The following is a 136,265-nucleotide window of genomic DNA, read 5'->3' as shown; positions in this document are numbered from 1 at the left end:
GCCCGCTGAGGGGTGACCACGGTGGCAACCTCTAAAGCCTCTTGAAACGCGAGGAGATAAATCTGCGTGTTAAAAAACCGGCTGCTCAACCGAGCAGGAGCTCCTTGGTGTCACTGAGCTCTCTGAGGACATAAGGACTTCATTTCCTTCTGCCCGAAAGCCTGCTCAGGCACCATCTGGAAGTCTCGGGCAGAGAACAGGGGATAGCCTTTCCCAATGAATTTTTCAGCCCGTATTGAGCTAAGACAGATGTTTTTCACCCGTGTGTCACGTCAATCCATTGTCCAGAGGTCAGAGATTGCCAGGCTGTGATAACACCAGGAGATAAGAGGCTACTTTGTACAAAATCAGACTGGCTGCCAAGTGGCACCCCACATCCCAACCATGCGGTTACCCAAAGCCAAAGCGCTTCTTAAAATGTGTTATACGGAAAGCACTGAGATGTTTTCATAAGAATTGGGTAATGAGTCACAACTGGAAACCTTTATCAGATGAGACTGTGGCCTGAGATTTCAGTAGCTGCTCGTATTTATTAATATATTTCATAAGATAAAATAGTATATGTTTTTTAAAATGTCAGTGGAAGCAGCTTTCCACAAAAGAATTAGACTCTAGGAAATCAAGCGTATAAATAGACCAATGAATTTGGAAGTCTAGGAGAAATAATCAAAAAATTAAATAGAGGCTGAAGTATTTCTAAGATTTAAATGCTTCATTTATAATAACTAGAATATGGAATACATAAGGTAAAGTCATAATGAGATGAAAGAACAATGTTTTCAGAGATTATTTGAATCCTAAAAAAAAATGTTTTGTAGTAAATTTTGAAATACTCTTCATTCTTTCCAATTTGGGACAAAATAGCACTTTTAGATGTTATTTCATGCAGGAATATACTCTGAGCCTGAGCTAGATCTGCTGTTACCCCTTAAGGAATAATATACTGTAAAGCAACTGGTTATTTGGCCAGCTGTCTTCATCATGTAAGAAATGCAGTTGTGCCATGTCAACTGCCCTTCCTTACAAATACGACAAATACCTTTAAGATGCTTTTGTGGCATAAATTAGATACAGCTTTCAGTTTCAGTCAGCTTAAAAAGAACTATTTCAAGATCAAGTCAATACTTAAAGACTTTTTTTTTTAGTGATGACTTTTAGGGATTTTTAGGATTTTGTGCTCCCAAACCCTTTGTCTCGCAGAGGTACTGTTAGGCTATTTGCAGGCCAAAAATAGTAATATTACTCATCAGGGTGTATCTTCAGTGCATCTTCAGACCATGGTCTTGAAAAAGCTCCCTTTTCAACAAATACAGAGGAATAGGCTTTATTTTAGAGTCGTAACACATAAGCTGGCATTTACAACCAGTTTTTTTTATCATTTTTATTGTTTTGGGAAGCTGTCAGCTAGGCAGCACTGAGTTCCACCAATACTCAGTCCCTCCTGCTGCAATTACAGAAAATTGACCTCTGCCCTAAACAGATGTTTTGTGCCTCAGAAGATGACTGAAAACCCTAAGATCACTCCCAGTTGCCCAAAGTGAGAGCTATGTCACAACTTGGTGTGACAGTTCAAGCCTGCACATAAAGGTGAGAATTGCTGCTATTAAATATCCCAGCATGCTGACCTATTCTTTGAAATATGATTGTCATCTAAATAAGTACCCACTCTCGATTAAAAAAAAAAAAAAAAAAAAAAAAAGCATTCTTCCGGCTCCTTGGATTTGACTTGTCAAAGACCTTTACACTTTTTAGTCACCTCAGCTGCTAATCAGTCTAAGTCTCAGCAATTAGGTAACTGCTCAGTCATTTGCCTCAGTTTTTCAGTATTTTGAGTCTATGCATCTCAGGACATGCCAATATTGCAGCCTGACGTGTAGATGTGCTCATGCTGTGAAATCTCCAAGTGAAGTTAGGTGGACCCAGCTAGTAACAGCAGGAGGTGCCAAATGCTGCCCAGTCAAACAATATGATGTGTTTGGCTAGTAACAAACATTCCTTGGATGTTACTCAGGCTGTAAATGGAAGAATTCAATCATTGGGTAAATGCTTAATTACATGTTTAATTATACCATTGTGCAGTTCTCCGTCTATGAAAATCCTGCCTTGTTTGGTAGGTAGGATGCTCACCCCAGAGCAGCCCTGCTCATGGCTTAGCTACCCAGAGGATAAGTCATTACTCAAATTTGGTGCCAGAGCATTACTAGTACATGGTGCAAAGAACAATGCGTGTTTTTCTACCTCGTTGCCCCAAGGCTGCCCTGAAATCCAGGTCACCGTGCACCCAACGTGTTCCTCGGGGTTGTGCTGCAGTACCTGTTCGCGTTGCCACTGAATCTTGAAGGTCTTCAGCAGTAAAGGCCAAATGATAGATAGTGGCTCCAACAGGTTTTGCAGATATTTATGGGCTGAAACTACCATTTTGGGTATATAGAATAATTTTTGGAAGACCTGCCTAGCTGGTAGCTGTTAACAAAGGAAATTTATGCTATGCACCAGGCAGCTATGCCTATATTCAGCATTAATCTCAGAGTTAAGGAAAGTATTTTAGATGTACAACTTGTGAGGAAAATGCCTCCATACGTTCAGGTAAGCTGAAAAACATGCTACTAGAGCTTTGAAAATTTTACAGGCAAATTAACCAACGGTACCTCTGAGAACAACCTTTCAAAAAGTTTCTCAAGGTGTTTTCATCTGTGTCACTGAATTAAATCGTACCTCTTCATCCTACCCCCATATTGGGTTGTTTTGTGTAGGCTTCTGTACCAAATGAGCAAGGGCAGAGCAAGACAGATCAGTTACTAACAAGGGTTATATGGAGGCATAAAACAGGTTAAATAGAGGTATAAAATTAAAAGGACATAACATAAAAGAGGTAAAATAGAGACATAAAATTAAAGGGCCTTATCATATTCACTTTTACTATTTCTAATAAGTTCCCTGACTTGGTGTGACCTTCTGAGAAGCTTGGTAGTGCTCAAGTGTTGTTTTTTTTTTTTTATTTTGAAAATATTATCATTCTCAGTGGTTATTTTTTCCTATTATTATTTTCCCTAAGTAAAAGAAAGAATCAAATTAGTTTAGTATAAGAAAAATCACTCCAAATGTTGAAGCTCAATATCAAATGCAAAAGTATCAAAAAAGTCTCAATGCTTTTGACAACCACAATTCTTTGTTAATCTTGATTTATTAATAAGTAGCAAGTGCAAAAAATATCATATGTAGTCCATTCATTTCCTACTGACTTTTTATAGGTAACTTTGTAAATTTATGTGTCATATTTAAGAATAAATAATTAAAAACATATATTTACTAAATTTAAGAAATATATTTAAGAACAAGTAGTGATCTTTTACCTGTCTGTTGTTATTTTCATAATAATGCTTAGAGACTACAAACCCAAATGTATTATGGTAGGAGTCCTTCAAAGACACTGAGGAACCAGTGCTCCCTGACCATTTGAAAGAAAGAAATAAAAGTTTAGGCATGATAAGAGTACGCACGTTCACATAATATCTCACTGGTAGTGTAAGAAAAGGAATATAGTTTTCCCAAGTCCAGGCCAGTTTCCTAATTCTAATTTCCTAACCTTTTTCCTGATGGCTGAAGGAAGAGGAAAGAAAAACCTAGGATTATTTGTTTCATCCATGACCCATCTCTGTGCCCCAGCCATCATGGCCTGATCAGTTTTCAGATACTGTCCAAACAGCATAATAATGTAAGTAGACAAATTAAATCATATTAAACATCTTAGCCTTTGGATGATAAAATCACACTTAACAATGTCTGACAACAAAGAAAAGCCTATCCAGTGCTGGGTTTGATAAAGAGTAAGACCATAAAAGAGAAAATAAAAATCTGCCCTAACATGCTTGCAGAATTTCTGTCAGTTCAAATCTTTTTTGAAGGATCTACGGCTAACTGTTAAAATATCTCAATTTCTAGAGATGTCAGAAATTGACATTCGGGAAGCCGAAGATAAACTGTGAGACTAAAGCTTTCCAAGATTGTTTTCTATGCCTTTGTATTGCTGTCTCTTTTCCTGTGTTACTGAAATAAATTAATTTCTCCTCTGCTACTTGACAAGTCTATTGAATACAGATAAAAGGAACAATGCTTATTCTTACATTTTCCCAGGTCTGCTACATTAGGAAGAAAGACAGTAAAATATAACAAGACCTGGCCTGTTTTTAAAAGCTGTAATTCAGAGAGGTGCATAGGAGGAACATGTACAGCATACACAAAAGGTACAGAGGTTTTCCTGCGCTGCAAGATTGTCTGTAAGATAAAGTTTTACACTGTATATGGTGTGAGAGCTGTAATAGTATTATTGTGTATAGTATGAAATACAGGATGTAATGATTAGCACCAGTTATAAGAACAACTAACTATAGGTTTGTATATATGGCTGCAGGTAAAGTAATACAGTTCAATAACTATGACACAGTATCTGTGATAAGATTTGAGAGCATATTTTGGCAGATTTTTTGGGAAGACACTCCTTACTTCCTGTCCCTTGTGCTGTGCAACAGCCTTGTGCAGGCTTCTGACTCAAAACATGTTTGTAACTTTGCATTGCTATGAGCAACCATGTGATAACCTCTGGAACTGTTAGTAGGTTGGGATGTTTTCTTTTTTTTTTTTTTTTTTTTTTTCCCTCTTTTTTCTTTTAATTCATGTGTCTCTGTCATTTATTCACACATAAAAGTATACAAGCTCCACAAAAATGGGAACATAGTGCAATTATATATTTATCTATACTTGGACAAGGTTGATTCCTCTCCATACAGCAGAAATTAGTCAGTTTACACAGCACAGGAGTTAAATGTGAATCTCCAATATGCATGTATGTGCTTCTATTACATGAATTGTATTTCTAGTCCCATCAGCGTGGTTGTGGGGTAAGTCACCCTCCCACTGGCAAAACAGAGACACAGAACATTATCTGATGCAACGATGACTTAAGAGGTTGGCAGCAGCTAATGGTGCAGAAAGTGGTTGTTCTTTTCAGCCCACTCCTTCCCACCTGCAGAGCTATAAAGGTATGCATAGGGACAAACGAGAGCAGCAGGAAGAGTCATGCTCCCTGCAGTCTGAGCTACCCTCTGCTACCAAAAATGACAGGTAGCTTTTAGCCAGTGACTCTACAAGTCTATTTTTGGTAACTTCTTATCCTATGTATTCTATTTCTGTCATTACAGAGCGTTCATGCAAATGTCTGTATGGAGGTTGCTGTTACAAAGCTACAATTTACTGGCCCGCATTAATTTTACTACAGTAGATTATGACAGACAGAAATTACCATGGTAAAGATGTCTTCATTTACACAAAGGGAGACCTTTTCTATTATTCCTAACTGGAATTGCTGTTCTTGTGAAGCCTATTCTTGTTATTATCTTTTCCTGATTACACATCTGTCATTTCTTTTACAGTCTTGGTGCTGTTCTAGCTAACCATATTTTTAGAATAATGGAGGAATTTTCAGTCTCTGTTCAGAAGTAGTTGGAAAACATAATCTTGATTGGCAGAAAAATTGTTTATGTGATTAAATTTCTTTGCAGCCCAGCTCCATATCAGTCTATTACCATAACTGCTAAGCCTTTTCCTGGTCATCTTGAAGACACAAGCTGCTTTCAAAAATCTTAATTTAATATATTCATTTCCTGCTAATCACATTGCATATACTCAAGATTCCTTCATTTAATATGCATTGTAACTCAGTAAGTACTTATATCTTGATCCCTTCCTTCTGTAAGAAAACATTCCATTCATTCAGTCATCTGTCAAATGTTACCCTGCTGTTGCATTTGAATAACCTTTTAATTCCTTTTTTTTTCTACTTTCTTTTGGCTTCTTGAATGAATGGATATTATAGAGTGAGCTTTTTTAGATACATACTTCTAGATTTGTAGACACTTCTTTGCTTTGGTAATATATATGATTTCCATTTGATCTTTAATTTTTGGTTCTCAGTGTGGGGTTTGAGGGGGTAGATGTGTCCTTATGCTTTTATTTGAGACTTTAATTTTTTCAGTTTCAATTGGAGTTACTTTTCTAATCAGAAACACCTCTGAGGTTTTGGTCAAAAAAATAAGCAATATCAGGCTTAGTCAATGGCTAGATAGGAGACATCCAAGAAAAATAGTTGAAGACCTCAAGTTACTTGTGGTATTTCAGTAGGTGGCACTCTGCTCTAAGCAGGAACAGAGCTGCTGCGCACTTGTGATACTAGGTGGAGACAAAGTAATAAAGAAAAAAGCTTAAAAGTCAAGATTATGAAGGCTTTTGATCATGAGGTATCCCATGACACATATCACAAGAATAGCAGCATTTTGGTGAAAATCCAGTTTGGGTAATTATTCTTCTGAGTTGAATTCCCTTTGCCATTTCAGTCTCAAAGAGCAGCATTCTTCACTTTCAACCAGAACATGTTTCATGCAGCTTTCTAATTGAAGACTTGATGCGTTACAGGAGTGGGTGAATTAACATAAATAAGTCTATGATTTGTCCAGGAGAATAAAAGAGAGTAACAAGGCCAATTGTTCTAGATATTTTTATGTGAGCATCAATCTATCTATTCCAGATAAGTAGCAGTCTCACTGATGATCTAATGCGTAGTAGGTTCATGACAATATTTCAAATTGTATTGCAGAGATGCACATACATATGGATTGAAGTGGCACAGTGCTGCCTTTTAAACTTAACTGCATTTGTTAACATAATTCTCAAATGTGATCAAGACTAGTCATGTTTAACTGGCAGTCTTTGAATCACCAGCACTTTGAAAGTAAACATTTGGAATCAGACTGGGGGAGTGAAACACTGGCTATGGCCAGTCTCCAAGATAAGCTTTCCTACGGGGAGCTGCCAAAAGAGACATTGCTGCTAAAGGAATGTGCAGATGTTGGAAATCTGACTGAATGAAAATCTTGAAAAGCAGTGGGTGCCTTGAGGGTGGCTCTGTTATGGCTCGGGGTTCTGCAAGACTTCAGGGGTTAGGAAACCTCCACATGACTTGATGGGAAAGCAAAGGAGTGCATCTGTGTGGGGTGGGGAGTGAGTTTGCTGTAAATACCCAGATATTAAACTGTTTGCATGCTTGCTTTTAAATACTGGCTACACCTACAGAACCTCTTTTGTTGATCCTTTTCATAAAGAAATAATGTAGTTATACAAACACGGAGTCCTATTGTGTATTTCTCAGCATGAGATGCAGGGGTGGAAATAACAATAATCACACCCACCAATAAAAGGAAATTGTAATTAACTGCAAAACATAGTAGCAATGAGAAAACAGATAAATTAGAAGCCTGGAGGGACTCCAGCTACTAGAAAGCTGAACTTCCAGCTCTAAGAATAAAAATAACAACATATTTTTAATCTATATCTAGATCTTATCAGTACATATTGAAAACGGAAAAGTGAAAACAGAGATTATTGAGGGAAAAGATGTGAGAAGTGAGGGGCTTGCAAAGACTAATGCCTGAACACTGAAAAAGCTGATAAAGGCTTAATGAGTTCGGTGCCATCAATTCATACATGGGAAGAGCATTTCTTAAGCCAAGAAGTTAAGGAAGGAATAGATAATTACATTAAAGAACTGGCAACTCTGACATCCATATGTGAATTTGGGCATTCGTTAATTACAGATGGGGCTGCTTGCAGGAAACATGATTTCAGTTTACCAGAAAGACAGCTGGGAAAAAATCTCTAGAGCTGGAGATGTGTCTTGAAGAAGGAGCTGAGCTTTCCAGGGGAGGAAACAAAATGGAATTACATTGAATCAGAATCATAATTGCTCAGCACTAAAGCTGAGCAACCACACAACACAAGCTGAAGGAATGTGTTAGACAGAAACACATACCACAAATACATACATCATAGTCCAGTATATATGCAGCTGAACACAGGAAGAAGGATTGGAAGAAAATTACTTAGTATTTGAGCACGAGAGGGGGGAAAAACAAAACAAAACAAAATAAAACACTTTCTTCATGTTGCAGTTGATGCACTGCCAACAGATAATACTACTGACCAATACAGGAGATGATATCTTTGTACATATTTTGAATATGCGATTAGATCAAAGCTGAGGAAGTTGTTGCTTCTCAATTATATGCTCAATTATAGAGGCTGCTAATAAGAGAATCACAGACTACGGTGGAGATGTATTTGTTAACGAAGATTATCACTGCTGGAAAGTACAAAGAGCAAGATAAATTCAAGATAGATTTGCCAGCATCCTATTACCTTCACTCTTACAATGGAAAGTTTCAAACAAGCCAACAAAGCATGAACAAAGTGGAGTGTGACAGGCTTTGAAAAAATAAATAGTACCCTGATTGAACAGCTTTCAAGAAGCAGATGCTAAAGGAGTCTGTAGTGAATGATGACTGATGTGGGCAAGGAGTGATTGCGGTCAATGAATATGTATGGCAAATTTAAGAGCTGACATCAACTGGCATGGAAAAAGTTGGGGATAAGAGCATGTTTGATTCGAGGCAGAGACCTCTGCTGATTAAGTATAATCTTACTGTGATCTTTTCATCTGGGAAAACAGAACAAAACAGAACACAGGACTTAGTTGCTCTAGTATATCTCTGCAAAAGTTCTTTTGGTGCACATAAGCTTTGGGGCCCAATAACCCAATTTCCTGGTGGTCTTGCCATTAGGTTACTTACTTAAATTACAATATTCTGCTCCCTCCCAGTGGAACTGGAAGATGTTGCACTGTGATCCCATTTAATATGCGCATAGTAGTATGGAAATCTTCCACATCACTTATTTCCTATAGCTATTACAGTTCTGGGTAGTTCCCTGTGACTTCCTTTCACAATCCCTCCCCAATGACCTAATATACCATTTGAGATCTCTATTATGCTATCTGTTATATATTACACACACACACACACACACACCAAACAAACAAACAAACAAACAAACAACAACAATGGCAACAAAAAACACCTTTTAAAATGAATTTTATAATATCTGTGTTTTCTGATATGTCCTTAGCACCTTAGCATCTGGAAGTGATCAGCCACAGCATCATCTCTGGGCAGATGACAGACCAAGAATGAAAGCAATTTTCAGCATATTTTGAGAGCATGCTGAGAGCTGAAGAGCTCTGGAGTTCAATGAGAGACACCAATTCAGGATTTCCAAGGAAGAGGAAAATAATTCAGTTCTGCCACACATTCAAGTCCTAAAAGCAACTTTCCTCAGGAAAAAAAAAAAAGGCGCACACACACACACACACACACACACACACAAATCATCAAACAAAAAACAACCTGAAGGAATAATAGCAGTGGTTTCTGCAAGTATCACTTTCTTTTAAGTACAGAAAAAGATTTTCTGAAATGTGTAATAAGATGAACAGACATAGGCATCAGCTTTATTTATTGCTTTGACTTTGAGGAAACTGCTAAATTTTCTTTCTTTCTCCTGTATGATTATGCTGACAATAGACAGCAAAAGTACAAAGAGCTCTGGCAGGTGCTTATTAATAGGTTTGATAAATCTAGAGGTAAAACTTCATAAAGCAATTTGAGAGAAAGATTGGAAGATGGCTGACGTTAAGTACCGACACTGGTTTGAAATGTTGGAAGTAGTGTTTCAGAGTTGGAACCCCACAGACACAATGTAGAGTTTTATGATTCTTCTGACCTATTCTCTTTATTTACCAAATGCTGTATTCTCCATATGTTCTCTGCCTTTTCAAATAATTAAGTTGTGCTCAATGTTTAATTATTTATTGCTTTATTTCATCTCACCAGTCTCCACAATTCAGTCATAAGTCACTCCCTGTAGAGGGTGTTCACTCTAACAGGATGGAAGTGCAAACAATAGTCTGTTGCCAAACTCATCAACAACTTAATCAGCTCTTTGTTTGTAAATGTTGAACATAGTGTGATAGTTTTCTTTGGAATGAGTGCAACAATGTCTTTGCATGTCAGTCAGAGTATGAGTGTATTTATGCGGCCTACTCTTTTTGGGATCGCATTGCAGAGTTTTGGAGTTCGTCCATCTGCTTTGTTAATCTTTTTTAACCGTTTCCTTGCTCCAGTACTCCTGTTTTCCCACTCCGTGTCCTTATCCCGGTTTGCCCCTTGCTTTTGTCTTCAACATGCATGATTCATTATTTCTCTTTGTCTTCTCATTCAGGTTATCCTACCTTGCTCTTGCAGTCTTGCTTCTTGCCAGAGCTATCTCCCTACTCCGCCTACTGAGGATAGGGATCAGTGATTCCCCGTCTACTTATCTGACTAGTCTTAGTCACATTTTAAAATTCTCTTCCCTCTGTCAAACGTGCCTTCGCTGGTTCTCTCTTCCATTTTCTGTGCTAGCTTCCTGGCCTTCCTTCCTCTTGTCACAACTATGCTCCTTCCCTGTCCAACCATCTCCTCACTAGGCCAACGCACTTTTCACAATTTCCCTGTCCTTCCTCTTGTCTAGGTCTCCAGACTCCTTTTCTGACTCTTCTTTTCCTTGTCCTTATGGCACTTAAGCTGGGCCTTTCTTCCCTCCTCAGGCACCCAGCATATGTGAGTGTGAGAGATGGGCTCCAGTAATTAGCCCTGTGGAGGGTAACTGCAGTCAGGTCTTGCCTGTACTTCAGCCTTGGCCTGGAGGTGCTCCTCCAGCCTGCGAGACCATTCATGCCCTGCTGCAGCAGCATGAAGGGTTCTGGCATAATTTGAGAATAAATATTTTCAGCAAGTTTACTATCAGCCATGTTCACAATAAAAGTGTTTCTGATATCATAGCAAACTAAGAATGTTTTGGTGGCCTCTTCATTCTTGTGCTCAAACATTAAACTAGTAGGCCAAACATTCCTGGTATGTTTGCTTTGTACTGTGTTGTAGGTGGAGGATGTACTAACACAGTAAAAATCTTTAGTGAAGATTAAAGATGTATCTCTGAAGAGCTATACTTCGCCATTCCACAATCTAGATAATAAATATAGATCACGGTGAAAATTGCCACAGCTTCAGGGGGTTTAGCAGAGAGTCGATTATTGGCCAAGGTTCTTGCCAAGACTACACCAGAAAAATTTGATGACGTTTAGTGCTAGCCCTGTGAAACCTGATTGACAGCCTCAGCTGAATGCATTTAAGTGACTAGAAGTACTGGAAATCCCAAGTGTCCAATTAAAAAAAAAAAAAAAATCTACTGAAAAGCAGCGTGAAGAGCTGGAGCTGGGCCTTTTCTTTTTGCTTTTTATTTCTGAGCATTTGGGTTGAATTCAGGTCACCTTTTGTCAAACATAGGTTACATCTCTTGGTTATATAGCCAAGAAAACTGTTTACAAGTCCAGACTTGCAGGTTTTAATAAAGTCTCTCCATTCCAAGTGCTGAGATTTAAGAAGGCAAAACACTGTGAAACAATACACTTGTAGAGGTTGGCAAAATTGTTCTACCACTAATATTCATCTTTCTCAATAGCAGTCTTCATAGAAATCAAGGACATCTCCTGGTAACACCCACATTTTCTCTGGATCCCAGTGTTTGTAAGATAACTGGATGATGAGTGACCCTGAATCTGTTTGCATTTGCAAAGAGACCTGAGATTATTTTTACACTTTCTAGTCCAACAAATAGAAAAGGTAAATATATCTGGCTTTGTGAGCTCTGAAATGTCAATTCCAGAAATAAATCCCTCTATTTTGTTTAACTGATAAACGTGATTCATTACAGATTTAAGTGATTAGATTTGCATTAGGTCCAGACACTTAGATTTATAGAATAATAGAATCATTTAAGCTGGAAAAGCCCCTCAAGATCATCAAATCCAAACATCAACCTAACACTTTTAAGTCCACCACTAAACCATGTCCCTAAGCACCACATCCACAAGTCTCTTAAATACCTCCAGGGATGGGGACTCCACCACTTCCCTGGGCAGCCCATTCCAATGCCTAAGCACCCTTTCTGTGAAGAAATTTTTCCTGATATCCAGTCTGCCTGGCACAACTGCTTCCTTGCATGCTGTCACTTGTCATCTGAGAAAAGAGACCAACACCCTCTTTGCTGCAACCTCCTCTCAGGTAGTTGTAGAGAGTGATGAGGTCTCCCCTCAGCCTTCTTTTCTCCAGACTAAACAACCCAGTTCCCTCAGCGGCTCCTCATAACTCATTTTTTAGTCCCTTTACCAGCTTTGTTGCACTTCTCTGAACGCATTACAGCCACTCAATACCTTTCTTGTAGTGAGGGGACCAAAACTGAACACAGTGCTCAAGGTGTGGCCTCACCAGAGCTGAGTACAGAGGGACAATCCCTTCCCTGGCCTTGCTGGCCACACTATTTCTGATACAAGCCAAGATGCCAGTTGCCTTCTTGGCTACCTGGACATGCTGCAGGCTCATGTTCAGCCAGCTGTTAGCCAGCACTCCCAGGTCCTTTTCTGCCAGGCAGTTTTCCAGCCACTCTTCCCCAAGCCTATACCTGTCAGATGCAAGCCTACACTTGTCAGATAGATGTTGAAGAAATATTAGGAAACAGTTTCATGGATGAGGGATCTTAGCTGCAGATGTCCTGTTACTAAAATATACTGACACTGTTTCCAGAAAACATAACTAACAACAGGAAAAGCTCATGTAGCTCATTTACAGCTGTTAGTGAAATTTCAGGCTGGCATCTTTAAGATAGAGGCATGGCATAAACAATCTAAACATCTTAACGTGCACATATACTATGTCAGGTTTTAGGAGCAAATTAAAATGTGCTATATTAATCCTTATATTATGTGGAGGCTTCAGTGCAATTTAATGTATACTTCTTAATTTATGCAGAATAATTGCAAATCTTACTACAAGCTGATTTATGACACCGAGAAAAGGAAAATTTAGCTACTTCTTATTCAGTGCCCTGCATCAAATGATCCAGAGTGACTGGTTACATAGTGTGTAAGTCAGAAAATGGTCAACAAAACCTCAGTGAAACAATAAAGCTACTTTAAGAATTTTGTGTATGGCTACAGCCAAGTCTGTAATTCACTACAGTGCACAACCAGCAAGAAACATCTGGGAGATAATGGAGGGAAATGAGATACACATTTACCTAAAAGTAGTAAGACAGCTTCTTTGCTTGACTAATGTTTTATACCATTCAGTTGGAGTAAGATGTGGATGCTCATTACTGCTGTCATGAAAACTGCCTGCTACACAGCACTAGCTTCCTGATTTTGGCACTGAAGATACAACATCTAGATTTTCACAGTGCCAGAAGTACTACAGGTTCCACCCTGACTTATAAAATACCTATGAACAAAAGGTCCTCCTGAACTTCAGCATGCTTACTAAACACTGGGAAACTACTGGGAGAAAGATACCAGAAATTATGTCAAAGCATAATACTACAAATAGCAATGCATTCTTTCATTTTCAGAAAATCAATATGAAAAAAGAGAACAAAACAGCTTGTAAATTCACTGTTCCAGTCAGCTGTTATCAAAGGTAACCCTCAGTCAACGACTTCAGTGACTAATTTGCCAATATTAAGGCACATTTCAAAAGCACCCCTTAATTCTGAAAATTCCTATTTTGACACTATGTAAACCAGACGATGCTTAGTACAGACCATTTTATAGCTATCATTGGTTTGGATGGGAAGTTAGAGTTTCTCTTTCCAAAACAGATTAATAAAATCCTAAATGTTAATACCAGAAAGGGTGATTATAATAATCCAGTCTCCAGACTCCTTTGAATTCTGAGAGAATTTTAATAAACTTTTCTTGCATGGAACCTGTAATTTACAGATGAGCTACTGCATATCTATAGGAAGGCACCCAGACTTGATTTAAAGACTTGAAAGACTTGTGTGAGTGAACCTATCACATCCTAGATAAAGTGTTTCACAGTTAGTTACCTCAGATTTCAGTTCTCTCCTTTTTTTTTTTTTTTCTTTCTTTTTTTTTTTTTTTTCCCAGCTTCTAACCGTTAGATTTTATTATGACCTTATTGTTAAATCATCCTTTCTGCCCAGGAACCATAATCAGCTGAACTGAGCTTAGACACAATTAGGCTTTATTTAAACATTTTATTTAAGTGTTGAACAGGGAAAAGGCACAGGATATTTTTGGGAAAAAATGCATGGACCTGATCCTAATGTGCATGTTCCTAATGAGCTGGCAGGCCAAGACATCCTTGAGGAGCCAGGGATCATGGGACAAGCAGGCAAGGGGCATCGGGACCCTTAGCACAGGCAGGGAGAGCAGGTAGCACACTTGCAGCCCTGTCAATCCCCCTGACATCATGACTGCAGATCCCCATAGTGATGATTTGCATGAGACAGCTGGCAGGCAGCCTTTGGACTACACCCCTAAGCTGTATCCACACCTTGTGGTACTTGGGAGCCCTTCTTTCTCAGGTCTCAGCAAATCCCTCCTGTTGCTCAGTTGTTCTTCTCTTAGCTGCTGCTGCTCTTCTTTGGTATGCTCAGAGGAGTCCTTCTCATAGTTTGCAATCCTGTAAGAACTGGTTGTTTATACTGTTGGACTCGGTTTTCAACTTGTTCCAGTATTTTCAAGGCCTTTGCTGTTATCCCACATTAAACTCAGTTCATAATAGATGTCTGGCACCAAGCTCCCTTTCACAGGTCAGGTTCTCACAACAGGTTGATAACAAACCCCGTAGAACAGGACTGAGGCCTTGAGAAGTTGGCATTAAGCCTGTGGCCTATTGCTAGCAATGGCAGTGCTCTTCTTAGTAATTTTCATTCATTCTACGCTTTGCAGCAGCAGAGGAAACTCAGGTTTAGCTGGCTGTGTAGCACGACCTCCCCAGCATTTATTGTACCACTAGTCTCTAAAATGTACTCCCTCATACATACTGTGTACTAAAATCTCCAATCTCATGTAACCTTGATAATTGAGTTAAGATGTGTGGTGTTCAAATGTGGGTAGTGTATCATCAGATCACTTGTATCCGCCCACTTCTATCATCACAGCACTTTGCATTTGGTCAGCTTAGGAACTCACTGGCATTTGTTTTATATATATATCAGACTACTGCTGAAGATGTGACAAAAGTCTGACAAAAAAGGTAGGAGACAAAACCAGTATTTATTATTTTTAAATATAAAGCATTTTTAATGTATTACATCAGTATATTCATATATGCACACGTGTGACAAACAGGTCATTAACAATCTGATATAGAGTACATATATATGTTAATCAAGACAAATCTATCCCAAATCTGTATTTGTCCGTATTCTGTATTTGTTAATAGTATACAAAAATACTTACAGGGCCAATTCTATCAAGTTCCAACACTAACCTCTCTTTCCAGTTGAAAGACAACCCTTCCTCATTGTTTTTCAATGAGACTTTTTTTTTTTTTTTTTTGCTGTTGTTTGTTTGGCAATTGAGATAAGGTTTGTTATTTAGTTTTATTCCAACAGGCAGGAAAAAAGCAGATGGAGGGAAGGGCAAAATATAACATATATTCAGGATACAGGTAATTGTGTGGTTTGGTGCAGCACAGGAGTCTGACCCATCACCTTACAATTCTGCTTTAGATCAAAGTTTCCTTTCTTTGTGCTTGGCACTGTACTTGCAGAGGATCTGCTAATTCAAATGGAAAACAATAACAGCAATGCCATAAGAGATTAATGCAAATATTTCCAGTAGCAAGATTTTTGCTTGATTTACGTCATTTCAAAAACAATTATTAAAGTTTTCAATTATAATTTTACCCAAATGAACACAAAATAAATGTGCCAGCAGTGAACTGAGCTTCTCACTCCACGCTAACACTCAGCAGCAACCTGTAGCTCCGACATCCTCAGGAAGGTTTGCACACTCTTCAGCACACTTTGTGGTGGGGATTTAACCCCAACCAAGACATTTGGGTTTTACTATAATAAAAAGAGATATTATTTTATATTACCATAATAAAAAAAGACTAGAGAGAATGAGAAATAACTTCACGGTGGTGAGGAGACACAAACCACGAACATCACAACTTGGAAAAGCCCGAGTCTATAAGGTACTTCGTAGCTTTAATTAATTGCAGGTAATAAATAAATGAACAAACATGTACATAACACTCTATTTTGCACCAAAGTTAACAGGATAAATAAGCTCCTCATCGAGCATTGGTCGGCGCAAGGAGCTGGGTGGTTATTTTCGTCAGGGGGCAGAAAGGAGACGGGGGCTGCTTTCCCCCTAAACACCCCCTGCCCTCTTCACCCCCTCGCGGCCCTACAAAGCAGAGACCCGTCCGGGCTGGCTCCGGCGGCCATGCCGAGCGGCGAGAAGCCCTTGGCCACCATCGCCCCCCGGCGACAGCAGCGGAGAGAGCGGCCGGTGCCGGCGGTGAAGGAAGGGGAGGGGAGGGAAGGGCGGGACGCGTCATGGCGGCCGCTTCCCCTCAGCGCTGAGGCGCCGTGTGCGCGGGGCGGGAGGGAGGTGCCGCCGGGCGCCCATGGAGGGCTGCGGGGCCGAGGAGGAGGAGGAGATGGCGGCGGAGGAGGATGAAGAGGAGGAGGACGGCGGGCCCTTGCAGCGCCTCGTCAAGCGGCAGCGCAAGGAGAAGCGGGAGCTCCAAGGTGAGGCGCCTCGCCGGGAGGAGGGAGCGGCCTTCCCTGCCTAGCGCCTCGCTATGCGGGGGGGGGGGAGGAAGGTTTTGGGGTGCCCGGTGGGGTTACAGCGGCCCCAGCTCTGGGAGAGCAAGGGACATCGCTCACGACAGGAAGGAAGACGATAGTCGTGATATTACTGCTGCCTGCCGTGTGGGATCTGTGCCTGGCCGCGTAGGAAGGGCACGGAGGGTGAGGTAGCAGCCCCGCCATAACAGCCAGGGTGCCAGCACCGCGCTGCCTTGCCCTGAAGTGGAGGGAGATGTGTGCTTCTGTGAGGTGTTTTAGGGAAGCCGGCCTCCCCGCTGCCCATGCGGCCACATTTCATCATCCCAAACGCGGCTGATCTGCAGTGATCCGCCTCCAACCTCCCACCCGGCCATCCCTGTAGTAGAGGACCCGTGTGGGCTTACAGCACCGCGCTTCAACTCTTATGAGCCCCATTTTACTGGCCCCATTATATATTAATGTTCTGCCAGCTGGATTCTGTTGAGTTTCATTGTTCATTGTTACCTTTTTGTTAATCTACATTGATGTGGCCTTTTCCTTGTTTGGTTTCTTTGGTGTGTGATATGTCAGTTGCAGCCTTCTTATCAAAGGGTTAAAGAGGTGGAGAGAAACTATTTGGCTATTAACTAATAACAGCTAATAATTATTATTATATTTGTAGGAACTTAGTATTTTGAGATGGTTTTTCATCCCCTGAAGTTAACTGATATTGAAAAGACAGGTAGTAATCAAGAATTAGGTAGCTGGAGCACATGGTACGCTAGCTGGGAGATGCTGAGGAATTTCAGTCCTCCCCTGCCTAAAAGGGCATCAGGTTCTTTACAGAAGACTGAGTCCGTCTTCGTGATGGAGAGGCAGGTAACTTAAACCTACTCACTTGAAAAACACATTCCCGAGAAGTACAATGATTAACTGACAGCAAAACAATTTGTTCCAAAGAATTAATGTAAGGTGCATCTCAGCCTCTGAGAACCCAGCATCTCTTCCACTTAATGATCCTTGTAGCTGCCACCCCACAATGTACTCTCCTTGCGTACTGGTGAGTCCGTGCATGGGTTTCCTTCTCCCTCATTACATCAATCTTTATGATCAGAACTGCTTCTTTGTCTAACTCAAGTGCTTCATCTGTGAGGCTGAATACTTGACATAAATCTTTTAGTGTAAGTGTTCTTGCAGTCTCTTTTTGAAAAGTTTCATTATCATTGCAGTCACCCAGTCAAGGGTGAAGGGCAGTAAAAATGTACTGGTGATGAATTGTAAGCAGGGTGTTAAGCAGTTAGTGCTGGAACACTAAAACAGTGAATGCAGAAGTGAGGAGAGCTATCAGGGTATGTTTGTGTAAGTGCAAAGGCTGTGGAAGCTGAGTTTATTCAGCCTGGAGAAGAGATTATGGGGGATCTGGTTGTTTCCACTACCAAATGGAACAGGTGGAGCTGGACTCTTCAAGCAAAGCATAGTGAACAGGCTAGAGACAAGAGTTGGAAGTAGTAAGAAAGATTCTCTTGGGAAGAAAAAAAGAAAAACATTTTCATAACAAGAATGGTTGAATGCTAGAAAAGAATGCCCCCAAAAGTTGCAGAACGTCCATCCCTGGAGATGCTCCACAGTCATGAATAAATTCCTGATCTAACTTTGTCATCAGCCCTGCTTGGAGCAGGAGGTTGAACTAGATCACTTCTGGACATCCTTTCTAACCAAACTATTTTGTCATTGAAGAAATGAAGCCTTGACCGAAGGCCTAAAAATACTTAAGGGACTTAAGCAAATTGATGCTTATCTTATTCAAGACATACTTCTTGAATTCAGCTTTTAGAAGCTTTATTAAGGACAGGTAATCTCTGTTTTTTCTTTGTCTGCTATAAAAAGCATACACCTTTTCTGTGATAGGATTTGAGAACTCAATAACCAAATAATTTTATTTGGAAGAAACAGGCTGAGGTCTGTTGTGTTGATAAAATTCTTAAGTGTTCTTAATAGCAACCGCATACAAGCTTTTTTCTTCTTAGGATGTTATGATTGTGTGTGTTAAGAAAATGTACGTGATTTTAAAATGTGATAATTGTGGTATCTTGACGTGTGTAATTTCTTTTAAGACTAGCAGCCCTCCTTCCTTCAATGATTGTGGAGTAGCTATATTTAGAGGTAACATTTTATCTCGCTGCTTCTTTAACAGCAAAAATTCAAGGCATGAAAAATGCTGTTCCCAAGAATGATAAAAAGAGACGAAAACAGCTGGCTGATGAAGTTGCCAAACTGGAGGCAGAACTTGAACAGAAGCACAAGGAGGAATTAAAGCAGCTGAAGGAAGCTACACCTGAGCAGAATAAGGTATATGCCTTAACTTCAGCTGAAGCTGTACAGATACAATTTGTATTAGGACTTATTTAACTTTTTAAGATGATAATGAAGTAATGTGTAATGATTTTAAAGCATTTATTCTTTTCCTTGTAATACTGGTAACTTTGGGAAGACCTAGCTGTTATGCTGGAAGAGTTATTTAGCTGTATTCTTGTTGGTGAGCAGTATTTGATTTTGCTCTTGCAGTGTGTTAGTAGCTCAGGCTTCTTAATGATTTTTTTAATATTTTTTTTTTTTAGTTCCTGTTGTGTAGTAATTCTAATTATCTTATGTAGGCTACTAGGGTATTGATGGACTTTGACAGGCAGTTGACTAATGCTGTGTGATTGGCTTTGCAATTCTGTCCACAGTATAACAGACCTTGTTTTTAAGAACGCGCTTTCTGCAGACACGGGAGTTGGCTTAAATGCTTCTGTTCTGCCGTGTTGGCAGCATAGCTACTTACTTGGATTCCAGTTTCCAGTGTGCTGCTGGATGCCAAACCATTTAATTTTTAACAGAGGCTTAGTTTTACTAAAATCTGAGGAATACTGAGTGGAGTAAATCAGATACAATTAAATACTTCTATAAGATATTAAAAAATTACCTATGTTTTAGCACTTAATAATTAAATAGAATCCTGTTGTTGCAATCCATAGACTTAATTCTGTATATCCAGTACTGAAGAGATCTCTTTATTTGTGTCTTGTGCTTGAATTTAAGTGCTGTTTGTGCAAGCAGGCCTGTTCATATACTTTCTTCACCTAAACAGCAGTACAGCGTCTGCCTAAATTGGTGCAATATGGTTCTCTGTGACTGATGCTAATGCTCCATGCTTTTCCAAAAACCTGTCTGTGTGACACTTCCTGGACCAGGTGTTTTCAGATTTGTAACTTAATAGAGGCTTAAGCAGATTGCCCTTTTGCTCGAAAACAAGACTGAAAAAGATTTGTGAATGACTTTCAGGGAAATAATCTTGACTCAGAATCATTTGCTGAGAATCCTTGTGAAAAAAGCAAGCAGTATGACTCTATAAAAATCTTACATAGTAGTCTTTGCTCAGACGCTTAAGGAGATGATTAATTTGTAAGCATTGAACAGAATGTGTCTTAGATTAGTTACAAGAAGTTTCATTTTGCTAAGCAAGCTGTCAAAACATTGTGATGGAGGACTTTTCAAGCTAACATCTTTGCTATGGTTATAGACTTCCTTGACAGGATTTTGGTTTGAGGTATATGGGTTCTTTGATTTCTCAACCTCTTTGTTCAGGTTGAAAGTATTACTGTGCATCCCAAAGTGACATCTGGTTGATACCATAATGAGATTAGTTCTGACTTTCTTTTTGAGAAAGGTCAACTCTGTCTTTTTTAAATGGTATTTATGTTTTGTTATGGATGATGGAGCCTTCTCCTGCTTTAATTGTTACAGAACTGGGTAACAGCTCTCTGGGTGCTTAAGCTTAACATTTGTCTGCTGGTAAGGCGAGGAAAATTTTCCCTTGCAGTCCATAAGCAGTGTTCAGACAGCTTGAGTTAAATTTGAGCTATGCACCTCATAATAATTTATTTTCTGGGGAACAGTGGAAAAAGTAACCAAGCCCATCACAGTGGGGTTGGGGTGTGAAATGCTTGACTTGCAACTTTGACAGGCTTTGTGCTATATGGATCTTTGTGGAAAGCATTGTAAATACACACTGAAACTACCTGGAAACAGCTTAAAACTGTTTCAGGAAATGCACATCTCATTTATCATTTATGCTAATAGAAACTTTCAACATTTTCTTTTTTTCTTTTCAGATATATTCTATAACTGATGGGGTTGCAAATGTAGAGCTTGAGCAGCAAGAGCAACAGATTCAGCAACCTCGAATATCAAAAGCACAGAAGAGGAGGGTATGTAGTGTTTAAACATTTTACAGATATGTTTCAGTTTAAATGAATATAACTGAAGTTTAACGATTTTACAGGAGGCCTTACCTGGCTAACTCAGTATTAATTTTGTACCTCCTATGTGTCTTCAAAATCTGTAGGGTTGCTACATAGAAATACATAAGTATTTTTTTTAAAGATCCACTTTTTTATGCTTAGCCATGAATTGGGAATCAAAATAGGAGATAAAAGAAAAAGACATAGGAGACAAGAAAAATATCTAAACCAAATTATTTTATTTCTTTATTAGTATTTTAGTGAAATTCTTATGAAAAATATGTAGGATACTGCGTGGGGAAAAGTTGAAGTGGTAGAACTTTACAGATTTAATAAAAGAAGCTTACTTCTGAAGTTCTTGTAAATATTTGAGTTTTAGGATGTATTGGTCATCTAGCATTTGTTAGTGTTTAGGTTTTTGGAAGGTTTCTGAGACTTAGTATTACTAATTCAGGAGAGCATTTCACAAACATGAATGTACTGAGGAAACATTTGAAGAGTTAGAGACAAGTACTAAGACAAGAACTGTACAGACATCTTAATATTTGATGTGTTTTCAATCTAAGGAAAAGAAAGCTGCCTTGGAGAAAGAAAGAGAAGAAAGGATAGCTGAAGCTGAGATTGAGAATTTAACAGGTGCTAGACATGTTGAAAGTCAGAAACTTGCCTCCCTGTTGGCAGCAAGACACTTGGAGATTAAGCAGATTCCTTCTGATGGCCATTGCATGTACAGAGCTATCGAAGATCAGCTCAAGGATTGCCAGAATTCCTGGACTGTTACAACTCTGAGAAACCAAACGGCAAAGTATATGCAAAGCCATTCTGATGACTTCCTGCCATTTCTTACAAATCCCACTACTGGAGACATGTATAGCAGAGGTAAGAATTGTGTCATAAGAGACTTTAGAAAACTTAATTTTATAATTCTTCTTCTTCATAATGATATGTTTGTTCCTGAACTTTATTAATTTGTTGGTTCTGCTGTGTTCTACAGAGCACAGAAGATTTACTTTGTTACTTGGTACACCCAGGTCATAATTTTATTTTATTAAAGAAATCTAGCAAATATTATTCCTTCTCTTCAGTGAGCAAATATGTTTTCCTGCATTTGGACTTTTCTGGTTCTAGTTTTTCACTTTAGGATCAGTATTTTTCTTCACTTGCTTGCTCTTTGCTTGTTTAGAGAGAACTACTGAAAGCTGACTTTTCCTTTCTCCACAGAGGAATTTGAAAAATACTGTGATGATATAGCAAATACCGCTGCGTGGGGTGGTCAACTGGAAGTAAGTATTCACTTGAAATTGTCTCACAATTTCACAAATTATCAGTATATCTTCAAAAAAGGATTTATGAAGAAATAATATGCCTGTAGGCATAAGGAAGCACATTCATAATTTTATCAAGAATTTTCTCCTATAGCTATAAATAGTTTCCCAATGTCAGTAGATTTCTGATGGTCCCCTGCTGTCCTGATAAATTTGATGATAGCAGCTAAAGAATTTGATTGTCCAAAATATCACTAGAAAGAATGACAAAAGGTGAGGGGGAACAATATTTCTTAAAGGGAAAGCATCTTATGTTTGTTTTCGTTTATGTCTTTGCTTTTTATCTTTTACTGCTTTCTAAAACAGTAGTTATTAAATTATTAAAGCTAGCACAATGTTACCTGTTTTTATCATCAAAACTCTTTACCTTAAGGCAACTTATTTTAAATTACAGCTCAAAAAGTTGAAGCTATTTTGCTTATTTTAACAGAGTTTAATTTCAAAACAAAATTTGAAGTGTTACGCCTAAACTTATATTTGCTAAAGCTAACTATCATGTCTTCTTCCCCCCTAACCATGTTGGATTTAATCCTGTTGTTGAATTCTTTTTATGCCTTACAGCTAAGGGCTTTGTCACACATTTTGCAAACACCTATTGAAGTAGTGCAAATGGATTCCCCTTCCATTATCGTTGGTGAAGAATATTCAGGCAAACCAATAACACTTGTGTAAGTGTGTCATTTTACCCATTTTTAAAATCATTGCATTTATTTCTGTATGAGAGAACTCACCTTTGATTCTCATCTGTTTTGTTTCATTTTCATTTATCCGCCTGACATTGACCTTCAAGACCAATGGTAATTTTTTTCAGAAATGGTAGTTGTGATCTACAATAACTTTGAAGATATTAAGATTAACATTCTTAAAATGCTGACAATGAGTCTGAAGCATGATTCAGTCACTACTTTATAGAATGCTGCAAAGTTATTTACCTGTTAATTCCAAAATCATTGTGAAATTGATTAAAAAAAATGCATCAGGAAACTTTTATTCAAAGCTTATGTCAATTTATGTCTGGAAGTCACCAAAATTAGAAACTCCTTGTTGACCGTATATATTTATATTTTATATATTTATATTCAGTCTTTTTTTTTATGACCACGTATTTTTTCTAAGAACTTTTGCTAAAACTTGAATTTATTTAAGCTGTCTTCGAGTGCTCTTGATGTTTGTCATGCAGTATATTTTAGCTAAACTAAGCAGTTGTTTTCTAACTTTTTTTAGGTATATGAGACATGCCTATGGATTAGGAGAACATTATAATTCTGTAAAACTTCTAACAGACACTGCTACAGAAAATGGCAGCTAACATTAAAAAAAAAAAATCCACGTGGATAACAGTTGCATCTTGATACGCTGGGCTCCAAACAATTCTCAGAGAGACTGTGAAGTAAAACTACCTGGAATGGATTAACAATTTAAAAAAAAAAAAAAGAGGTACCAGGGTTTTACTGTGAATCAGAAAAAGCTCTTGGTTTGAAACAAACAAAAAATGCAAACAATGCAACAGTATTTTGAACTTGTTGGTATTAATCATATTTAGAAAATCTCTAAAATGCTGGCTGTATAGATTAAAACTTTTTGTTTTAATAGAGCTTTATCCCATGCCACAGTGAAAATACTCAGCAGTAAATGTTTTGATTAATCTCCAGTCTACTGAAGAATTAAGGTTACCTGAAGGTTCCTGTCACATTATTTCTGGCAGATTTTCATGATCATGGAAGAGTTGAGGACTTGAAAAAAGTTGACAGACTTTGCAGTGTTTCTTTAGTTTCAACAGGATATAGCTTTAATACTATAATAGGGATCTGCTCCTTTATTTGGGCAGGGAAGAGCTGGAGGGAAATTCAATAGTAGAATCTCTTGCTTGGTTGAAGGAATTGCAAACAGTCATACAATTTTATGGATGCCTATTTAAGTTTTTGCCAAAGTTTGAGGGATTCACCTGTGTTTTGCAGCTGGCAGTAGGAACACTTGATGCTCTTCCAACTACTAAATCTGTTTGGAAGAGGATTACTGTTTATGTACATCGTAGCATTGATGTGAGTTCATCCTTAATCTTCATCTGTGCATTTTGATAACACAGAAATCTTAAAACCAGAAAGCTTCTCAATTTCTTCAGTTCAGGTAGTGAAATTTGTCGTAACTCATCATTTATGGATCTGCTGATTTAAGTGTCACCTAAAAAGCAGTATTTTATAAAGCTTAAAACAGCCGGTTACATACAGGGATAAAAATAACCACTTTGTTTTATGCCAGTAACTTTAAAGGCATAAAAGAATCTACAAAAGAATTAATTTCATTTTCATTGCTGCTTATTATGCACAGAGAAGACTTGAAGGGTGTTTGTTTTTTTTAAAAATATGGCTTGTCTTTTTACATTGGAAATGAAGATTTCTGTATTGAGGTTGCTATAATTATGACTTCAAAATTAGCAGCATTACTATAATGCAATCATTGCTTTTAACAATAGATTTTTTTAAACTCTTTGCCAATAACATCATAAATGTCTGTGTTATTTTAATGCTAATAAGTTAGTGTGGAGAAAAGCAGTTTTTAGCAAACTTAAACAGGTATGCCCTGGATTGAAGCTTGAGCTAACAGTGCATATTTTGTAATTCTTCGGTGAATCTAGCCAGTGGATTGACCTTTTGGGACTTACAAATTCTAAAAAGTAAATCTGCTCTTACTCAAAGAGGTAAGTGTTCACTTTATGGATCAGATTATGTCTAATTTAAAGCACTTTGAGAGAGAAAAATAAAAAATAGCTATTTATAGCAGAAGTGTAGTGGGTGGACAGGAGCTGGTTCAATAATGAGAACCTGTGAATTGTCAGTTCTCTCCTGCAGTCACTTCAGTAGGGTCTTCTAGTCTGAAGGAACCTTCAGAGGCCCTTGTTTGGTCCTCACACACCGTGGCATTCAGAAAGCCGGGGTCTCTATTTCTGCATTTTGTTGGGTCACGGTTACAGCCTCCAGTGCAGCCCACCTTGTGCCTTCTGCAGCCACAGTTTGTTTCCACATCGGCCCTTGCAGGACCACCCCATGATGCTATTTTTCCTCCTTTGACTGCTTTTATTGAAACCCATTCTGCATCCTCCTTCTCTCCAGGCTCCGCAGTCAGAAAAAAATCTCTTCTACATCCATTCCTGGGGTTGGTGCAAAGGGTTTTGTTACTTTTTGCCAGCGGGTCTTGGGTTTGGGTGGAATGTAATCAAAAGAAGAAACTGGAGACTCGGGCGGCCCTTGCTGAATGCGACGGAGCTTCTGTCCACTGGCAATATGAAACCATGAATCTAATTTCAAAGCATGTAAAAGGTGTGTCTATTCATAATACCACTGAATTTCACTAAAAATAATAGTTTGCAATACCCTTCTTGATATTGCTCAAAATTGATACGAAATGCATATGCTGCTTTTCATAGATAACTTGTGAAAGAAGTTTGGTTTATTGGATTTTCATTCTTGTTTCTTTACCTGAAAGAGAAAGATACCAGAATCATGGAATGCCTGTACCAACAGTTTGTTTACAATCTGTATAAAGCAAAAGAGTGTTATAATATAGTGAGCGAAAGATCCTTGCTCATGTTGTATGGAACTTGCCAAAAAGTAATAAATTGGTTTATTTGTGGCGAATCTTGTTGTGGTCACTTTTAACTAACTGCATAATACTGTCATTTCATGGACACAGCTTTTGAAGCATTGTATTCTTAATTGCTTTCAGCAAGAAGTTCTTCACTTTATCACAGTTGTTGGCCATGAAATCTTAGGTCTGTGGAGTGATATTTGAGCATGTTTCCACTGGCAGTCAAGCTGGAGATAGCATCTCAATGTAATGGGATTAATAAATTAGTCAGTGTGATGGTGAGGGTGGGGACTCGATCCAGATGTCTCCTTAACCTGGTTTGGAGACTTGGCTGAGAGCAGGAGGCTACATTACGCAGCCCAGACTGTGGTGGGCTGACCCTAAGACAGTTTGTACCACCTGTCCTCAGGGCAGGGAAAAGAATATAAAGAACAAAAACAAGAAAACGTGTAGGTTGAAATACAGAGGAGGAAAATCCATGCAATGCAAAGGCTATCTCTAGCCACTTCCCCAGCCCTTCTCCAAGTCAAAAACAAACAACAAAAAAAAGAACAAAACCCACTGTTTTCCTTGCCTCTGCCTCCTTGCTCAGGTTTTGTCACTGAGCATGATGTTAAGTGGTAGGAATACCCCTCAGGTCAGTCTGGGTCACCTGTCCTGCCTGTGTCCCAGCCTCTTGTCCACCCCCAGCCCACTCACTGCTGGGGCACAGAGGGAAATGACTCCAGTTATTTCTAATAAAAAATAAATCACCCTATTGTGTCTGAATAGGTTGTTGTTGTCCAGAAGTGTCTGCTACAGATAAGTGGTTCTCAGTCTTCTGTCATATGTGTAATCCATAGCCAGCTTTTTAATGGTTAAAGTGCAATGTTATTCTGGCACTTTAGAAGTCTCACTATGTGCACAGGCTAAATAAGTGTTTTTTAGAAGTCCGTCCTTTGGTCCAAGCCTTCTGTGAAGAAAGGGAAAAACAAGAAATCATGATGACAGTACCTACTGCTCTATTTGTGTTGATCCGAGAGGGGAGTTCATGTTAAAATACGACATGCATTGATCTAAATGGTAGGGGATAGACGCATAAGCATGTGTAAAATTTTCAGTTAATTGAAATGAATAAATAGAATCTTGAATAAAGTTAGGTTAATAACAAAAAGTACAAGCAGCTAGAAATCTGTTGTAAACTGGTATATGTAAAGAAAGCATTCCACTGCTCTTATAGCTAAACAGGGAGACCATGTGTACAGTGTCTGACATTTATTTTCTCTTAGTAAGACAAAGTGGCAGAGACCCATCCTTTCCTGATGAAAAGCAGTCAGACTTTATAAGACCCTGTTGATTTCAACCACAGCAGCCTGCTACTGGTATACATGTACAAGGAAAGGCTTTAGAAGCTCAGCAGGTGAAGGCATGATCAGAACACTAACCAGAATCTGAGTATGTGTATTTGATATAAATATTAGAGTTTTATGGAGACGTCCAGGTCAAGTTCTTTATATAAGTTCCAATAAAACAGATATCTTTCAAAATAAACAGGCAAAAGATTTGCCTTTCGTATGGTGTCATATGAAGGAAGAACCGCATAAAGGTCCTTTCTGAAGAATCCTGTTCGCAGTGGATCTGTTTTCATTTGCAGTGCTATTGACATGGATTAAGTGTATGTTCTTAATTACCTCTTGCTGGAATTCTAGATGTTTTAGCTTTTGCTTATTACCTTTTTTTTTTTTTTTTTTCTCCCTGAAACTGCTTGTATTTGTGCTGGTTGGGGACCTTTTATTCGCATTTTTGTTTGCTTTATAAGGAGCTAGTGCAATTGTGGGTCATGTTTTATTATGTCAATGCTTGGGAGGAAAAACTTTTAGGTTCTATATAGAATTTAGTCTGTGCAGAATCATTTTCTCATATAAGTGTACTAATCTTTCATATCTGGTCACTGGAATTAATGTTGAGAACAACACGTAGATATGAGAGAAAATGGATTAGTCTGGCTCTGTTGCATGAATGTGGCTCCTGGTAGGCTTTGAGCTCTCTCTGAAAGATTCTTTTTACAGCATTACAATTGCCTAATATGGATTTCCATTGGAATGTTAAACCAATTTCACATCTGATGTGATAGCACAGACAGCTAGTACAGAAACCATGGTCTTTGTGAATACTTACCAGCAACAAAAAGTCTAAAATCACGAATCTTGGTTTTTAGTATGAGATTTTCATTTTTAAAGAACAACAGAAGGTCATAATAATTCTATATTACTTTTGAATACTGTATTACTTACATAAACAAGAGCTAAATACAGAGATTAGGTATTTCTGTTGATGCAAATTAACACAGTATTTTCCTACCAAGCAACTCTACCTGAAAGCAAAAGCTGTCCAGCGTGTTGGCTTTACTTTGCCTCTGGGAGCGTGGGAAAGCCCTAGGAAGTGTATCGGGTGGGGGCAGGAGGGAGAGCAGGAATGCTCACCTTTTGCCATAAATTATTTAAATCTTTCATTACTTTCAAGATTTTTTAAAAAAAATTTTAGTAAATATATAATAAGTGCAATAAAGCATTTATGTTCCTTGTGGATACACGTACAATTTTCATAATCTGTTGTGTTTGCATATATTAAAATATTGTCCCAGATTTAAAACACTGGGAAGAGGGGAATTTGTTTCATAACAACTTGCTTTGGGGCAAAAATTTCACTGGAGATAGGTCTCACCTCCTGTCCATGCTTGGTTCTTACCTTCCCTTTTTCACAAGCAGTTTAACAGGAATTGTGACAGGGCACATTAAAAAAACGTAAGGCTGAAATTTCAGGTATATGCACAGCACATCACCTCTGGTTCTACTCTGCCTCATGGACTAAGAAGTGCTAGCAGCAGTGTGATGGGACAGATCTGACAGGGTGGGATGCTGGCCCTCCAGCTGCTATGTTTTGCCTCAGTGTAATGTTTTTATGAATTGCAAAGGTGAGAATCATAGCTACCTGTGCTGGCAGTAGGGACGCTGTCTCATGTGGTTGGTATTGGCCCCACGCATTTTGCCAAGCTCTCCAACCTTCCTCCTTGGCCAGCTCTGGTCACCGTGTGGCTCATGAATTCACTGATGTGAAGGTTGAGTAAGCAGAGATAGGCTCTTTCATAGACAGTGTGGGGGCTACGTTGTGGTGTGTGTTCCAGGACATCCCAATCAGGTTTGTAGGACAAGTGGCATCTTCAGGGGTGCAACAGCCTTTGTGCAAGAAGAATGATGCTGAATGCCCAAGGGATGCCCTGAAGGCTGTGGTGAGAGTGTGTCAGGAAGTCCCATCTGCATCATCTGGTTAGTCTAAAAGGAGCACTTCGGGCCATCATCTTTCATAAGCCATGAAACTGTTGCAAGTACAACTTTTTTGTTTTTAGCTCTCAGACACAAGCTGCCCTTTATCTCCCAGCTGCTCTCCTGTGATGTATTTATTAATGACAAGCAGCCTGTGTTGATTACTTAATCTATGTAAGCAGCTGAGCAGACATAAAAATAAGACCTGCAACATAAAAAGCATTTTTTTCTGCTTTCTTTGGCTCTAGGAAGAACACTAACCCACCAATTCCTTTGTTTTGAGAAACTAATAAAAGCAGCAGATGGGTTATGATTAATCACCAGAGGCATATGGTATGTGTACTTTCAAATAGAATTAAAGTCCTTATCAGTTGCCTCCATATGTTAAAACCAGGTATATCATAAAACGAACTGTTCACACATATACAGACACAAAAATCAGTAAAATTGCAAATAAACTGACATAATCTCTATGTTCCTAATTAAACACATAAAGGTGTTGACTGAAAAGCTTTATCCTCTTTATCCTCTTTAAAAATTAGAAAAAAATGGAGTGCATAGCCTTAAATAGAAACAAAAATTAAAAAATATATATTTCCAGGGAGACAGATTTTCTGCAAAGGCTCCCTGAACTTTATCTGTCCTGTAAATGTTTTGTTCTTGACATCTGAAGAGATTAGATTTATGAAGAGTCTGAAGATGTTGTGTTTGTTCAGAAACAAACTTAGGGGCTTCTCAGATGTGAGTAATGCTGTTTTATGTTTTAAAGGATTTTTTTGTTTCTTTTAGAGAATAATGTTTTTTTCAAAAACATTTTGTATATATATATATTCACACACATGTTCATATGTACATATTTAATGATTGTTAAGTCCTGAAAATTCACTCTAGGAATTGCATTCTGGAAGGTACTTGAAAATCATTCTGATGAAACTAAGGCTGTGATGATTTTAAACTAATAGTATTTCCTCTTACACATACATATCCTATAAAAATCAAAGTCCAAATGAGACCTCAGTGGTACAGAAAGTCAACAGTTTGTTGTTAAATCTTATTAAGGCTCCACTGAATTTGGAAGTAGTGAGGGACAAAGGGTGGCACATCTACCAAAGAAGCATTTTTCTCTTACCTGTATGCAGAAAGTTGGAGCACAAAACACCAAAAGCAGAATAGAGAAGGTTGTTGGTAACTAGGGATGCCTATGTGAAATACACAATAATAACCTGGCAAAGAATACCAACATGAAGGCTAGGTTAGCTATAAAGTTAGCTAAGTACAGAGATGTCAAATTAAGCCAGTAGCATGCATTACAGAAACAAAACATTGTCTGCACAAGTGAGATTGTGTGTTCCTCCACAGGATCTGTTCTTATGCTTAAAAAATTTCTTCAGAAGGGGAAAGAAACAAAAGCAGAGGTTTACAGGATTTACTGCTTTTTATAGCTCATATTTTTCTTAATAAAATGAAAAATAACAATATACTGACAAGAAGTTGGAGAATTTAATAAAAGGATGTTTTAAACCCAACTTGAGAAACCGAGCTATTCGGTAAAAACAATAATGAAAGGGTTCATAAGGAAAAGCCAATAACAAAAGGGTTCTCAAGGAAAACGACCTACCTGTTATTCCAAAACTTTAAATTTTAGTTTTTCTGTTTTAGTTGTGTCAAAGAAAAACTTTGTTTATTTTAATAAAGAAGAAATTGGATGCCATGCCTCTGACAGCGTACCCAGTTTTTGCAGATGCTGTTATTTCTAAAGGAATGATAGCTTTCCCCGACATAACAAATGATCTTTCCCCCTCTAGTGCAAGGACATGTAACAAAAATTGTGATAAGGGTCTCTTTCTATTTAGACAGCTTTTAGATCCTAACATCTTCACTGAAATAGCCTTGATGCTGCGTGTAACAGTAGGGGTGCAATTTTTTATTTTTTATTTAAGAGAAAGCGAATTCTTCACATGATAGGTCCTCTGGAAAAATGTCTTAGCTACTGAGTTTTTCCCCTGAAGCTGGAGGTCTGTGGACCATTGCAGATCTAAGGCATCGTTACAAAGAAACCTACTGGTTGTGCAACTGGAGTTTTGTGTTGGCTCGATGTGGGCTGTCCAGGGAGGGCAGGCTGGGAAGGTGAGGAGATGAGGCTTCTGCTCTATGAGAGAGCAGCTCTGATGTACTCTGCTGTGGGATCGGTGACTCCTCTGTCCATAGCTTGTGGGTCAGAAACACCAGGGTGCCTTCAACACACCAACCGATGTAGAAGAGAAGGTATGCGAAGCCTTTAAAAACAGCTGGAAGAGCCTGTAAAAGCCATTGGAAGAGCTTTTAAGAAGAGGTTTCTTGGTTGCAGGCCCTCAAGTTAAGGTCCATCACGGGTAAGTTGACTTCATGCATGACTTCTCAGGCACTGCATCACACTCATAAACAGAAACCTATTTCTGTTTATCATCATGCCAATGACGGAAATTCAAAGTATCAGGATTTTGATGTCTGACAAGAGATCTGAGCATCTCCTTGCTAATTGCTTTCCAGGACACAGACTTCTCTGTGTTCCTGATGCAATATTTGAGAACATTTATAATTACACTTACCAGAGGCTGGACTCAAAAATACGTTGTGTTGATTGTTCAAGACCAAAGCTTCCTAGACAAAAACACTTGAAAAATGCAGATAAAGTAGGAAATTAAAGTGTGATTAAAAGGGCATGCCAAGAAATGTAAAGGTCAGCAAAACCTGGATGTTATCTTTCAGACATAAAAAGATTTTCCCAGAGAGCATTTTAGTAATTGAAAATGTATTATTTAAATAAGGTCAAACATATTTTTTTCCAATGTCATTTTTCTCCTTTGAGCAATTCACAATTGTTTTGCTGGATTTTCTATATAGCAGTTAAGGTCTTCCATTTGCTTCATTTGCCATGATTCCAAAAAGAATGGCAAATCACAGAATGGTTTGGGTTGGAAGGAACCTGAAGGATCATCTAGTACCAATCCCCTAATCTAAGCACATTCTAAACTATCATTCCCTTACAGAGGTTTCCCAGTTCACTCTATGTCTTCTATACAAAACAGGACGAAATTATGCTGCTTTCATTCTGACTGTGTTTTAACAATCAATATTTGCTACTGTTACTCAGGAACACATGATGACCATCTAATAAAGTAGGAAAATTTAAAATATGGATGTGATTTTGTCAGAGTATTGCACAGTCAACTACACTTTAATGCATTTTTAATCAAGCTAAAAGCTTTTAGTGGTTAATATAAATTAAAATATGAAGATTTTACTCCTTTTTTATTGTTTCCAATTTTATATATATTTTTTTCTGCTCTACAATTTATCTGAGAGTTGTAGTATCTACAGATATTATTGTAGTATTGTAGTATATTATAGTATCTACAGATATTATTTCTCTGCATGTACCTGTCTTTGACTTACTGTGGTTTGTGATATATATTTTTTTGCTTACTGGAAAGATGCTAAGATTTAATTTTCAGATAAGGGTATTTTTGTTGTTGTTGTTGTTTTTCTTTAATTTATTTGTTTCCCAAAGAGGATCCCACTGTATTTTTTAAATCCTGGATGCTGTAAAATTACTAGCACTCAAAAAGAATAATCAAAATCAGATTGCTACAAAGCTGGAATAGACTTCAACAGACCCACATCTACCCCTTCTAAGCAGGATCATGCTCCCAAAGACCATTTCTCACAGATAATATACAAAGTTTTCTTTTTTTTTTTAGTACTTAAGGAAAACGCTGGTAGCAGTTGCCCCCTTTACAACTACTCAGAAACTGATCAGAAAACCTGTTCTGTTCTTTCTGATGAAAAAAAAATAAAATGAAGGCACTCTTCTCTTCCCTGTATGTCATGATTTCTAGTCATTCCTTCTAATTGTTTCCATCTCTGTCCTCTGGACACTCACTGCATTAACTCATGAAGATAGGCATCACTTTTAAATTATTTACCCAGTTTGTGGCTTAACTTCTTTAATGTAATAATAAGACAGAGTAGGCTAAATTTGAAAACTATTGCTTAGTAAATACATTTTATAATAAAATCTCCCTTTAATCCCTTATACGTGTCTTTTCCTGCAAAATTTATTTACATATTTTGAAAAGAATACACAAGGTAGTGTATTTGTACAACAGGTGAAATTACCTCAGTAGAGGTCTTTTATCCTAGCTGATTCCTCACAATGTATAAAAAAAAATTGCAGTGATGCATGTAACATTAAATGTTGTCAGATGGGCAAACTAAGCTGTTGCCTTCAAAGACTGGGCTTCCCCAGACTTATTACAGACATTACCTGATATAAGTCTTGAGCTAGTTTTTACAAATTTCATCTGCAACAGTGTGTAACATTTTTCAGATCAGGTCACTATTAAGATATCTCTTCAATGACTGTCTTCAAACATGCATTTTAGTGATGGGAAAAGAAACAACAACACTATACTGTACACTGTAAAAAGATCTGTTAGCTTATTTTTTTATATATATAGAATTTATTGTGCATATAAAAAATACATTTTGTGGACTAAAAGTTGGTTTAGTGAATGAAAGCTATCATCTTAAATAGGAAGGGCATAACTAGGATGGAATATTAAATACAAAGTATTTCCCAGAGTATTTCCTATGATTCAATTTTAAAAGAAACAGCAAAGATCTATAAAGCCACTTGCCCATCTCTCAGAATTTATTGTTTCTCACAAAGCATTGACTAATGCAAGATCTTTGATTTCATTTAAAACAATAATTTTCAGAAAAATAATCTGTTATTCACACCAGTACATTAAGTGAAGCAAAATGCACCTTTAGAATGGTGAATAAAACAACCTCTATACTGTTGCCTACCCTGTTCTGCTTTGTTTGTGGGTACATTCCTGTTAATCATGACAGTGAACACCACCAGAAGAAATAGCAGAGAACTACATCAATAAAGTTGATAATCTGGAGTTTCTTACAATGTTTTGCATTTCAAAATAATTCAAATAGTTGGGTTTAGTTATATGACTTTAGTCATATAAAGGAATATTTGAATTATCTCATTACTAATCTTAAGAAGACAAACCTGTTCTTTCAGAATGATACTGATGGGCTTTTTCTAAAGCAGTGGATAATCTCACAGTATGATTTCCTTAACCTAAGAACTTCCCTTTACTTCAACTAAAAATGCTTGCAGCATCTAATATCGATAACTAAGCAATTTTGCTGCTTCAGTTTACATGAACTGTTTTACAGATGAAAAAGAGAGTTGAAGAAATGTAAGCTTAAAGAAATAGACAGATTCTTCATGAAGTAAAAGCATAAAGAAATAAATACATGCTCCAAGAAGTATGTGAAGTTGAAGCTCTTCCTTTACAATAATTTAGGAGCACATAGTCCGCTGGTGCTTCTGATAAATAGTTCACATATTTTAATCAGACAGTTAATCCTTATTTGCTGTACTAGATTAATCTTGTCAACTGAATGACAGTTTACTGGAGAGCTAGAAATTGTCAGAAACAACCCATGAAGATCAGAATCCTTGACATTAATACATTAAAATATCTTCAACTTGGCTTATTTTAGATATGCTTAAATTTTTTCTATAACTGTTTCAGTGCAAAAGACAGAGCAGCATACTGTCTCAGTAGTGAAACACTTCTTGATTCCATTTTTTAACATGAAAGTTGACAAATTATTTATTAAAACACTGTACAAATTAATTATTCATTGTCAGGAATAAAACTGACAGTCAATCTTAACGAAAGAGACTGTAAGATTATGGGAACAACTCCACTTCTCATTTTGCATACAGTGCATCTAACAAACACTTACTTTTGAAATATAGAAGTCTGGGAGTAGATAAGCCATAACTATGTTGAGTAACTCCACTTATATTTAAATTATGAAACAATTCTGCATGCCACTCATCTTCCCATGGACATATAAAACAAACAAACAAAAAAACCTAATTGGGTACTTCTGTTTTCTTCAGTTTATGTTCTAAAGTAAAACAGTAGTTACACAAGCTCTTTTCTGGAATCAGTGCTGAATACTTTACAAGAACATAAGATTAGAGCACATAATATTCTTTTAATTCAGTTACTGTCTGTAACGATACTTTAACTAAATATTTGAATGACTGTAACACCAAGATTAGTAGTATGTATTAATTCTCATTTACTTTTTATCTCTAAAGGATAATAACCTGTTTTGAAAATTGCAGGAAACAAAAAGTTAAGGTGAGGTGGGGTTAGAATATGATTATTAAAATTGGGTAAAAAAAAGTTCTAATAAGGTTATCGGTAACCTCAGTAATAACCACGTTTCAATAAATCCGAGCTTACTACACGAGTACCCCGCAACAGCTCATTTGCAAAATGTCAACATTCAATCACAATTCTCTAAAATTCAGTTCAAAACAGATTAATAAACATGAAGCACAAATTTCATAGTTATATTCAGTTACAGTGTATGGTATGGCAGAATCAGAGAATATTTCAATTTTGCATATATCTCTGAAGGTCCTCCAGATGAACATCTAGCTCAAGGCATCACTAATTTCAGATAGACCAGGTTATTCTTTCTTCCTCTTTATGAGCATCTTCCTGTATGTAAAAAAAAAAAAAAAAAAAAAAAGGAGGTAAGGGTATGAACATTCTGTAAATCCAGACAGAAGAGAAACACTGGTCCTATATGTTTCTGACTGTGGTTCCCACATTTCTGTGGCCTAGCTGGTCAGAGGAACCAGAGAAGTTCTTTAACTGAGAACTTCCTCAGTTTCTGCTGAGTTTTACAGCTTCTTTGGACTCTGCCTCCTGTGTCATAGTGCCTACGAGGTTTCACTGGATTTTTCTACTTACATTCTGTCCTAGATTGACAGATCCAACTGACAGACTAGAACAGCTTGAGAGATATTTCTGTCTCTTCAGCCTATTTGTGATGCTGCGTTGTGTTCAGTAGGACAAAATCACCTGATGCTAATTCCTTTAGACAGGTCTTACATCCATTCCATTCTCATCCTTAGCCATCCATTTCTTACGTGATCTATCATACTTAGGTCTTTCCAGATAGGTTATCTTATTGGAGAATCATTCAGGATTACAGTGATGGATTGTCATCTCTTTCTGCTGGGGCTGGTTACAGTTGAAATTGTTACTTAAGAACTTCACCTGTTTGACCTCAGTCATTCCTCCCAAAGCTCTCCCCTGTATGGGTATCGTGAGCACATCCCATGCAAAGAGGTGTTTTGTCCACATTTGTGCAAATGGTGAGCAACTCATACTTTGTTTTCTACTTGAAGTTCATACTTTGTTTTCTACTTGAATTTCAGTTTGTTATTTTTCATTTGTATTCCCAAAGATCTTTTTATTATTGCATCTCCCTCCAATTTAGCACCAGCTGCATATCTCATTAAAGTATTTTCTATTTCTTGCACCTCATTAAATGAATGTTATGTAAGACTGGGCTGAACAGCAGTAATGTACTTTGTCACACAGCATTAGCTATCTCACTTAGCTAATGCAATTTGCCCTGAATATTTATTTCTCAGAGCTCCAGTCCCAACAAACATAGAGCATTTCTGGCAAATTTTGTTATGTGGTATTGAATATCTTCTTGCCTATTCAGACCTAAATTGCATGAACTATCACACGTTTTATATGACTTACACCTCTTTTGAAAGGACTTCTCCACCTCAGAGTACAGAACAATTTCTCTGCATTGCCAGATCTTAACATTTCTGCTGCAACTGCCAGTAAGAATTCCCACTATACAATGATTTTTTAAAAAATCTGGGCTTCATCCATGAGTATCTGGATTCCGGCCATGGAGCTAATACCAACTAGTTTGTAGTAACAACTCTCAATTATTACTCATGGAGTACATAATGAAAAGAGTGACTTAGAGGTAGAAGGTCCTAAATTCCATTGCCATCTCCTGCAGCCTTTCAGTCCCCAAGACACACTTTTATATATATTTACTTTCTGCAGTGCTGATAATTCTAACTTTTCCCTAGATCCTCTTAAAGTTACTGAATTTTTGGAGTGAAAGATTTGTGTGTTGGGTAATGAACTTTCAACCCCATATTAAATGATGTAATGCAGTTAAAAACCACTCTTGAAAGAGATTGAAGTGGATATTCCTCATTACAAATGTGTGTGACTTAAAGGATCACATTATGGAAAAATAAATATAGCTTCATAGCCATAATTACTTTAGCTGACGTTCAGCTGAGCAGCAATAAAACATAGATCATCTTAATATGTATTGTTGTTAATCTTACCAATGATTTATAACATGCAAGCTAAGATTACCTCACTGGGTTAGACAGAATAAAGTCAGTGAAAAACAGCTAAGCTTGATAATTAAGCTAGACAAAGTGGCAAGTAGTTTTTTGTTGTATTATTATTATTACTTTTTCCCTGCTTAGTATATATTACCGTAATATATTTAAGTACTAAAAGACAATGTGAAATTCCTTATTTTTAGCTATGATTGGTCCTGCTGAGAATATATTCAAATAAAGCAGATATTTCAGGTATTTCATAAAAGTAAATACACAGTGTTTTATTTAATTAGCAGAACAGTATTGGAATGTGCTATGATTTTAGGTTAAGAAATACCTCCAGCCTTAAAATTCTTCTGGTAACTTGTGGAAGCAAAGCAATAAATGAGAACTTCACTTTTTTTTTTTTTTTTTTTTTTTCTTTTGTTCTTTTTGTTGTTGGTGGTGGTATTTCTTTAATAAGTTTCTTATCCTGTTTGGGATAGGGCACTTTTATTTAGGTGGTTTTCTTGCTTTCTTTTCTGATCTGAGGAAAGCATAGAGCTGATAGGAACTGGGGATCTTTGTAATAAAAGAAAAATCAGATTATGTAGTCCTCTATCTTTTTCCATTTGATGGTAATAATTATTTTTTAGATCAAATGCACAAGATTTTTATACTTATTGGGATATTTTCAAGTACTTTAGAGCAAAATGAGATAGTTACATTTCATCAGTCAACAATATCTTTATTTTCAATTTGGTCTTTGGGACTATATCTGCAGCATCTTTGTGCAAGATGGACTTCTCAGTTCACTAACTATTTTTTAAGAAATCCATGTTGGAAATCATGGAACAATTCCATTTAAAAGAAATAAGACTGGTAAACCAAACTTAAAATTTGGAAGAAAATAAAATCCATCTGTATTTTATTGTTGTTGTTGTTGCTGCTTGAAATTCTGAAACAACTTGGAGCAATGTCTTAGTCCAAGATTTCCAACAGGACCCGGCTGGCTTTTCAGTCACGGACACTCTGTCATTGAAGAGCACTAGTACTTCTGTTCTGTAAGCCAGAAAACATAGAAGATAAATCACTTCAAAACAAAGGCCTGATCTGATAGCCTATTTCAGTTCCACTTACTTTTCGCTTGTGACCAAGTTGTAAAGTATGTTCTCTTACACAAACCTAATTTTTATGAGATGTTGTGAATTGTGGTTGCTCTTTCTATGCTATCAGTTGAACACAGGTGCATCTTTGTGCTAGTTACACAGGCCACCGATTTGCTATGGTAGATAAGGTCACAGAGGTTAAATGATTTGTCTGTAATATGATGAATAGTACAATAGAAAAGAGAATTGGGTTACATGTGGATGTGAGTTGAGAAACTGAGATGGAATTGTAAATCTGTAGAAAGCATTTGGAAATGCAGTACTGAAAAACAGGAAATCCTGAATGTGTACTATTCAGCATGAGCATATGCTTCTTTGGAAATAAATAGATTTTAAGGAAGTGGCAGAAGTATTTGGACTTGAAGCTCTGTTGGAGGATCCTAGGTATGTGGGTTTACAGTAGTTTTCATAGAAGGACTTAATATTTGGTTGTTTTTATATAGCTTCTTAATCACAGGCTTTATAGTACATTTTGTTTAATGATTTATTTACCTATAAAGCATTTTTAAGACATCACGTATGAATGCATTGGGTCCCAACATGGGTGATAAAAAGAGTTTTGAAGAAGTTCACCACCTTGGAAAACCAAATCTCTTAAGAGCCACTTGAAGGCGGACCTGCTCATATCCAGCATGAGTGTTGGATTTCACAGCAGCTTCAACAGCCTCCCAGATGGATGTTGCTTCTGCTGCCACTGTTAGGAGCTGGTGCAATCTCTCCTTGTGTTACTCTAACCACTGCTTTCACTGCTGGACACCAGCTCTTTGCAGCATCCTGTCCCTTTCCACACAGTGTAGCTGTTGGCTTTGGTCATCTTGATCCAAAGTAGCGTGCCTGTGGCTCTAATGAGTAGCCCTTATTTTCTTTTTGTGTGTGTGCTTTTCTCATTTTAGTGTTTCTGTAATAAAGTGAAGGCTGTTTGTCCAGCCCACCAGAGGACATGTAAGCGTGTTATACTCTGAGGATTTTTAGGGGATGCGGAAACTTCTGGACTGTAGTTCTGAAGCACTGGGCATGCAAAAGAAGACAGGACTAACGTAGCCTAATCCATGCTGCCTTTTGGCTCTTTTTGTGTGTGAACCTTCCTCCTAAGTTTTCTCAGTTACTTGAAACAATCCAAAAGATCAAGGGAGAGAGATAAATGTGAATCAATATGGACACCAAGGGTCCAAGGCATAATTTCATTTTCAGGCCCTCAGCTGTTTATCTGTGTAGATGTTTCCCATGAAGTCCAAGCTAACTAGGCCTGTAGTGCTGCTGTGCAAATTCATTCCTGCTTCTTAATTTGAAAATAAGCTAAGTTGCTTCTATGGTCTCAGACAGCTGTATATGCCAGAAATAATGTTTCCAAATATGAAGAGGTTTTGTTTGTTTTTAAATATATTTCCTGCTTTAACTGTAAAAATCTATCTGAATTATAGAGTTGCCATCAGCAGCTGCATAATAAACACATTTTAGGAAACTGTAAATGCAGATCACCATGACCTAACACTGACCATCCAGACCCTGTGGACATGAAATACAATCACTGGTGCCATTACTTAGATATTTTAAAGGCACAAATTTCTTAATATCTTGTAGTACTATCTCCTGTTATAATGTCTTGATTTTCTGAAGTAATTGAAAATTGAAAAGGAATATTTCAGACTTTGTCAAATTTTTTCATAGTATGACCTTATTTAACTTCATTGTATCCTAATCCTCCAGTCTTTTATATAAGCAGTATTGCTGTCTGCTCCTAGCTTAATGTTGTGTACATGACACAGAAGATAGAAGGTTCCTGTCCTAAGGATCTCAAAAAGAAAACATCTGACTTAAAGACACAATTTTAGTTTAAATTGTGCCCTTGGAAGCCTTTGTGCCTTGCAAACCTTTTTAAAAAGCTATTTACAGGTTGCTTGACAGAATAAGAAAGTGAAAAGTAATTTCAAAATACTGATGTTATGACTTTTCTTTAAAAATTATTTAAATATCTTTAAATAAATATCTTTAAAATATTGATGTGTTTTACATTAAAAAAAAAAAAAAGTTTTTTAATTATTACTATCAGAAGAAAATGAAAATAGTCCAAAATATACACCTGCTGTCTATAGGGACTTTGCTATGCTCCTGCCCATCATGGTCTTTGCTGCTGCTGCACTGCAGAGTAAGGAAAGAATGTGCTCAGTAGATCAATCAGATTGCTCTCTTTGGTATTGTTTACAATAATTGTTAATTAGTTTCCTAGCATAGTACCTCATTTGTGGTCAAAATAAGATGCACACCAGATGGAGAGAAAATTAATTCCAAAGTAGTAATCTATCCATATACATAATTATTCCTTGTAACTGTGTAATGGTGGTGGTTTTGGCTGCTTAAGCTCTAGCAATGGATAGATCAAACAGATGACATTGCTTAAACATTATTCAGGGTTTTATTGGGTAAGCTGTATACAATTGATATATGATTGCTTTTTGATTGGCTTCTTCTTGCAATCCATGCCTTTTAATGTGATATTGGGATTTATGTTTTTTGTTTACAGACTTTGGGTTCAAATTTTAAATTTGCATAAAGTGTTGCCTGCTAATGTATTTTGTCATTTCCGTTATAAATCCTACCTTCCATAAGTTGTCTTTTAAAATTTGTTATACAGGTGCCTTGATATGGAAGAAAATGAAGAAATGATGAAAAATATGGAATAAGAATCAGGTTTGAAATGTTTGGAGTTTTTTAACTTTTTTTTTTTTTTTTTTTTTTTTTCTGTGTGTGTGTTTTGTTGGTGGTGTTTGATTGTTTGTTTTGTTTGTTTTCTTGGAACAACTTTACACTTAGAGTCTCTTATGCCTCATGAAGAACACTGAAAAAGCATGAATGAATTTATATTTACAAATAAGATTTATACTCTTTGTTCTTACTCCTATGGACTTTTTCATGTGGAAGCAAGATTACTCTTTCTTTTATGTTAAGAATCTGATTATTCAAGTTATTTCTCCCTCCTCTGAAATTACAGTTGTTTTTTATTTCCCACTCTTTGGAAATCATGGTGATGTTACACAGACAGAGCTGATTCAGGAAACATAATCCTAAACTTAAGTACATAATTAGTCAGTAATTTCAGAGGGATTCTCAACGCGCCTGAATTTAGGGATGTGCTTTTTAAGCTTCTTCAGCTGGTCCAAAGTTGCTTTGAAATTACTTTGCTAATTACTACTCCTATTATAGATACTGTAAGGCTTAAGAACGAGTAAATAAAAGTTCTATAAACATGCAGATTCTTCTGTAATTGAAGTACTTCTATAAGCTTTCTGTTTAGAAGAAAGGATCATTGGAATGCAAACATTTCAGGAGACTTTTAGCTCATAGCATGATCTTTTCACTTTGAAGGATGCAAATTGCTGAGAGGAGATGAACTTTTGTACTGTTGTGCAAGCTGTGAGAGGTACAGGTTGGGTTATCTCAGCAAAGCTCCAAATATTCTGACACCTTTCTGGATTTGAACATTTGAGCAAGGGAGTGGTTTAAAAACACTCCATTTGCTATTTACTCTGAGACAAAACTGGAAACATAACATATTAAATTTATTCTTATTGTGATGGAGATATTGCCAAGAAGGCTGTGAGGGGTGCCCTAATGTATGAGAATGACAAAACCAGAGTAAGCGGTGTGAGCTTAGTGGTGTTTTCCCTTTAAGGTCTTTAGAGATTGTTGTCTTATATGCAGTCATATTGTGCTTCCAAAACCAAGAAAATCAGAGTCAGAATACTTTCATACATGACTAGTCTAAGATATAACATTATACATGATTTAAAGATCAATTATTTCAATAGTTTAAAGAGAAAATATGCAGTTTCTCCTTTGGGTAGGGCAAAAATCAAAATCCATTTGTGACAAGAAGAAAAACATCAGTGATGTTTACATAAGTGCTGTCTGTGTGGGCATTTGCACAGACTTTTTCTTTATGTAGGAATACATGCACACATGCAGGCTTACCATTTAAAAACCTCAGGAAAAATATATATGGAAAAATTAGTATAATTTGGATACAAAAAGTATTTAATGTCTGATACAGGTTTTGTTGTTAGATGTAGATCTAATTGATGCTGTTTATCTCATTTTTACTTTTCAAAAACACCTTCATTCCAGCATCAGGTTTCTCAGTGCTTCCTGTTTGACCTTATACTGACATTGGTTTAAGTGGCTGGCTCTTTAAATAACACACTTTAAAAATCAACACACATAAAAATAAGGCAATATAATGGCAGATATTAATTATATGTGCAAATAAAGTAAGTCATTACTGGCAGACAGGACCCTCATTTATCAGACAGTGAGATCTAAGATGGTTGGAAAGGAGCTAAAAGAAGAGCTGAAAAACAAAGTCATGGTGTGGCTCTAATAGCTGCCCAAATCTTTGGTCATTCAATGTCAGTTCCCTTTACTTCAATTAAGTTCTGTACAGTCTGTGTAAATGAAGGTCATCAGGACTTGCCACTGCTTTCCCTTTTCATCAACTTCTCTGTAAAATTTCCTCTTTCTCTTTACTGATGTCCAGAAAGCATCTTCAAAGTAATGGAAGAGCATATATTTTGGCCCATTAAAACTGAAATTTTAGTTGAAGATGACAAACTGCACACAGGTGAAATAAGCCTCCTTTCTCACTCAAAATGTTCGAGTAAGCACACCAAATTTCTCTGAAGTATGGAAACTCACTCTCTGAATCTGAGTTTCTCTCTCATAACAGATATCAAGTTTTCTACAGAAATTGTCCCAAAATATGTTTTAAAACAAGAGTGGTTTTTCAGGTTGAAGCAACAAATGTGTGCTATATGTGCCTTGTTTGAGGCACTGTTCTGCCTAGCTTCTAACATACAAAATTGTGAATTTCTGAAGGACAAGGAAAGACTCATTTGAGGACAGTAATTTGAAACTGGGAAAGTACACAACTGACCTATGAGAGGAAAAAAAAAATTAAATAATCAGGAAAAATCCTGTCCCATCAGCAAATTTGAGCACATGGGACAGGTTTTAACCAGGTGGAAGGGAAATGTCTGTACAGAATGTGAGAATCAAAAAGTGGAAATCCTGCGTGAAAGGAAAATTAATTGCAAGCCAGTGGAATAGAAAGAAAAACATGAGCTAAAAAATATAAAAACTTCAGAAGTAACAACATAACCATGAGGGGAAAAGACCAAAGAAGGTGGTTTGTGCTGTTTAAGAGAATAAGGAACTAAACAAAAGCAACTGCTAAGCACCTGAATCAGCAAACTATCCAGCCATATGCTCAAGTACATTTTTTTATTTAACAAAACACTCTACAGTCAATTGAGTAATCACTGGGGTCTGCAGAAACCTTTCCATAGCTGCTCTGAGAATTAGTTTAATCCCTTGGACAATCTTATTTATTTATTTATTTATTTATTAAATTCAGTGAGACATAGGTTTGTAGGATTACAGAAAATGAAGATGAAAAGATGATTATTATTTTTAAGAGTTTAATCTGAAATTTTTAATTCATATAAACTGAGAAACACACTCTTCCTGATTACTTTTAAAACTGTATTTGGAAAATCTGCATATAATCAATTGATATTTTTCTGTTTTGGCAATACATCTTGAAATACATGTTATGAGGAGATACTGAGGACACTCGGGCTGTTTAGTCTGGAGAAGAGAAGACTGAGAGGTGGCCTCTTTGCTCTCTGCAACTTCCTGAGGAGGCAAATTGGAGGGGGGGATGCCGGTTTCTGCTTGCTGGTAACTGGTAGTAGAACACGAGGGGACAACACAGAGCTGTGCCAGGGCAGGTGTCCTGGTTTTGTTAGGACAGAGTTAATTTTCTTCCTAGTAGCTGGTAGAATGCTATGTTTTGGCTTAGGATGAGAAGAGTGCTGATAACACGCCGATGTTTTAATTGTTGCAGAGCAGTGCTTATACCAAGCCAAGGACATCTCAGCTTCTTGTTCTGTCCTGCCAGCGGGCAGGCTGGGGGTGCAGCAGAAGCTGGGAGGGGACAGACCCAGGAGAGCTGACCCAAACTAGCCAAAGAGGTATTCCATACCATCTGATGTCATGCTAAACGATATATAGGGGTGGCTAGCTGGGGGAGGGGGGCCGGACTGCTCGGGGTTAGGCTGGGCATCAGTCAGCGGGTGGTGAGCAATTGCATTGTGCATCACTTGTTTGTACACATTATTAGTAGTAGTACTATTATCATCATTATTGTTATTATTATTATTGTTGATATTATTATTTACCTGTCTTAATAAATGGTCTTTATCTCAAGTCACGGGCTTCACTTTCCCATTTCTCTCCCCCATCCCAGAGAGGGAGGGGGGAGGGTGAGTGAATGGCTGTGTGGTGTTTAGCTGCCAGCCAGGTTAAACCACGACAGCAGCTTCAGACTGAACATTAGGAAAAATTTCTTTGCTGTGAGAGTGATCAAACACTGGAACAGGAACAGGCTTCCTAGTGAGATGGTTGCCCCACCTACCAGTGTTCAAGAGGCATTTGGATAATGCCCTTATTAATTTATTTTAACTTTTTATTAGTCCCAAAGAGATCAGACAGTTAGACTATCTATGATCTCTGAAGATCCTTTCCAACTGAATCATCCCATCCCATTCCATCCCACTCTTTAAACATACTTAGAAGAGAACAGGGTCTGGAAATGGTCTCAGCTGTCTGTGTTCCCTCACTATGACAAAGGACAGATGACAACATCATAAGAGTTGGGGGTGTCAGGGGCACTGATTGGTTGGAAAACCAACTGAAGTTCTGCAACCCTGTATAAGTATCTGTGGTGGGTTTCTCTTGCCCCTAGAAGCACATTTCAAACATCTTAAATTCATGATTTAATTAAAATATGCGCAATTCAGTCAGGTGATTATGAATTTACCTTTAGTTTTTGTGGACTGACGGTCTTATCTCCCTGCTCCCACAACCAGGTTTCAATGCTATACACCACAGCAATGCCAAGATGTAGTCGTAGTGATTTAAACAGTAGTTCACTGTTTTCATTATAGAATGATTCAGTCATTTCCAGGAAAGAAAGATATCTAGTTTTAAATTGTCTAATGTGAGCAACAGTAGATATTTAAGAAAGCAACATTTTCTACATAAATGCAGTCATAATAGAACAGAAGTATATACTAATAAACATGTGAAGCAGCAGTGCAAAGATAGAATACATTGCTCAAGATGATCTAGAACAGATTTTTCTGCTGCAAATATAGGCCAGTAACAACTGGAGCAAAAATGTCCAAATGATAGGGTCTAGGCAGTGGAAGTCTTGTCATATGTAGACTTTCTTACTCTTATATTCAGTTGTAGAAAAGATGTGCAGTTGCATAAAATGGTCAAGTAGCTGCATTTTGTTGGGTTCTCATCTCAATTATTCTGTATTTTAATGCAAATTAAAACTGGACAGTGCATTTGAGTGCATTTGGAATTGGGGAATATGCATCTGTGTAGTGGAAACTTTGAGTGAATTATATGGAGTTGTCTGGTGGTAGTCTTTGAGTAAGTCATGGCTTATTAAGGAGCTGGCATGCTGAGTCACCCTGTGCTGGGTGACTGCACCCAGACTGGGCTGGTTTTGTTCCTCACACTTGGGAAGAAAGTGCTGGAGAGGTAGCAGCACCATTCCTGGTTTCTGAGCAGTTGGCAAGTACACTGGGGGACTTAGTTTGACTTATTTCTAAACAACTAGCATTTGCAAATTTTTTATAAGCTATGGAGACATTATGGAGTAGTTTAAAATACTTCATATCAAGCCTGTGTGTCTAGATCACTCAGTCCCAGATACTTTTTATTGAAGCACATAAAAGACGCTTCAGCACAACAATTTGTTGAGTTTGCTGAAGTTAATAACCTTTTTAGTAGCAAATTATTTATAAAAATATTTTTCTTATTAATATATATATATATATGCCTGATTTATATTTGGTATCTGTAAAAGCTGATGTTACAATTCAGAGTATTATTAACACAGGTTTTGTCTTCTCTCTGCCTTCTTAGCCACTAGGATAGCTTTGTGTACAATACATTGGGTTTTCATACATATTTGCTGATATTTTTATAATGAATTTAACAAACAAGTTTTGAAAAGGAAAGCATTCAAGTCTTCTGGGGCTCATGCTTGAAAATTAACCTCTTTTTTTTGTTTGTTTGTTTAATTTATCATGGACTGTACATTCTTTTTGTGAAACATTTTTGCAAAGTATGCAGATTACAAGACATTAGTCTCATAAAGTACATTTTAAGACATTTGAAATTACAATGAGGAAACCAAGGATTATATGTATTTGTTAATATTTTTGACCACTTATTCAAGAATTGTTTTAGCTGTTTCTCAGCTTCAGGGAATTCATTTGGTTGCCACTTTGGAATTTCTCTGGCTTACTGTCTCTGAGGGCAGTAAAATGCTAGCTATTTAATTACTAAATTATAATTATTACCCTTTATAGGCTTTCCTTTTTGAGTGGCTATATTTTCTGTCACAAGCTGTAAAATATATTACCATTGTAATTCATATTATGGCAGCTTACAGATCTGGTTTAACATGGTGCTTGATAATTAAACCGTTTCTTCAGTTAAGTGATTAAGTATCCTTTTCACTTTGTTGAAATCAAACCAACGAATAAAATCTATGAACACTCTAAAGCTGCAGGTTTTTGTAACTAACACTTGCACTGAATCATACATCTCTGTAAAACATGTAGCAGCACAGTATGCAGTAAGAGTGGGAAGAAATTAGGTATTTAGAGGCTTTCACACAGAGAAAAATGAGTGAGATATTACCACGGGATGCAAAATAAGGGATTTCATCTGTTGAATTATCTGGAGGCAAGCTATTGCTGATTATTCATATAGCAGTATCTTATCTCTGTAACAGTGTCAGAACAGAAACTTATGTGAGAAAGAAGGCTACAGAAAGTGGGATAATATTTGATTTAGTAGTCTATCCCCCTGCCATAGATGATGTAACACTAGAGAGAGTGTGAAGAACTTTCTACATTGCTCACACTGTTGAATATAGTGTATGTTTGGGGGAAGAAATGGCAACTCATGGGATGCGACAGGAAAGTGATTCCTTCTGCACCATTTTTGAAGCAAAAGGCAGCAATATCACATTTCAACATTCTTTATCTTTTCCTTGAAATTCATTTGATTAATCTGTTATATGGCTCTGAAAATTATTCTTTTTCATCATCCTGATGGTGTTTAAGGTTTTCCTGTTTTTAGAATGCTCACAGACTCACAGTAGCTGTGGCACTGTGGATAGTGCTTTTCAGTCACACATTGCTACTATTCTAGGAACTGAAGTTCTATTTTCCTTCAATAAACATTGTGTGTCTGAAACTTGAAATCAATTTATGTTTTCTATTGATATAAAAAAACAATTACCATTTTCAATAGCTTCTTGTATGATCATTTTTCTAATAAGACTATTTTTTTTTATTTCACTTGAAAGTGGAGTAACTGAAGCAAGGGGCTCTCCTTTCTGAAGAAGAAATACCAGAAGGTGACAGAGCAAATAGAACCAGGCTGTTGTCAGAGTTGTATAACAGAAGGATAAGTGGCAATGGTCGCAAGTGGCAGCAAGGGAAATTCTGTTTGAAAACAGACACACAGGGAAAAACAGAATGCAGTAAGTAGTTAAGCACAGGAATTGTTTGTCCCCCAGCCTTGGAGGTTTTCAAAATGCTCCTGAACAAGGTCCTGAGCAACTTGAGCTGACTTTGCAGTTATTCCTTCTTTGAGGAACTGTTTGGATTAAATGGCCTTCTGAGGTTCTTCCAGACCTAAATTGTTCTATGATTCTAAGGATATTTGGAGATCAAATTCCTCAGGAATGCTTTTTTCACAATAGTTGTTCTCAAATGCTTTTCTGGTAAGACAAACTGTAGTTACTGAGCACCTAAATGAGAACATTTAATCAGGTAAAAAGTAACTTGATGTATACGAGTCATACGAGCCTTTGTGGGCTTGGGAACAGCATGCTGTATTTTTTGAATTTAGCTACATTTTAGATGGGGATTTTGTCTTCCCAGCACCATCAGTGTCTCAGTGTCCCACAGCTGTGGGTGGGCCAGGTCCTGGAGCCATAGTTCACGTTAGGTCTCAGACACAAGGATAGATATTTCTTCAAGAGATTTAAATGCTCAGCACCCAGCACCCACTAATCTTCAATGGAATAAGATTTGGAGTGACAAGAGGAGATCGTTCTCTGGAGGACAGGGCTAGAATTGGAACTGGTGTAAATGTTCCTCTCCTCACAGCTTGCAGAGTACAAGTCAGCCTATAAGGTCTTCAGTGAAAGGAGCAGACAGTAGTAACACAACAGGAGTGCAACTTAAGAACATGGGTGCAGTATTATATTTTCTTTCTGCTCGTGTTTGCATTTTTCATTTATTAATTAGCTGAGGGCAGACTGTGCCTGAGCACTGGGAGCACTTACAGTTCAGTACCTGCTAATCTAGCAGTCCGCCTTCAGTTTCAGACCAGCAAATACATTTGAAGTGTACTGAATACTGTACTGAATGTACTTTTATTGCTGCTACAGAGCTTTGATTTTTACCAGACAGTGTTATTAAGCTGTATACTTAATGTTATCCAGTTTGAAAACTGTCATGTAGAGTGGCAATCAGGTCTGGATAGTACTCTCAGACCCTGCGAACATCGAAGAAAAATCCCGAGTCAAGCCACTGGGTGACAGTGTTGCTTCACACAGCTGTGTATAGCACAGCCTAACCGGAGAGTTCTGAAAACCCCATTTGCAGACAAGATGCTAAAGCTGAACCCCAGCTTTTTGGGTCAGGATCTGACTACGGTGCTGCCTGGAGGTTCACCTTTACCTTGGCATATTTCTGGTCTCTCCTCGGCACAGGACTGCCAAGTGTTAGTGTCAAGCCACAGCAGCCCCTAAATATGCTATATGATGAAGAGAGGGATTTATTTTTTTGGCTTAATCTGTTTTGTGAAGGGTTAGGATCTTACCTTTTTTGCTCCATATAAATATTTAAGTATTTGATGTTTGAAATGAGCATTCTTAAACTTAGGTATAACTGAAAATAGATAAAGTCCATCTGGATTTGGAAGATATACTGGGAAGTTTTGGACTTTGTGAAAGTATATTTTGTGAAGTATATTTTGTTTCAATGCTAAAATTTTAGGGCGTGAAGTTCCTTAAATTTCAGTAGTAAATAATTAGCATACTTAAAGGGATACAGCTTCTGTGGCCCAGTTTAATTTTAATTTTAATTTTTATTTTTATCAAATTCTCAAAATTCAGGAATACATTTTGGAAAGGCATGGACTTTTGTCACTGTTTTTGTTTTGTTCAATTTTTCAGCACCCTCTTATCATGCCAGTAGCTTGTATAATATAATAGTAGTAGTTCAAGTTGTTTAAACTCCTACATACCACCCTTTATTTTAAATATGACTTCCATTCTAAATCTAGCTATGTTTTGTCAGGCATACTTGGAATTTTTCATATGATTTCTCTTGGAATTTTAGCTAGCTTTCCTAAAGAAATAAAGATTGTGTGGCTAAGGTTTTTGTCCATCTTTTATACTTGTCTTTCATATGATATCCTCTGAATCCATCAGCCATTTTTATTGGAATTTGGCAGAAAGATAGTAGTACCAAAACTAAGGTCATAGAAATCAGGGTAGAGGACAAGAATGAATGGAAATTTGTTTCAGAACTGAAAAAAAAAAAAAGTGAGGAGACCTCAATAGTTGTATGTTTTTTGATCACACCACGTACCTTCCCTTGCGCAGTGAGGGTAGGTGAGAGACCATGGGGCAGTGATTTAGATGAACAGAATGCTCTTAGGGAACAAATGGTGTAAATCAGCAGGAACACAGGTTCAGTTAGCCCAAAGTCCAACTGCTTTAATGTTGGCTGCTTGCAAATATTTAGTAATTGATCTGTCTTCTTGAGAAACCTTGCAAAAAGCAACTCACATTATAGCCATCCTGACATAAATGATAGTCTAAGGTAGAAATAACTTCATTTAACTTCTGTGAGGATATGTAAACATATTTATAGATCTTGAAGAAAGTTGGTTTATGTGATACAATTTTTGTGCAAATGTCCAATGATTGCCTGCAAAACTGCTTCCATATGAAGTGGGGATTAGGGCTTCTGTCTTAAAATTTACCAGGTTTTTTCTTTTTCAGGCTTAGGTGGAAATAAGGTGTAAACATTTTATTTTTTTTCACCCTTTGAGGCCAGAAAATCAAACCTCCTAACTCCATGTATCCACCATGTATGTAAATATCCAATGTATGCGAATATTAGAGGAACTGATGAAAATACAGCCTGTCCCCACATAAATTAACGCATTTATCTATGACCTATTTTAAAACAAGTGTGAATAGCCCTCCAGATTTGATGTATAGTACAAAAATTCTTTCTTTTTGCATAGTTTTATATACTGAATTTTGACTTATGTAGTTCTCTTTTTAGCATTGCACATATGTCCACTGTGTATTTTCCAGAAAAACAAGTACTTAGTCACTTGAAAATAGGTATTTCTTATGTAAGACCATCAAAAAAGCTAATTGTAAACAAACTTTACAAATATGTGTGTGTACACACTGACTTAAATGCATAAAACCAAAGGTTTCTCATAGTTGTCATTGACTATTTCAGAAAACTGAGTTTTATGCACCTGTTTCAGGAAAGGAGAGGCTTTCAGAACCTTGGTAGCTCATAGACATTGTAATACAGTTTGTAGTATGACAAGTCTCTGTAGTTTGTTCTAACATCGTGTGTCTGGTATGGTATGTCTTTCAATTAAGATATTTATTTGTTTTACAAAGAAACAAAAGAATTTGCTAATGTTTCTTTGAGGTTGCACTACTGTGTAGTGAAAGGTTTACGTCTGCTTTCCCTTTAAAAAAAAAAGAAATAATTTCTTTGTCTGGGGCGTTGTAAACGTTATATTGCTTTGTGTCACTGCTGTGAGCACTTTATTAATTTCCAAGTTACAACGAGGAACAATGTTTTTCATGACTGCTGACGATGTTGATCAAGTCCAGATCTAATGATAATTCAATGTCTTTTTCTCATCAAAGCAATTGTTGGAGTAAAATAAAATTTCCACACAAATACCACATCAGCATGGACATCCTAAAGACTCTGCATGTGCAGTTCTGTCTGTGTAAAACTAGCAGTGCGTATTTTCAAGTCTTAGCTGTAAGATGCTTGCAGTCATTCATGCACACACCCATAGAGAAAAAACATCCATTGTTACTGGTGATGGACAGAAGTCTGTTGATACAGCTAATCCTAGGAGTTCAGATACTAATCTCGGCTTGACGAAACTTTCCAAATTTACTGACACTGCAAATACTAGGTGGGAAAATCTCAATTACAGACTTTCTCAAACAGCTTCAGCATTTTGATGTGAGAAGCCTGAAGAATGGCAAATATATTCTTGTGTGTTTAGTGATGAGTCCTTGGTACCATCATACTTTTTCTGACAGTTTCAGAATACTCATTCATATCTTCTAGTGAACCATGTATCTTATTACATTAGGATTAGTCTGTTTTACATCAGTACCCATATTTTTGTACATACATATCTAAGTGTAGAAATGTATTTAGATGTATTTTTTGTTCAGTAAATGCTGTTACAGTTAGAGGTACTGAATGTTTATTTAAAAATAAGCAGCTCATGACAGGTAACTCACTTTCACTAGAAGGATTCCTGTCCACTGCTGATCATTTGAAAATAGGCAAAAGTCTGTGTTGTGAAACACTTGGCAGTTATAAAAGCCTCATTTTTGAACTCTGTGAACTGCACTTTTAAGCTATAACAAGGCCAAAAAAAAAAAAAAAGTCAATATCTTGAGGTTTGTTACAATGAACGGAAATAAAACAAAACTGTCTTGGGTGTTTGTTCTGCTCTTTAAAAGATGTACATGTTTAATGGATAGGCAGGGCAAAGAGTAAGTGCACTGGTGTCCTACTTGGGAACTGTAGTAGAAGACATTTTTTGTGCCATTATTTATTTATTTATTTTCATTTTTCTCTTTCCACTTTTGACTGGACATCACCTGAATGACATAGTAGAATGGTCAGTGGTGCATTTGCCCTTTTGCTTCTTCGCTCACCCCCCCCCCTTTTTTTTGAATAAAGTGTTGTGTTTTTTTTTTTTTTTATTATTTATTATTATTTTATTTTATATTTTTATTAGTTTAGTTTAATTTCTTTTCCAAATTCATCAACTTAATTTTTAAGGTTGTACACCCAGAAGCCACAATGTTTTGTCAGTAACATTGTGATCATTAGATGTGACTAGATGTGGCAATGTGATTTAGAAGAAAATTTCATATCACAAAAAATTAGCTAATCAAATGAAACTTTTATGTGTTAGAAAAAAAACAGACATTAAATGTGGTATGAACTGATATGACATGGGAGATGTGATAAAATTCAGAACAAGAAAAATCAAAGTTGAACACAGGAACAAAAATGTAATATACATTGTAAAAAACATTTATAACTATGAAAACCTTCAAAGCCATAATATTTAGTAGATGACCAAGGTCATATTTAGCACTGATTAACTCTGAATTGTTAGAAACCCAATCAGATATTTGCAAAACTGGAGCATTGTTTCAGAACCACCAAAGCCAGGAGTTAAAAAATTGAGTCAAGTTTCAGACTATCAGGAAGTTGAGTTAGTGGATTAAAAATGAAATTTAATTATTTTTATTTGCCATTTAAAATTAATTCTAACCTTTTCAGGGGCTATGAAATAGCTTTTATTTGAGATGAGAATTGAGATCTCCTTTAAAATGGATAGCTCAGCGCTGCTGGTGATTTGAGCAGAATATCAAAACCATGGTACCGTGCTGAATGGATGGTGCTTTAGCTTTGTTCATCTTAAGCTAAACAATAAAACATAAAATAATGTATAGGAGCAAACCTGAAATATTTAAATATATATTTTTTATTTTTGTTGCCAGTTGCATAACAACGACAGGGAGGGCACTTTTGCAAAGATGATGGATCTTGCATTTTAATCTAATTATTTTTTCTGCCATCCAGAGGAACGAAACCCTTACTGCCACCGTGTCCTTGCACCATATGGGACAAGGCATATAAACTTGACATTTACACCTCCCCCGTACGCTTATCACTTTGGATCTGCACACTGCCTACCACGAACGAGGGGTGCGAGGGGTGCTACCGCAGGACCAGCACCCCGAGGGCAGAGCGGCCACCGTGGACGCGGGGGAGCCCCAGAGGACCCCCGGGGTGAAGCTGGAGGGGAGCCGGTGCCGGTGGGGGTCCCGCCGTGCTAAAGCTGGAGCGAGGCCAAAGGCACAGGGGATATAAGGCTGCCCAGGATATAAAGCGGGAGGCGACGGGCAGGGATCCCAAACTAAGGGGAGGCGAGCCTTAGTAGTCGGGATCTCTGCGTTTCACGTTTAGATGATTAAAAGTGCTTAATAAGTACTTTTATCCCGCGTGGTTGGAGAACGGCTGAAGAAACAACTTTACGTGCCCTTGTTCTTTTATTTATTTTTTTTTCCTGTAGCCTTGGAACTGCAAAACCTCAGAAGCCACCTGGAGAGCGCCCCGGCGCGGGGTGGCGCCGAGCCGTGCGTCCCGCTGGAGGGGAGCCTCGGTCGGGGCTGGCAATGCCGAGGGGAAAAAGGAGCCGGAGTACGGGCTGGAGGAAGGTCCGGGCTCTTCGCCTGGAGGACATCAGGCACTGGTGGATGAGGCGGCTGCCCGTTTTGGAGTGGGTGCCCGCCTATGCCTGGAAGGAGAATTTGGTTCCCGACGCGGTTTCTGGGATGATGCTAGCCATTCAACAGGTGACACAAGGTACAGTTAGCACAGCTGAGAGTCATATTTGGAACTGGGGTCCTGCTGAACTTCGTTGGTCTTCTTTTATCCCCCTATTATCCTAAAACTTTCTTTAAGACAAACACATGGTTACCTTTTCAATGTTGATTTAATCTAAACAAAAATATGAGTTTACAGTGTTAACTCTTACGTGTATGTAATCGAAGTAAAAATGTGGATGGAAATACCTCGTGTTATTTTAACTGATTGCTCTGAACTGAAAGTTTGCTATCCCATCCCTCTGATAGGTTTTCAGACTTAATATTGGAGGTAGGAGACCAGTAACTGTTCACACAGCATATGGTTATATCTGATGTTTTAATCAGTTAAATGACCACATTTCCCTATTTTACATGAAAAACAAAATATATCTACATGATAATTGCACTGTAATGTGTCTATTTTATAATTGAATTTAAAGAAACTCCATTCTGGAGTAAGCATTGACATTCCACTATTACCTGTGTAAACCCAGTGTGCAGCAGTAAAAGTTAACAACGTTTTGTAGTTAAGAGGTGCTTCTCCCAGAAACATTACCCATGGAGAGGGTCTGTGTGCATACGCAGCTTGCATATTTCAGTTCCTATGTCGATTTAAAACTGTATTATAGTACCTAACACACCTCTTGTCAAGCAGCGATACGAAGTAGGGGTGGAGCTAGACTCCATTTAGCAGCTTAAAAATAAAGAAAAAAACAATTAAAAAAAGAAAAAAGAAAAAAAAACTCTCAGAAAGAAAACCCTGTGGAATGACCTGCAGAAACCAAAAGTCCCAATAATGCAAGTTTGCTAAGTGTTTGCTACTGGGAAATAAAAGCTTTCATCCATTTTTGATATGTCTTTGATAGTGTCACCTTCTTTAGGCAATATTTTATATGTGTCTGAGGCAAATCCCAGCTGCTTGTCTGCTTCAGATGGATTTCAGCTCCTTGACTTATATAAACTATATATGCTATTTCTTAACAATTTCCCATATTAACTATGCTTAACTATCATCCACATTGTTAAATTATAAGCACTACTTTAATTGAGTTACACTGGAGCTGGAAACAACCGGTTTGTATAAGTATTTGTGCTTTTAAGGTAATTAGGAACATCTGCATTGGCATGACTGAACTTTAAGAACCTTAATACCATAATACTGTAAAGTTTCTAATTTCACTGGTATGTACATATACAACAATTGTAATTAAAATGCTGTTAATAACAGCATGGTGAAATTCATAAAAATATTAACAGCAGTTCTACTTTGCTCATGGCTTCAGACAGAAATTTCTTGTTTGAGTCTTGTACCAAGAAGTTAATTAATATGAGAGATTAATTTAAGATTATCCAGTAAAGATAGAAAACGGAAAAATCAAACACTGGTATGAAAAAGTTAGCATGCCTGGTAATTGTCATGCAGAGCACAGTGTCACTGGGTGTCACAGCAACATATTTAAGTAAATTCATGTATACAGAAATATACTTCAGTTATGGAAAAATCTGAAGTTATGGAAATCTTTCAGTTATGGAAAAATCTGAATCTGAAAGCATACACAACAGCTTTCTGAGTGATAAGAGCTGCATGCTTCAGGGCAGAGAGCAGTCCAGTAGTTTGAGAATAAAGAAAAACCTTCCCTCAGAGCTGTTTTTCACAATTTCCTACTGTGGGATATCTTACTCATCTGGTATTGGCCATATTCAGAATATTCAAGATGGCAGGTGCTCTGATCTGATGTAAAGTGTCTGCGTTTCAACTTAAAAAATTAGAAGAGAGAACTGTCTTTTCTTTGTAAAGGAAGGGAAAGAAGGAAGTCACTACCCTTAGTGGGTCATGGCATCATACTGAATGCAGCAAAGGTTACTTTTAAAATTGTTCCCTGTAGACTTTTTTAGAAATTGCTTCTGCATAATTCTTATGCAAGAGCAGTTTTTGGAGTTTACCTTGTGTAAGGGAGAAATATAGAAGGCTAAATTAATGATAGTATTAATGATCAATGCATGCAGATAATGTTTGCTCCCCAAAAGTTTTTTTTTTTTACAGGGTTATTGAATACTTTAGAATATCTGTTCTTATGCTATCTTTTGTTTTGGACAGAATTTTAAAGAACTACTTCCACTTATCTTGTGATTTTCAGTGTAGAAGTGATTGCTATCTAAATGTGACTTATGCCTTTAAACTCTGTAAGGTACCTTCAAGTCAGGTACTCAAAAATTAAATTACGAGTTAAAAATTAAATCAGAAGTTCATATATCACTTAATTTAGGATTAAAATGAATTCCACCATGAAATAAATAAGTAGAAGGTAAGTCCTGTGGGACAGAGTCTAGGAATGTTGCACAAGAAAGGCCTGATACCCGAATATTCAATTGCCTTTACTTCCATGTGCAGTGTGGAAGAAATAGACCTTTAGAAGGCTTCCAAGGTGTTATGTTTACTCTCTCATATTATCCAACTATGACATAATCATTATCAAAGGATCCATAATGTAATAATCTCTGTAGAAAGTGAACCTTCTGAAGATGCCCTTCAAATTCAAACTGAAGGTTGTTTAAAACATGTTTAATTTGTGTTTGTCCATGTGTAGGGAATTCATTGATCATCCAGTGTAACTAGTGGATCCAGTACTGAGGTAGGGGAGACTGGACAGGTTAGGGTAGGGAGATGGGAAGGAGAGTCATGGGATTACTGTGATGTGCTATTTGGCATCTGCGAAGAAGGCATCTGCAACACCAAATCTTTGCTGAAACCAAGCAGTACTTCTCCACATGCTGCTATAGTTGTTTTACTGTCTACTACAAATGCAAGTTAATCTTAATTCACAAGTCTCAGAATTCAGTACTGAATTCTTCTGTCCTGTTTACCCATCGAAACAATACCTGTACAGTCCCTGTCTATGTCCTCTAGTTTTAGTGTTTTAGCTAATTCAACAGAAGATGGTGGAAAGAGGTGTCCAATGTAATTATGTTTGTACAAATTGTATGAAAACGGCCATTGAAAACAGATCCTACAAGTTCTAAAAAGTGGTAATAGAAACTTGTTAGACATCAGTTAATGTGTAGCCAAAAAAAAAAAAAAAAAAAAGCCTTTTAATGCCCTCATTGCTGGAAAGATTCAGTTGGAACTTGCACTGTAGGACTGCAAAGGCAGTCAACCTTTAATCTAAACAGACAAAATAAACCAAGCTTCATTAGTTCAAGCACACAAAACTATAATTGTTTAATAATGTCATTCTCAACATCTCATTTTTCAAACATAGAATCATTATTCTTACTCTGATACCTAAGGCTGAAAAATAATCTTAGAATCTTAAATGAACTTGGTTATCCAGCATAGACCAGAGAAACAAGTCTCTAAATTAGCAATTGAATCCTTTATTTGCTTCTCAGACTAGTACTTCATTCCCTCTTAAAACTCATTAATACCCCATCAACAGGAAGATGATTTTAAAATACGAAGACTTTTCTTTCTGTTTTGTTCTTTGTTCCTTACCCATACACACAAATTCAATTACTGTCTCCGTGTAGATGATTTGCGAGTCCCTAATAAGATTTTTCTCTCCAAATTAAACTTGCGTAAATAAAATAAACATTCCACAGTGTAGGTATCTACTTGTCAAGGAGCTGCTCTTGCATTCCTCACAGTCAATGGAAATCTAGTTGGTAAGAGTTAGTGAAATTTATGGTGTTTGATGTTGTAGGAGGTAGTGAGTGATTACATCATTTTTGTTTGCTTGTTTTTCTCTTTCCTTCACTTACTAAACTGTCTGTATCTTAACCCACAAGTTTTCTCACTTTTGCTTTTCTGATTTTCTCCCCCATCCTTTGGAGGGACCAAGCAAGTGGCTTGGGGGTGCTTAGCTTGACCTTGTCAAGGCTGGTTGATTGTACCAGTAAGATTTCCACCAAAAGTAATAGGAGACTGGCTCAGGGGTAGCCACTGAGGATATAGACATGAAAATTTAGGCAAGGTATTTCCCAGCCATTATAACTGTGGCATTGTGGGTAATAAACCGTTCATGTTTAAAATAGTTAATAAGGCAGATTGTACTCTTTTCTTTACTGTATCTCATCCATTAACCTGTCACAGTAATGCCAAATTTCTGTTTGTGGCTTTTCCATATGACCTTGACTTCATCTATGTAGGCAAGAAGCATACTTTGATCAAATTGTGTCTGAATTTTTCTGAGTTTTCTTGCATGATAACATTAAGATGCATTATGATGTATTCTTTCCATGCAGCTAAATCTCATAAACCTGTCAAACTGATTTTCTGTAGCCTCCTGAACATGTGCTATAACCCATTCATATCTGTTCTGAATGCAGCTGCTTAGCTCATTTTCAGTCTGTGGTAACTTTTTATTGCACTAAACAAGTTATTCATCTTTACTTTCAAGGCCTTTCATAGGTGATCTTCCCTGGCATTATTTATTCATTACCAAGCTGCTGATACATCTCTGATTAATCCATTTTGCTAGCCTTCTTCATCCAATGTAATCTTTTCAAACAAATACCTTTTGTGCCCTCTCTTGGGATAGAAAGTATACAATACATACTGCCTGATATATTGCATGCTCATCTCAGTTTTTGCTTCTCTTTTTGATTTTGTATAGAATCTCTCTCTCTCTCTCTCTCTCTCCCCCCCTCTTTTTTTTTTTTTTTTTCCTGCTTTCCTCTCAGAACTATGTGTACTGTCCACATAGTACACGGCCTCTAGAAGCCATGTAGTAAATGCATTAGTAAGTTTCTCTGACTGTTATGGTCTGCAAAAATGTAAATCTGAGTTTGTCTGAAAAAGGCTATGCAAATTTACCCTCTGTTATGCAGCTGAGTTCATAGCTGCAGAAATTATCCTTAATTATCTCCCATAATCTGTTTGAATACATATATTAGTGTGCATAACTTATTTAGATATGTCAGTTCTCTGTATAGTTAGGGGACGCAGATGTATCCAAAGTGTAAATCAGGGTACTTTGGTTAGGACATTACATAATGTGCAAGACAAGTTCTCTGATCAACAACTGAAGTTGTCTTACTCTTTCTGGAGGTAAATTCCTAATATAGGTACCTAATTTTATACAATATGAACCCTTCCCCCAAAACTTCTTCCAAGATCTTGATCTAGGTTAAGATAATTATTATCTTCATCTACAAGCTATTAATGACCAGAGAGAATTCTGCTTTGGCAAATATATGACTTAATTTATGTTTTGTGATTCACTGGGTGATGATAATACTTGCACTTTTCACTTTTCATTGTAGGATCTTGGAGATCTTTACACTGTCTAGTAATAGCATTTAGAGTAAAAAAAAAAAAAAAAAAGAGTTGCAGCACATGAACAAATAAGCATAAAATAACATGAATACATTGAGACTTAAAATCTAAAAACGAACAATTAAAATATAAGGATAAGGAGATATATCTCCTTATCACATAACTCATATATGCATTAAATTAAATTTGCCTGTTGTAAAAGGGATCAGAACACAGTGCACAAAGGGATCCTTCACAAGTTTGTTTCCCTACAATATCTGTTGCTGCTACAAAAACTGAAGTTTTAAACTGAAGTATATCCATTAATAAATGAAGATAAGTGTTTATCTTAAAAACAAACAAACAAAAAGCACACAAAAATCTTCCACAAACCCTCACTGTATTTCTGATTCCATCTTTACATTGTTAAGTTCCTGATATTTGGCTGGATTCATAAGCATTTTGCTATTTGTTCTGAAACAAAGGTGTGACCATGTGCTATACTGCATATACTCAAAGGGTACCCATATGGAAGCATGTGGATACAAGACTTGGACTTTCATGTTTATTGGATTTGAGGTTACAGCAGTGTTCTGCTTTTATTTATTTTTTTTAAAGTATAATTTTTGTAGTCAGTGAGCACATGCATATACTTCATATAGAATTTATACGTAGTGTTATACATTAGCTGGCTTTCCTATGAGCTATCATGAGAAAGAAATGCTTTGGCTCAAATAGCTTTTGGTGTATTGTTTTTTTGGAGGGGTGGAGGGCCCTTGAGGCGTATTTCCTCCAAAAGTGAAATATGTAGATGGCATCTGATGAAATTAGGATTGTTATTCCTGCCAACTTCTTTTTTTCATTCTGCTAGCCCAATAATAACTCACCAAGGCTTGGTGTGTTTTGTATGTTTTAATTAAAGTTAATTTAATCTTGAGCTGGATTTATTGCTGAACAACTAATTCCTTAACACTAGCTGGAGACCTTGCTGTTAAAAAAAAATGGACTATACTGCCTTCATGCATTCCAGAACTGGTGCCCAGTGTTTTGGAAGGCACGATGCCAAATATATGTATATATATATATTTATATATATATATTTAGCTTTTCATGGAGGAACCTCAGCTGTCTTCTCAACTGTGATAGTTGCTGTTTCTTTTTGTTTGTTTGCTTCTTTTTTTTTCTTCCTCTTTTTTTTTTTTTTTTTTTCTTTTCAAGCTCTGACCATAAATGCAGACATAAATATACTCTGAGCAGACTAACTAGAGCTAATAATTTTATTAAGGAGTAGATCTGTCTTGTAAATATACATCTGGCATACAAATAGCATATGTAGATGAAATTGAATAAGCACATTTGAAAAGAGAGCCAAAAAATTTCCTAGAGAATGCATTGGAGAATCTGTGCAGTTCATAAATGATTTGTGGAAGAAAGTCTCCAGCTGAACTCTGGTATAGTTCTCCCTTACAAAGAATAATGATGTAAGCTGATAATGAAATGTAGCATATTAGTAAGTAAATGCAGGGCAATATTTCATATTTATACAACTTTCCAGCAGACGAGTAAGGCATTGGTGCTGCTGTGAATGCACGATTTTCATTCCTAATGTCTGTTAAGATTCTTTCAAGTTGCACATGTGCTAATGCAGACCTATCTGACAGACTACTAGAAATGTGAATTCAGCTTCTCAGACCTCTGAATCCTCTGGAGCCAGAGTACAGGTATACGCGTTAGTATGACTAGACAAGCTGTGCAATGTCCCATCCCTGCGCCTGGGACATACCTGAGCACCATGGACAGAGACTGACAAACCCAGGGAGTGTTGACTCCCTGAAGAAAAAAATGACTTCAACTATGAACTTCTAGGTCAGATAGATCAAGAAGACTGTTAGTGCTAAGATCCTTGACCATCATTTTGTCAAAATAGATGGTTTTCTTCATAGGTCTCATGAAGTTGGGTTCATCTTGGGTTAAGGCCTTTTATCAGTCAACAACTGGTCTTTATTTCTCTACAGTGTTGATGCTACTTAAGACGCTACCTCATAGTTTAGTTCTCTGGTTATTCTTACTGAGGTGTAGAGGAGTTCTCCTGTAATCCCTTTTCAAAATACTTATTTCATTTTATTTTGGAGATGGCCAGGTTCTTCACGTGTTATGGCTGACCAGTGTATTATAGTAATTGGTCTAAATCTTTAATCTCTGTTTGTTTGTCAATAATACTTTTTTTTTTCTTTCTTTCCTGGATTTTCATGAAAATAAAAGAAAATGCTAGATTTTTTTCTATCTGTTTTTGGGTATAAGTATGTAAAATTTTATGTACAGAAAGGTCAAGATATCTTGATTAGAGAATTCGTAAATGAGTCACACAGTCCACTTGTTTCTACTACTGAAATACTTGATTATCCTTTCTTTTGAACGTAAAAGATACAACTGTCAGTATCTGGAAATCTGCAAAGTGGAGAAGTAGAACAGTGTTTTCCCAAAAATATTTTTGACGTAATTCTCAGATGGCACATGGGGGAAAGATGCAGTTCAGATACTGTATGACTAATACAGTTGAGATACTCCAGTCTCTCTCTGTGGTTCACAGAGTCTCTCTGTGGTCTCTTCAGTCCACTCTGTGGACTGAAGGTGACAGTTGCTTGGGAAGGTGCTGCGCTGAAGCATCCCTGAAAAAGGAGAGAATGGTTGCTAACACTTGTGTGGACTCTGAAAGATTTATGGTAAATTTTGCAGAATCTATCCTCCCATTTTGCTGTGAAATTCTCCATTTTCCTTAGGCTCTGAATGGCAGATTGAGAAATGCTCTTTGTACCTTCTCTTCAAATAAGTTAGGCAGAAGGTAAAATCCATGTGTGTAGCCCCAGCAAATTATGCCATTAGGAAACAGGGATCTTGCAAGCATGAGCTGTATGTGTGCACCATCAAAGAACTGATACCAAGCTTTCCAATTTTTGAAGGAAAATTATATTATTTACAAAGGATCAATTTTTGTGTTAATAGCTCTTAACAAGCCAGTGCCAAATAATCTTCCAGGGATGTAGATTTGTGTTAAGAAATTGTTATGAAATATACATATTTTTTGTTAACTCAGTAAAAATTGTTAGCCTGGAGTTAGAAATTAAAGCCTTAGATATGAATCATTGGCTGTTTAATTTGTTGGTTTTCCAAGAGGGATTGATAGGAGACTCATTAAATGTGTTAATTCTACATTTCAGGACATCTAGAGGAAATGCTTTTCTTATTACATAATTCAGCATTGTGAAGGAGAGAAATTGACTTTTTCTGAAGCATCAGAGATTTTTCATGACTACAGATAGTGTTTTGAGATGGATAAGATGTATTAGTGTTGTTTGGGGTTCCGTAAACTTGATGTTTGGCTATCTTAATATAGTCTCCTTCAAGAAAAGAAAAGTTACAATAATAATTTTTACTTATATAGTAATATATGCTACAGTATGTAGCAAATGTATAGTTTTTCACAGTAAATAGTAAATGAAGAAAATTTTGAAACTCTTCAGATTAATTGTAGACTTGCTATTTTTTCTGCTTCTGGTTTGCATACCACATTTCTAAAAGAAATGGTATAGATATCCTCTGAACATACATATGTGTCACCAGCTTTTTTCCAAATGCAGAGAATTGTTAATTACTTCATCATACCATGATGATTCATAGTTCTTTTTATGGAAAATATTTTTTTATTGCTGTGACCGTGGTTTTGGCTCTAGCCTAATTAGGAGAAACTATCAAATTAGCAAACTGACAGACCTTTATCCTGTGGTAGGCCTTATTTCTATTTGTATCAAGCTTGTTATTTGATAGTTATCTGCATTTGACAGCTACCAAGAGTGGTGCCACATCTCTTGCTTTTCAGTGTGGCAAGCTGTGATTGTTATGCATCTGGTGCTAGCCAAAGAGCGTGGTTTTCAATGAAACTGTGTTGCACAATGTTATCTTATGATAAGGAGTTAGTTAAAGCAAAGAACCACAATATTAATGTACTGTATTTGAACTTATTGTTGTTTGCATTTCTTTCCATGGAATTTATATTCTTATATGAGAACCTTAATGTCACTGCCATTGAGGCTTCTCCACATTACCACTGAAGATTACATGGGATCCTTGTTTTATGATATATTTCTTCTGAGTATTATTACTGTTTGGAATGAAAAAAATTAAAATAATGTTTCTTGTCTTTTGACTAGTTCTTGAGCATATGGAATGCATTGTAGCGAAGTTTAATATGAAAATTAATGAAGTGAGCTGAAATATACTACTGCGTATATCTTTAAAATGTATTTGAACTTTTAGAACATTATATGTCTTACCAGAAAGCCTGAAGTCTTTACTAATTCTGTTTTATAATGCCCCTCTGCTCTTACACACAATTGACACATTTCAGTAACAGGAACAAAAACCCAACAGAGTCAGGACTGGAAACAAAGACTGGTAATTTTAGCTCTGTCTTAACTGCCATGACCTCACCATGAAAAGAATGAGCCACCACTTCTAGAAACTTAATACAAGAAGACTGTGAAAGGTCCACAAGTGAAAAGACAAAAACAAGGGCCAGATTTATGTTCAGATTATCTGCCTATAGATGAGATGTATTTCTCAGCAGTAAGTCTGTGAGCAAAGCAAAATTCTGTCATGGATCCTGCGGGTTTGCTGGTCTGGGTAGCCCCTTTGACAGTTTTACAAAACTTGTCTGTAAGAGTTCAGGTTGTGCCTCTCAATTCTTCTATGCCCTGTTCAGAGAGCTGAAATGAGAAGTTGATGCAGTTTTTGTGTTGCTTCTTGTGCTCTACACACAGCTTGTACAGCTTATGCTGGATCAAATGCATTCTGGCCATAATTGTCAAAAGTTTCAATTGTCATAACATCCTAGGAAACATATAAAAATGTTAAGCACATGTAGAGAGGCCATAATTGGCTTTTACAGTCAGATGACAACAGAATACTTTGTGGTAGCTGAATCTTTGTTTTCCTTTTAAATACTGTGAGGAAGAACAATGTATGCTGTTCTTAATCCTGCATTAATTGGAAATATCAAATAGGAAAAAGCTAGTGGTCCCTCTTCTGGAAGAACTTTAGCTTAGCTTGTGGTATATTACTGTAACCTCTAGTTTTGTTTTGTACAACTTCTAAGGTAACCTCCTCTTGAACTGAATTATAAAGTTTCTTAGGGTGAAAACTTATTAAATATGAGCCATTTCCTTTTATGAGGAAAACTCTTCAGTTCCTTTTAGAAGGAAAGCTTCTAGGTCCAAAATTCTAACAATTAAATTCTAATGTTAGATATTATAAGACTTTAATCTGCTTTCTGCAAAAATGGACATTATTTTAAAACTTCTTTTTCAAAATTGTTCCTTTTTCCTAATGAAGAAGGAGTTTATGTGCTTCCCTTGTAATCACTGATGGAGACCAAACACTTAATGCAAGACAGAGAGCATATGAAAGAACTAACAACTCCTTTGATTCATAGATGTGAACCACCTCTCTGTCCCAGACTATGCACGGTCTCTCTCCCAGAACACACACACACATATCTATACGAAAGCTTAGACTGGATTCTCACATTGAAGGTGGACTTCAGAAAGGCACCTTGTGTGTTGCACAAGCCAGTCTTGTGTCCCTACTGCAAGATGTGGTATCCAACAAGATTTACAGAGGATCTCTGCCAAGCAATTTCACCTAATCTTAGTTTCTAGAAGGAAAAACAGTGAAATGACAGTATAGGCTGTTGCTCTGAAGCATAGTCTGAGGAGTCTCTCTGCTGCCTTGTAAGAAGCCAATGTAGACTTGTTTTCTGTCTTGGGTATCTGAAACTGAACAGCAACCACAGCTGCTGCTCTGCAGATATATCTCTGTTAAAAGAGGCTTATTGGGAGACTTTCTAAGAGAAAGATGGACATTGTCCTCTATAGCCAAGCAATGAAGGTAACTAGTAACCTGTAAAGTTAAATCCTAACCAATTCAGTTCATTTTCTATTTCAATATAAAAATCAAATATTTTCTGTGTTTCTGGACCCACAGCTTTACATGATGGGAAAAAAAAAGTTAATATCTGAAGGATTAAAAAAAAAACAGGCACCTGAAAACAATGAACTCTGGAATATTTTTTTGTTGTTAAAAAAAAAAAAAATTGAAGAAAGCAGACTGAAAGGGCTCCATCCAAACCAAAATTATAGGTTTTGAACTGCTTGTAAGAAATAACCATCTGACTGCCTGGAGCCCTGGCAGTTTCAAACCCTTGTTTGTTGGAATAGGGGGTGGAATGGTACTGCCTCCTCCTGTGAGAGTTTTCTATTAAAAGAGTTTGGAAACCTTATCGAGACAACCTGGAAAAACAGTAGCTGAGGCCATAAATCATATCCGTGACCTATTTGTTTCTGTTAGTGATGACGATGCAAAAGAAAGTGTGAAAACTTTGATGACAGACAATAGATGAAAAACCTTTCTCATTTCTTCCTGATCCTTGTTGTAAAGCTCTCTTTGCAACGGCTTATGGTCTAGATTTTTGTAAATGAAGGTGTTTCTTTTCCTGCTCTTAATAAAATCATAGACATTTCCTCATTTAAAAAAAAAAAAAGCAGAACAGTTTTTATTTTACCTTCATGCAAAGAAGTAATTTCATTTAACTCTCCATAGGGCTGGCCTTTGCTGTTCTATCTTCAGTCCATCCAGTTTTTGGTTTATACGGCTCTTTCTTCCCTGCCATTATTTATGCCATATTTGGAATGGGTCGTCATGTTGCGACAGGTAAGTGTCTATTTGCTAAAACATTTTCTGAAATAAGGAACTGACAATTGAAATAAAAGTGTGTCATGAGATCAATGGAAGGAAAATTATTTAAAGACTAAACAGAAATATATATATATTTCTTCTTTTTATGACTATTTCTTTTTTTCCAGTTTACACAATGTTGAATTACCCAGACACCAGGAGATCCACCTCTTCCTTAAATGAGGTTTCACCTAGTTCAACAGGGACAAGCATGAGGAAGTGGTAGCCCAGAAGTACCAGATTCCTGACATCAGCAGAGCTTCATATAAGTCTAGTCCTGAAAGTCCTAGTCCTGGACAAGCAGCGTGCACTCCATGTTGTATGGCATCCCGTATTGCTCCAACTAATGTATGCTTGTGGGACCAGTGACTGGATCTGAAATCATTAATAAAGCTCTTTTTTAAAACCCATTAGAAATATCTCTATCTGTATATCTCTATATACAATACAAGACAAAGTGCATCTGAATTATATCAGTGTCTTTAGGTTTTGCAACATGGACAAAGAAATAATTTGGTAAATTCTGTTTACCTTTTAGGGGAAAAGCCATCAATGTTAAATTTGGCTGACTAGTAATTCTTATGCCAGGCATTCTAATATTCAGTTAAATTATTTAAAATTTCTGAACAGCTAAACAATATTTTAGAGGAGGAGGAAAGCCAGAAGTTTGTTTTCCCTAAATGTGCAGAAAGTTTTTGAGCCTTCTGATGTCTGAGAAAGAGCTGTGGATGCCAATATCAACTTGAAGCTATAATGAATGTTGGAATGCACTCTGCTGATTTAAGAAATATTTTTTAAAGTGAAAATTTAGAATTTGGAAAATAATTTTGCTACTTGAGTAGAGATAGACTAGTATACTTTTTATACTAGTATACTAGTATACTTTTTTTTTTTAATATATTAAAACATGAATCTATAATGAAAAGTTGTTAAAAAACAATAATTTGGCAATGGATTGTCAGCTGTTTGTTATTGTGAAGTTATTAGGAAGATAAGAAAGTCTCATATGATCATATGTAGGAAAGTGGAAAAAACAGTATCTGGTTGACCTAAATTCTACTAATGAAAACAGATGAGGCAACAAGTAAGTGCAAGCAGATAAGGCTGATCTTTTATCCTTGGGACGGAATAGCATTCAAAAAGTGATTTGCTGAGAGTTCCTCAGTTCTATGGCTGAGAATTCCTGCACAATCCCTTTTGTGGAAACCTGGAAACCTGTTCAGATGTCTTCCAGACAAATTTATTATTATTATTATTATAAATAAACTTGTGTGATATATGTTGTTGAACCTTTCAGTAGAAATGTCTCATGTACTTATCCCATCATCCACAGTTAAGTAATTGTGGCAAGCAGGCTGAATTGGAGCAATACTGCCTCTCTCAGAACTCCAAATGCTCTGTAATTGCTCTTGTACGTAGCTGAAAATCTCCTCTCCTAACAGCAGCTTCTACAATATCAATGGGGCTCTCTATATGTGCACAGGCTGCAAGAATGTCCTTTGTTAGTTAAATCACTTATGTTAGCAGGAAATAGGAAATTTCATCAATGGCCATGTTCTGTCAACTTTTACTTGAAATATCTCTTCTATGACATTGTTGATCTAATTTGAAAGATTATTTACCTGAATAACAAATCCCTACATGTTTTTCTTGTCTGCTCTTGATATAAGTGATTTTGAAGGATCTTCTGTTAGCATCTTTATCTGTGATAGGAAGGCCATGCAATATAGTAGGTCAGATGTACACAGGAATCAGGAAGGCTAAAAAATTGAATTTGAAGACTGCTGTGGAGAAGATGATCAAACTGGTAGTTAAAAGATCTTTAAATACATCAAAGTGAGGAAGACAGGAAGGAAACTGTTGTGACACCTTTCTGACAAAGATATAAATGGGACATTCTATAACAAGGTCACAAGACCATTGAACTGCCAGAAGGGCTCTGGAGGGAATCTTGGAAACTGTATTTCTCCCCTATTATTACAGACTACAGTAAAAAATAAGATCACTGAAAGTTATGTATGATCAGAGTTTGCTGGAAAGGTGTTAATGTGACTTTTACGTAGGAAAATCCCATCTCACTAACCTCCTAGAGTTCTATAGGAGAGTTAGTAAGCACATAACAAAAAGAAATACTTTGAATGTAAGATATCAGAATGGTCAAACAGCTGCTGATAAGGTTGCACACCAAAGGTTATTAAAGAAACTGAATTGCCCTTGTGATAGAACAAAAGTTATTTTATTAATTATTAGCTGGTTAGAAGATAAGAAGACAAATATAAGACTCAATGGTAATTTTTCAGGGTGGAGGAGTCCTAGTAGGGTCCCAAAGAACTTGTGATGGGAGTTCTACTATATCGAGGCCAAGGTGATGGTAGAACTGTACTCACCAGGTTCTGTACAAATAGGGAAGAATAAGAATAATGAGAGCTCAATGAAACTGGTGAGATCACTTTAAAAGAAAGTATAGAATAAAGAGAATACTATGGCAGATGTTGAGCCTCTGGAACCTGCTCCCAGAGGACATTGTGGAGGAAGAAAATACAAGCAGGTTCAAACAGAAGATTCAACAAACTCATGAATGGTAGTCCATAAGGAAAATCTAAAATGACCAAATAAGGATGTACCCAATAGAATCCTCAATACAACAGCTATGGATGCTGTGGTTTATGAGGGGAATAGACTGCAGAAAGTGGCCAGGCTTGTGTACTTTCCTTGAGTAATACCTCTGATTTCCACAGCTGGAGTTGAAGGACTGGGCCAGATGGGCCATTGAGGGGCATTGATATAGCTGGGCATTTCCTGTGCTGTTGGAGCTCCATGTGATATATTTGTCCTTTAAAATATTGAATTATCATCCTTCTTTATCTATGTTTTGTTAAACTTGCTTTACCTCTCTAAGAAAAGTTGTGGGTTTTTTTGTTTTGTTTTGTTTTCTTTCCTAACCTGCCTCCAGTGCAGATTATTTCTTGATTTTTATTTTTATTTTTAAACATACACATCTGCTAACTATATTGGGCTAATAATTAGGTATATAGTATGATTTAATTACCCTAGAAATTTGAATAGTGAACATTTGGGACCTTTAGACAAAAAATATTTCATCACACACATGGTAAGTCAAAAGCATCTGTGGTACCTTCAAATAATTGTGAATAATTATGTTTCAACCTCTTTTATTAATATGTCTACATAAATATTCTCATGAAAAGTTTGCATTTAATTTAGATATCTAAATGGTATTTTACATGAAGAAATTTGTAATATGTGAAAATATTATCTTAGAAATTATTGTTAGGATTGCACGAAATGACACTCACTCAAAATGGCCAAGTTTTGAAAAAGTGACCATTAGTGATGAGCACACATATACAATCATTGGTAATTTTTTTATTATTATTTTTATTGTATTTTTATTTTTTTTAGGAACATTTGCTTTGACTTCCTTAATATCTGCCAATGCAGTTGAACGTCTTGTTCCCTCAGCTGGCACTAATTTCACTGCAAACAATAATTCAGGAGTCTTGGGCCTATCAGAATTTGAAATGCAGAGGATTGGAGTTGCAGCTGCAGTTTCATTTCTGGGAGGAATCATTCAGGTAAATGGTGAACATACATTCTGTATGCTGCTGATGTTTGGCATTTGTGACAACTCTGACTTTTATAATATACTTTTTTCACTTCTCCAAGAAAAACTGATCATGGGTCTGGTCTAACGTTCATGAATGTGCTTTAAGAATTTGCTGTTTGAGATGCAGTAATTATTTGTATACATGCTCCTAGGGTGTTGTAATGTGAAGTAAAACCACATTCCATCAGCTCTAATATAACATTCAGTTGCTGTTGGTGTTCCCTTTCCTTCTCCTTCAGAAACAAAACATGAATCAGCTCTCTGGTAAGCACTGACATATTCCTGAGGTTTTCTATTGCTTTTGGCCTGAAGAGAAATACTATACAATATTCAATAATTAAAAACAGTAGGGGAAACATCTTTAAATTCTCTTTAGAGTTCATACACCCGTTATTAAAGCAAAATAAATTAGTAAAACAGATGTCTTCAAATGATTCTCCAAAGCTTATTCAAATGATCAGAGGTCTTTTAAATTTTTTCTCTTTTCCTATTATCACCACAAGCACTGAATTCCTTTATCCATTGCCAGTTTCTTAGGTCTTCAAAGAAGGCTTCCATCTTTCCTTGTAAATATTAAAATGGAAGAAATGTTCCAGCACTTGACATGCAACACCTCCTGGTACCTCACTTCCTGGAAGAAATCCAGATCCATACACTTGGTTCTTTGGTTCCCTCTACCATGCAAAGGATGAGCTAAGGAGCCCACATTGGCATCTCCAGTGGCTTGGAACTTGGAAGGAACTGAGGCATAGGCATATGCTAGTTGGTAGGGAGTATCAAGAAGTGTGGCCATTCCTGCTTTTTTTTTTAAAAAAAAATATATATATATTTATTTATTTTTTATGTTTGTTGGTGGTGGTTTTGTTTTCTTTTATTGGATACAGACTTATAACTTGAGTTTACCATATGAGGGAACCCCCAGAGACAACATGTAGAGTAGACCTGGTGCAGATAACATCACACCTTTCCTAGAGAGGCTGTGTAGTCTCCCTCCTTGGAAATCTTTAACAGCTGTGTGGGCATGGTCCTGGGCAAACAGCTCTAGGTGGCTCTGTTTGAGCAGAAGGTTTGGACCAGGTGACATTCAGAGGTCCCTTCCAACCTCAACCATTCTGTGATTCACTGTGAACCACTCTGTGATTGTGCCTGGCTTCTGTATGTGCACCAATGAGTGTAACACACCACTGCATTGTGTGTAGAGTGCTTGTAACAGCTAAAAGTCCTTTGAGCATACACATTGGTACTGCTGTGCTCAGAGAATATCAGTCTCTTATGTCATCCCCACTTGTGTGTTAAAATGCCAAAATGCCTAAAGTGGGAAGTTGCCTGCATTTGATCTAAGTTTAAAATCCAATGCAGAAAAATTTTACTTAGCTGCTGCAGAATCCCATTAGGTGTGTAAATCCTCTAGACCTCTTCCTCTTTCATTTTGAAAAGTTCTTCTTTATTCATATGCTTTAAACTGCCCCAGCTGACTTATCTTAGCCTCTATCCTATTTAAGCCTGACTGGAATGAGAAGAACTGGAAAATCCTTTGCTCGAGTCTTCAGAGTGAGTCTGGGAGGGAGCTGTGCCAAGTGTGTGGGCAATTCTCCCAGATCAGTAAGGTTGTTTTTATTACAGCCCTACTAATAGAGTTGGTGCTTGCTGTGCTGCCACTAGTGTTTCATGCAAGTGTAATGGTGAGAGCATTTACCTGGGACACAGAGAACAGATTAAAATATGCATTTCCCATATCCCAGAGGACTGCCTAGAGGCTGCTCATCACAGACATTCAGGTGGAAGTCCAGATAAAAACTGTGATTAAATTTTGCCATCATCTTAGGTGCTGTGAATTGTGAGAATACTCATTTCTCATTTTGATTCCAGTCTCCTGGCTAGCAGTTGCTGCAGTTATCAGATAAGGAGACAAGGTGAATCTTGCTGGTAGTGGAGAGCTCCATCAATGACCTGTGTCATCTTCTGATCAGAGTAAATAAAAAATTAATGAATCATATGGAATAGGTGTTGTATTCTGGTATGAGAAGATTAATATGACATGTTTTGGAGCAATAGATTTCCATTGAGGACATCCTGAACTGCAAAAGAAGTGGAATCGTCACTGTTGTTGGGATGGTACTTATCTGGGAAAGGAGCAAACCTTCATTTTGTTGTCTTCTCATAAAGCTGGTTTTTTACATTGAAACACAGTGTTCTAACCAGTCCCTAATTACATGGGGGGACATAATTACATAATTACATTACATTAGGGAAACTACAATAAATGGCTGATGCTGTGACTATTCCATACTATGGACATTTTCCACACAAAGGATGAACTGTCCCTCTCCAAAACATCATGTTCCTTCTTAGAAAGAGTATGTAAAGACTTGAAATTACTTGGCCAGAAAAATGTTTTGACACTATTTTTCAGCTACTATATCTAAAAAGCATTAAAAACAACTTTTATAATTGGTTGCTGATGAGCAGTATTGGAAAGAAAAAAATGTTTCTGCTTATCCAGAAAACATATTCATGTGACCTGCTATAAGTTTGTTTAATAAAGAAGGAGCACCTTTGAACATGAAGCATGTTTTTGAAAAGCTAATATTCTTATCCAATACTTTGCTTCCCTGTGGAGAAAACTATGTTGCACTATTCTATGTAATACGTAGTTCATTCTGAAACCAAACATAAATTTTTATTATACAGTGGTAATCAGGAAAAGAGCTCATTTTCCTTTTACAATGGAAAGATTTAGTTAATGACTTTCTGCAGGCTGATATTCTGCATCTTAGAAAGGACAGCTAGGATGGATGGGAGTTCTGGTTCCCACAATGACAACACAGCACAGCATGCTATGTGTTAGTCTAGACCATAGAAGGAAGTCTTCAGGTCTTGGAGTGAGGAAAGCTCATTCCACACACCACAAGAAACTACAAAATACTTTAAACTCAACTATAATGACCTTAAGAGCAGTAGTTCTAGGAAGAAATTCTTTACACAAAGGTTGGTGAGGCAGCCTCTGCCAGTGCCCAGAGAAGCTGGCAGCCTCTGCCAGTGCCCCATCCCTGGCGGTGTTCAAGGCCAGGCTGGATCTGGGCTGGTGGGAGGTGTCCCTGCCCATGACAGCGGGTTGGAACTGGGTGGGCTTTAAGGTCCCTTCCAACCTGAACCATTCGATGATTATAAATCAAAAGAACAAAAGATACCAATTATGTCTATTTTAACAGGCCAAAAAGAACTTTAAACTGGTGACTCAGTGAAGCTACTGTCTGTGTCATGTTGGTCTCCAGAAGTTCCCAAGATATCTTCACTTTTGCAACCTTTGATTTTGAGATAATCTACAGAAAATACCAAATGAAAGTTTCACAGTCTGTACTGTTTCCTTACAAGAGATATTCCCTGTGCTTGAACTCATCTTCTTAGCCCAGGCAGCAAATGATTGAAAAGAGTACCACCACTTCTAGTTCTGTGTAATGTTCAAAAAAGAATCATCTCCTTCCAGAACATGGAGTTGGGAGGGTTTTAAAATGTTCTCCAAAACTGAATTCATTTAACAGGTAGCACATTATCAGACTCCATTACTTTGGACAGAAAGTTTGAGATTAGTGATTTCCAAGGAGCCTGTTATGCGTGAAAAATTCTTACTGGCCATAAAGTTAAATTGACTACACAATGAGAGTGGAATTTTAACAATAATAAACTGAGCTTGTTGTCATGGGAAGTAAGTATTGAAAGTGGACAAGAACCAAAAGTGCTTGAATTAATGAACATAGAGGAGTTTGCTTTCTGCAATTACTCATATCTCTTCTCCTTGCTAAATCCCCATCTTTTTCTACTACTCTACCACTTCTGTTTAATCACTTGGTTTCATATTTTTTTTCTGTGATTTTATTTATTTAATTATTTATTTATTTTTTCTGTAGTGTGCATTAACTCAAGACTGCTTTCCCTCACTCTCTCCTGGGTATTTTCCCTTTCCCTGACAGCTCCTTCTGATTTCATATGCATGAATTTTATCAAGAATTTATACTAATGAAAACAAAATTAATCTCAAGATTAATGAAAAAGACACAGAAAGAAACTAGAAAAAGACACAGAAAGAAAGTAGAAAGAAACTTTTTTTTTTTTTTTTTTTTTTTTTTTTTTTTAAACTCAGATTACTCTCTCTTTGAATTACTCCCTCATCTCTTAGGAACTAAATTTTGAAAAAGGAAAAATTCTGGAGACAATCCTAAACTATGTGAAAATTTTATTCTTTTTACAGTTTAAGAAAAACCCATTATTAGTACAAATAACAAAAAGAGAAACATATTTGCTTTTGGCAGTATTTTGTATTTTATTATTTGCTATTCTGAAGCTTCACAGTCACTGTTCTCTGTAATTTTTGTGCATCAACAGGGAACAAAAATCATACAGTACACCAGAAAAGACTAGGAACCCACAAAAGTTAGCATCATGACAGTAATGAAGATAAAGTAGATTACTATAAATTTTAAATTAGTAGATTACTCTAAATATTAAACTCTGCATTTTGATTATTGCTCAGTGGGTAAAAGATTTTATGACATAACATAATGTGCTGTAATTGTGCACTGTCACATTAGCTTACTCTCACATGGTGTTTATCCAAAAAGCACTGTTAGCCAAGCTAAGGACTGTGTCTGTCCTCCAGCAGAGAAGGTTAACTTGAGACTTGATCTATGCCTGTATAAATGCTAAAAATACAAAATATATACATCACAAGAAAACTTACATGAAAATGGTTTTGGGAAGTTGATGGTTTGGGGAAATTGATTTCCAAACAATGTTTTGCCTCCTCTCCATCTAAGCTGTTCTGTACATTACTAATGTTACAAGGACAACAGGAATTTGACATGCCAGCTTATGCTGAAAATTGTACCCTTCTATTCAGATGTTTTCTCTTCTGGTTGTTTCATGGATGAACACTTAATTACTTTAGCTATAAAGTGAATAAAGAGCAGGATGTACACGCTGATGAAGAGTTGCCTTTTTTTCTGGAAGTCCTGAGTTACCTTCTACAGTAAGAGACTGATGATCAGCATAGGCAGGTGCTTGTTGTTTCATCGAGCAGCTGCAGAAATTGCCCATCTGAAACCATAGGCCAGATTTGTATTTATTTTATATAACCCATAGTTATACACAAACAATAAGAAGTATGCTTTAAATGTGACTAACCTTTTAGTTTCTACCTGTGAAGTAGAGTCACATGGCCTCAAAATGCTGAAAAATTAAAAATAAAAAAAAAAAGTAAATGTGTATGAGATGCAGAATTTATTTTCTGTAATCATAAATCTCTGTAATTCACTGTAGTAATAATAACTTTATCTGAAATATTAATATTATCTAATATTTCTCAGTGATATTAGTTATTTCACTGAACTGCCTCTGTGGTTTTGGTTTTGATTAAATAAATATCCATCTCATCCTCTGGAAAATAAAATATAATACGTTTAGAAATTTCACATCAGTACAATACAAACTGATCTTAGGAAACAAAGAAAAACTCACTAGGGGAGGGAAAATTTATTCCTTATTGAACTTTGCTACTGCGAACAATATTTTAAATATCTGAATAGGCACACTATTGGAACAAACAGATAAACAAAATATTTGAAGTTAGTAATTATTGGTTTCAGACATGACTAACTAAATTACTACTCACTGAGAGTATAACAGTAATTATCTTTATTGGGGTCCAATCTGGAATGGCAATCAATGTTCTGATTTTTTGTAGTGCTGAGCAGTTCTACTATTAGTTGGAAATAGAGAAAATTATCCTCATATTTCATCTCTTGAAGGAATTAGGAAATTGCTCACTAGAGGTTTTTAATTGAATAAAAACCGCTCTGTTTTTGTTTTGTGTGTGTTTTATTATTTTATTTATTTATTTATTTATTGGTGAGCTTTTATACTTGTAGCTCGCTGCATGCAGGTGAGATTCATGGTGAAAAAGCACATGGTGGTCATGTGTAAGGAATAGTAACATTTGAAAAGGATTGTTTTAACCTCAAAACTACAACAAAAACAAATATAAAGGAGACTGATGTGTTCTGAAGTGACTATTTAATATGGTAAACACAAAATAATCCTCATGGAAAGTATTGTCATAAACAATTCTGAGCAGAGTCGTTTAACTTTTCATGCAGAACAACAAATGCAAAAGGATATAAAAGTAAATAATAATAATAATAATAATAATAATAATAATAATAACAATAATACTTTTTGATCTAATGAGGCTGCAGAACTGACTGTAAGGGGGATAATTTAAATATAATTTAATGTAATCCAGCAAAGTATTGCATGTTATGCAAACCACAGTAGCATCTGTAAGTCAGTAACAACCTTGGTCAAAGAAATAAACTCTGTCAAATCTCATTCTTTAAAGAAAATAAGTGATTGCAGTCTGGGATAAAAGGAGATAATATAGTAGGACACTTAATACTTTGGGGTTTTGCACTATATTTGTATGAAGAATCTACAATAGTTGTAAACAGATTCCCAGATTAGAGAGGAATTCTATGATCCTATCCATGCACTCTGAAATAACTTCTGTAAAAGTTTCAGGGCAGCTGAAATTATCTTCAAGATCAAATACATGTATAACTGAGCCAAAGTCTACTTTTTTTTTTTTTTTTTTTTTTTTTTCCTAGAGGAGAAATCTAGTTTGAATATAGGATTGAGTTTATGAAATTAGATGTTGATTTTCCTTCCTGTTTTAAGATTTCTGATTTTATACAGATATTCTATTTTAAGTTAGTTCAAGTATTGCCCAAGTACATAGGAAGTAGATTTTTAAAATCTTTAAAATATCTTGCTTTTACTATAATTGTATAGATTTTGTTGAAACAGCACATGAAACCATATAAACTTCTCTGGTTTTCTGTAAAGAAGAAAATATTTTTGTACCCTCCATCATCTAAAGCAAATTCTGTATCTCTCTTACCTGAATAGCTGCAAAACCAGAAACCTCTGCATTTGAAGTTGATGTAACTATGGATTGGTCATACATGAAATATTTGATATTGTAGCATGAGAGCACCAAGTATCATGATATATCAGACAATATGCTCAGGGTCAGTAGGATATCAGGTGGCTAAAATTCTGCCAGAGGAACTAAGATGATGTGTGACTGTGTGGGATAGGGACACTGGTGGCACAGTGTCCTGGGGCAGGGCAGAGCCCTCTAAGTCTCAGTGTAAGCCTCATGTCCCTGCAGTTTTAGCACCCAATAAACTTGGTAGCTATTGACATTACTGACATTGGGAATCATGCTATCGACAAGTTGGCATTGGTTAGGTGGACCACAACCCTTTGCCTACTCAGTATGACTATCAGAGGAGCAGGAATGAGTCAGTACCACACTTATTCAGCTGATGTTTTTATAGTATTTGTTTTTCTCCCATATTTGAGTAAGAGAGAATAATAAGTGTCACATGAAGACAGCTTCTCTGAGTTGGCTTACATTACTAAACTAAAGGTAGAATCTGGTAAACCAGTGATGTGAATGAGATAATGCAGATGAAGCAGTGAGTTCAGTTTTAAGTTCAGTTAATCCTTCAAAGGACTTGTGTGTTCTATTCTCAATTGTCTTACAGTTTATTAAAAGGACTCTCACTGCCCTATCACCAGGAAACTGTACCTTATTACACTTACTAATGCACACACCTTTGCTTTCCAGGTAGCAATGTTTATGCTGCAGTTGGGCACTGCCACCTTCTTGTTAACAGAACCAGTGATCAGTGCAATGACAACAGGAGCAGCGACACATGTGGTGACTTCACAAGTGAAGTACTTGCTGGGAATGAAAATGCCATATATATCAGGACCACTAGGATTTTTTCACGTGAGTTCTGTAAATGAGATAGTGTGTTAAGAAAATTTTAGCTAATGAAATAACCTATGTGTTGTTTTTTCTTTTTTGTTGTTTTGTTTTTTTCTTTATATATATGTGCAGAATTAGAGATGCATGTGTGAATGAAGAAAAAGTAACACTAAAAAGTTTTTTTCACTACTTCTGTTTGTAGAAACAGATTAGGAAAGCTTGATGAAGAGTTAGCAGGACTGGTCATATTTTGAAAGGGTACAATAACCAATTTACAATATAAACATATTATAGCATCAATATTTCCTTTCATTAACATGAGCAATTACAGATTTTATACACTTACAGGGACGGTTAACTCCTGTATGATCAGCTTCTGAGAGGGAACACTATATATTTCAAATGTCATTATTTTCTTACTATTTTCTTCATATTTTGCTCAATGTAACACAACCATCATTGTGGTAAAAAGAACGTGACTTGTGATTTGTGGATCTATTATGCAAAAAATTACCCTAGATATGTTACATGTTACTTTATGACTTTTTTTTTCTTTTCTTTTTCTTTTTTTTTTTTTTTTTTTTTTTTTTTCCGGAAGTACATCAAGTATACAGCTTCAAGGTAGCTTTTATAAAGTGCATATAACCTTTTATATATTATCATGGTGTCTCCCTTTGGAAAGTAGACATTGATGACTGAAAATTTTAAGGATTTCAATGCTGTGTGATTTTACTGCACAAAAGATCTGAGGTTGATTCTTTAAGTTAACTTACTCTAGCAAACTGAGTTTAGGTGTTGTGAGTATAATATCTTGTCTGAAGAATTAGTAGTATTATAATAATATCTGTCAAAATGATAATTTACTTATAGCAAAATCATATTTACTAGCTGAGTAGATATTTACTTTGAACTGATAGTAACTGATGATTTGGTTACCAGATGAGGGAGGAGGTGAGGTTTATTTTAGTTAGCTACTAAATTAGGACACCTTATTTAAAAAGATTGACCACAGTTTCTTGCATCGCTCATCTCTTCATTTTCTCCTGTTAGTTTGGGAACTTACTTAATTCAGATTATGTAGTTAAAAGAAAAAAAATATTCATTTCAGAATGTTGTAACATTTGGTAAAATTTTATTTAGATAATACATCAGTAAGTTTTCTACAGGAACTATTTATTAATGAGAATTAGGGACATATAATAAAGGCAAGTAAATATATCTTGTAAGAACATAAGTCAAAATGACATAGTCATTTTTATGAGTAGTTGGTTGGCCTGTAAGGCTATTACAAATGATTCACCATATATTAAAAAAAAAAAAGTTTATTCTTTAAAAGCCTTTTCATAAATACTTCTTAACATAAAATGAGAGCAGCTTTTTTTTTTTTCCTCATGATATTTCCATAGTGACTCTACTTACATATAGGCATATTATCATCTTGTAGAGATGACTAGTGTTAAGTACCACAGCCAAGACATAATCAAAACATACATTATGAGCAATAATAAAGAACAGAAGTAACACAAGAAAATATTTCCACGTTGGTGCGCTGATGATATCATAAGTGAGGTAATTCAAATGCTTTGAAAGAAATCTATTCCCTTATCTCTTATATTTCTTAATGTGTTTGAAACAAGGTCTTTGCCCTTCATTTCACTTTCGAACCCCTTTGAGCATTTTCCAAATAATTTTTTTAAGGTTTTCAATTGCTCGATAGAATCATGTAAAAACAAATCAACAACAACAACAACAAAACTCTACAACTTAATAACAAATGACAAAGCCTTCATATATAAAAGGGACAATTTTACCATAAAAGTATTTTTAAATGCTTCTGGTATCTGTTTAGACTTATGGATTGCTTCAAGAAACTCTGGTATCTCAGTCAACAGCACTGAATTTGGCAGTGTGTTTCTGTACATGTTCTTTACTCGAAATTCATGAAACCCCAAAGACTGGTATTTTTGCATTTTATTTGTATTTTTTTCCTTTCTCCACTCCAGATCACCTCCCACTCACAAAGCCCATTGTTTTGCTTCAGGCAGCCTTTGGGTTGGCAAAGCAAGAATAAGAATATTTAATAAAGTGTGATAGGAGAGTTGAAAGTAAAACAAGCCAGTGAAATATATTTTACAGTGAGTGAGATCACGAATAAATATGTAAAAATGAGCATTGTATATGGAGAACAAATCTACTACACTGGCATTGAGCCTATGGGATTGTTGTGTTTACACATAGCTTATGTAATGTATTACATTTAATTTTCCCTGTATATGATTTGTAACACTGCAATTGAGCTGCACATTGCAGTGTCAATAGAGATTTTACAAAACGGAATGGCCAGGTGAATGTGAGAAAGACAAATGGTGAGACAACGCTACATGTGTAGTCTAAATTTCACAAGGGACAAGAAGAAAACTATCAACAAGTTTTACTTAGTCTCCGAAAACAGAAAGACATATCTATATTTGCCCTTCATCCTTGTGTAGATATGTTTATCCTACCACAAGGTTGTGAGAAAATGCAGCACTACAAAGTGATCTCCTGTGATGTGACAAACCTACTTTGGAAAAAACAGTATTTTGTGGTTGTGTTGCAACTTGTTTACAAAATCTTGTGGTGCTGCAAGTTAGCTGAGAAAGCCTTCATGTCCTTTCATGTCCTGTTCAAGTCAGTCCTTTACCTCCTCTTTTTCATGTCTGTTTTTTTTTTTTTTTTCCCTCTGATTTTTTTTTTTTCTTACGCAATGTGTTGTATTTGTCAAAAAGAAACAGTTTTTAAAAAATGTAGCAGGGCAACATGCCCTTAACCTGTGTAAGGTGTTATAATTATTTTGTTGAATTTAATTCTTCATTTGTTTGCCTCAGCTTCCATTCTTGTTTTTGAAATAATCTTTTTTTTTTGGCCTTTGACACTACTCTCCATAAGATCCTCATAGAGAATCTGTCTACACTATAGTGTTTAATGGCCAAAGTCTAGTTGGAGATCAGTAGCTAGCAGTGTACCCCAGGAGTCAGTAGTGGATCCAATTCTGTTTAACAGCTTTGTGAACAGTCTTGATGATGGGCACTCTCAGTTAATTCACAAATTACACCAAATTGGGGGGAGTGGCTGATTTACCAGAGGACTGAGCTGCCATCCATGGGCACCTCAACAGGCTGGAGGGTGGGGCTGACAGGAACCTCATGAAGTTCAACAAGGAGAGCGTCCCTCCACTTGGGGAGGAACAACCCCAGGCACCAGCACATGGTGGAGCCACACATCTGGAAAGCAGCTCGGCAGAATTGGATCTGGGAGTCATGGTGGACACTGAGTTGAAGATGAATGAGTGATGTGCCATTGCTGCTAAGAAGGCTAACAGTATTCTTTGCTGCATTAGGCAAAGTATCACTAGTATGGCAATAATGGTGATCTTTCTGTTATACTCAGTGCTGGCGTGGCAGCACTTGGAGTACTTTGTCCAGTTCTGGGCTGCCTAGTACAAGAGAGATCTGGACATTCTGGAAAGAGTCCAACATAGGGCCACCAAGAGACTGGAACATCTGTCCTATGAGGAGAGGCTGAGAGAGATGAAACTGTTCAATCTGGTGCCCACTGTGCAGACAAGAAGGAATGAGCACAGACTTGGGTTTGCGCCTAAATGGCTTTACAATTAACAATTGTAAATTTACAAATTTACAATTAAACTTTACAATATGGGTGATGGAGCACAGGCACAGGCTGCCCAGAGGCTGTGGGGTCTCCTTCCTGGAGACCTTCAGAAGCCGCCTGGATGTGGTGCTGGGCACCCTGCTCTGGGTATCCCTGTTTGAGCAGGGGCAGGACCAAGTAGCCTGCAGACAGCCTCATCCATTCTGTGTAAGTTCTAGGAGTCTTGGCTATATATTTTTAGAAAAATAACAAATCTTATTTTTTTTATTCAATTTGTAAAGAAAGAAAAACATTCAAAATATTTATGCATATTTCTTAGTAATTCTTCATTAGAATTATATTTATTCAGCCTTCTTTATATCTCAGTTTGTCTAGGCAAATTAAATTCAACACCAAAGCCAGAGATAACTAATGCTGACAGAGCTCATTTTAAAAAGGCCCACATCTCTTTGACTTTAACAATTAAGAATCAATCTATTTCTTCCCTTTTCTTACCTCCTTACCTTAGATCTAGCTCAGACTTTAATGACTTCGTGGGCACAGCTCGCAATGTAGTTTTCCAGATTGCTTTCTTTGTCCTAATTAATCACAGCTCCTGCTTGGGCACTGAGCCAAGGTCTTCACTCTCTTAAAAATGCATTTTTTGAAAATTATGGATACAAAGACTTATCCCAAGTCAGTCAAGACACAGTCCACATTGTCTGATGACAGTGGGATAATATGTGGTTAAAAACTGTTATTCGATTACCATCCTTCAGATCTATGACATGTAGATCATTTTATTTAACAAGTTGATTTTAAAATGTTTTTATTCGAGATTCTGAGAAATGTTTGTGCTGGTTTATATTGTTCATCCTCAGTCTAAAGTCCAAGTCCAATGGGATGGTCTACATCTTCCCCTTTATGAGAAAAAATACATTTCTTCTCCAATTTCTTCTTATTTTCCGTAACAATTTTTAGAGCTTTTTATTGTATCTTTTTCCCTTATAAATTATGAAAAACTTCATAAGAATGACAAGAGGAAAAATCAGGAAGCTATTTGTAACTTACTCATTCTTCAAAATAAACGTTATGTCTTCAAGGAGAGACAGAATCAGAATGGGGAAAAAATATCATCATTTTGACTACCTTTCTGCTAGAACAGTATTCTTTCCTAAGATAATTTTTCTAGTCCTTTTTCCCATCTGACATAAATATCTGTATTTAAACTCCAAACCACCAAACCCTGTTAGCATTATACATTTGTTTGAAAACAGATTCTGTGGGGCTGAAAATTATTAATCTATATTTTGATAAAACTACAAATGCCACTTCCAGTTTATTTTAGTGATCTTTGTTGTTAGAAAAAGAAACACCTTTCATTTGTTTAATTAAATATCTGTCTCAGTTGTTAGATTTTATTATCCTTTATGCTGTCTTTTTAAAGTAAGATACTTGTGAGGCAGTCTAAATCTATAGCCTAGATTTTAACTTCTGTTCTCTATACAGTTTGCATTTCAGGCTACACAGTAGGGACCAAAACTTTAATGCAGAATTTCAGGGACTGAGACTACTTTTTTTGTTTGTTTATTTGTTTTTTTCCCCTGCAGCTTTATTAATCATATGCATTATTTCTATTTTCATGCCTCTTTTTTTTTTTTTTTTCCTCTAGGCAATGGACTATTGCTTTTATTCATAAGGCCTGAAAATACTTTGTGATGGGGATATAATTATTCCTTTGTATATCATGATGGAAGTTTCCTCCAACTTTCTTCAGTCCTTTGTAACCATTCCATGGACTTGTGATTTTTTTTCATTATTTTCTGTTAATCTATTATCATTCTGATTTATGCCTCATTTTCAGGAGCCTCAAATTCAGAGTAGAACTGAAATTACAGTTCACTGATAACTGTGTCCTCAGTGCTGGAGTGAAGGCAACTGCATTCTTCCAGGCCTGTTATTTACAATTTTGTATTCATCATCATATATCCCTTTTATTCATTCACAGCCATTCTATTCCTATTCCTTCTTTCTGTTCCACAGGTTACTTATGTTTAGCATTATATTTCCTTTCTTCATCACAGATGCAATATTATTCTGACCACACTTTACATCACATTGCGCCACGCCTTAGACTTAGCAGCTGAGGCCTCCCATTTGCAGCTCTGTAGCTCTGCTCCAGTCTCCTCTTTTAGCACTGCTTTCTGTCTCTCCCTTGCAGTACTGTAGCCATTCCCCAACACCCTGGAGCCTGCTGTGTCAGGACTTTTAATCTTGTGGTCCAGTGTGCTTTGCACCCTTGCACCTGCAGATTCCCACACAAGGCTGTTTTTCCCACAGAAAAAAATTTCCACTGATGTGTGAATCATCATTTCTCTCCCCAGCCTCTTCCTATCTCTTGCTTCATGGCTTTTAACCTATAACTTCATGCTAGGGAAAGAAATAGAGCCTAGTAGATAGCATTAGTCATTTAAATAGTTATTTAAATAGCCAACAATACACACACAAAGCATGACAACTAATTAGTATATGCAGCATCTGGACCTGATCAAAGTGTGCTCTGTGGAGTGCTTTTAGTATAATAGGCAAGAGCAACCAACACGGAAACTGAGTGCATCCTGATGAAACTATACAGTTACTCTAGAAACTGTACCTCCATGAGTGTTGAGAGGGGGCCCTGAAGAGGGCAATCATCTGGGAAGATTCCTCTTGCTTCTCTTCCCAGCCACTACTGCATTTATTCATTCTCTTTTTCTCCATGCCCTTCTTCCTCCTTTCTGTCTTTTTTTTTTTTTTTTTTTTTTTTTTTTTTTTCCCCACAGAAGTTACTTTTACCATTGGAATTGATGGATGTCACAAGCTATGGACACTTAAAATAAATCTTTGTGCAAGCTTCTCTTAACATTTTGTGCAACACTCATTTTTTGTCATTGAATTTAATGAAGAGGAATAAGAAAAGGATAAATATCAGATGTACTGGAATTTTCTAGCTTGCTTCTGCCAACCAATAGAAATATATACATTTTTATATACAAACATTCACTACATTTTTTGAGTCTTTGAAAATTCATAGAATTTAGCAATGATAAGTTAGTGATTTTTTTCCTTGCAAAATGTTAAGTGGATGTTAGTGTGTCAGATGACTCAAATCCTGGAGTACTGATTCTGATCTCCTGGGTAATTCGAAGCATTTCAAGTTGTGTAGATGTCATAGCACTTGACCCAGAACAGTGTATTTTGTAATCTGATTCTAATTTGTTGTTCATCTCAATCACTGTAGATTTATGCCTACATATTTGAAAATATCAGATCAGTTCAACTAGAGGCTTTACTTCTCTCCTTGCTGAGCATTGTGGTGCTTGTTCTTGTTAAGGAATTGAATGAGAAATTTCAGAGAAACATTAAAATTGTTCTTCCTATCGATCTAGTTTTGGTAAGTATGAAGCTAAATATCAGATGTTTTCCTTTACAGAGTTTTCAGTGGTTTAACTAATCTGCTAAATTTTACTATGTTGTCTATAGTTACCCACAACCACACCTGCCACTTATTAAATGGATAGCTAATTTTCATGGCTGTATGTTAAATGTAAGAACAGGAAACAGTTTGGCTAAATAATTAAGAAAGAAGTGACATACGTTCCCAATTTGTGTAATATTTTTCATGTGCTTACTACTTTTTACATAATTACAAGAATATGGAGCCTAGCATGTTAAAGTGTAAGAAGTTTGATGTAGAAAATGAAAAGTAACTGACACATTGTAACTCCAGGCAAGTCTTGTACTGGGTAGTTCTGGCTCAGATATTGCCTGTTATTTATCTGCAACAAATTTAAATACCTAAACTATTGCTTTCTGTAAGTTTACTTACAGATTTCCTTTCATATGGCATAGGCTAAATTGAAATTAGCTATTGCATTGTAAATCTCTACTTTAAGGATTAAGCTATGGTCAGATAACTAGCACCAGGACAGAAGTTTCTGTTTTTCTCTAGACATCTAAAAGATTTTTATTTTTTTGTAAGTGAAAGATTCTTTTCAGAGTGGATCATCACAATTACTCTTTTTTTTTTTTTTTTTTTTTTTTTTTTTAGAAAAAAAATTACAAAAGAATCCTTTCACGTGGGCAAAATGCTGGAAAATGAGGTTCTGGTCCCTGCTCTAAGATCTGTTTCTGTATTGTCTTTTAAACAATACCAGAAAATGCAGCAGATCAAGGATGATGGACTGGAGCTTGATCCTGTTCTTATATCCTGTTCTTGTGGGATTTATGTGATCAGCTCACAGAAAGTACAAGGAACAAGTAGAACATCCTTGGGACCAAAATTTCCTTTCCCTCAGCAAGGTTTATACATGCTGGAACATACATATAGGAGGCAAACACACCACCTCTTTTGTGCCAAAGTTGACTCTGCCAGTCTGGATTAGATGCACTCAGACAACATCATCTGCCTCAGACCACTCAGGAATGGCTAAATTATGAATTACTTTAAGCTGTTGGCATGAATGGAAGTGGCCTGAGGCACATGATGCATAGGGACAGTTTGATGCTGATTGTCAAGAGGCTTTCCAGAGACTTTTGCAGATTGCTTTTATTAACACAGAGCAGCCAAACTTCACTATAGACCTTCTTCAGACATATTTTCTAAACCCATTATTGCATCCAGATCTTAGTTTCTTTTGCCTCACTTCCACATTTGCCGAAATTTTAGTAATAATACTTCCCTGTCATAGTGAATTGTAGTAAGGATAAATTCATGAACCCTGTCATGTGTTTAGCTATGGCAATAACAGGGACCATGTGAGAACCTGAAAGCAACAGAAACATAACGTCTTTCTCTGTATTGAATCAAACAGATAATTGCTACATCCGCTGCCTGCTACTATGCTGATATGGAATACGTCTATGGGCTAGAAGTTGTGGGACATATTCCTGAAGGGTAATGTGCTTTTTATTAGCTTGTGACTTTTAAATATGTTTAGTTCTGCAAACAGCTTGTGAAGAGGTCAAAGTAGTTTTCTGAAATAAGAAATGGGAAAAAGCTATCATGTCCATTTCTGAACTCCTCAAATACTCTCTCACAGTTCAGTCCCACATTAAAAAGGTGTATTGGTATAGATATTATCATCAAATGCAAACTTTCTTGTACATTTCTGTAGTTATTTCAATACTTTATGGAGTAGGTACAGGATACCTGATGATGTCTAATGGATATATAATAGAAAGGAGATCCTAAAGTCCTTTTGTGGAGTACAGAGGCGGTCTGGGGTGATTCAGTTCTTAGCTGCAGCATTTCATAGCAACCCCCATTACAAAGTCTCCCTTAGATGGAGTACATTTCCATACTGTCCATAACCTATGAAGATACTAAACAGTTTAAAAGATTTAAATTGAACTTTTCAGGAAAGCCAAGTATGAAAAAAGAAAAATGATATACAGTTGAATCTCTTCTATTTCTTATTACAAAATTAGTGAATTGGGGATTTTATGTCAGTGGAGAGATAATTTAAAGGGAGCTCTCCATAAATTCTCAAACCACAGTTTACAAATGGAATTCTCTATCTAAAACTTTCATCTGCCACTACAGTTTTTCCCTGCAGTTCCCAATAGACAGTTATCTTACTAATCTAAAATATCGATAAATATCACCTTACAAGTATTTAAATGTTAACCAGACATACAGAGACTGTTTCTCTGTTTCTCTTGTATTTTCATGAATTGCAAAAATTGCACAAAGGATTGCTTTTTTTTTTTTTTTTTTTTTTTTTTTTTTTTAACAGGCTACCACCACCAAAACTGCCGCCCATGAATGTCCTGTCTGAAGTAGTCACTGAAGCTTTTGGAGTAGCACTGGTTGGTTATGTAGCATCGCTAGCTCTAGCCCAAGGCTCTGCTAAAAAGTTTAAATACACTGTGGATGACAACCAGGTAAAGCTCTTTCTCCTCACTTAAGGAGACCTTAAGGTCGGTAAGCCTTGAAATTGCTTCACCATTTTGGAAATGTGTTATAGATGAATGCCCAGTAGGAATGGGTAAGTTTCATGTGGCATCCTGAGGCCTTCCAGTGATTACTGTAAAACCACAATCTAGTACAAATCAGCTCTGTTATAGCATAGTTAGTTGAGATATACCTTTTGGGAAAGTGCTTCCTTCAGGATAACCTCATAATGCTGCATTTGGTCCAGCCAGCAGCCAATTTAGGTGTTAACGTGTTTTTCCAGTGTTTTAAGGCAAGACAGCTTCTCTTCTGGCAGCTGAGGTCTTAAAGACCAGCTAAGATTTTAAATCAGCTACTGATTAAAGAAACAAAGAAATTTTAAAAATAAACCAGGTACTTACAGCCCCAGGACATTTATAATATTTATCAGTTATAAAATAAGGGTTATGCAGAGTAGAAGTCCCCTCTGAAATAAAGATTTATTTATATAAAAGAAGCAGGGTGGGTTCAGAGAGCACTGCCAAATTTGCAGCTGTAAGAGCTTTCTGTGCAGAGTTCCATTCTGCAGCAGGCAAGCTGCAGATAAAAGTGGGATGTTTGCTTCCTGCACTACCCCACTGCTGGTTATGGTGGACAGGTAACTTCAAGCCAAGTGGAAATCCATGGTAGTAAACACTCCATTTAAAATAAGGTCCTAACTACCAAATAGTGCTATGTGATGAGAATGCTGCCCACATTTTGCTGTCAAATGGTTTGAGATAAATGACATAAAGCTGGATGGTGGTTTTGCAGCTGGAGATATTTGGTCATCCTATCTCAATAGGTCAGACTTGCTACATCAGTGAATGTGCTTTGCAGCTTCTGTTATTACTGGAAATATACAGTGACAATGTTCTCGTCTGCTCAGTTCTCTAAAAAAATGTTCAGAATGAATACTTTGTTTCATGAATTTCTGTTGATGCTGCAGAACAGTGTTTCCCAGGTAGCAGGGGGAAAGCACTTTGAGCTGATATGCTGTAGTGTCTCAAGGACACTACATGGAGCACAGCAACCTGTGTGTCTTTCTGCATGTTTGGAAAACTTGTAACTTACGCTACTTAATTACTGAAGTGGTGGGAACAATTTAAATGTCTGCACAGAATAACGGAGCAAAGAGCAAACCCTTCATGAGAATAGAGCATACAGTGTGGCAGCATAGTGGCAAAGATGCATTGCATTCAGGGACCAGGCAGAGGGGGCTCTACATGGTGATACATTGATGTTCACGGCTATCTTGTGTCCTTTAAAGTGGTGCTGTCCTGTGCTGTGGAGACCAACATATGATCATGTGTTGTCCTGGCTGGATATAATACCATTTGTGTACTGAGCCTGTGTACTTCTAGCAGTACAGATGTCTTCTCTTACACATTCCCCTCAGCAGATGAAGCCCCGGGGTAGGAGGCTGATGCTGGGTAGCCAAGTTGGGGTGCTTTTGAACAGCTTTAAAAGCTGTTCATCTCAGGCTGCAGACACAAGGTAATTTCCCCACTGCACTTTTTCTTCTGTAAGTCATTTTCCAGACACGTCTGCATTTTGATTGTGAATATACATCAGATACATTTGTAATGAATTACAGTACACAGATAGTGTTGCTGCCATACTTCACTTTCACTAAAGCATGCTATGAAAGAAAAAAAAAGAAGAAGAAGAAAAAAAAAAGACAGTGGCTGTCTTCTTCCAGTAGAGTCATAAGCCAGAAAAAACTTGGACATTCTCCAGATCCCACTACTTGAGACTGCTGCCTGTTAAAAAGCAGATGTGTATCATGATGTAAATATTTTTGCTGAATTTCATCTTCAAAACTTAGCACTATCATTTGTTTTGTGAACAAAACGTCTCTTCTTCTTTTGATGAATCTGGGTTTGGTGGCTTTCAAAATAGCTCTGTGTTGTAAGAAGATGTATTATACTGGGAGATATTTTATCATGTATGTATGTGCTATTTTCCCTCAAAAAATATGCCCATCCTTTATCATTGCTAATATTTGCATAGGAGACTCCTTTGTTGGCTAAAAACATTGAAATGACAGAATAACAGGGGGAAAAAAACATATTCTTTTTAACAACTTTGCAGGAATTTTTGGCTCATGGTCTCAGCAACGTGATTCCTTCATTTTTCTTTTGCATACCAAGTGCAGCAGCAATGGGGCGGACGGCACTTTTATATAGTACGGGCGCCAGAACACAGGTAAGAGGTTACAGTGCAGTCAGTAGGACAAATAAGTCTACGATGCTGCTCACTGGAGCTTGCACTTGTTGATCCATTGTACTCCTCTCTTCTCCCTTTTCCTCTATCCTGGAAAATTACTCTGTCCAGTCAATTTTAACAATCTGCATGGAATTACTGCATGGATCAGCAACTGTCTTACTAGAAAAGCTAACGGTTCCCCTTATGCATTTTTACCAGCTTAATTCAATAAAAACTCTTAAGTCTGGGGCAGTAAGGTGCCTTCAGTGCTTTGCTTTTAGACTGCAGAAAACTATACAGAAGACTTTTTTTATTTTTTTATTATTATTATTTTTTATCTGTCAGCACTGTAACAAAAGTGCCCTCTAATGGTGTCTAAGGAATGTAATGGTTCAGGCTAAACTGTTGTTTTTTGTTGTTGTTTTAAATTAATTTGGTGCTCTTATCTGATTTTCAAAATAAAAAGAAAGTAATCTTAAGAGCTGCTCCTAGAGGAAGCAATGCTTCAGCTTCTGCCTTGTGACATGGTGTACTTGTCCTGTCCCTCAGCATTCATTGAGACCACAGAGATGACATTTCATTTTTTCAGGACTTTTTTTGTGGCTTTCTCTTTCTGATGGAAATGAAATCCAAAAGATTCTGTGGCAATACCTTGGAAAAGAGGGAATTGTAATAAAAGAAAATGCTCACTGTGACCCTGTAATATTGTTACCTGTGCCTGTGAACAAGAAAGACAGAAAACTGCTCTTCTGAGACCTTGGCATATGATGGCACCATGTGGGCTACCCTAGCTGGGAAACCTTGAGCACTGCCTCTCCCTCCTTCCTCTGAAACTCAAATGTCCATCAGTGTCATCCTGCCACATAAATGTGTCCCATCGAGTTTGTTGAAATTGTCCTTTTATAATGCTGGTCTTGCCTGTATAAAGGTCATTAATTACAAGGTAAATGCTAATGCTAAATGACTGACAAGCCTAAGCACAGTCCGTAGGCACCGATGTTTCTTGACTATATTGTGCAATTGTTTCTCAAGCAGACACCACAATACTGAGAAATGATACAAGGCTTTATTTCAAAACTCTGCATGTTAATTATGTGTTAATTAGCCAGCACACTTCTCTGAACGCAGTTAATCATAATGAATAATTTATCCAATAATCATCTTTGAAAGCATTTATATGCAAATAGTTTAGCTACCACTTTGGTATCATCTATTTCAAGTTTTTGTGTTGGATTCAATGTCATGCCATGTGCCCTCGCCATCACAGATACCCTCTTCTCTTACCTGCTCATATCTTTTGTTGGCAAAGTGCAGTTTTACTGAATTGTGGGAAGCTTTAGGGTAACCTGAAGGCCTATCTGGGTAACCTGTATGGGTTGAAGGCATATAGGACATCTGAGTTCTGGAAGATATAGGCAAAGGCCCCACTAGAACATCATTCACAATATGAAATGGAAAAAGAAACCAACATGGTTTGAAGTCAAGGTAGGAAGTCCTAAAATAACAAGTGTTGACTTGCTTTATCCAGAAGTTTCATAGTATTGCAGAGTCTGCGTCCACAAATTGGACTGTGGTCATACACTAGGATTAGGAGAATACTTTATAAATAAGTATTTATAAGTGCATAAATAACAACATTCTCTCTCCTGCCTTCTTTGCCTTTGTTTTTGAAGACGACATATCTACTCAAGACCTTTCTTCTGGGTCTGTCCAGGCAGAATGAATAAATTAGAATATCACTAATTGATGTTTGCCATATCATAAGGAAAAAAAAAGAAAGGAGCAACAGCTTGAGTTGTTCACAACACAGGGAGACATGAGAGAAATATGAAGAGCTTTTCAGAGGTTATATGCATACTCCTCTTTTCTCCAAAGACTACATTTTGCATTCGGTGATGTCACATATTCTTCACTGATATATTTTCCAAGGAGACAACAGAAGTGAAGGACTGTATCATAGACTGAGAAGTGTCCTTCAAGTAGAATCAACACTTTTTTTTTTTTTTTTTTTTTTATTTGGGAGGTGTGTTGCTTTTTTGAGAAGGCAGAGAAAGGGAAAAGCTCCTTGCCACTCTACCAGCAGATTTTGTGTCCCTTTTGCTGTAAACACTCTGTCTACCCTCCTTGATGGTATTTTTAAGTACACCATGGCTCTCTTTTCTAGTGTTTTAACAACTTGTCTGGTTTTGTTTTTAACAACTTGTCTCTTAATTTAAACTTAATTATTTTAGTAAAGAAACGTTTTATCAATATAAAAATAAAGTGAGCATCTGTCTACTTACCATCAAACGTTCTGTGAATCTGGACTGTATCTTAATGAGACCAGAAGTTCTCTACTTTGTGAACAGTCAAAGTGGAGAAGGAGATTGCAATTTTACTGTAGTTTTCCATCAGATTAATACCGTGAATACTGTGAAGTAACATCATCCTTAGGCCATATGTTTGTCTGGATTCATGTTACTTGCATTAATTATCATTATATATACATATAAATGTAATTTGCTGCTATGTTTTCTAAAATAAAGTGCATAGCTGCTATAGCACAAGGGTCATTGGTAGTTTCTGACTTAACCCAATAGCTTCCCAATAGCTTCCTTTCAGTGCCAATCCCAGTAAAAGAAGTTAGAAAACTTGTCCTGTGCAAAAATAATAATACAGTTCTTCATATATAAGTTGTACTCAGTGTTATGACAGATCTGTGATTCAGTGCAACATAAAATGCAATTGTTATAAATATGTTATGAAATGACACTGGATGCTGTAAAACATCTGAAATGGGATATTACTTACACACGTTTCATTTAATAACTACATTGGTGGCATCATGCTCTCACTCTGTGTACTGACATCATGTTCTAACCCAGATATTGGTATCCCTTACTATGTTCTCACTGTAGTTGGCTGAAGGTAATCACCCTAGATAGAAACTGAAACTACATGTTTCTGCAATCCATAGATACATTAATAGCTGACATATTCAACATCTCATTCTTGATTATGTCTACAACTTTTAATAATAAAACTTTTTTTTTTTTAATTGGGTGATTGGATTGGAATTTCTTCTTTATTTATTTTAGGTGGCTTGCCTTATCTCCTCTGCATTAATTCTTGTGGTAATCTACACAATTGGACCAATGCTATACTGGCTGCCTATGGTATGTTCCCTATCTTATTTTTTAAAGTTTGCATCAAATATTTTCTAAAGACTTAATTTCTTTGAGGGAAAGAAATGTCGTACTACATCTGAAATAGCTCCCTTTAATTTCAATGAGAGAAAATAGCAAGGGTAGAACATGGTCCTAGAATAATAAAATATAGAGGTGACTGTGTAGTGTATGTAGATTTTACACATACATTGTTATGTATATAAGCTATCACTTAAGCATATAATAAAGCATTTCTCTTCTACTTACTTTTGACATGTAGTTTGTGGAAAGTATACAGCCATATTGTTGTGGTTTTAAATTGACAGAGCTTGGTAGAAATTAATGGAGATCCACAATATTACTCCCGTTATTTATATGATGTATGATTATGCTTTTGAAATAAATGTAACAGAGATGATTGAAAATAGTAATCTAAGCTTAATTACAGAAAAATATGATATATTCCTATAACTCTGTCATGGAATACATCTTCTGCATTAAGAATCTATAAAGTAACATGATGCATTTTCACACAACATATATCTAACTTTTGATATTGAAAAGGAATATTTATTTATTTATTTTTAAGGGGACTCTATCAGGGAGTGTAGTGATGGGACCAGGAGTAACGGCTTTAAACTAAAAGAGGGGAGATTTAAATTATATATTATTAGATATAAGATTGTTAGATATTATTAGGTATAAGATTATTAGATATAAACTCTACTCAGAAGCTGGTGAGGCACTGGCATAGGTTGCCCAGCAAAGCTGTGGATGCCCCATCACTGTAGGTGTTCAAGTTTAGATGGGACTTTGAGCAGCCTCATCTAGTGGGAGGTGTCCCTGATCATGGCAAGGGGGTTGGAACTAGATGAGCTTTAAAGTCTCTTCCAACCCAGCTTCCAGCAACAGATCTCTTCCAACCCAGACCATTCTATGATTCCATTAATTTTACTTAAAGATGTCAAAGATGCTGAATACAACCCCAAAATTATCTAGAATTTTGCTATGTTTGCATACAATTTTAAAACTTACTTCATGCTATTGTTTGCAATGTCAGATGAAGGCAGAACACTTTTCAAAAACAACCTTTTATAGCTTATTCTAATCATGCAAACCAGAGACGTCTGAAGATGCACAATATGTCTTTTTTCTTACTATACTCTTTTCCTCTCTTCATTTTTATATGGAATATACGTAAGCTTTGACTGTTTTCCTATAGATTTTTCCATATTAGAAAAAGAAAAATGTTTCGTATGTTGCTTTCTTGATATTTCATTACTTTTCTCCTATGCTTTTTCAGTCCTCTGTACCTATTCAACATTGCAAGTTGAATATTCTCCATCATTCTTGAGCTCCTGAAGATTTCTTCATCCTTTTTCTGCCTCTTTTTTTTTTTTTTTAATATTTATTTATTTATTTTTATTTGGAGGACTATAAATTATCTTGTCTGCCACAAAATTAATGGATTTTTATTTATTTTTTATTTTGCATTAAACACTTTCTGCAGGTAGTCCCCCAAATGTGTCAGAATGTAGTTGGTCTGATGATGCATGGAGAGTCTTGGAATGTCCTGAAGTTTTTGTCATTTTCTCATAGTCAAGTGCCCTCTAGAATGCCTTCAAGAAAGAAAAAGAATGTCTGTGATACTATTATATTTACATCAGAAGAATATTTGAAATGCTTGAACTTATCCCACTTTTGAAACACTAACTTCAGATTTTCAATAATTTGATTGCAATATTGATCACTGAATTGGAGAAAGAACATTCATTTTCCCTACTAATTTCATAACAAGCTTTTGTTTTTCTTTCTCTCTCTCTCTCTCTCTTTTTTTTCTTTTTCTTTTTTTTTTTTTTTTTTTTTCAGTGTGTGCTAGCAAGCATTATCATTGTGGGCTTGAAAGGAATGTTAATGCAGTTCCGTGACTTAAAAAAATATTGGAATGTGGATAAAATAGACTGGGTAAGTGAAACTCAATCCTAGGAGTTTTTCTTGAGGGCCTTTAATAAATACTTGCAAAATAAACTTTAATAGTTCTATGACCTTAGAATAGATAAATGCAAGACATTATTATTAGGGTTTTTGTGTATTAATCAGCTGATTTTCTGTCTCAGAATAGCAGCATCTGAAATATCAGTGGTTTGTATTTAAAAATAATAATAAATTTTAGAAATTTTGGCAAGTGATAAAGAATCAAACCCTATTTAATGTTGAAAATGTATATACTGTCAGATCAGATCAATTGGGTCAGGTATGTATCTAATTTTGTAAGCCTACTCTATCCAGTTAGCATGTTTTTGCTATTGGCAAAATTTTTTAATATTTTGCTATTTTTTGTTATTGTCAAAAATCCCAGTATCTTTGTTCTCTTTGGATATGGAATGACCATACGTGACAAACAGAACTGGAAACACCAGAGATGCAGAAAGACGTATGTCCTAGTGTGCTGTAGGTAAATTGCCTTAACTCAGAGATTTTGCAAAGAAAATATGTATTTGATCATTATGAAAGATTCTGCAATATTAGAGATAAAATAGAGCAGAAAGAGCAGACAGGCAGGAAGAGGCATAGTAAGCAAATACAGTATAATGCAAAGTCTGAACAATCTGACATCATTTGCACAGAATTCCCAGCAAATATTAAAGATGACTCCATGTCAAGAAGGCTTCTAGATTTCTTTTCCAAGGGATCCTTTGAACACATTGCCTAATTAGTGGAACCAAAACTTCTAACAGCTTTCTAGATCACATAAACACATATTGATATCCCATAATGATTCCGAAATTTCTGTTTATGCAGTTTCAGTTAGCAAACATTTATAAAGGTATTTTGGGCACATCCCCCTGTTCTGTGTTGGGAGATACAGGTTTCTGGAGGTAATATTCAATTTTATTGAACTCTCCAGTGACTTAGTATTCTACAGGGGCAATGGTCATTCTATCCTGATTAAAATATAAATATTTTTATAAAGTACTGAATTTCAATATGGAAAATGGAATTGAGTAAATATCATCAAGTTTGACTGTGTGAGGTTTCTCCTATTCCATGACAGAAGACTAGAGTTGATTATTATTATTATTATTAATAATAATAATATTGGTATAATCCAGAAGAAAAGGTCTATCTTTCATGAAGTCTTATATTCCTAGCAGCAAAATTCTGAAATCATTTTCTATCGTATGTACTGTATTTGGTCTTCAGCTTGACCCAGGCTGCCAGTGACCCAAATGATCAATGGTGTGGATCAAGAATTATTTTTGGGACAGTGGACTTAGGAAAATTGGTAGTTATGGGAGGGATCTATAGCTTCCCTAACAATGCATTGAGAAAATAAGTGGTTAAGTTTTCCAGCAGAATATTCTAGAAGCTCACTAGCCTTGATGAACCTTTATAGGCAGACTAGCCTGATTGATTTTTGCTTTTGTAGTTTTGACAGAAAAGGATGGGTGAGTAGTTATTACATCTCTGACGTCTGTCATTATTTTTAAGAGAGGTTATAGAGAGGGAGAGTTTGCTGGGTTTATCTTTTTGACTGAATGTACTTGAGCACTGATTTATCTTCAAGTAGTTGTACCATCAATCCTTAGCCTGACAGGGTAAATCATCCTTCTTTAAATAGCATAATCTAAAGCTCTAAACATGGATCTTATGTTGCTGCCTAGGCTAAGGAGCCCCACCAAGCCCAGTGATTTGAGAAATTACAATGGTGTTGATTTTGGCCTGAAAACATTCACCCAAGACCTGACAGCTTGTTGGAAACAAATCAGTTCCATTACCAGGTTATCCAGAGCATTTTGAAGAGAGAAACTCTTACAAAACATTTGGAAGTAATTAGCAGCTGTCCTTTCTGGAACTGATTCTTTGAAGGGTGTGTGTCATGTAACATAGAAGTCAGGTTTGTTATGCTCACGTGTCTGGCAAATGATAGTGCATGGAAACATAGTGTTATAGTTTTTGTTACCTTGTTCCCTCACACTTAAGCTTCTCATTGAACACAGTTTGTCGAGTAGTGATTTAATACATCATAATCCTTTCAAATGTAAAAGGTACAGCTTGAAATCTCTCCATTCAGCCATGGATTGCTTTCTCTTGCAAATTTAATGATCACCTTAATATAATTACATTACTTGTTTCAGTTTTCTTTCAACTTTTTTTTTTTTTTTTTTTTTTTTAATCTGCTTTCAGGAATGTCCTGCTTTTAAATCCCACCCCTCAAATCACAATGAACTTCTTTCCAGCTAGAACATCACTGCTCTTGTTCCAGAGTCCTTTCCTGTCATTCACAACTTTCACATTAACTTTAAAGGTCTCTTGCTTCAATTAAGATCTTCTGTTAGCCCCAACACCTTTTCAGATTACCTCAATGATTTCAGATAAATAATTGTTCTATTCCACTGATATGTGTTTTAAAATAACAGTATGTTGACATAACTATATACTTTACAGATTTTCTCCTCCCTCCATCTTTTGGTTGTTTCTAAGGTGTTGATCCCTGTGTTATCTGTGTTTTGTACGCTGACCTGAGAATGATTTGTCATGAATTTTTGCCTCTTTTTTTTTTTTTTTTTTTTTGGCGGGGGGTGGGGGGGGAGGCAAGGTGAGGTGGGGGAGGGAAAGTGGACTTTTTCTGTAGGGGTACCTCACTTTTCAGGTCATCTTTTCAGGTCATCAGTTCAAGCATTGGTTTCTGTACCCTTCCCAGCAAGGGTAATTCCTTCTGTAGGCCTACTTGTTAACATATCTTCTCTTTTCTATTCACCAACTTGAGAGTGCACTTTCCTAGTATCAACAAAAAGGCCAGTAAAGTCCTTGTTAACTCTTTTTAGGGCTGAAAATCCCAGATGAGATGCAGCTATTCTAACTAGTCAAAGACTGATAATAGACTGCGAAAGAAAAATGTTCATTTTGTTGTTAACATTTGGAAACAGAAATTATCAAATACAGGGGAAATGTGTTTCAGAAGGTGAAAAATGACAATCGAATAAGGATTATTCTCATGAGTTAAACAGCTATATAAAAGGGATTTAGGGTATTGAACAGAGAAATAATATTTAAAGATAAAAAGTGTTAGAAATTGTACAAATGTCTAGGCTAGGAAATGACCTTAGCTGAGACAGAGCTAAGTTGTGTGCCTGACTTGTAAAACAGAAAGAACAGCAACAATTTATGGTAAAAATTACACATTCCTTGCATGGTGCTGTGATGTGAGAGGTAGTTATGGATGAATGAATTGTAAGTGCACATTTATTAATATGTAAAAGATGTAATCAATGATACCAAATCAGCAATTAAAGTAGAGCCAACAAGGGAGGGCTTACTTTCAACAAATGCCCTCCAGCATCTTGGCAGTGTGGGTTTTTAAGACACAAAGTCTAACTATTTTGTCAAAATAGATTGGAGTAGGGGGTGCAGGGAAGGTCTTCCATGGGATTTCGGAGCCCATTGGTGTAATTTCATGCATTTTTAGAACATTTTATCTTCTTATCCTCATGTGGATAGCCTCATGATAACATTTTAGATTTGTTCAGGTATTCTTCATGGTGAGGCCCTGTTTCGTGAGAGCTCTTGGAAGGCTTTGCTAATAATCAAATTTCCACAGAGTAGCAAACAATCCAGCTCTTCTATGACAATAATTTAACACAAATATTTCTAGGTTATGAAGTCCTAGATTTTCTATCCCTCCTGCATTAGTGAACATGCTACTCTGTGTTACATTAATTTTGCTGCAGTTTGTCTAAGTGGAGTGGGAAGGGGTTTACAAGTGCTTAATCCACTGAGAGTGTGATTGCCATATAAGTTCTTTTTAAAAAATAATATTTATATCAGTCCATCTGTCTCCAGGCAGTCTGCAGAAACAAATACCCTCTCAACTCTTGAGTATGGAATGCTTGTGAAAACTGATATTAAAAACGTACTGTATCATCTACTATTCATCAGTTCCTCTTGTATGACTGTAGTGGACTTCAGCACTCATGTTGAGTTTTGGTGCAGGGTACTCTGAGGAATGTATGCAGGCATCAGTCATTTGTCTGCAAAATAATAGAATCACAGAATCATCTAGGTTGGAAGAGACCTCCAAGATCACCTAGTCCAATCTCTGACCTAACACTAACCAGTCCTCCTTTAAACCATATCACTAAGCTCTACATCTAAACGTCTTTTAAAGACCTCCAGGGATGGTGACTCAACCACTTCCCTGGGCAGCCCATTCCAATGCCTAACAACCCTCTCAGTAAAGAAGTTCTTCCTAACATCCAACCCAAACCTCTCCTGGCGCAACATTAGTCCATTCCCCCTCATCCTGTCAACAGGCACGTGGGAGAATAGACCAACCTACACCTCGCTACAGCCTCCTTTAAGGTACCTGTAGAGTGTGATAAGGTTGCCCCCGAGCCTCCTTTTCTCCAGGCTGAACAATCCCAGCTCCCTCAGCTGCTCCTCGTAAGACTTGTTCTCCAGACCCCTCACCAGCTTCGTCGCCCTTCTCTGGACCTGCTCAAGCACCTCGATGTCCTTCTTGTAGCGAGGGGCCCAAAACTGAACACAGTACCCGAGTTGCGGCCTCACCAGAGCCGAGTACAGGGGGACGATCACCTCCCTAGCCCTGCTGGCCGCACTGCTTCTTATACAAGCCAGGATGCCGTTGGCCTTCTTGGCCACCTGAGCACACTGCTGGCTCATATTCAGCCGACTGTCCACCATCACTCCCAGGTCCTTCTCTGCCTGGCAGCTCTCCAACCACTCATCTCCCAGTCTGTAGTACTGCTTGAGGGTTGTTGTGCCCCAGGTGCAGGACCCGGCACTTGGCCTTGAACCTCATACAGTTGGCCTCAGACCATTGGTTCAGCCTATCCAGATCCTCCTGCAGAGCCTTCCTACCCTCGAGCAGATCGACACACGCACCTCACTTGGTGTCATCTGCAAACTTACTGAGGGTGCACTCGATCCCCTCATCCAGTTCATCAATAAAGATATTAAAGAGATGTGGCCCTAATACTGAGCCCTGGGTGATGTTAGACATGGATGTACTATGTATCCTTCCTGTAGTCTGAGCCTCCTCCTGGACTCAGCACCTTCTCTACCAAGACAACCGCTGAATGAAGAGGACTTTAATAGGATTCTTCTACCTGCAAGTGACTGGCATACTTCACAGTATATACAGTGCAAGGCTTGTCAGTCAAATCATGTTAGGGCATGATTATATGCTTTTATCCCACCAAGTTCCTATCACAGCCTTCCCCCAGTGGTGGATGTGTAGATCCTATGAAATTCAAAGGTCTACATGGAAACACACTGCCCATAGAGTTTCAGAGAGTTGCTACACACGTGCAGTCACAATACCTCCCAATGCTTCTGATACTTTCTGATACATACAGGATTCAACATAAATCTGTATCTTCTACTTGTTTCTTCTCTCTGTCTTTAAAATATAGTACAAACATATTTTGAAGTTGGATTTTGTTTTGATTTTTGAGAGTAACGTGTACCTATATAATACATTATCTCTGAGGTTTGAAGAATGAAGTGGTTAGATTCTATCTATCCTGGAGTATGTACTAACAATCTTGAAGTAAGTTGCCAAAGAAACCTTTGATGTTTTTATGACTTCTTTGTTGAACCTTACAACAGCCCATGAATTAAAAAAAAAAAAAAGTCTAGCAGATTAACATAACTTCTTCCTACAAGTTTGATGCTACTCTGTATAAAAAGTACTGACTCAAGGCCAATATAAATCACTGAAAGGGTGATTGGCAGATGAGAATATGATTGTTTTGGCCCATCCTCTACAAAAATAGGAGTCTCTGGTTACAGTTAAGATGTAAGATACTATGCTGCTAAAGGGGCACTCAACTAGCTTTCTCAGTACTCAGCAGTACTTCAACATTTTTGGCTTTGATTCTTCCAGTGTAGACTTTGTTTTGGGATTTCATCTTTCCTTTTTTCTTCTGAGACTAAGAAGAATTTTGCAGGTCTTGCAGCAGATATTTAGTTAGATGTGATATCAAGAATAAGGTGACAACAAGGCACAGGTCTGCAGTTGAAGTGGATTGCTTATCTCAGGCTTTGTCAAGGGTTCAGCCTTACCAGAATGGGCCAACTCTTGATCCAAATTAATTTGAGGTTTGTAGTCCTTCTGTTAGCCCTTTCACATTTAGAAAGCTTCTTTATAGATATATAATAAATACATTTAGAACTAATTTCTTTTTGATCAGTCAGTACTAAATTTTTTTTTTTTTTTTTTTTTTTTTTTTTTTTTTCGCAAATATATCCACGGTAATTTGTAAATTTGTATAAGATCTCATTTTAAAATATTACTGGAGGCTGAGAACTGTTTCAAAGAATGAACCACCTCATTTCCTGGCAGCTGGGTCATAGAGGAGACTGCAAAACCTTTTGCAGTAGTTAAGAATTTTTGAAGATGAGGGAGGAAAAGGTTTCTCAGTAGAGTCATGTAACAATCTGTCCTCCATGAAGCATGAATTGTATGAGTTACAGTTTATAATACATAAAATAACAGTTCTGAAATCTACTTGAGCAAAATTCCTGTGGTTAGGCTGAACGTACGCTATTGTCTCTGGCTTTCTTGAGCTAAGTGAAAGCATCAGAAAGGGTAATTTTAACACCAATTTTGCCATTGTAATGTGATCTGTTCCTCTGCAAACATTAATGAGAAGCACTGTAATTGTTCAAAGGGGTACCTGTGGAGAACTGTATATTCACAGGAGTGAAAATACTTGCCATTCTTTTTTAACACTTTTTATATAAAGCTAAGGTGGCAGTCTTTGCTTAAGGGTCCCTCAAGGAAAGAACTATGTGCTGAATATTAAAGTTATATAAGAAATCCAGTCATTTATACTTCTTTTAATTTAAAAATCTGTACATCTCTATGCCACATGGAGTATTATAGTATGGAAATATAAATGATTATTTTTGTTTAGAAATAAATTAAGAAAAAAAAGTCTTTTTTTTTTTTTTCTTTTAAATATTTTAAAACCCTTTTAAAGTGACTTTTGTTTCAGATATTCTTCTTTATATTTTTGTTAATTATATTTAAAATGAATTCAAAGTATTATTTATAAAGCATTGAAAGATGGGGAAACAATCTGAAATGTTACCAATTTCATGTAAACAAATTCCTTCCCCAATATTTTAAAATTGTTAGAGAGTTGGTTTATTCAGCTATAGTCTGCTAAATGCCACTTTTAGTTAACTTCCTATCAAATTATAATTCCCAATTAAATTACCAGTGTGGGAAGAGCTCTTTGTATGTGATCTTTAGGGTACTTCATTGTGTAAAAGAAAAGGGAGATTTAAACTGTGTGCAGTGAAGAAGCTGACAATAACTTACAATGTGAAAAAATCAAATATAGGTTTAACAAACTGAGTTTATTCTGAATTAGACTGTTAGTGCAATTTCATACACTGTTTTAAGGAACTCCAAAGTGAACTTCTGTGAGCATTATGATGATGTGTTCTCTAGAGGAGTGACATTATTTTGATTGATAATTCAGTCTTCTGTATTTGTCAGTTCAAAGATCCAAATGTTCACCTCTTTTTTTTTTTTTTTTTTTTTTTTTTTTTTTCCTGAATCATATAATGTTCATTGTCACAAAATTAAAGCTAATCACCATTTACCTAATCAAGTTTTTTTCTTCCCTCCTTAAAGAGCATATGGGTTAGTACTTACGTGTTCACAATCTGTTTTGCTGCTAATGTGGGACTGTTGTATGGTGTTGTCTGCACTATAGTAACTGTGATTTTCCGCTTTTCCAGGTAAGTTATAACTTATTAAAATGTTCTAGTATCACATCATTTTGTCTTCTTTCTGGCATATACAGTACACTAAATTTAACGAGACCTCAGTTTTTAGTTGCATAGAATCACAGAATGGTTGAGGTTGGAAAGGACTTCCAAGCACGGACACCCAGAGCATCACCCAGAGCCCAGCACCACGTCCAGGTGGCTTCTGAAGGGCTCCAAGGAGGAGACCCCACAGCCTCTGGGCAGCCTGTGCCAGGGCTCCGTCACCCGCACAGCACAGAAGGGCTCCTGGTGCTCAGGGGGAGCCTCCTGGGGGCCAGTTTGTGCCCAGGGCCTCCTGTCCTGGCACTGGGCACCACTAAACACAGCCTGGCTCTGTCCTCCCTGCACCTTCCTTTCTAATTGCAGAAAATTATACGATAAGATCGTTCAGAAGGTAAAATCACACCTGTAGGCTAAAACTTTTTGTACTATGGCATTATTTTGTGATTTCTCTTAATATTACACATCTCTAGGACCATTAAATGAAGGTAGCATAAAATCAACAGAGCAATCAATAACATAAATTTGCTTCCAGTCAATACTTTTTTGTTTTTGAGAAAGAATATTTCTGACAAGACTAGCACAGGATTGGCAAGTTGATATTTGTTTGGCTAAAACACATTAATGAAAGAAAATTACACAACATTTTCTGACATCTGAAATGTTCACTGTAAATTATATGTAAGAATTAGAAAAGTCAGGACAAAGTAACTAAATCTAACATAAATTCATATATTATTTTCAATATATTACAGTTGCTACTTTTGATCATGAGTAAAGGAAAATACCATCGTTCATGATCATTTCTTACCACAAAATTAATCCATAGCTCACCAGTCCTACAAATGACTTGTAGGCAAGCAGTTGTTTGCATGAACATTTAATTGCACTGGAATTAAATACCATATAGACAGTTCAGTCTAATGCTCGTTAAAATTGTGCAGAGCTCTGTTCACAGAATTAATTTGCAGAATCAGCATGAAAGTAGCTCAAAATTACAAGGCAATTGCAAATTATGGCAGATGGTTTCTGCTTGAAACAATCAGAACCTTTCTTGTAACCTTCTGCTACTCAGCAAACTAAACTATGGGTAAATTCTGCTAGTAAAAGAAAAGTTTCCATGTTATTTACATACTGTGGTTGGATGACTGAGGTTCTAGTGATAGGACTAGAGGGAATGGCCTCAAGTTGCGCAAGGGAAAGTTTAGGTTAGAAATTAGGAGACATTTCTTCCCAGAAAGAGCAGTCAGGCATTGGGACGGGTTGCCCGAGGAAGTGGTCGAGTCAACGTCCCTGGGGGTGTTTAAGGAAAGGTTGGACATGGTGCTTGGGGACATGGTTTAGTGGGTGACATTGGTGGTAGGGTGATGGCTGGACCAGATAATCTTGAAGGTCTTTTCCAACCTTAATGATTCTATGATTCTGTAACAGAAGGGTAGGGATATTTGACTTAAAAAAAAAAAGCTTGAACCTGTTATTGGACAGAGACCTCAGCCTGAACCTGCACTAATAAATAAGACTCTTTCCAGTGATTCTTGTGGTCTTTGTTCATGTTGCACATGATTGTCCATTAAATATAAAGGCACTGAAAGATCTAACAATCTTAAAAGTTGTACTGCACAGGTAAGTTTAGCATGGGATCATGCAGTAAGTCACCCAGTAACGGACAAAAATGTTCTCAGTAATGACTGTTGCAGAAGAGTTAGACACTAAAGCACAAAAGATGTTGTAGATGATTTATTGTGAAATCTCTGTTCAGACACCAGAGTATTGGACACGGTATGTTATGTATCAGAATATATTAAAAACAGCAGCAGCTACAGCTAGATTTATGCAGACAGGGGAGAACAGCTGAGTTTTGCAAGCCTCATTTAGCTGACCCCAGTACCTGCAAATACTCCCTGTGCATTGCTGCATCTACTAAATGCTTGTGTTCTGGGATGATTTCCATTACCTAGCTTTAGGCACATAGCTCAGATGATAGCTAATTTTATAGATATCTTGTTCTCCACTTAAACGTGTTGCTGTAAAGGATGTATGGAAGTAGAATATCTTACACTGAACTGCCTTTTCAAGGCAACTTTCTCTTTCCACTGACCATATAGGGACACTGACTTTTCCAGTTAAGTCCTCCACTTTGACAGCTATAGCATAATGTTTTGTTTTATCATACAGAGGTGCATCAATTTTAATGACAAAAAAATATATATCCTTGATTTTCCTAACTCATTTCAATTGAGTATCTTTGTTTCCTTTCCTTACAATATGATTTTGTAGGTAAAAAATGTTAATTAAATCTTTGTACATTTGAAGTTGTAGCTTATATATTACATATATTGATATAAGACTAGCTCTCTGGCCAGATATAAGTCAGTAATGAAATTTAATATAAACATTTTATTAATAATATTTGAATAAATATATAACATTATTAAATTTTCATACTGATATTCTATAATTCTAAAATTTGCCTTTTACTGTTAACTTCATTATGATTATGATTAATAAGCTTTATATGCACAAATGTATATATGGATTGAATTGTCATAACTTTAAACTTGCATGCTGTAATTTTGATGTGTTTCACTTTCTGTTTCTGTTCAAGACTCTTATTGTTTGCCTCACAGATTTTCTGTTTATGTTGGTTACAGAGCAAGGACACTAAATTTGAAAAATATGAAAGAAGTGGAATATAAATACAAAACAGAAGATAATTGTGTAAGTTATCTTTTTATTTTCCTTTTTGTTTGTTTGTTTGTTTGTGTTTTACTCATTTATATTTGTGTTTGGCAAATGTTTTCCATCAGAGCTATCTTAGGCTCAAAATCTGAATTTGGTTTGGTGGGTTTACTGTTTTGGAATGCTGAATAATGCTGGAATGTGAGAGGCACATGAGAATGGGGAGGACTCTAAAATGTAAAAACACTATTGTTGAGGTTGGCCCACTTGTCAATTATTATTATAACTTTTCATTCTTAAGAAAATTGGTGGAGTAAATTTGACAGAGATGGGTAACCAACATTTGACTTGCCTGCTTTTTTTTTTTTTTATGTGTGTGTGTGTCAGTTAACACAATATTTGTACAAATCCCTATGCATCATTTTTAAGCTAACTACTCCCTATCTTTTTATTCTAAATGATTAAGATTAGCGCCAGTAACCATTTAATAACAAAGCACTGTCTACAGACACTGGGGAAAATAACATTTTGTTAAGAAAGCAAATTGCTCAAGAGATTATTATACAGAAAAAAAAAAGGAAAATATTTTTAAGATTTATAAAAAATGTTTTTAATTTAATTTATGGAGTCACTGTGTAATTTGGGGTAATTTTTAATGTATGAATGTTAGGGTAATCCAAGTTCCACTGGTAAATAACAGCTTAGACATAAGCAACAAGACTTTTAAACATGAAAATATGCAAGCTTAATGATCTACCCCACCATTAAGGTCTGCGGATTTATAGGGATTATTTCATCAACAGGAGAAAAGACACTTTGATGTGGAAAAAATTAAAAGGGCGTTTAGAAGCTTGTTTGAAACACGTTGTACCAAAGGCATTCACTAAACTGAATTCTTACCCAAGCGTAGAGAGAGCTGTGCCATATGCGCAGGGCAATTGGCAACATCCTTCTAAGTGACAAAGTAAAAATGCCTTCGGAGATGATTTTTTTTTTTTTCTTTCTGGGCAGGGACAGACAAAAATAAGTTATTTTCTCTCAGAAGAGTTTTTATTGAGAAAGGAGTTAGAACTAAACTACAACCAGGACTAATAGCCAAATTTGGCTTCTCCATCCCAGACATAAGGTTATACCTAAGTCTTCCATCAGCTTTATTTGGCCTTATGATTTGAGACTTTCAAGTCTTTCACCTCATAGTAGCTCATTGATGATCACATGTTTTGATCTCAGAACATCTGCCTTATTTTGTCTTTGTTTTCATCTTCTACTTTGCCAGTATGGCACTGAAGTGCCCACTTGTCTCCATGATAAGCCATGTATGGAATAGTTTTTAAGGGAATCTTTGCAGTATTTCTACATTCAGCCATGACCACATTGACCTCCGTTTTACCCCTATTTAAGAGGTTTTCTTTAATTAATTTATTTCTCATATATTCTCTTACCCATTTTAAGTACTGGTTAGGCTTTACCACTTGATGTACTGAACTATGTTGGTGATATGATGATCACATTCACAGGTAATTGTACTAAGTCACTATACATTTTCTGGGGTTCATTGCCTAAGTTCTGGATGTCTGAAATGTTTCATTAGCCTGTATGATGTCTGCTGCAGTGGTGTCTGAGAGTTTGTCTGGTTCTCAGAATTCTACAGTAAGGAGGTCGTTTGTGTGGTTTGTGGTAAAGATTTCCAGTCCTGTTTTGCTTAAGGTCTGTTGGGAAAACTGTATCTTCAATGCAATCCCATGATTCTTTGAACTTCTACAGAAGTTGTCTCTCTGTCAGCTCCACTTACTTGTGTTTGAATACAACCTAGTTAAGTAACTTTGCATGTCTTTGACTTTCATGAGAAAGAATAGAGACTTTTGGAGTTTATATTCTCTTACAAATTCTCAAAGTTTAGTTGTTTGTTTGTTTTACTTCCTGTTACCCATTGTCATGAGTAGTTCATTTCTGAGAGCTGATACTTGCACAGATCGTATATTTTATTTTGGCATAAAAAAATCAGTAATGAAAATAAATAGGATCATTGCTGTGCAATGTTCAGTTGTGGATTCAGCGATCCTCTTTTTTTCTCATCTGTTCTCATCAAAATGCTCTGAACTTCCATATGTAATCCAGAGATCCAGCCTCCATGAAAGACATACCTGAAAGGCAAATTAATCCTATTGTGTTTTTGCCAACTCGAGCTTATTAGCAGTGTTGTTATGGATATTTAAAGATCTCTAGTTTCGTGCCTGTTGAGTAGAAAATGCTACTGAAAATATGATCCTGCTTATTCCTGCTTTACAGCACTAGAGGCATAAAAGAATACAGTTATTTATTTGAATACAGATAAAGAACATGCAAGTGTAGTATCTTTTACTAGATCAAATAGTACAACTGGAAAAGTAAAAGACTGGTATGGCCAGCAGAGTTTTCTTCAAGTCTTAAATACAAGCAGCAGGCATCAAAGCACCTGAGAGCAATTGCTCCACACTGAGTCAGGTCTGTCTCAGATGGTGATAGAGAACAAGTTGTTGGTATCCATCACATAGACGGGACATTTGCTGGGGAAACAGCAAGAATGGGGTTCTTTCCCAAGGAAGAGAGACACACAGTTGGTTTATAACCTGTGGAAAGTGAAGACATCAGTAGAATTAGGTTAATTCTACCTAGAAAACGTGTGTGCCAACTGAGCTGCTAATGTTGATATCTAATATATTTATATATGCATATATGCATATTGAGACTGGCTTTTTGCAGCGTGAAGTTTGGATGAAACTTTTTTTGATAAAATGCAGACAGGATCCAGGGCAGATGATGGTTCTTGTGCAGATTATTGATTATATTGGTTGTAGATAAATGATAGCAAAATTTTAAATCTGTGCCTCAGGCTTAGTCTGGATCTAGTCAGTGCAAGTGGAACCATCAGGAATTTGCTTTTGCTGAAGGGCTTAGTGAAGTAAGAGTGGCTACAGAAAGATTTCTTCCAGGGCAGGAGCTTCTGCTGCAGGCTGTAGTTAAATGATTTTCTGCTTTATCTTCAGCTCAGGGTGGTAGGAGAACCTGGGAAGTGGGACTGGTGGGAATTTCCTCTTGTAATGAAGTCAGTGGTGGCTTTTTTCATTTCCATGAAAAAATATCCCTATTGTACTACAGTCATCTTCAGATGACCAAGATTAGCATTGTGACTGTTTCCTTAAACCAGCCACATTGTATGCTCCAAAAACTCATTTACTTTTTACAATACATATAATACTTATCTAGTAGAAGATTTTCCCAGTCTGCAGACCTTGTCTTGCTTGTGTATGGAAATCACACCAACTGAAACAGTGCTCCTACTATTTGCCAGGTGATAGTTCTTAGTATTGTGCATTGGAATTAATGATTTTGCTTTTGTTTAAGGATAATTAAAAAAAAAAAAGTTAAATTAAAAATTAAATTAAATTAAATTAAATTAAAGATCATTTTCGTTACAGATTGCTCTTTTACTTCAGTCATGTATGAAGCTGATCAAAGTTCCTTCTAGATTGATTTACAGGAATTTTCAATACTTTTAAAGAAATTACTGATGGTGTTATTATTATTTTAATTTGTAAAAACAAGATTAATGTCTCAGCATTTTGTTTATTTCATTTCACAGCAATCATTAAAACAGGTAAAGATAGTTTCAGTCAACAACCCATTAGTCTTTCTGAATGCCAGGAAATTTCATGCAGACCTTACAAAAATAATCCAGAAGGATAGCATGAGCAGCCAGGCATGTGAAGATGTAAACAAGGTAAGATGTGCTACATGCTTCAGTAATCATGGTGACAGTGTTGAAGAGCGTGATTGTTTTCTTTGCATTTTTTATTATAATTACTTGAAAAGAATATCTTTCCTACCTCTCTATATGTGGTCCTGTAAAAGACATTAAAACACTTAGCCAAAGCTCTTCAAAATTTCTGGGAACCATTACATATCCTCAGTTAATGTGAGGCTGTGACTTTGAAAAGGCAATGAGTAGCTAAAATTCTACTTGAATAAAGTTGTGTGTTATTTTTTGTTATTGTTTGTTTGATTATTTTTTTTCTTTTTTTCTTCCCTCTGGAGATGACTCCGTGGCAGACAGATGCTTCATTTCTGATTCTATGAATAATTTTAATAGATATAGGAAGAAGGTACAAACTGCTTGAAGTTTTCCCTTGGGGTGGTGTTTCTTTTTCATTTTCTGCACTGATTGTATTGGAGAAATAAATAGCACAAAAATTTTGTAGAACTTGTTTTTGGAAAATGTCCCAGTAAGGACTGTATTTTTAAAGTTTATTTGCACATAGCTACCAAAAAATTCCTACAATGTTCCCAGAAAGAGGGGAAAATGTATTATTTTTCTATCATTACAATAAAGACATTCCAATAAAATATAAAGTGTAGGCAATCTCATCTGGTTTGGTGAACTGCACTGGGAAAATCATAGATACTTCCTCGATGTTTTGTTAAAACAGTAATATTTGTCTACCACCTCTGCTGTCTCTTGCTAAAGATCTGCACTACCCGTTCCTACTCTGATGGGTGCCTTCTTGTTATTCAGAAATCCAGCTCAGATATTGTGCTGCTTTTTTTCCTTAGCTCTTCTAGTTTAACCAATTTGGATTACCAAGATAACAAACTCCCAAACTGAGAGAAATTACTTAGGATTTTCATGGAATTAATTTATGAGTTAATTTAATAAGTGTAATGAATTAATAAGTTAATTACTAAGTTAATTTATAAGTTACTTAGGAGTGAGATGTTATCCTTTGTCTATTCTGGAAGTTACTTGGCAGTACAGCTGATTGAAATACTGTGCATAGTTTTTTGTTTGTTTGTGTGTGTGAGCGAAATAATGGTCTTTCTGTGGAACATAATGGAAATGAAAAAGAGTTGCACTTTGGATTTTGTTTCCGTGCTGTATTCTGTTTTTAACATGTCTACTGACAACTTAACATTCATATTGAAATCATTACAAATTTACGTCAGAACTATTCTCACTAAAATCTTAGATGAGATTGCATCAAGTAGAAGTTAATCTTACAAGTTTTCTAACTTGAATTTATCTTTTCAAGAACATCTTTCTCATCTTTCTATTACTTCTTAACCCCTGCTTTCCCAAGAGCATCATTTTTATAATATGCTTTATAATGGCTACAAATATCAAAGAGGTTGAGTCATCTGAAGGAAAAAAAAAAAAGCGAGGTGTGAGGTTACAGTTTTATATGACATTAAAAAATAATTAAAGGCTTGCTCAGCAGTTATAACGTATCCAATAGACTGTTGCATACAATATGGTTTTTGGAGAGAATGAGTTAATTTTGCTATTGAAAAAAAGAATTCTTGTGCATTGCATTGATTTTCTCTGGTTACTCTGCATTGGATTAGTTTTCCTTGGTATGCTAATCATTCTTTGCTTTTATTTCAGTGTGAGCAGAACACATTACTCTGTTCATTTTCCAATGGAAGTTGTCATGGTGAGTTTATTTTCTATAAATTATATTAAAACCAAGATGGATGTAAGTGTGCAAAATGGCTCCAGGTTTTTCTATTTATTTATAGGTGAACTCAAATTGTCTGGAAACTAATATTTCAGATAGATCACACCTTCACTGAAGCATGAGTACTAAAAATTATTAAACTGTTAACCTTGGCCTAGCAGATCCTGTTTTTATTCTGTTCTTGACTGAGTTTATAAGATTTCAAAAGTGCGAAACCAATGAAAATATTTTTTTCTGCAGGAGTCTCTGGTTATTTCACACAAATCAATCTATGCATACTGATATGGGTACCTAGTGTGTGTGCGTGGGGGGGGGATCACTTCCAGCTTTGCCGCCTTTATTGGTCTTCAGCCAAAGGCCTAATAAGCTGTTTTGCTAAGCTGTGTTCTTGTTTTCTTGTGCGTTTTTTTTTTTGTTTGTTTGTTAGTTGGTTGGTTGGTTTTGGTTTTGAGCTCATTGTGGGACTTGAACATTAATATGCAAAACTAAAAATAGGATGGGATTAGGTCTGTGTGAAGTCTTTGTGGTCTTTAAAGGCATTGAACAGAAAAACTCATAAATGTCATCTGAGTTATCAGTGACACTGTGGCCACCAATATAGCATAGTAAAACTGTACAACACAGAATAAAGAAAAAAAGAAAACAACTAAGGGTTTGCTTTTAATTAAGGATTAAGCTGGATAATTCTACTCTTCCCACATTTTATAGCATTTAAATCAAACCAGAGCATGTACATTCCCATGGGATAGCTGGTAGAACCTTTTGCAGAAGATACTTTATACAGATGACTTCATCATGGATGGAATTCAAATATTGTGTTTATTTAAAACACTTATAAGCATTAAGACCACAGTAGAGAATCTGATTTGGGGGCTGTTGTCTGATAGTTTATGCTTATTAACTAGGCTCATGACATTTTTATGTTTTTACTGTGTTTACTTTACTTGGGGTTGATAGAATGTTTTGCTGTAGCACAGCAACATAACGATAATGGCTATTGAGACTATACAGTGCTATACTGTAAAACGGTAAATGAGCACACAGCATTGTGTTTGTGGGGAGATCTTTGGAAGGTCTTGTCAGTACACATTTCAGGTTTCATTGAAATGTGGTTTCGTTGGATGAACTGGTATCTCACAATACAGAAATGACAGACAGCACTGGACCTCTCTTCTGATTGCTTTTTTTAAGCCTTGAGGACTTAAATGTTGTTGTTCTTTGTACTAATCAGAGTACAGTGACTCTTTGTGGAAGCTTTAAAATAAAAACTGGAGAGGAAGAGAGAAAAAAAATCACTAAAAAAGCAGCATGGGTCCTAAATTTTTAGAAAGGAGGTGAGCAGGAAGACATAATTCTTGTCCTTATATCAGTCATCCTAGAGGGCACAGCAGCATCTTCATCAAAATCTTTACTTTCAGCTTTTGGGGAATACTGATTTGACATTGTCTATATCAGCAACAAGTTAATTAGTTTCTGTTGCCCTTGCCCAGTGGTTCAGAGGCAGCAGGTCTGTACCACCCCATCCCCCCCTCCTGAAGTCAGGCAGCCTCCACTGGAGGATGCCAGCTTTTTGGGAAGGTAATGCAAGATCCAGTCCACCATTGCCTCTCTCCATATATGCATATGCACATATGTGTGTGTGGTTCCTTAATGATGTTTGTCAAGGAAGGGAATTCAGTATGGTAATAGTAGGGTTTCATGGTGTGCTTGTGCAACATATCGGCTAAGCACACTTCAGGTGTAAAGTGAGCTCAACTTCTGTGCTTGAATGTAACATTTGTAAGTTAAATCAATTCCCTCCTTCCTTCTCTATTTATTTCCTTCCTTCCAGTTTCTTCATTATTGCATCTGTTACACAGAAGCAAGTTACCTGTAATTATATTTATTCCAAATCTGGTTTTGAACTGTCAAACTTTTAACTTTTATTTAAGCAGAATAACAATCAAAAGGGAAAAGTAACCTCAGGCCATTTTTTAAGGTAAAACTTGTTGGAACCTGCAGATATAAATGTGCATGTTTTTGGGGGTGAGTAAGTAACAGGGGAAGAGTAAGTTCTTCTGGTTTGGAGATGGAGTTTTGTAGAATTGATTACAGTAAGCAGACCCGCAGATCTCATAAATCCTTCCTGGTTTTCCACTGCAGTAATGCCAGGCAGACTTTCTTTGAAATTCCTTAATTTTGTTTGCAATGTGTTTATTAATGTACATTGGACAGGACAAAGAAAGTAAACCTCTAGAGGTGCAAGTCCAACAGACTCAGACTTCTGTCAGAAAGGAATTAGCACCATTATAAATCTACACAACAAGAAAATTCAAAGTCCTCTCAAGATTTTAAAATCTTTTCCTCTGCTGTGTCAAAACCATTTCAATTAACCTATCTTTACATTCATAATTCCTTTCATTCATCTTTTTTTTTTTTAATTTTATATTTCGTGATAACTAATATTAAACCTGTTATTTGTCCGCAGACAAATAACATGTAAATGTTATGTAAATAAGATGTACATTGTTTTCTTGTTTTCCCGTTATGAAAGCCAGGAATCATCTGCATGCTAGTTCAGGACACATTTAGTATGTGGGTAATTTAAGAATTTGAGGTATATTTTCTCTGTGAATCCTAAGTGAACTTTCCCAAACAAGCCAGAATCATGCAGAATTTCAAATCTGAAGAACTTTTTTTTTTTTTTGTCCAGGAGAGACTATTTCTGTCTAATACATCTCACTAATATGCTCTGCCTGTTGACTTCACCCCGTTGCTCTGATGCCCCTTCATTTATCTGTACTTCTAAAATGTGCTATTTGCTTAATACGTGTCTCAGTAAACAATAGACAAATTTTACTGTGATATTTTGGGCTTATTTTGTTCTGTTGTTATACAGATTTCTTGACTACTCGGTAATTAAAGCTTTCTCCTATATCAAATGCGCAGGTGAGTCACTGCAGCCATCTCAGAGTGAGCGACGTGTTTTGATATTGGATTGCAGTGGACTGAGTTTGTTTGACTACACTGGAGTCTCCATGTTGCTTCAGGTATTTATAACACCAGATACATTCTGTACATAGAAATATATGATTACACACACAAGTTATTGAGACCAGTTACTAGTCACATCACTGAGATTAGTGAATAAACACGGTCACTTATGGAAAAGATGAGCAGAGTTTTGGTACCGAACAGCATTATGTTTATACAAAATGGTATACTAGTAATTCTAAATATTTTAAGTGACATTCAGTGCAAATGCAAGTATTCATATTTAATGGAAATGAGTTTCTGAAAGCACTCATTTTTATGCATTTCTTTATTTTTAGGCTGATTTAGGACTTATTCATCCCTCTCATGTCAGTTATGTCAGTTATATAACTTGGGTCTCAGCCCAGGCCTTTTCTTATCCTAACTATTTTCTCAGTTTACTGAAGTGAATAATTAAGTGCTAAATTAAAAAACAAAACAAAACAAATAAACAAACAAACAAAGCAACGTATCTAGGTGTGTACATAGTCAAAAGGAAAACTGGGATAATTAAGTAAGGTGAATGGAAGTTATTCTTTATTACATCCCCCCTCAAAGTAAAGGCATTCATTAAGCTTAGTAGGTTAATATACATATATATATATATATATATATATATTATATATATATATATATATATAAAATAATTTGTGAAACTGATTTCCAAAAGGGCTTTCAGATCTCAAATTTGTGGGACACCACTCCATCCTGGGCTTTGAGATACGGTTTGGGGTTGCAAACTCTAACTGAAAGACAGGTCCAGAACAGAGTTACCCAAAGAAGAAATGCAGTCCTTCCATGTTACACTCCTTTCCTAAATATCGTGAATGTTGCTAGAGTTAAAGGGATTTTTAGTCTGAAGCAGGCTTTTGGTTTCTGTTTAAAATTAGTTAATCTGACGTGGTAAAAAAAGTTGCTTTTATTTATTTATTTATTTATTTATTTATTTTTAATGGGGACTGCTTTGGATGCTTCCTTATCTGTCAGAAAAGGCCCTACTCTTGTTCTAGAGTTATTTTCACTTTTTGTTACTTTTTAGCTTATTGGATACCTAGTCTCTGTGAATTTGCATATTTTCAAAGAAAGGATAAAGAACAACTTACTGCAGAATGTAGCATGACGGCTACGGCAATTTTCTGATAGACTGCTGGAAGTTTCAAAGTTTCATAGGTCAAATTTCTATCTTTCTGGACTGGTTGGTAAGCGTACAGAAAGGAGATGCAGAAACTTGTTGAAAAAGGCATACTGGAAAAACAAATCTAACAAATATAATTATAAATGCTGTATAATTAATCATTTTAGTTTTATTACCAGTAGAACTGTAGGGTGCTTTGTGGAGGGGGGAGGAAATGATGCTTGCCTGTTCAGTGTGGGTTTGCCTCGTTTGTGTTATAGAGGGGCTCTCTCTGGTGGCTGCTGTCAGCATAGCTTGAACAGCAGCACTTCATGCTCTGCCGCTTTGAATACATTCTTTTGTGTGTGTGTGTATTTTATTCTCTGTTGGTATTTTAAACAGTTCTTTTTTTTTTTCTTCTTCTTCTTTTCTTTTTTTCTTCTTTTTTAATTTCATGTTTTCACACATATAGATTTACATGGATTGTAAAAACAGACACATTGATGTGTTGCTAGCACACTGCAAAGGCAAGTATCAGCTTACAGCAAATTTTTTAACATGACAGTTTATATATCCTCACTACCTTATCAGTGCTCATATGTTTGTTTTATTACAGCTTCCTTGATAAAAGCAATGCAGTACGGTGGAAATCTTGAATCTGAAAACCCTGTCTTCTTTGAATCTGTTTCTTCAGCAATCGATGCCATTCAGATTCACAGGGTAAGACTTATAGCAGGGGTAGATAAAGTCTGGAGGGGCTTCTTGGATGCTCACTGCACTTTGACAGTCTGGGGAAATCTCATTTATCCAGTGAATGTTTTGTGCAGAAATCTTTTATCTGTATCTGTATTCTCTGCAACCAGTTCTCAGCCTCTGGGGCTGCAGCTATCACATTTTCCCTGCTTGCATTCTCTTCCTCTCCTTTTGCAATAACTTCTATGTCTTCTATGCTGGATCCAGAGGCATGATGTTCAGGTGCATTAACCTGGGTGCATGGTCCACTGGAAAGCATAATGTCATCTCAAAATACCTAACAGAACCTCTCGGTGAGGGAAATCACCTAGTACTCAGCTGTGATTTACTAAAACTATACTCTGTTCCTCAGTCTGCATTGCTTAAACAGCATGCCTCTGGTTAGCATGACTCTGAGATGCATACGTGCTAAGTAACAGAGAAGGCAGATAAATTCAAGTTGGGGTTCCAAGCTGTTCTGACCAAAACACTTCTGGATCCCTGGCAAATTTGTTCAGAGCTAAAAAGCTCACCTCTGTCCGGCCCTGCAGTGTAATGTGTTGGCTCACTGGTGGAAAGAGGGAAGAGGACATGTATGAGGTGGAGGGCAGAGCTAGAGGGAGGAGATAGAAGGATTTGATCACAAATTGAGCCTAGAGGCTTGAACAGGCATTTGCTTAAACATGTATTTATTTGCACAATAATAATTCTTCCATTCCTTGTTAAAAGGCTATAAACCTGGGCTTTCCTTGTAAACTGTATAAGCCTTTTCCATTGTAATCCCAGTGTAACTGAGCATGCATTATAAGCAGTGTGCTTTCCCATGCTTGTATTTATGATTCCAAACATGGCTAGAGCTCAGTTCAGAGCCCTCTCCAAGAGACATTAAACTAATCATGGTCTGTGGTTTCTGTTTTCTCTTTCTCCCCTTTACTGTGATCTGGCACATTTTACTAATTTAATTAGAGCTGCCTATGGACAAAATACACTTTCCATTGATTTACCCAGATAAGGCGAGTTGACTCTGTTGTTCTGGTGGATTGACTAGAAAAAGTATGTTCTCTTTGGTGCTTTTCAACATTTTTCTTTGTTACTCTGCAAAAATAATTTACTGCAATGGTAACTGCAGGGCAAAAATAATGGGGATGGCTATTGTATATTTTGCCTGGGTCTGATTACAAGAATTAGCATGATTGTTGTGTTATAAAAGATCTATGTTCTTTATAGACACCAATTAATGTTCCTAACATTCTTGCAAGATAGCTAGCATACCCATTTTATGGTAATGGGATGTGGAAAGACCAGGATAAATGTCCAAGTAAAAAGGAGCTCAGAAGTCCATTTTTCCAGGAACTGGTAATGTGCTTCTACTGGAAGCAAGTGCTTCAACTAAGCAAGTCAAAACTCTGAATAATAGTTTAGTGGAGCAGTCTGAAAAGCTTGCACACAGTCTCACATTTTGAACGTAATTATTATGGACAGTGTATGTATGCTGCCAATGCCTCTTCAGAGCTTTCAAAATACATGTATGTGAGTTGGTTTCTTGATGTGTTCCTTGCCTTTAACAACTGAAGATAAGATAATATGGACAGGAGTAAAAAGGAAGGGTGACCGCAATAGCAGCACCACGTTGTAACTGTGTCTACACTTCACATGACTTTTTAAGATGCTAAGGATTCAGCAGGAATTTTGAGTGAAGAAAAAATGGCAGGATAGAATAGAAAAGAACAGAGTGGAAAGAGGTGGAGATTTATGGAAAGTGATTTGTTTGGATTTACATTTCTGATCCCCTCACATCAGTCTTTCATCCACTACTTTTACATGATATTCTAGGAAAACATTCTAATACTTTTTTTTTTTTTTTTTCCTTCTGTTTCTCACAATTTAGAATTACAGCAAGTTCAGTGAACAGAGTGAAGTGTGATGCCGACCCATCAAATGTGGCTAGTCCAATCAGCTCATATTCAGAATGAACTATACCACGGTTTCTCCTTAGCATTTTTTTTTCTCCAGGAGCTCTCATATCTCTCATATATGCTACTTTGTATGCCATACATATTTACAACATTCAGTAATGACAGATCTGCCATTCAGAAAAAAAAAATATCTTTAGCTGCCATCACTCAGAGAATGTTCATACAATTGTTCTATAATGGTTTTATATAATATTTTTATACACATTTAGACACAAATTATTAGACAGCAGATGTGGGGTATTGGCTGTTTACTATCTTTTAGATATCTTTTATTATAACATTAGTTGTAATACGCATCTGTAGTTTTGTGCATGGAATAAGGAGACATTATGAATTCTTGAAAGCAGTGTGTTATAATTGATACAGTATACGCAGGAAGCCATATACCAATGCATACTCTAATAGCTTTACTTATCCTTTTTGCTGTTCAAGATAGCTATTTGCAATAACAGCATCATATCACAGCTAACATATCCTTGCATTTTTCATATTTGGTTATTATATGCTTTTTAATGCCTGCCAAGGTCAGTGAGAGCACAGTGTATTGAAAGAAGGCAGATGGATGTTGTCTAAGTGCACTGGATTGTCTCTTCTTCTAGTAGATGTCATGAGTTATTATAATGGTTTGCTATATTTTCAGTGTCACAGGTATTCTTTAGCTCAGATTGAAGAGGAAAAATTGGTAACATTTTTCCAAAACTTTTTCTTGTTTCCAGCATAGTCTGCATTTCTGAATTGCTACTGGAATTTGATCAGGGCTGGAATCTTCAGCTGTGGCAGCTGGGAGGTGACCCTAGAGAGACACAGAAGGCATGTGTCAATTTTCAGCCCAAATGCCAGCTTATGTGAGCACACAAACGGGGGGTGGGGGAAGAATTCACAGGTTGAATTCACACGTTTGGATTGCAATTATGGATTGCCATCAATCATATTAGATTGTGCTATCACATCAGTATCATATTATTTGGCAACATATGTGAAGATTTTTTCCTCGTCTTTTTTGCCATATATGTACACAAGCTGTAAAATGTAAAATTTGAGGAGAAAAAAAAAAAGAGAATGGATGAGGAGTATGTAATTACCTCACTGACCTTAAACTATGGAAGCTAAAATGTAAATGAATATGGCATGGCTGTAATGGTTATCTTAGCACTACAGAGAGGAGAGAAGCATAAGGGTGAAATGCATAAGGGAGAAGCTGGAGTGCATAGCCAAAATCTAATGCTAAGCATCCTCTTTTCAGCAGCAGTCACGTTTGTATGTTTGTCTGGACACAGCTCTCTCCGCCCAAAGCAGTTACCAGACGTAGATGAGGCAGCTCATGGAGTGATTTTCACATCTTGCATATTTTTGTTAAGGCAAATAGAAGTCTTTCTTCTGTCCTTGGTCATTCCACATTACTAGGAGACAATGGGAGAGAGCCCTGTGTTCTTTTACATTTTCAGTCATAGTTGACTATTAGGGTTATTTCACACATTGTGCCACAGATGAGCAGAAGCATTCTTTATATGTTCTACTAAGATAATGTTTCAAAAATACTATGCAAAAACCTGATTAGTAACTGTAAGAAGCTTGTTATACACAGAAGTAAGTTCTGTTCATTGTGCCAAGTGCATTTGTGTCAGATGCTGTAGTTGATTGCAAATGACTCATTACATCCTTGGACATAGTAACAGGCTATAACATTTGGTTATTAATTTCCTCAGACAGTTTTAGTAATTTATGAACACTTTAGAAACTGTTTACATTGTGCTTTAATTGTAGAAGAATCAACTGTATGTCACAGCTGAATGGAGATCTCTACTTAACTGCAAGCTGAATAAATGAATAAAAGTTATCTTTTCTATTAAGTTCATTATTTATTCTTTGATGGCTAAATGTATTTTCTGAAGATTTGTGGATATGTTGGTTAATGAAATTGTTAAACTGTGGTCTTTAGCAAAGATAGCATCGACCATGAGACCTTCAGTTTTGTTCCGAATGATCTTGTTAATGAAACAACACAGATGCTGTTAAAATTATTTGTAATGTTAGTGCCTGATGAAGCTCTCTGCATCAAATTAAGAAATTTGTAGTGCTAATCAAAATATCTTCCACTTTTCACTGTGTTCAATAGAAATAACATTGCTACAGCTAAATGGCTGTTTTGAGATGGACATTTATCTCCCATTAGGTCAAAGACCTTCCTGTGACACAATATCACTTACAAATGTGTTTCATCTGTGTAAGACTACAAATTCAAATTGTCTTAATGCTGTGATTACTGCTTAATTGTCTCTCAGGGTAGAATCAAGGAAGAAATACATTTCTTACCTTATGACTCTGACTTTTCTAATCTTCCAGCACTGGGGCTTGGGATACTTGTAATATTCCTGTAATATATTTTACTTTGTATAATTAACCTAAATTTCCTCTTATTTCTGAGCATATAAATTGTTAATTAACTTCCCTTTCTGGCAAGTAGCACCACTAATGACAGTTTTTTCTCAGGAGAACAGAGCATTTGAGGAGTCCATGAAGGTAGCTTCCCTTTCAATTGCTTCTAAAATATCTGCACTGAATATATGCACTGAATATCTGCTTTGCCAGACCACTGCTTTACAGAGCAGTGGTTACTGGATGAGAAAGAGTCTTTTTATTTTTTTATTCTATGAGTGACCTAGGAAGGCAAATTACTTCAGTGCTGATGTTTCTTTTCTCTCCCTCTCTCTCTCTCTTTTTTTTTTTTTTTTTTTGGACCACCAAATTATTGACATTTATGAAAACTGGTGATTTTTGCCTGCCTTTAGGTGACCAGATGCTGTCAGACTTCATAAAGCAGTGACTGACTGCCAGGGAATTATCATTGATCTCTCTGCTTGTGGCCTGTGAGATGCTGAGTGTCTCATCTGCATGACTCTCTACAAATCTCTGCTGATTGTGTGTTTGCATGGTTATCTGGCAAACAACTGCCTGATTATCTGGTGAAGATTCAAGGAAACACCCTAAACCTTTTAGTTTTGGAGTTCAATATCAGTTTTAACCTGTTCCTTGATGCTTTTCTGTATATACTGTCCACTGGCTCTGTCTCACAGGAAGCATTAGGCTGTAACTTATGCTGAGGTCTGCAGCAACTTATCCCCAGACCTCCTGTTAGCTGCACCATATTCTTCTGGAGCAGGAAGGCGAAGTGAACCAAACCCACCCTGTAGCAAAGGGGCTGCACAAAGCCCATGTGCTATTAAATGCCCTGGTATCACTCTCACAACTGAGATGAATTGCAGACAGAAAGAATAAGGGGGCTTTGTTATTCTGTCCCCTTGAGGCAGCCATGCATCTTTGTACCTTCCAGCCTGATTTACCTGAATAGACATAGGGACTTTTCAGAGTAATGCAAAGTTTTATTACTTGTGCTTGCATGTGTAAGGCTGTGTGTTGGTAGCAAGAAGAGTCCAGTCTTGCAAAGTGCTGAGCTCCCCTGGTTCCTGTTGGTTTCTGAAGGCAAGAGAGATTCCACTCCTCACAGCAGAGGCTCGAGGAAGCATCTCCTCACCTAACGTGCCATTCTGCGAGGTTTCACCTAATGAAACCAACAGGGGCTCCAGGCAGTAAACAATTCAGAAAATCTGGCCATTCATTTTGATTCCTATCTGTGTCCTCAGATGTACAGGTTTTACACCCCTAAACTCAAAGCATATGGAACATGTGAGTTGTAGAGATCCATGTTTCAATATTGCATGTTTTGGTGCATTCTGCACTACATAGGAAAACATTAATGTAATATTATTTTCAAGAGTTGCTCAATATTTTTAGAGATTTGGTATTTGTTTGATGTGTTTAGGATTTCTTAGCTATTTTTAGGAATTAATTCTAAATGTTAGATGTTACTTGACGTGAATGAAGAGTTTTCCCATTAAATTTAAGATGTGCTAATCAGAATATGCTAAAATGGGGATCTGATCATATGCTTCTTACAGAATTTGTGTTTCACACGTTCCAAAACAAAGCAAGCAATGAGGAAAAAAAATAGAGTGCAAACTGATGTTAAGAAGTGAACATAGTGACAATTATAAATTAGGCATAAAATGTGTAATAAGGAAAAGACTGTTAACATTATATTTATGCAAATTAAATGGTTCTAATTCTCATCATATGTCTTTCTTTTTAAAGGTTATTTGCCCTGATTCTATGATTCAAGTGTCACAAGGTCTGACTTCAGCTGCTTTGACATAATTTATTTGACAGCTCTGTGTGCCATAAATATATAATGTAACAAGGAAAGGTATCTTCACTGTTGAATGAAAACATTAATGCGTCAATACTGTGTATGAATACTGTTTGACATTTACTAGTTACAAAAATAAAATACACAGTATGCCTTGAAAATATGGCACTCCTATTTTTGGAAGATACTTTCTTTGTCTACAGAAAGTAGCGTCTCATAAATAAATGAACAAGTGCACTTCCAGTGTGGATGCTAAATGGTGCTTTCATCATTAAGATGGATTTTTAGTAAAGATCACATAATCTGCATGTTTCCATATGTTTTTTGATGCATTTTTTTTCTTATTTCAATTTTGTGTATTAGCATACACAACAATAAATTTATACAGAAATAAATTGGAATATGAGACAATTTACATGTGGCAGCAGGAAGATGCCCTCATTATTTCAATACTTAGCAGCTTTTTTTTTTTTTTTTTTTTTTTAACATTTTGGTCTAACCAATCTGGGATGAGATATTTTTCTTTCCCCAACCTCAAAATATATTAGATCTTAATAATGAGAAAAGAGAAATTGTATTATATTCAGAAGTTTGGCTTCCTCACAGTTCTTAGGGGAGTATGGCGTCTAACAGATGCTTTTACCTATATAAAGAATACAGAAATCTTGGGCTAATTTTCCCAATATTGCCTCTATGCATATACAGTCATTTGAATATATCTTATTTAACTCGGTAGTTTACATCTACAGATGGCGCATACTGATGGTATAGCATATATAAAGTCTGTGGCTTACCCCACTATAAGGGAAATTATGGGTAAATCCTCCCACTCCCTTAATAACTGCAATGGCATCAACAGAAAAAAAGATCGACATCCCTTTAAAAATTTGGTCTTGAAAGTAGTAGCTAAATTTTCCAAGCCTGGTAATTTAGGAAAGCATTTGCCTCTACCAAAATTAATACAACGTCTACATTTTTTTTTTTTTATTTTAATTTTACAATGGTTTGCAAAATACAAATGGCTTGTAGTGTCACCAAATTATAGTAGATATACAGTGAAATATTCTTAATGATAAAGGTGTTGTTGTTGTTTGTTTTCTACATCTGTGCTTGACTACACTCACAAAATGGCAAGGAAAGCTCTCTGGAGTAAGATGGCTGAGTAACCTCATTCTTTTTATTCCCAGAACTGGTGTGTCAAAGCCCAAAGTGGGCTCTCACCAGGGACATGAGAGGTAGCTTGGAGAGCAACTTCTTCCCTACCAGGAGACCTCTGGCTCCATAGAATTTCTGGAAAGCATGACTTGCAGAAGCAGATAAATGGATAGCTGTTTAATTTTTTCCTAATGTGCCTTCCAGTAATAAAAAGGCTTTTTGTGCTGGATATGTTCAGGTGATTAAGGATTGAGAAGAACTGAGGGAACAGATGTGTAAGTGCTCATAAAGGTCTGTGCTGTCCCTGTCTGACTTGGTGATTGTAAATGCTTTTTATGCCCATTGTGCTTTAAAACTGCAGCCAGAGTTTAAGAATTTTTTAAAACTCCACAGTGCTGGATTAAGCTGCACCCGATCCTTTCACCTAAATCCCACAAAGTACCTCCCACAAACTAGACACACTGTCTTTATTACATCTGAGAGAGAAATGAATCTGATCCCTTAATTGTTACTAATAGTTGTCAGATTTTGTTGAACATTGTTTTTGGCACATTTTGGTTTGTCTGTAAATTGCTTTGTTTATGTAAAGAAAGCCACCAGCAAAAAAGCTGACATTTGTAGACCCAGGTAGTATGGATAAAAAAGCTTCTTGCTCATAAGTTCAGGAAACAAGGTTTCTATTAGTCTACTGACAAAGTGCCAGGAGCATTGCAGAATGACACGTAATCTGTCTGGGGTGGTTTTGGGTTTGGACCACTTGCAGCTTCTGAAGGAACTGAACCAGCACAGTGATAGAAAAAGTGATTATAGAAACATGAGGACAGGAGAGGACCTATTCCATTACAGAGCTGCATTCTTTTGTGTGATCTGGTAGCCATGTTTTATAATCTCAAGGGAATGATCTTTAAACCAAACTCATGATTGCAATGGACTTGACTTGCTATCACAAACATTTGAAGCCTGAACAGGCTATAGTAATTATAGCAACAATTCATCTGTGGCAGTCTACAGATGGGAGAGTTTCTGCCTCTGTGGACCTGCTGTGTGTTTACATCTCTATTACTAAAGTCCTCTTCTAATATGTTTTAAAATAATATTATGACATTTCATATCCAAGAAAGTTTAGTGGTCACAGTACTGGAATTGTCAGTTTATACTTCAGTGTAGATAGTTTATACTTCAGTGTAGTTAGTTTGTACTTCAGTATAAACTAATAATTTTAAATGCTCTATGAATTTTCTTTCAGGTTCCTTTTTCTCTTTGCTTTCACTCTAACTCCTTTTAAATCTTTGGAACTTCATTGCTTTCTGTTTCAAGCTTTCTGCTTGATTCCTTTAGCCAAATTCTTAATTCAGAGTACTTCCATAAAGGAAGACATGTTTTGAAAGAATGAGAGCAATCCTAACTGATAAGGAAAAAAAAATCAACCTCTCTTTTTTGGTCTTGGAGTCTATCCAGATTTGAAACAGGTTTTGGAATATTGCATTTGCAATCTGCATTTTCATTTTATTTTCAGCAGTAAATTTGTGTTTAAATCTGCCGATCTTCAGGTTCATTGCTGGCCTGGCTCCACTGTTGCTTCCACTTCACATATCTCCGGCATGCCTAATGTCTTCAATTCCCAGCACCATGAAACTGAGATGGTGACTTTTAGGGGACCCATGATACTCTGGAGACCAGGGTCTTGAAGGCTTTGCTCCTTCCTTCTTCCCCTGTCCTCTCTCCAATAAGCTCCTCTACAGCTTGAGTACCCCGTGCACAACAGTGACTGTGACACACATGCAATGGTTCAGATGCAGAGCTGGAGACCAGGGCTGAGATGCTGGTGAGATATGAGGCCACGGTGCACAGGACTGAGAGGAGGCAGCAGAGTGTGGGAAGAGACCAAATGAGAGAAGAAATATCATGGGAATGGGAGTGTGTGGTACTGTGCATGGATGAAAAGTCTGAAGGCACGTGGGGCAGCTGGGATGTCAGGCTGCACGGAGATGCTGCATAAGGAGGCACATGATAAAAAATTCAACCATTTGCTATTGGCAGGCCCCTGATTAGCAGACAAGTAATTTTTCTGCAGAGGTGCTAATTACCTCACACAGATAGTTGCCCCACACTGCCACTGAGCCTGTTAATGTAGTCGTAATAGCATTTAAATTACTTCAATTTTAAAATTTAAATTAAATTAAATTTTAAATTACTTTAGCAATAAAAGAGGGTGTTGAGGTTTTTTGTCTGTTTGGTTTTGTTTTGTTTTCGAGAGTAAGATTTCTTCTTTCAGACAAAATGCAGTATTTATAGGTGTTTCATCCATAACAGCGAGAAGTACTTGTATGAGCAAGCTGACATCTGTCTCTTTTAACCTCACAGACTACACCTTTTCAGAGAGACAGGTGGTCCATAAGGAGGAACAGGTGTATCCTGAGCATTAACACCTCCGTGTTGTGGGCAGTCTTTGCAAACACAGCACTCAAAGCACTTCAATCATTTTTCCTCCATCAATGCCACTACTCAGATACTTCAACAGGAACCAGTGGGGTAGTGGCAGGCACAGTTCATGGCACGTGTCCAAGAAAACTTAGGATAGGATTAGAAGTGTGTTAACTAGAGGAGAGAAAGGTAAAGGAGAAATATATTCAGCCATAAGATTAATTCAAAGATAGGATGATAGTCCTACTGCCCCATTTATTGGGAGACATCCATGTAGGTTTGGATGGCTGCTGAACCTACCTTCTCCCTGGTCCCTGGCTTAGAAGGGCAACATCCTGCTCACCCAGGCTGTGTGCTCCAAGGTGTGGTCTGAGAACTTAAAGTGTGTTTTGACCAAAATCTGCCCCAAATCTGTTGTGCTCAGGTCTGGTGCCACAAGAACTCCAAGTTTGGGCACCAGGTAAAAGCAAATGCTGCTGCACTCATCAAAGTCAGGAGCAACTGCCAAGACCTCTACCAAGCATTGGAGGTGCTGCCTGTGCCTGTACAGGTATCAGAAAGGATCTTCCCATGCAAATGCTATTTTCATTAGCAAGTAGGAGGAAAAAAAACAAAACAAAACAAAACACTGCTTAATTTTGTGGGGTGTAAAGTGTGTCTGTACCAGCAGTTTCTTCCCCATGGAAAACAGCAGATAAGTGTTGGTGACATTCAAGTTCAGGGTTTCTTGTGTGTGTGTTTGTGTTTTTTTTTTTCCCCTCCAATTTCTTGGCCATGTTAATTTAAGATAGGTCCTTAATGTTATATTAACATAGATTTTTATGTGTCAATTAACAAATAAATTCATTATGAAAACTCATTTAGGGAAGGGCTGACACCAGACAAAGCCTTGGGGCAGCTGTGGAGTGCCGGGATGCAACATCTGCTCCATCAAATTGCACTCAGACATTGCCATTCCTTGGCTGTTCATCGTTGCTCAGTGGCGTCTCAAGCAGCTACGTACCTCCCCAGGACATACAAGTTCAGACACAGACCCACGAAGGCCAAATGTCTCCTTTGAGTCTCCCAGGCATAACCAGCTAAAGGAAGTTGTCAAGGCACACAACCCTTTGACATGGAGAAAGAAAAAAAACCTGAACAAACTACATGCCATGTTGATTTGTCATGCCAGGTTTGCTTTTGTTGATTTATTTAAGCAGTATTGATTTTGACATCCATTTCAGTCACTGAATCTACCTTTGAAGCCCACCTATTTGTTATGTTATGAACCTCACTCTGCAATTTAGCTAACGTAAAAATGCCTCCCATTACTAGCAGTGGTGCCTCTCATGACATAACAGAAACTGACTCAGAAAGTAGCATATGCTGTTATCACCCATAATAGATCAGCCACATCTCAAAGACTGGAAGCCAAAATTACCATTTGGCATGTCTGTAAATTCAAATATACCGTCTGTCCTGAGTTGAAAATTAATGGAATTTTGTCTATTTTATATATGTATCAAAGGCTTTGCTTTCACTATTGCCATAAAAGATTTTTCATTTAGTATTTGTATTATAGAAACTCTCCATGGGTGTTTAATGTTGTTGCAGTCCTCATCAGGCTGCAATTTGTAAAACACATCCCCTTCTGCCTCTCTGCAGATTTCTTCCTCCACATCTAGGTTCAGTGTTCCCAAAAACACAGAGCTGGGAGGGAGGACACTGAGAGGCTGTTCTGTCCTAAGGTAGGACCCATGAAACCATCCCCGACATTTACTTGTTAATAAAATTACTGGAAATACTAAAATTTTACACATATACATACCTCAGTCTACGTAACTGTAGTCTATACTCTATATATCTGTATATATGCATTATGAAGATTCTCCCAAGTGGGCTGACATTATTTAACTTATGTTTTAAAAGGCCTTATACTTCAGAAAGGGACAATTACTAAAGAGGAACCTTATCTGCACACTTTCTGAACAGAAAACTTCCCAAGAGCAGCCAGATTTCCATGCATACGCATTGCAGGATCAGACCTTTCATGGGTAGCTCATTTCTACACCTGTAGCTGTGGCACACAGACAGCACAAAAAACTCCTGTCGAGGGTATGTTGGTGTATTTTTTGCCCAGTCGAATTCACGGCCTTTTTTTTTTTTTTTTTTTTCAGGCAGCCTCTGCCACTCAAGTGTTTGTGATGAAGGCTTCTTTTTGACAGCTACAGTTTCTAAAAGGGACAAATTATGCGTCCAGTCCTGCAAGCCTGCCTGCAATGAACGCCTTTAGAAATCAGTGGAGCTTTCACATGGCAGATGGCTCCCCAGAATTGAGCTCTACATAATTTTGCGATATTTTAGCTGGGGATATTTTAGTGGCTTTTTCCCTATGCATGACAGCATGATTTGCTGGCTGCTAGAAAATGTCATCAGACCCTTTCTCATTCCACAACGAAACCTTTGGATTATTTTTTTTTTGAAAGAGAAATATATATATATTTTTTTCCTCTTGCACAAGATACTGCTATCTGATAAAAAACTGTTCCAGATAAAAACTGTGACACTAAAAGGCTGGAAGGGTAAAATAGGCCTAAAGCCACAAGAAAGGGGGAGAGGGTTTTTTGTTTGTTTGTTTGTTTGTTTGTTTGTTTTTTAAATACAACCTTGAACAAATGTCCCACTATTGAAAATATTTCTGTCCCTTAAAATTTATATGTAATTATATACATCCCTTATGTATCTGATTTCATTTAGGATGTCCTCTGATTTCTCCTGGAAATCATTAAAGGCAAGAATATGATAAACTCACCAGGTTGAGTTCTTTTGCATTCTCTCAAAACAAGAAAATTGTTCTAGAGTAAATTTCATATTCATTACAGAGCAATCCACAGTCAGCCTGCCTCTTGCAAAGACAACAAGGGGAAAAACATCACTGCAAACTTCTCCTGTTTTGCCAGCCTTTGTCTGAGTTCCAGAGAGAATTAATTCATTATCCCTGGCAAGGGTTATGTCTGCATGCAGAGATTGCACTGTGTTAACTTGTACCAGAGCTTGCAGTGTAGATTCTGCTCCTCAAAGTTGGTGACACAAGGGGTTAATGGTAACAAGCCATATTCCTAGCAGCTATTATAGTGTTTGAAATGCCCTTCCATGCCCAACAGATGTTTAAGTTCAAGAGACCAGTCAGTGAGTGAAGCACAGGCTGTCTGGCTCCTTGGGCAGTCTATCGAATGACACGGGGGTCCCATTCAGACATTTTACACTTCCCAGTGTGTCATTCCCATGGAATGTGTATGTAGCTATGACTTACTGGCTCTGGCTAGTAAGTTGCCATCAACTTTTTGAATATAGGTTTAATTCTAAGCATTTACCTCTGTATTATAGACAAAAATAGGTAGTCAAAACACTTCTTGCTCCTCCAAAGACTTAGTAATGTCATTTACAGCGCATAGAAACACACACACCTCTGTGTAGGTTTCTCAGTTTCACTTTGTGAACTATTCCTTTCCAATATTTCTAATTGTTTTCATTAAACATTCATTTGTTCTTCACCTTTCACTATGATGAGGATTCAACAACACTAAAATTAGCGTGGTTTCCTCATTTCCTTCTTTATACAACTGCCATAATCAATGACATCGGCTGATCTCTGAAGACAGGAACTGCTAGTTAACCTTCATTGCCACTCTTGGCTGAACAGTTGCCTGGCTTTGCAGAGCATAAGATTCTAAATTAGAGAGAAATTGTGGCTATATTTAAAAATATGGTGATACAACAGCAATTTTAACATCAGGATATTTTGATTACAGACCTTTGTTGTTCAGATAATGAACACTTCAAGACATGAATCTTGGCTATGGATAAGGATTTTTTATTCAAAATTATTTTTAACCACTGCACCAACAGTGCAGAGACAGACTCTATATCAGAAAGGTTTGAAGGCTTGGGGGAGCATCCCACCTCATGTCTCCATGGGCATTTCATGTGCTGGCCATCCTGAGATTGGAAATACAAATGAGTAAAAGCCTCCTCCTAAACACAGGCCTAGGCATGATGCAGGAGTCCACCTTTCCTTTGGAGGATGTTCCTGTACTAAACACAGGAGAGAAAGCTATATAAATGGGGAACAACAAGACAAAGACTTTGCCTTGGCAGCTGAGTCAGGATTTTTTTTATTATTATTATTATTTTATTTTATTTTTTTGCATCTGGTAACTGGTGCAGCTCATTACTGCATCAGTAACAAGGAGTCCACATGAAGAGTTAATTAGCACAAGTTTAGAAAATTAGGGAAATGGGACCTTGAGGAAGCACTCTAAGGCAAAACATGCAAACCCATTTTGCTAATCAAGAGGCATTGCAAGTTTGGCTGACATTTGGTTTAACGAACAACTTTCATTGTCAACCTCCTTCACAGAGTTCAAAACCATGTAGCTAAACTCTAACTTGTCTAATATTTTGTTGAAGGACTGGACCATCAGAGGAATCAACAGATTATTATTTCCCATTCTCCAAATGATGTACAACCTGCCTCTGTCCTCTTTGTTCAAGTCCATAGACCTAGCTTGGTTCATAAGGAGGAAAGAGGAATTCATTTTGTTATAGGATGAATATGTCAGAATTAGCATTCTTTGCACAGACTTACTGAACCAGAATAGTAAGATTGATCCTCTCTATATTTCACTTTGATCAGCACACTATTTCCTTAATATGCAAGTACTCTTCTCCATATTTTGGAGGAGCCTCTGGTTTTTGAGATCTTGACATAATGCCATCTAAGTAGTAGCTTTCACATGCACATGTGCTAAGTAACAGCCCACAGCAAAGACAGTCTCAGTCTCCTTTTATGTTCCAAAAACTTAGTTACATAACGATTTTAACCTTGAAGCTGATACATCTGTTAAAGATCTGCTCCACCAGAAGTCCTTAAAAAATTCAGTTGGTGTAACTTACATTAAAATTTAGCTACAGAGGAGTGAAAACAGGGAATACTCATTATCAGAGATAACATTTTATGGAATTGACAGAGTTTTTTGAAATGATTTTGTGGGGCTACATCTGGAATAATGGAAGTGGTGCTGTCTTCTCCAATCTGGGATTTGTGAGGAGCTAGTTTTTGTAGTGACAGAAAAGGAAGAGCAATCCCAAGAATGGATTTTTATCAAGACAACAAGGATCAGTTCATTGGTCACCAAAAATATCATTGAAGAAGTGAAGAAATGCTGGATTCATGGAATGACCCCTGAAAAAGATTTGATGTGCCTGAGACATTCCCTGACATGTCTAGAAGGTGAATTTTGACAGTTCCCAGCAGCATTGTAAAACAGAGATGTTTAAAGAGAGGATAAGTATGTCAGAACAAATTAATTCTTATATTTTATTCTAAAAAAAGAAAAAAAAGTTTCATGCATTTAGGGTGGATTTGGGGGAAAAATGTTGTTTTCATTAAAAAACAACACAAACAAACAAATAAACAAACAAAAACATTTTTCCAGTAGTTTAATTGATTTGGCAAGTAAAATAAATGTGCACATAAAATGCCTTTTGTTCACCACTAATGGAAAATATATTTAGATTTCTTTAAAATATTTTTTCCATTTGATTTTTGTATCATTAATTGAAAGGTTTAATATCCTTGAATTCTTTTAGTAAAACTTATATGTTAATGGCAAAATAATTTTCACAGGGAAAAACATTTTGATAGAAAATTGTCAATTTAGTCTGATGTAAATGAGAAAGAAATCATTCCATATTGGTGGAGAATAACAATGAAATTATAATGTCTTGAGGAAAAGTGAGTTTAATTTAGGGAGACAAGAACACCAATGATTCTGCAGCTAAACATCTGAGTTTCATCTGATATTTTGGATGCTTACAAGATCCAGATTTTAATTCAGAAAACAGAGCTGTCTTGACCAAAACTTCTGTGTTGGTTTGTTTCTAAGTTGTTAACCCTTCCAGGAGATGCTAGCATGGGCAGCTTGCAAAGGGCTGACACCTTCCAATAATTTGATGCTAATTCCTGAACACCAACTGAGCTGAGATGGTTTTATTTATTTATATTTCATTTTTCAGTTATAGTAAAAAAGAAACCTAGCTAATGCAGACGTATTTCATGTACTATCAATATTAAAAAGAAAAAAATAAAATATTTTTCATGCTGCATTCTTTGGAATTAAATTATTTCAAATATTTGAACAACAGACATTTACAGATGCTCTGCTTCATTGAAAGTGAATCTGAAGTATGTGCAGCTGTGCTTGTAAACTGTCCAAGAATAAATGAAAAATAAAAATTCAATCTAAGAACAGAAACAATATAATTTGATTATTTGATTCCTACAACCATTTACTGTAGATGTTTGTAACAATAATATTGATTATATAGTTTATGCATTGTTATACAATTACAATTAATATTACTGAGTCCATTAACTTGTTGTTATTAAGTATGTTCCTGATGAAAAATGCTTGCAGTTGATTTGTGCTCAAAAACATTTTTAAAAAAGCCAAATTGAAAATAAATAATGAACTGTATGGGAATTTCACTGACTACCCAGGCTTGTGACTTACTATCTAAGAGCAGTATTTCCTGAAAACAATTTTATAGAAGAGCTTCCTGAAGAAAGTGCAGTTTCATTATTTTTAAAATACTTAACTTATTGATTTTGAGAAAACATACTGTGAAAAAAAAGGTCAAAACAAGATTGTTTGACTATCTTATTCAAATGATTTGAATATTGAATTTTTATATAGTTTTAATATAAAATCAAATCCAAACACAATGCCTTACACAATAACTGGAGATTTGGAATTTTTACAATCTTGAGTTGAAGGATTTTTATCTTAGAACGATGATACTGAGGTCAAAATAAAACAATGTTGAAATATATTGCTTCAATGAGCATGTACTAACATTTTCTGGAATTTTTATTTTATGAGTAATTTTGGAGTTTTAGCTCACTATTTCAATTAATTTAGAGCAGAGAAAAAGGAAAATATTACTCAAAGTGGAATAGAACTCCACAATAAAGGGAATATCTTTATTCCAAACAGTATGAAAAAAAAAAAAGTAGGTGGAAGACCTTGGTCTGTGAGGTTGCACTTATATGTGAAAGGACTGATATTACTTGCTATATTAACAAATCTGCATTTGGACATATACTAAATGAAAACAAGGATTTTGACCTGCCAGTTAAAATATTTAGGGATTTTCCCTCTGTATTGCCTTACTTTTCAGTATATATTTTCCACTTTTATATGGACACATAATTTATACCTACTCTTCACTTGACCTGAGCCACTAAAGCAAAAGTACTACCATTAATTCAAGTCAGTGTATACAAAGACTCTTTTCATTGGCAATGTGCTGCTCCAGCACAATAACCTAACAAAGGCCCCACATAAAAGATTTTGTAATGTATTTTTAGGGTACTTTGTATAATTTTGATCTACTTTGGTTTACTTTGCATACCTTCTCTATTTTAATATTATTTGAGTTCTAACTACAGTGGACATTGTATAAAACTACACAAGAACCAAAGAGGGAATTAAAATAATAATAATAACAAAAAAGAATCCTTTCTATCCTTTCATTTGTGGTCAGTCACCACTGTACTCCCTCTCATTTCTTTTGAGATTTGTAGCCAAGAGCAGATCTATGGCCATCTGTTTTTAATCTGCTATTCAGGATGATAGTCTGTGGATCAATGAACTCTAGCTATAGTCTATAGAGAAACTGCAAATCTTTTTGGGATAATTTCCAGAGGATAATAATATTCACAAGAGACTTCTTTTGCCTTCCTTATCTCAAACTACAGTTTTTCATAAAAGAATAGTATCATAGCTGCCTGTTCCAACAATTGCTTCTGTCATGATGCATTATTGCCACTGAGCTAAACAATTGAAGTCATAAATCGCTGAGCTTTTAACTATGCTACTACTGCCCAAAGGAGATTTTGTGAGACAGCAGTGGGCTAAAGACAGTTGAGAGACTAAATGCAAGAGGGTAAAATGGGACAGACAAGCTTCCTTCTAAAACATTGTTCAGATTTTCTTGCAAGAAGAGCTTAGCATGAAATAAAGTTACTTGGCAAGTATGAAATTAAGCAGGGTACGCTTGCCTCAGTTAATGCCCAACAGGCACTGAACTTACTGACATAAATGAGCAGTTCCTCTGACTGTACACTACCCTGAGAAAAACATTTAGGCAGGAAATGAAAACTACTTTTTGCTGTCCTACTGCCCATTGACTTGTCATCTGTTGAGAGGAAAATACAGAGCACTACTGTCCCTGGCTATTGTGTACTCACGCAGTGAGCACTCCCCTACACTCACACTTCTGTGCATGACCTGCAGCCATCCTCTCAAAGCCAAAAAATACCACGTTTTTAATCTCTTGAGAGGGGCCTGCAGTGCTGCTCCTTCTCCCCTCCCTTGCTGTTCCTGAAGAAAAAGCTGGGACAGCATATTAAACAGAAGGAGATGCAAGTTTTTTATTCACAAACTGATGTTTATAACAGATGTTTATAACAATAATATTGATTATATGGTTTATGCATTGTTATAGAATTACAATTAATATTACTGAGTCCATTAACATGTTGTTATTAAGTATGTTCCTGTATATTAAGTATGTCCCTCCCATACTACTGGACAGCCCAGAACACTGCAGGGTTGCCTGGAATCCCTCAGGGCTTAAGGATGCTCATTATCACACATGCACCACTGTTGCTTGCAGAGGGGCATGAAGGCACAACGAGGCAGCCTACTAAACTGTTCCAAATAAGTATGAATATACAGCAGTCCTTAGCCATTAACTCTCAGATCAGGCTTTGTTATTTCTTTCAGAAATCTCTTGAAAATTAAACCAGTGTAAACTCAGGAATGTTATCTGATGCAGCCCTGATATCTAAAGTGCATCAATACATTGAAATCCTTGTTGATGTGAATACTCATACTTTCAAATTATTGTTATATACTTCATGTAAGCTGCAGCATCCCCAAGCCTCTTGAGAAAAACCTAAGCTGTCCATTCTTTCAGATTCTTCTAACACTATTTAAGTATGTTGAGATGCTGCATTTTAATATGAACAGCCAAAATCTCCCCTTAGGTACACAAATGGAATTCCCAGTGAAATCAATTAGAGTTGTCTTGGAATCTTCCAGAGTACTGTAAGCTTTATACTCATTTATATCCTAGATGTAATTGGAGATACATCATGTGAATTGACTAATGGAATGCTGAATCACCCCCATTTCACTATCTGGATGGTTCAGGTACTTAAAGCTTTTCACTTGCTGTGAACTTTCAGAACTGGAGCATCTTTGTACACCTCCACTTGTACAAATCACTTCAATTTTATGGTGCTAATCCTGCTCTTTTTTTTTTTTTTTTTTTTTTTTTTTTTTTTTTTTTCAGGGTGGGGGGGAGAGCTTATATGGATTTTCTGCTAAGAAGGAAAGAAATATGGGGAAAATTGTACTTTAAGTTTTAACTGAGGCAATTCTTACATAAAAATATTTCCACTCTAAAATAATACAGAGAGCATTTTGTAGAAAAACACATTTTATACATAAATCAGTTACCCAAATACTGGGAAGTATTTTCCAGGGAAATGACTACAACAATGAAAGTTCAAACTGTTGAAGTATAGTGCCTGCCCCATCCGTGTCCATAGAGTTTTCATTACTGCTTTTTTTGCTGTGCAAGATTTCACCCATCCATGGGGTCGCAATTCTCAGTGATCAGTGGAATATTTAGAGCACCTAAGAAAAGAATGGAATGGAAATTTCTTCCAAAATACTCTTTCAGGAGCACCTAGAAACACTGACAAGCACTAATAAGTTACTGAATCTGAAATTACTTTTTCCTGACAAACTATATTTTATATTAAAAATAATAAGCATTCCTAGCTTACACAAAATATGCCAAATTAATTATAAAATATGTTGTCTGAAGCAATTTCTGAGATATTACTTTCATATTTTAATATAAATGTTTTCTTGGTTTTAACCTTTTCAGTTTAGACTGAAGTAAAGCTAAGTTGGGGTGGAATATCCATATTTAAGACATCTGTCTGGGAGATGTAAGTACAAGTCAGAATCATAGAATTACAGAATGGTTTGGGTCAGAAGGGATGTTAAAGATCATCTATTTCCAACCCCCTTGCCATGGGCAGGGACACCTCCTACTAGATCAGGTAGCTCTTCTAGATGGCCAGTGTGAATCGTCTTTGTTGATAATAGTAGTGTGAGGAGTCATATAAGCAGGGGGTAGTACCTTGATTCATGCACAGGAGAAAACACATTTTCTGTTTGCCTTTTGTTTCTGCCACAGAGTTAGTTAGCTTCAGCTTTATGTAAGAAATTGCCTTACCAACCACACTTTTTTTTTTTTTTTCCCAGCCTTAAACTTTTCATGAAGAGACAACCTGAATGAAATAGAATATTTTCATTGAGTCTCCTGCTGTCCAAGAATCAAGGCATTTACTTAAATAAGATTTATCTTCAAAACAGAATATATTGATTATGTGCTATCACAGTAACTGAAGTATTTCTTTGACCAGATGATTGATGGTGGTGCAGTGATTTTGTTTGATGGATGTCAGTGCATAGGAAAGACAATGGTTTTACGTGATGTTACCAACAAATTTCTGAAGAGTTCAAATCATATTTGTCGTTTATGGGGCTCAGGAATCTAGGAAGATTTTAAAAAATAATTGATGCTTCTTTCACAGAGCAGATTTTTCATTAAGAATACCATAAGATTAGGGCACTGTCTTGGGTTTATGTGGCAATGGCCTGGTAGCAGGGGACCTGCAGGGCTGTGAGCAGAGCCCAGCAGCTGCCCCATGTCAGATCAGAGCCAGCTCCAGGCGGCTCCAAAGGGACCTGCTGCTGGCCAGAGCCAATCCAATAAGCAGTCTTGTTTG

At 36.6% G+C, this 136,265-nt stretch overlaps 2 protein-coding genes across 5 annotated transcripts; both read left to right on the top strand.

Moving 5' to 3' along the window:
- The first annotated feature begins 16,332 nt into the window (after nucleotides 1–16,332).
- On the top strand, nucleotides 16,333–25,812 carry OTUD6B (OTU deubiquitinase 6B). Its single transcript, XM_027452456.3, has 7 exons — nucleotides 16,333–16,551; nucleotides 18,764–18,918; nucleotides 20,724–20,819; nucleotides 21,419–21,731; nucleotides 22,074–22,135; nucleotides 22,739–22,845; nucleotides 23,402–25,812. The coding sequence occupies exons 1-7, from the start codon at nucleotides 16,428–16,430 to the stop codon at nucleotides 23,484–23,486; spliced, it is 942 nt and encodes a 313-aa protein (XP_027308257.2). The 5' UTR covers nucleotides 16,333–16,427; the 3' UTR covers nucleotides 23,487–25,812.
- Nucleotides 25,813–44,484: 18,672 nt separating this feature from the next.
- Nucleotides 44,485–119,417, top strand: SLC26A7 (solute carrier family 26 member 7). 4 transcript variants are annotated; one of them, XM_072034467.1, is made up of 19 exons: nucleotides 44,485–44,507; nucleotides 54,022–54,314; nucleotides 66,225–66,335; nucleotides 69,783–69,955; nucleotides 77,675–77,839; nucleotides 84,729–84,881; nucleotides 86,302–86,384; nucleotides 87,226–87,373; nucleotides 89,496–89,609; nucleotides 92,687–92,764; nucleotides 94,625–94,720; nucleotides 102,426–102,532; nucleotides 105,214–105,280; nucleotides 108,864–109,001; nucleotides 110,661–110,709; nucleotides 113,662–113,762; nucleotides 115,332–115,386; nucleotides 115,476–115,579; nucleotides 117,480–119,417. In XM_072034467.1, the coding sequence occupies exons 2-19, from the start codon at nucleotides 54,125–54,127 to the stop codon at nucleotides 117,513–117,515; spliced, it is 1,968 nt and encodes a 655-aa protein (XP_071890568.1). In that variant the 5' UTR covers nucleotides 44,485–44,507; nucleotides 54,022–54,124; the 3' UTR covers nucleotides 117,516–119,417. The 4 variants fall into 4 exon arrangements, with proteins under 4 accessions (XP_071890568.1, XP_071890565.1, XP_071890566.1 ...); XM_072034464.1 differs by lacking the exon at nucleotides 44,485–44,507 and adding an exon at nucleotides 45,983–46,089; XM_072034465.1 differs by lacking the exon at nucleotides 44,485–44,507 and adding an exon at nucleotides 46,033–46,122.
- Nucleotides 119,418–136,265: the final 16,848 nt, after the last annotated feature.

Source organism: Anas platyrhynchos, chromosome 2 (assembly GCF_047663525.1).
Source record: "Anas platyrhynchos isolate ZD024472 breed Pekin duck chromosome 2, IASCAAS_PekinDuck_T2T, whole genome shotgun sequence".
NCBI classification, from domain to species: domain Eukaryota; kingdom Metazoa; phylum Chordata; class Aves; order Anseriformes; family Anatidae; genus Anas; species Anas platyrhynchos.
The sequence above is the reverse complement of the archived record's forward strand: the minus strand, read 5'-3'. Positions and strand labels throughout refer to the sequence as shown.

Bases quoted from the DNA above. Each gene is read 5' to 3' on its own strand.
- OTUD6B (XM_027452456.3), top strand. From the start codon at position 16,428: ATGGAGGGCTGCGGGGCCGAGGAGGAGGAGGAGATGGCGGCGGAGGAG. The intron at 18,919-20,723 runs GTATATGCCTTA...TTTTCTTTTCAG, and splicing joins CTACACCTGAGCAGAATAAG to ATATATTCTATAACTGATGG. The intron at 21,732-22,073 runs GTAAGAATTGTG...CTTTCTCCACAG, and splicing joins TGGAGACATGTATAGCAGAG to AGGAATTTGAAAAATACTGT.
- SLC26A7 (XM_072034464.1), top strand. From the start codon at position 46,007: ATGCTGAGTCACCCTGTGCTGGGTGACTGCACCCAGACTGGGCTGGTT. The intron at 94,721-102,425 runs GTAAGTGAAACT...CCCTCCTTAAAG, and splicing joins ATGTGGATAAAATAGACTGG to AGCATATGGGTTAGTACTTA. The intron at 109,002-110,660 runs GTAAGATGTGCT...CTTTTATTTCAG, and splicing joins CATGTGAAGATGTAAACAAG to TGTGAGCAGAACACATTACT.